The sequence below is a fragment of the Diadema antillarum genome, unplaced genomic scaffold (genome assembly GCF_040938485.1).
Source record: "Diadema antillarum isolate AM-2024a unplaced genomic scaffold, OU_Dant_1.0 seq00000550_RagTag, whole genome shotgun sequence".
NCBI classification, from domain to species: Eukaryota; Metazoa; Echinodermata; class Echinoidea; order Diadematoida; family Diadematidae; genus Diadema; species Diadema antillarum.
Window position 1 is genome coordinate 3,994,307 of NW_027271495.1, and position 121,896 is coordinate 4,116,202.

The window sequence follows — 121,896 nt, forward strand, 5'->3', positions numbered from 1 at the left end:
CTACTCTGTGTATTGTCTTTGAAAGATGTGTTGAGAAAGACCATATCCATAGAGTATTTTTAAGACCTTTCATTACAATATAGGCCTACATGTAGTAGGGTGGTAGATCCAATTACCGGACGCTTTTTTTTTGCTAAAAATAACACCACTTATTCACAGACTCCTGGAAATTACGAATTCAGCCAACTTATGTCAATTGTTCGTTCCAGTTTTTAGAAAATATGCTTCAAACATACCCCTCTAAAAATAGTTGTTTTTTGTGCGGTGCAAAATCGCATTGTATTACCGGACGCGATTTTCGCAATTGAATAATCGAGGTCTTTCGCACCTAGTCCTTGCACCAGAATCACAAATCACCGTACACATTCTCACCGAGCGGATTACAAAGAAAAAAATCGGCAAATGAGGCTCAAATTTCGTATTGTACGGAAAATGTCTTTCTTGAACATTTCGAACAGTTCACACAATAAAACCTTGTGAGAAATCGACAACTGGTTACACTCTACTTCTAGTTTACGTGCTTTGTCTATGGGAGCTGCACGCGCGGATGACAAGTTGCGGGCCACTTAGCACACAACTATTCCGCATCGTTCGTGTTTGAGGACGCTAGCTACAAATTTCCGATATCGATCAGTGAACTTTTGGTTCTATTGGAATCTTCAGCATTTTTCCTGTATGTGAGTTGGATTTCATAGAATTTCAGTTTTGAAATGTGATTCAAACACGCGTAAATATTAACTAAGATGAGTTGCGGGTCACTCAACTATAAATTTGAGGTAAAATGTGAATTTCTTCATGTTTTTACATTTTTATGTCGCGTTTTTTGCGATTTCGGTCCACACAAAGTTCTGTTAGGCTAATCTACGAAGTCTCGCGCATACAGAATGTCATTAGTACGCAAAAATGTGTGTGTCCGGTAATGCCATGGTGTCCGGTAATACCATGCTTGCCTATATGTTGGTAAGGCATTTTGCTGCCTTTAATGACATGCTCAGAAATATTTGTACCGTGTGTGTACCTACTATTTAATGTGTGCATCATACAGATTATATACAATACACAAATATACCTTGGCTTATGTCTGTACAATGTACAATGTACATAGCACCGAGTGCCCATCATAAATTAACCACTACATGTTGAATACACATAACTACACTTGTGTTTACATGGATGCTTCACCCCCCCCCCCCCCCCCACACACACATACGTGTATAATATATATATATATATATATATATATATATATATATATATATATATGATAGATGATAAATAATACTAATGATAATACTAATGATAATAGAGAGAGAGAGTAGGGGCAGCATGTGTGACGGCCATGTAACATTTTATCATATTGTGTTGTTAAAAGTGCAAAAGTTCCACACTGAGTTGTTGGTTTTATTCATTTTGAATGAAGTTGAATGAGGCAAACAAGGTAGCAGTTTCATCATTTCATTTGGCAAGACTAAGAAAATTATACAATTTTGAAGAGTGCTTTGTTTTATTGAAACAGTGTCAAGAGTAGCAGCCACATATGTGAAGGTAACTATGCCATGGCCTCACAGGTCTTCCACTGACTGGCATAGAAAATGTATGTCTTGACATGCAATCACAATGAAATGTGTTCTCTGTAGCATTAAGCCTAGCTGTGAAATACTTGTAGGGAGTACAAAAAGCCATGATGTAAAAAGGAAAATGATGATATTTGGACAGATATTTTATGATGTCATGTGTTACTATTCCTTTCCTATATTCTGCTTGAAACTGATATACAGCAAAGAATGCCCCCATTTTCTTCACAACATCACCACCAGGAAAAAAACAGCAACAACAAATTACGAGAAGCAATAGCCTGCCTATACAAATCAATGCGAAAATTTGAGTACCAGGCATGGTGATGCATGCCTGTTAGGCCAGTCCTCAGCTAGCAGTTTGCTATGGTGAAGCTGTACATATATACATACAAAGATAGGCAAGCTTTACTGTATGAACTAAATTCTACATGAGAGACTATATCATCAGTGTTAATACGTGTAGGTCTGCAAATACAAACATAATAGGTACATGCCATGTTGATACATAATTCGTTCATCGGATCATCAGCAATAAAGGAGTCATGTTGCACACATGTGACTTGGTGCTACTGTTATTACTTTATTTGCCACTTCGAGTACAGTGAATCTACAAACTACACAAAATATCTCTGACAGAGGTTACCTTGTAGCTACAAGTATATGTCACTAATCACAAACTTATCATAGACAAAATTCAGTTTAAGTACGTACTCTTACATTACCTTACTAGAAAACTGATCATTGTATTCTATACCTACTGCACCAAAATTGGGAGAGAGCTGATGTGTAAGTATCAAAGAATAGATTCACAAAATTTCTTTTGAACATTTCCAACCATCTATATAATCTAGTTAAGACTAGACTAGTCTCTAGGAAATATCTAGAAGAGCTGCAAAACAAACTGTAGGATACCTTGATAACATATAATTAATACAGTCATTGTTTGTAGTGACTTTTGCAAAATCACTTAGTGCGGCTTCCAGATGTATGAACTATCATCATCAATGATGCATATCCAGCCATGTAACTCTATCTTGAAATAGAATTTAGATTTGTATGATGATATGGCATTATGTTATGCAGTAGTAAATGCTGTACATGTGTCACATTGTACAGCATGCTGGAGCATGACAGAGACATATCTCCTGTCTGCCTCGCAAACTGAGAACGCATCAACATTAAATTCATTGATTTGTTTGCGTAATTATGCTACTCTTCTGGCTACTTACAGAAATTGTATTTTGTGTGTGTGTGTGTGTGTGTGTGTGTGCTTGTAGTGATATGAAATCTTGATTGTTCTACTGCAGTCTACAGCAGTCTTGGACTACACTGGCATGCATCATGGTGAACATGAGACAAAAAAAGGGTCTGCATGATATGAACATTCATACTGCAGTATAGTTTAATTCTGTGGACAGTGTATGTCCTAAGCTCTTAAGTCCACTTTCAGCCCTTGTATGGATATCTGGAAACAAATAGAGGGATACCTGGTTTTGGTAGCAATCAGAATCATTTCCTAAATCACCCTCCTATACACCATTCATAGAACACAATTATGACATCTTGTTGGTATCAACCGTGGATACAGGGAAATTGATAAATGTGTTAGTACATTCAAGAATATAGTGCACAATATCTTCATAAAATTCAAGAGCTAGATCACAACAAAAATTACTATTCTTGAACACAAAGCTTTACTGAAGAAATCTACACCACATCAAACTATAGCTTAAATGTTGATGTATATTATAAGCACTTTGGTACATGTAGGCCTACATATTACTTACTCATAATTTCTCTACATAATAGTAATTACTTCTTTCCATCTCTCCCAGAGCACAGCCAATGTTTTGGTCCTGGGCATTGTCAGTATTCCATTTCAGTTAGTACTCTGTGCTCTTTCAGTACTTCAACTAACGAGTGTCCACCAATGGTCAGTGATTGTAATCTTATGTAGATATTAAGACATTTTGCCATGACACTTTTAGTACAACAGAATGCTGTGGCTTTTTGTCACAATTCCACAAATAATTGCACATTTTCTGGTCGTGTAAACAGTGAGCATCTTGGGTTGTCCGTACCTGTATTACTTTCTGCTGTTTGCTACATGTACTTTGTGAAGGAATTATCACTCTTTCTGAAAATAGCATGTAGAAGCACATAAATACCTGCACATACCTTGCATGGGTTTTTAACTCACCTGAGTCAAACCCCAAAGTGAGCTATTGCAATCATTCATCTTCAGGCTTTATCTAGAACCAGAAGTGAAAGAACTTTAATTAGTGCTATGAGTACATGCATACCGTAAGTTACCATTATACTGGTTTATACATTGTGGATCTAGAGGTGCCCCTTCAGAACCTGGGGTGGAGGGGATGGGGGTTGTGGGACCAAATTGGGGCCCAATTCCTAACATTATCAGCTTTTTCTTTGAAAACCCCAAGACAAAATTTCACCAAACTTGGCAGTTAACATCCCACGGGTGACAGGATCTTATATTGTTTAAGAGTGCAAGCCCCAACCCCTTCCCATATTTAAGACTCTTTCAAAATCTTCTCTTGAACCAGAAGGGAGAAAGCTTAGTGCTATGAATGTAAGTACAGGATGTAGGTTGGTAACTGTAATTTGAAGCCAGTGGATCCATGGGTGCCCCCTCAGAGCCAATGGGTTTGGGGTACGAGTTGTGACCTTTTTTTTTAAAGTTTCATATTTATCTTGATGTGTGGTCTAATGCATGGTCAAATTTTTACCAAAATTGACAGAAGTTTTGACAGGAGGATATTTCAAGAAATGGGCACATAACCCAGTTAGGGGTCCCCAGGGTGCCCAGAACCATAAAATAAGAGAACCTTTAAACTAGAAATGTTGCTATGACGACTGTTATGCTTCCAACAAACTATATTATTCTCCAAATGGGTCTACAGAACACACCTTGCTTTCAAAGCGTGGAAAATAGATGAAATGTAAGCATTTTCACTTGATCTCTGACCCCATGGCCAATTATTTATCCAATATAATCTCTGTGTGGTAATGCATGTATAAAAATTGTATTAAAAAAATATATCATTACCAAGTTTAGATACACTGCTCAGTGTAAGAAGATGTACATTCAATCATTCAATCAAATTTTATACAAACTTGGCAGGTATTTAGATTGCCAAGTTGATATAATACACAAAATGGACACCATACTCTCCTGGAAAGTGATAACTTGTGATACACATGAGAGCATTAGACCCCAACTTTCTTGTCAAATAGTTTTGGGACTCCTGGTTCTTTCACTTGACAATTTCTCAATTTCCTGCATGTTACAACCAAAGTTGGATGTGAAAATCCATGAAATTAAAAGGTAAAAGAATTTGTGTTCTCAAGGAATGAGCTTAATCTATTTTTATGACCAGTTTAAGGAAAATGTGATACTCTCTTCATAATGGCTGCTTTGGTGTTCTAAATTATTCATTGTCGTCAAAGCAATGAGCAAGATAGGGCAGTCAATAGAACCTTGGTTTTATAACTTTACTGTTTCCAGTTACTTTCCATAATTATTTTTTCATCTTTTCATTTCTGATGAGTTACACTTTATGAAGCAGAGAATCAAACATGTTTCTGTGAGCAATGGGCATAGTCACATAGATGCCAAGTTCAAAAAATATTTATGAGTGAGATTTTCATGACTCAGCATCTCGGCGCGCGCGCATGTGCGTGAGCGAGGGAGCGAAGCAACTGAACAAGGGGAGGGTGTGGGGAAGGGGGTATCCGCCCTCCCACGGTTAGGAGCTTTTTCAATTTTTAGCTCTTCATGGTGCAAGCTGGTGCATACTTAAGTGACTATTTTTTACTTATTTTGAAAGACAAAAGGGAAATATACCTTCAATTGCAACTCTCACTTTAATCCTTTAAGCTATGCTCCCAATGTGTGAGAAAAATGGGTGTCATACGTGAGATCGTGAGACAGACCCTAAATGCTTGAGTCTCACTCACAATGCGTGAGACTTGGTAGCTCTGCAGTCATGTATTAAAGCATGGTCTGTTGAGAATGCTAACAATTCTTAATAGCAAGTACATGTACTGGTAATGATTGCTAGCTACTGGTATGAATTAATTGACATCATTCTGATAAGGACCAGTGCTGGGGTGGAAGGAATGGTTTATGACCAAAGGAAATACTTCCTATCGATTGTCAGAGCTATAAGCTCAATTATGATCTCCTCTTGGTGCTGCTCGGACACTCCATTATTCAATGCTGGCAAAGAAAACTTACCATCTCCTGTCTACTAATACAAATACACTCTTACATGTGTAGGATTAGTATACGTACAAGTTACAGTATAGTCATATGAAAATAATTGTTCTTTGCTTAAATCTACACACACACACACGCACACCTACACACTGCACACAAACACAGTATGCACACATTCACACAACATACACACATTGAGCAAAATCACAAATCTCTGATCCCTGTCTATCATAGTAAAAAGAAATATTACTTGACCATTCCCACATCATTCTAAATTTCATATGCTAAATTATTTCTACACCATCAATTCAGCCTTAGAATAATATTTCTGCACAGGAAAAGCACACTGTCATATATTAGAATGCATTCTAGATACACTGTCAAATTCTAGAATTTGTACTGTAGCTTATCATGTTTAATATCTAGGTTTCCTCACTCCCCTTTTCAGCATGACTACCAAATAGTATCCACGTTCATGTACTCCATGTACGTCTTCTCCTGCTGTAGATATCTGCTCATGGCATCATAGCACAGTTTGTACTGGTCCTGCAGATTACACAATATTGAAAGAAATGTGCAATACTAAGTAGCTCCATACATTATTGGTAAGAATAGAATTGATATTTCTACAAGGAATATCAGGATGATTATTTCAAGTTGTTTATGATTCTTGAAAGCATTTAAAATGTTTGGACTATTTTTAAGCTGAATAGGTCCTACCATTTCTTCTCTACAACTCCTGTAATCTATTCATTTCTTGACTGTCATGTTCTCAAAGACAGACAATGTTGTGTTCCAGCTCATGAGCTGTGTCATTTCATTTCATCATGCAAGAAAAACAATGAAATGAACTCACATGTATTAATCATGTTTCCAGGATACAGATACAATGTATACTATGTTTTGTGAAAATGAAATTGACTCTACTGAATTGGCATCTTATCATAATAGAAGGTTTTTGATATTTGGAAGACAATGGACATTTACATAAAACTAAATCTACAGCTTCTTTTATAAATAGTTTTCATTTGCCCATGTTTTGCATTTCTTTAAGCAAGTAAATGGTGATTAACCTGTTACATCGGCTCTCATAAGTGTAATACACTGTATTTAGTCATCATCATGGTTTTGTAGTGTGCTAAATACACACACAAATTTTATTCACACAGTTAATAAAATTTTATTTACAAAGTAGGTCTCACTGAATCATGTCAATAGTCTGTGCCTGGCATGTTATATTTGACCGCCCAGCTCAAACCCACAAAAAAGTCACATATTTGGATTCTCCATAACTGGCCAAAAAACATGTAATTTGTGTTGACCTACTTTTAAGTTTGCCTTATCTGGGAGAATAATCCTTCTTCTACCTATCATCAAAATTTGGCGGCTTAAAACAAAATTAAAATCAAGTTATCAGCAGTCTTTCTAGACCACCTTTTTTTTTTTGTCTGAGAGGCACTGCTTTCACTGGGAAATAGAATATATTTTCATTGATACTTCTGTGCAGCACACCTGAGTGACCCTAATCTTTCAAACCCTCTTTGCTCCCTTTTCTATGAAAACTGCATGTCCTTGCTGTCTCACATTTTAATCATTAGTAGTTCAAAATGGTCTAATTTTAACAAGATAATATTATATCATTTCAAAGCTTAGCGCTTACTCATTTAAACCATGTAGAAAAGTGGAAATTCATCTTGGCCTACTTTTTGTGGGTTTTAAGCTGGGCGGTCACATAATAAATCCTGCAAGAATAGGAACAAAATGTCGGCCTTTTGCCAAAAGGGGACTAACAGTGTACAAAGTCTATGGTGTTAAGGGGCTTTTGGCATAAGGCCGACAAAAATTGCAAATATCACTTGATATCATATTTGCGATGAAATTACTAGCATACAATTTATGTAAAGAGAAACTATCAAACTATGAAAGTTTTAAGCCCAAGAATAAGACTATATTGCCCTGTCACACATTTGTGGAGACTGTCATATTCACAACAGTGGCGGATCCAGAGGTGGGCATGCCAGGAGCGCACCCCCTCTTTATGATTTGTTGAAACAAAAGAAATAAAAAGGAAAAAAATTGGGGTGCTGGGCCCATCCCCCTTTAATTTTGTAAAGGCGCCTCCCTTTTACGATCTGCCCCTGCACAATACAATATAAGTACATGCATCCGTTTTAAGACACTTACATGTGATTCCACCATGTTGGGTCTGTTGGCACGAAGTACCTGAACTGCATGGAAGATGTCTACTGTGTTCTCTCTCTGGCACTTGTCAATCACAGACCATAGAGCACAGAACACTCCACTTCGACTGACCCCATTTCTGTGAAGGATGAAAGGTCATCACCTTACAAAATCCTTACTATTTTTGCAGTTCATGTGAAATAAAAGCAAGTATATATGCTTTTATAGGTTGTTTTTTTTTTTGAAGCATGAAACTTTTACGAATTGCTAACCATGAAAAACTTATGAATATAGGCCTACTACATGTGCTTCCATTCAATACATTATGTAGACAAAAAACTTTTGCATGTACTATACTTTCCCAAATCTTAGCTTCTAATGAAATTCACGTAAGTTTCACCCTTGTGAAGATTTCTGGTTTCAACAGGATCTGATTTCTGGTATATGTCATATATGTGCTCTGAGAAAGATAGTATTTGATGTAAGTAATTATGTATTAACTGACATACAAACATTAGTTTTTATTTGACTACTTTTTGGTACATACATTTGTATATATTTGGTAGATATAAAGCTATTTGCTAAAAACAAGAAAAAGAAAGAAGAAAGGAAGCACAAAAAACAACCCAACTAAAATTGTGTGTCTGGTCAAACATGGGGGCCATCCCATTTGGGTAAAGAAGCAACTATTGGGCATTATATGGGAACTATCAAATTGTGTAGCTAGTCGGAAGTTAGACTAATGGTAACACTCACATGCAGTGGACGATGACTGGGCCCGAGGTTTGGGCAGTCTTGACCGCTTTCTGTACTGCCTTCACAAGGTGGATGAGTGACACTGGAGATCGTAGCTTGTTGCTTGTAGCACTCCATCCAAACAGTCTGAATTGGGTCACAGTCACACTCTGGTTGTGACAAAAAATGACAACAGAGAAATCCCAAATATTTGTTTGCAGTTAAACTTCAAAATACTACCTCCATCTAACAATCTATTTAAACTAATGTTGCTGTAAAGAATTGTATATCTTATTGAGCAAGACTACTTATTTTCATTTTGTTCTGTAATTATGGTAATCTCAGAAGACAACAACACGCTTGTGCCTTGTGCTGAAATTACTTTATTTCCCAATATACACAGTGAGTAGATTGGACTTCATATGTTGGTATGATGGCTGTATCATTTACATCTGCTTCATTATTTCATGCAAAGTGCAGTCCCAACATCAGATTGTCATCTTCCTTGTCATTAGATTATAGGTCACAGTGTTTGCTTTTTTTTAATTAAAACTCTCCAATAAATAAGTATGTTTCTTTATACACTCACACACTCACACATAAAGCAAGTGAAGCAATGAATTCATAGCTTTTGAAATATTCTAATTACCCACCCACCCACACACACACACACACACACACACACACACACACACACAAATCAATCATAATTCATGTTTCCCTCACACTAAATTATCAATCAACATATATATATATATATATATATATATATATATATATATATATATATATATATATACACACACACACAAATACAAACAGACACTTTGCTTTCCCCAGAGCTCAGAATTGCATTATACAGCTCATTACACTCAAAAAGAGACGGTAACACTGAACTCTGGAAACAAACCTCTCCCTTGCTTGAGACAGTAAAGATATCAGAATCAAAGTGAGGCGCACTAGAAGATCCCACTCGTTCAATGTTCAGAGATCCCAACTGAAGTGTTCCCACATTAGGCCAGTACTGCGCACATGTCTGAAAAAAAAAGTGGAGGGTTGAAATTATGTTAACTCACTTCCCAAGAAAATCTCTTGAGTCCTTTATACAGTCTATTTGAGATTCTCCTACAAAGTTGGTTGAGAGCCTAAAAATGATAATGGGAGATTTTTCTCTCTTTATACTCATGCTTGTATTCAAAAGATTTTTTTTTGTTTTGTTTTTTGCAGAATAGTGTGTTCATTGACTTGCAACGCTAAGGAGACTTTATCAAAATTATGAGCAATGCTTGTTTACACTGATCAAATTTCCAGTTTCTATGTAGTAATATGCAAAGATATTGAAAAGGATTATTGTGCAATATCTTATATCTCATATCTTATAACCTGTTTCTTGTTTGATTGCTAGAAATGCACCTCTATTGCATGCCATTTAGTTCTTTTTCCTCATTTTCCTCAGCGTCCTATGGTATACGCTGTAAAAAAGTTTAAAATAAACAATTGTCATTAACTCTTTCACATCCTGTACCAAAGACAAAGATGAACACAGAGTGAAAAACTGCTTGTTTAACTTTCCTATCTTAGCTGACTTTACTGTTACTCAAAAGACGCTCACTTTAACACAAGAAAAAAATAAATGTAATGACTGCTTCATCACATCTAAAGCAACAAAATAGTGCTACCCCAAAAAAATTATGACAATGGTATATTAGGACATTTCTTAGAAGGTAAGGTTGAAAGTTTGCAAAAAAAAATGATATGGGTCACTGTCTGTCAAAAAAAAAAAATGTCCCATTACGAGGTAATGTTGTGTGTGGTATGCTGGCTCTTTGTTGCCATAGTAACCACTCACCTTATCGGCTGTGTCAAGCTCATTGAGCATGACAATAACAGAACACTTCCAGTCAAAGACAAGTCGCCACATGTCCACTACTGTATTGGGCAAGGGAGCCTGGGTAGCTACAAAGACATTTTTTTCTGTGAAGGTCTAAAGAAACAAAACAAAACAAAACTTAGTGATGTAGAGTTACAGTTTACAGCAGAAGCAAAAAATAGTGGATACAAAGATAACAGATTACTGAAACCTGGATTGCACCAGTACTATACCAAGGAAGTAGTAATAGAAGATGTGACAGCAGTAGTAGGCCTTACCACTAGGAGGAGAAGTTTACTTATTATCTTATAGCAATGTACATGTCGTAGGTAGGTCCTACAGGTTGCTGTTCTAGAAAGATTGCAATTATGCATGTAACGTCAACTCCAATGTTTCTGGGATTTACATGTTTTTTATGGGGTTACTATACACCTCATTTTGAGGTTTGGAAATATTGTGTCAAGTGCACATGTGTAGATTTTGTGTTTTAACAGCTTTTGTGAACTCGTTTTCTTGTATTAATGTGGTTTTATCAGTTTTGCACACATAGTTTTTGTGAAGTGTGCATGAAGTTCATCCAGAACCTTTAAAATTAGTCACCAATTAGCTTTGACACTCTGACACAATCATGAATGCATTATTGGTGAGTGTATCAAGTGTTTTCTAGTATAGTTTCCCTGGACTTCAAAATTGCCCATTTCAGCTTTATGGAAAGGATTGTTGATGGTTTCACATCTCAGCAAATTAAAAATCACTGGATAATCCATCTTTTTGGCTGACACAAACACATTTTCTTCCTGCACAACAATACAAAAGCAGACATGTGAGCAACTTTGGACACAAATAAATATTCCTCCATTACCCCCATCTTGTTTCCTAGCTCTGTAATGGGAACCTATACAAGCCTGGAATAAACTCCTAAAAATGGTTAGGTGATCAAGCTATACTCACATTCATAAATGATGCATTGATGTAGTCAGTGGAATCTTCAAGTCCTTCTGAGACAAGACATGGTCTCCTTGTCTCCACTTAAGGGCCAAGGAAGACAGACAATAATCAGACATTGTGATGCCACATATTACATGTATGTGCCCATTGGCAGAAAACATGGTGCCCCCTTCTCTCGCCCCCCCCCCCCCCCCACACCACACTCTCTCTCTCTTAACAAAGAATACTTCTGATATCTATGTTACCATGCAAAAGATTAATGCTGAAGTGTCGTTTGCAGATTGAAGAACAGTTAATCATTAAAACAAAATGTGATATTGCAATATATTGACAAATATTGATCTTAAGAGTTTCAAGTCAGACAAACAACAATTAAAAAATCACAATGCCACACATTATCATGTTCCCATGGGCAGGATACAAGGTGCCCCCTTCTCTTTCTCTCTCTCCATCCCACATAATCAGCTACAAATGGTTCAGACATTTACAATATCAGCAGAGAGTCAACAGGATATAAATGCTGAATGGTGTCTTCTGCAGACGAACTTTTGATCACTAAAACAAAATGTATATTTACTGAAATATGTGTACCAGTGAAAGCTGATTCATAGACTACAGCTTTATTCACATATTGAACTAAAAAAGTATATCTTGTTTTCTTTATCACAGTAAAACAGATTCATACCTTGCTACAGTTGTAACTGTCATTAAAATATGTAAATGATTAAACTAGAACAGTTAGAACGTAAGTCCCAGGGTTGAGGGATGAGGGATGAGAGAGTGCTGAGAAAGCAAGTTGCGTTGCGTTAACATTAACTCGATTTGCTAGTGCAAAATTATTAATTTGTAATGTTTCTTGTTGACATTATCTCTGAAGGAATTTCTATTCTGTTTCCAGCTGGACAGAAATATAAGTGCAGAATTGTTTTCAATAATTTTCTTAATGACTTTGAAGTGCAAGTCCCTTCATACGTCGGTTGTATTGACTCACATGGCAAGATGTCTTGGAATCTGTTCTTGTTCTTGTTTTGAGGCATCTTTCCTCCTCTGCAGGCATTGCTAGGAGGAACCGGTGCTAGCGAGTCAAGTAACTGAAAAAGATAAATCATTCTGTAAAAATAAATGGGCTTCTTTAAATTGCACTTTGAAGAAAGTTAATGGATGACTTTATATTCAACATGATATCACTTTGACAAAACATGCTTTTGCCAATTCAACTAAGCTTTGTATAAAAAGTTCATGCAACATTACACTACACTAGGTTTGCTTTGACGAAGATCGGGCAGGGGTATTCTCTCATTTTTTTTTTGTTTTTGGTCTTTGTTTTACTTTTGTCCCAAAGTGAAAATAGAATACTTTGATTTTACTCTGGAAGTCATTAACACGAGTGTGGTTGTATGCCTTGGTGTTGATGTTGCAGTTTTCTTACCTCATATTCTAACTGAATGTTAGTTTTCTTTGTCTTTGGGTCCATTCTGTTGAGAGTTTCTAGCTTCTTCTTGAACTGTGACACAGGGATGTTGGTCTGGCAAGACGAATAGACCTCAAGAAGAGCATTGTAGATGAACACATATTGATCCTGTACATGGAGATGAATAGTAAGTCTATTGGGCTGGTAATAGTAAGGGATTATTTGGTTCAGTGCAGTTCATATTCGTATTTTGTTTAGAGTTTTATGCATTAATTATGATTGCAAATGAAATACTGCCATTTTCCCTTTTATCAAAAGCAGTAAGGTGTACAATCACAGAATAAAAAGATATGTAAATCTAAATCATTTTAGGTAGAGGAATGCAAGGTAGTCTTACTGAATTATGGTAGAATGAGTTGGTGGAATTGACATGCATGCAGAAGACTGTCATTAAATGAGCATATAGCTTGAAGAGACAACAGCTTGAAGAAAATATAAAACATATATAATCATATGTTGTATGTACAAAGCAAAAGGGAAGCAAGATTATTCATTGTCGTCATCGCACCATTGATTACAATAGATTGTGTAGATATCAGGGGGATATGGTGGGTACATTGAATGATGATGAACGTGTAAGAGCTCTATAAGCGAGTGGTACGATGTGTCTTGTTCCGTATTAAAGTAAGCCTGGATATGGTTGTTGAAACGTTGGATGTTCAAGTAAATTCAAGGAAAGTGAACAAATTATCAAATGCCTGAAAGATTTTGAGATTGAGATAATCGGGTATTGACTAATCCTCATACTTTGATATAATATGCTTTTTCATGGATGTTTTGAAGAAAAAAAAAAGTTATGTGCATTATAAAATTTTTGGGCATGGCCTTCTCAACAGCTTCCTGTTTTGTTTGTTTTTTGATTGTTATTTTTTTTTTTTGGCCGATTAAGACCAAAAGTTGGCATTGGGGACTTTCTGAATCATATTCAAAACAAGATTTAAGAATCCTGCAAATACCATTATGTCCAAATTTAATCCCAATTAATACAGTGAAAAATATGTATATTGCTTTTTTTTTCAGCACACGTTTCGAACATTTATATTTGTCGGTAAAAATAAAAAAATGAACAAAATGAAATGAAGTGGTCTAGTTCAATTCATTACAATTAGACTATTATCCAAATCATCTAAAGGTATTTTTAGAACCTAAAACTGGTCCAGTTATCTTTCACTGTCACACATAATGAGGGGTTACATAGAAGTCAAAATGAATAACTATCTCTTGCCTGTGTTTGTATCATCTCAATACGGTTTTCCCTCATCTGGTTGACAAATCCAAAGATGTCCACCTTTCCAGTCTCTCGCATCATACACAGCATGTTATAGAGGGCGAGGAAGGTACCTGTTCTTCCTGCTCCAACACTGCAGGAAAGAGACAAATCAATAACTAAAAAACAAATGATGTCATGTTCACCCATTGGCATATGAAGCAAATAACAAATCTGAAGTCCATCATCAGCAAATTAACAATTATTCATACCAAACAAAGGCAAACAGCTGCTAGATTTTGTGAAGAATTTTGCAGGGATAATAATGCACATCCACAATCTAAGGGTAATATGTCATTACATTAGCACATTACCCACTCGTGAATTGCGAAAGCCTTCTACATCGAACAGAATGAATTATTTTGTGAAATCAATGTCAGTTTTCTGTAATCCGCTATGAAATATCAGTCTACAGCAGTAATATGAAATATGTGAAAACACAATTCTTAGATGAACAGCTAAAACGCCTGTAATTCAATGGATAATAAATAAATACAAAAGTAACATGACTCTTTTTCTCTATATACATTTTGAATTTGCCAACTTAACTGTTACTTGTAGAGTGCAAACAAGCAGTCTCTTAAAAAATCAACCTTTTTGGTTTGAAAAGAAAAAAAAAGTTTTCGCACTACCATCAGAAGTTGGCTAGATTTCCGACTCTTCATGATACACCTTCATACTGGATTTGCATAAAATCCTTTGAGAAGAGTATATAGCCAGAATTGCCCACACTAATGCGACACCTTGGCCACAGGAGCAGGGGATACAACTGCATGCTTTAATGAAGTAATGTATTTCTATAAACTTATTCTTTTCTTGCTACACACGTTTCCCATTCACCATTGTGTATCTTTTACCTTATAAGAGACACCATCTAAAAGAAAGGGCCTAGGATTGTTTCTGATGAATAAAAGTGACCTGTGAAGAGGACAGAGCACCTACATACTAACCTGCAGTGTACCAGCATTGGTCTAGTTCTATCAGCTGGAGACATTGTGGCATGGTGATGGAGAACAGCTTCAACAAAGTCAAGGAGAGTGGTGTAGTACTCTGGAACCCCCATGTCAGGCCAGGACAAGTAGTGGAACTGGGTGATGGTTCTTTTCTCTCCATCTCTTCCCTGCAAATAAAATAAATGTGTGAACGTGTTCGTACCATACAGATTGGATGTCATCTTGGGATGTGGTGGAGGTGGGGGAAGGGAGGTTGCATTCTGAATCTAAATTGAGCCTTTTGGAGATTGAACACAATGTTAGTGGGCCAAAGCAAAAATGCCATTTTCAGTTAATTGTATTGCAATTACTCAGTGGTGTTTTCTGTTTTTCAGGCCATTAGTTTATTGAAATCAAAACATAGCAACCACATTTCTACGACACTATATTTACAGGGGGAGGAAGGGGAGGAGGGTGTAGTACTGCTACTGGTCTCCCAATTGTCAATCTAACCCAGCCTTTGTGCCACAAAATCAACCCATAACCAAGCCTTTGTCCCATCCCCCCCCCCCCCCCCCCCCAGTTCAAGTGGTGTTAACTCACTTGCTACTTAATCTAATTGCAGATCTACTCCTCACATGCAGGCTGTCAGTTCAAGAGCACACATCTTACCTTCTGCACCACCAACTCCCTGATGACACGATCAAAGTATGTGTGTTCCTTGTATGAGGAAATCGAGAGTTTTCCGATGGTGATGGATAGTGACTCCTGGGGCCAATATCGCTTGCACTGGTCCTATGTGTGATAATGGAAGTTTATTTTAAGATCCTTTCTTTACAGTTGCTAGATATAACTTTGTCATTATAGCATCATGCAAAATAATCTGTACAGGGTTATTAACACTGCCAATAAACCGTACATGAGAACCTGTTCTATCTGAATTCCAGCAAATTCACACACACACACACACAAAATCAGTCTTAGAAATCTTGACAACACTATAAGTATTGTACGATTCTGTGGCCAAAGCATGTAGGAAGGTGCAACAGCTTACTTCAATTTTTATGACTGCCTACAATTCATAAACAGTTTTGTGGTAATTTTTGTGATGCCTGATACAATCAATGATCAAACAACACTTTCATGTTATTATCCTTTAAAATCAACATTGTTTTGATTCAATTCCAATTCAATATTGACACAGTATGCATATGTCAATACATATTGTTATACAATTGAAAGAAGTAAAAATGTTTATCATAAAAGGTAATACAAAATATATGTTCAAACAATTATCTAATGAGAAAACAATAGGGCCTAAACACTTTGAAATGGTAACAAATTGGTATACAGAGTGATGGTAAAAGCTGTTTCAAATGAAAGTGATACTCACCTTTCCATTCTCAGTCAAATTTGTCACCATGATAATGGTCTCAACATTTTCCTGCCATATCATCCTCCAGAAATCAGTCAGTGATGCCTTGTTTGGTGCTGCAGGACAAAGCCATTGCACACAATTCATTAAGATTTACAGGAAGTAAATTTCAAACAGATCATAAGGTGATGACAGTTGGGATTTTAAAGCATAAAATATCATTACTTTTACAACACCTACATGCTTCATATGATACCAAACACTGTTGATAGAGACTACAACGTTTAGAATTGAATCCCACAACATGACATGATTTGTATAAGAGAGAAGGAAATGGTATCCATATATCCCAATCATACGTATTGCATAAATCATAAAAAAAAAAAAAAAATCAGTTTGAAATCGAAATTCAAACCCTACATCCACTGTAATAAGATTCATATGTCAACACAAATACTGGAGTCTAGGAGTGCTGACATTAAATATGTCTGGCATCTTTGAATAGAATAAAATGAGCAAATGACTAGTGATAAATATTTTTCATTTTCAAATCACAAATTTTCTTCTAGCTATCCTTGTTTCTTTAACAATAATGCTTATTTACTACCAGTCATTATAAATATACTGATATGATTTCAGTTTACTTTTGTGGACCATATGCACATGATGGCTAGTTTGTCCCATTCCATTGGCTACTGCTATATTTTCAGTCAGGTAGATTGTGGCAAAAAGAAAAAATAGAAATGAAGCTAACGCGACTGGTATGCCTCCGCCAAAAAGCATGATTCTCCTAATAAGTCCACCATACATCTTGATAATGTGTGATGACAGTTTTACATAATTGGCAAAATATCAAATGATATGTTTGTCACAAATATGTTGAATATTCACTTCCCTTGAACTAGGTTTAATTGGATGAATAGCTATATTTTCTAGGAGAGCATGTATTTGAGGATTTGGGGGTTATTACTCGACTTTTGACCCCATTATAAGTTTATGCCTTGAGTAATTGTCAAGGTGTGGGGAAAATTATAGGGGCCTAATTTCTGTTTTAGATATTCAATTGTTAGGAATTTAAGCTGGCCTTTGACCCTTATTCTTTGACCCATGACCCTAAAACTCCCAAGAGAATCCCTGTCAGGCAGAACATGCATTTATGTACCAAGTATCACAATGATACCTTAAGCCACTTCCGAGATATGGCGGAAAAAGTGAAATTCAGCACTTTCACTTGATCTTTGACCTTTTGATCTTCAACCTTTTTGGTAAAAAACTTCCCAGAGAATCTCAATCGCGTATTCATGTATACACCAAGTTAAAAAAAATAATAATAATCCTACAGGCATTGCATAAATATGAGGGAAAAGTTGAAATTTTGACGAGTTGACCTTGACATTTTAACCCATCATCTCTGACCCCATGACTCCAAATTCCTAGATAATCACTGCCAGTCATTACATACATATGTAGTACGTTCCAAAGAAGACACCTTGAACGATTTCTGAGCTATGCAGAAAAAAAAAGTGAAATTCTCACATTTTCACTTGACTTGTGACTCCTTGACCTTGGACCTCATGAGCCAAAACTATAACCAGAAAATGTTTAATGTATACATTAAGTTTCAAGAAAATACCTTCAGTCATTAATTGCATGGATACCGGGGGAAATAGTTAAATTTTGAGCATTTGACCTTGACCTTTGACCTTGAGCATGTGCACCCAATACCCACTCATATACATACCAAGTCTCATTAGGATACCTCAAACTGGTTTTTAGTTACGCTGTCCACAAAATTCATTACGCACGGACGGTCGGACGGACGGATGGACGGAAGGACGGACAACCGTGGTGGTGGCATCAAAACCAACAACAAAAATAGTTTACTGTAGAGTGATCTGCATTAGAGATCACAGCTTGCTATGGGAAAAAAAGAAGTTTGTGGTTGTTTGAAATAGTGATAACATCTACCATCATTGTATTATTCATGTTGTGAACTTATCAATGTAGTCCCAAGGCATATCTAAGCATGTTGGTAGCACACATATTTTCTATTGACACCTTTTTTTCTGTAACATTACATGTAGTATAAATTGCGTGAGCACATATCTCACTATGAAATAAAGGAGTGGGTATTGAAATTGGGATCACAATTTCATACCGTCATTACAATAGGATCTAGTGAATGTATACCTTTTTTATTCCTTTTATACCTTTTTTATTCTTACCTTGTGATGCAATAATCACCTTGTCCCCTCTGTAATTCTGTTGCGAGGAAAATTAAATTGTTACACAATTACTTGGTTGTTTGTACATGATGACATGATGTTGTTGTTGTTTTTATAAGCATGTAAAATGATTGCTTGAAATGTTTTGAATGAGTAAACTGTCTTTGCGGATGACTACCAGGGGAAATATGACTCCCAAAAAAAAATGTATGTAAGGCTTTGTTCATAATCACTCACTTCATAAATCAAATGGGAAAATGCTATAAAGTGACAACTTGAAGCATTCACCACAAGGAACTATACATTACTGATCGAAGTGAGGATTCAAGTTTATAACATTCCTATTTGAGATAATATGAAACTTCTTATGAAATAATTTTATGAAAGAGTATGTAATTTTAAGGAGGACTCAACGTTTATTTGATGAAAATTGGCTTCAAATGGCTGAGATATCCACAAAAAAAAGTGATAATAACAAAAGACAACAGGACATGACTTTTATAAGGATCTCTTTGTTACACCTTGTTTTTGGATATCTCAGCCATTGCAAAACCATTTTTCATCAAATAAACGTTTGATTCCCCTTAGAATTGCATGCTCTTTGACATTTCATGGAGTGGTTTCTGAATATCTCGCAAATTGTTAAAAGCTAAATTCTCGTCTCAACAAAATCTGTACAGTCCCTTTAAATGCGGTAATACCATAGGTCCAGATGAAACTTCTGTTCATCATTTGTAAAGTAACATGCAAAGTGATCCAATTATTTCCCTCTTTGAGGAGAATACATACCTCCTAATGTCTGCTTAATACCAAACCAAATATGTTCATCTCTCCGGAAAATTGTCATGGAATGACTATGATACTCACATGGATGTAGTTAGCATTGTAATAATCTGAGTGAGGATCGCCACCTGTACTCTGTAGAACAACTCTGGAATGATCGTCTGTTCAAGAATCACAAGGTATACAGTTTACCACTTTTTTACAAGATGTACATTTTTGACAATGTGTAATAACTCATTAATGTTGTAAAATACCATTATTGTATAGGCTGCCTTTGTCGTGACAAAGAATGCAAGATCTATTTCCTCTGAAAAATGCACGTAAATAACTTTGTACGAGAGGTCTCTCAAAAATCTTCTAGTGATCCCTGAGGTCACTATAAAATGAGTGAAAATGTTCTCAAAAGTCATTCCGATTTCACTCTAAATTCACTATTTTCTGCCATTCATTCCTTCATGTGAACATTTTCACTCGATTTTTTTTTTTAGAGAGAAGAAGAATCAAAGTAAAATAAAGTTTGGAAAGAACATAATGAGGAAAAATACCTGTTAGATTATGTATTTCCAGCATTTCTAGATATGATTTTTCCTGATACTATCAATTTATGTCTTTTCCATGATATCTTATAGCATCAAATAACATCAAACCTAGACATTTTGTGGAGTTCACTTGATCAAGTAGGATTATCCAAACAAATGTTATCTGGAAGAGTGGTAACAGTGATGCTAAATGATATGTTTTTAGTGTTTTGCACATTCAAACATAATTCGTTTTCAACCAAAGTGACATTTTGTAATGAATCATTCGTTACAAAATGTGAGCATTATTTACATTATGTGTGCTAACTAATGAGGGTCAGAATGAGATAGAATGTACAAGAGTCATCAGCAAACAAAACCAAGGAAAGCTTAAACGAAGATTATTGCATATCATTGATGTATCTCAAACACAATAATGGGCCAAGGAGACCTCCTTGGGGAACTCTACATGAAAGATCATGCATAGCTGAGGTATTATTGTGTATATATATATATATATATATATATATATATATATATACATATATATATATATATATATATATATATATATATATATATATATTCTGTCTGTAAGATGCCCCTCTCCAAGGCCCTCGCACTTACACCATAGTGAGACAGTTTTTGTAGAGTATATCATGATCAAAAGTATCAAAGGCCTTGGAGAGGTAAAGGAATATTCCACGAGTGTGACAATGGCTATAAATAGCTGAAGTTACAAGATGTAAGAATGTTAGTATAGCATGTGAGTGCTTTGCTTCTCTCGGAATCCGAACCGATAATCCAACACAAAATGTTAAATATTAAAGAAGTTTATAATTCTGGTATATTTTTATATTTTCTAAATTTTTAGAAAAGCATGTTAGCAAGGACTTAGGCCTACAATTACATACACCCAAATCATCACACTTTATATATAGATAATGGGACACCTTTATCTGTTTCATATCATTTGATAATATACCTGACAAAAGTGACAAATCAGAAATATCCGTAAGAGGATTAGAAATATCCGTAAGAGGATTATAAATTTGCAGTAATACATTTTATACTGATTAATTATCAATATCATCAAATCCAGCATTTTCTTAACCTGAAATATAGTCAACAATTAAGAAACGATTCATTATTATCTGTTGGGAAAAAAATGAAGAATTTGAATCAGGTTTTATCAAAAGATCCCAAAAGGAGTTCTATTGTTAAAGGGATATTTTAAGTGAGCTCAGAATTAATGATAGAAAATTATAAGTTGAAAATTTCACAAATCTGTTCGGGATCATCTACAATGTCATCATTAAAGCCTTTTTTTTAATATTACTATTTTTCTTTGGCTTATTATATACATTATTAATGAATTACAATTAAAAACTTATGATAAATAAGTAATGATGTTAACTGTACTGGAGTTTGCAACACTTTACACTAAGACATGGCAATAATCAAATGCTTTCTAAGATATACAACCTTGTTTTCAATACAGGCATTATGGTATACTTTGGTATGAAATTGTTTGGAAAAGGCTCACATGCTATGATGGTCCTGACGCGATTCTTCGACTTGTTCTGTTTCTTTGATGCTACATCCCATGAATGAAGCTGACTGCTCTTCAACATCTGACCAATTAAAGAACAAGCAAAAAGTCTTTTTTTAATTCAATGCCTAATCTCTGTATTCACAGGCATTTATGTTCCCATATAAACTACATATTTATATATTGTGTTTATAATTATACACATGTCATTAGCATCTTAATAATATCATGACTATCTACATGACATTGTTAAGTTTCATCCTCCATAAACTGATATAGAAATAAAAATATAAGTAGAATATACCTTCATGAATTGTTCGTTTGATATTGCGACTCATAGAATTCTGCCGCTGCACTGTACTGTAACCTTCTGCTGTGTACGCAGTGCCAGTGACAAGCGCGGCACCAGTCATTGACATCATCTCACGAACTGACTTAAAAGTGAGTCTCCTGAGATGATTAGAATAATGTCCCGTCATGCTTTCAACGATAATGATTGAATGTGCGTTTGTTTTGAGTGAGATTTTTCACTTAAACTACACACACACACACACACACACACATATATATATAATAATAATAATAATAACTCAGTATTTATATAGCGCTTATGAATAAAATCCTCTAAGCGCTTTACATGATAATACCTAAACATAAACTGCTGCATAATCCAAAATACTATAATTCACACAAATAATTAATCACTTATATAATAATATTAATATTTACATAAATACACGGTTATTTACACTACAATGAAAAACACAATACCCTCAATAGGCTGGTAACATTTACCTGTGCAACTAATTACGAAAGAGATAAGTCTTAAGTGCAGTTTTGAAGCTGTTGAGGGATGGCTGATTTCTTAGGCTCAAGGGGAGTGAATTCCAGAGTGAAGGGGCGGCGACTGAAAAGGCTCTGTCACCATGGGTGTGGGAGACTACCTTAGGGACTTTTAGGAAATTCTGTTCCGCTGATCGTAGAGAGCGGGATGGTTGATATGGAGAAAGCATGCTAGATATATATATATATATATATATATATATATATATATATATATATCAGGGCTCCACACTAACTTTTTTATTTCAGTATTTGGTGGCCCGATGGGGCCACCAAAATCATCAATTTCAAAATTTTGGTGGCCCCCAAAAAACAATAAAAAAAATTAAAATTCCTGCTTTTTGGGGGGATGAGTAGAATATTTAAGTTTTATCATAGTAAGAATTGGAAGCTGGACATATCTACTTATAAATAAACCTCAACAAACTCGCAACACTCACTCTCAGGCACTCATTCAGTCCTTTTCATCCATCCTTTAAACAAATTTAACTGCTGAATGGCAAGACTAAGTATAAATATTCATTGACAGGCATAGGGGTTGCAACATCTTAACTTAGATAAATGACACTTTAAAAAAATGTCTTCTTTTTTTTTTTTAATTTGGTGGCCCGGCTTTCATTTTTAGTGGCCCCGGGCCACCGGACCACAATGTTTTTACAAATTCTCAATTTGGGTTTCGTCAGAAACACAGTACCATTTTGAAGTTTATTGACCACGCCGAGCATACTATTGATAATCATTCTCATCTCATTGGTATCTTCCTGGACTTTTCCAAGGCCTTCGATACGATAAATCATGACATTTTATTATATAAATTGTCTCATTATGGAATACGGGGGAAGGCCTTGGAGTGGTTCAGGAGTTACTTACAAAATCGAAAACAATATGTATCTCTGAACGAGATTGACTCAAATCTAGAATTTATCAAATGTGGCGTCCCACAGGGTAGCTTATTAGGACCTTTACTTTTTATTATTCATATTAATGACTTTTGCAGATCATCTGATATACTCTCATTTATACTTTTTGCTGATGATTCCAATGTTTTCTTTTCTCACCGAAATCCAGATACTCTTGTAAGCATTGTTAATTCCGAATTGAAAAAAGTTACTCAGTGGATAAGAGCTAATAAATTATCACTTAATCTCCAGAAAACTAAGTATATGCTTTTTAGCAATTCCGTAGAAGCTTTGCGCACAAATATCATTTTTGATGACACTCTGTTAGAACGTGTATCTCATATAAAATTCCTTGGTATCACAGTGGATGATAAACTTTCATGGAGACCGCACATTATTAACATTAGTACAATAATTTCACGTAATATTGGTATCATAAATAGACTCAAGTCTCATATTCCAATGTCCTCTTTGTTGACCTTGTATTTTTCTCTGATTTTACCGTATCTTAAATACGGACTCCTAGCATGGAGTAGTGCCCACCAAACTTTACTAGATAAATTACTATTACTGCAAAAAAAAAAGGTACTTCGTATCATATGCGGCGTCCCGCCACGTGCCTATTCAGAGCCATTGTTTACTTAATTTAAGATTTTGAAAATCAAAGATTTGTATTTTTTTTTCAGCTTGGTCAGTTTATGTTTAATTACAATGCAAATGCACTTCCCATTATTTTTCATTCAATGTTTCCACGGAAACAGTTTTTTCATAACCATCCCACTAGACAATCTAATGAGTTTCATTTGCCCCTCCTGAGTTAACTTTATTAGCTCAGAGTACACTTAATACTCCTGTCCTAGATTTTGGAATTCATTAAGCTGTGAAATAAAAAAATCCCCTTCTTTGCATTCTTTTAAGCGCAAGTTGAAATCATTTCTGTTAAATCCTCTTTGATATATTTCGTTTTTAGTTAGATCTCATCAACCTCAGGGTTCATCATCCATCCACCAATCTTTCGATTACTGACTTCATTATTACGTAATGGATTACGTGGATTATTATGCAACAGCCATTAAATCCCTGCACAGCTGCGTGCAGTACCAGCCCTCTGAAGCACATTCTCAATCACCCCCTGTTCCATTTCACTAGTTCAGCGTGTAGGCATTCTCTTTTTTTCTTTTCCTTTCTCTCTCCCCATTCTTTCCGTCTTTTTTGTCAAGTCGTGTCATGTCTTTTGTATTTCTCCTGTCTTGTTCAGTTCTGTCGTAAATCATATCTGTGATAAGTATTTGTAAATAAGTAATTCATAGGTTTGTTCATTTTTTGAGTAGTTCACAACATACAAGCTTGCTTTTTTAGTGGACCTCTCAGTTCTTTTTTTTCTCAACTGAAGCATAACTTTGTACTTTTTTGCCAGTATGCATTAACACTTTTGTTTCTTTGTATCATTTATCTTTTACAAAGTCGAATGTTTATGTTTATGATGTAATTCCAAATACATTATGCGTCATGTTTTGTTGGAAAAAGAATGAAAAATAAATGAATTGAATTGAATCGAATAGTGTCGAGCCCTATATATATATATATATATATATATATATATATATATATATGAAGAGTTTCTTCGCAAAAACCGATATGTCCATTTTTGAAGATTTTGAAGTACGGTCTCTGTCATAAAGTACAAAATAATACCTTTTAAATGATATACACTTGTATTGGTCACTACATATAAAGGTACACTTTTGAACTTATGGTCGAAAGAAGCAAAACAAATCTTATTATTCTCTTCATTTTTCTTGACCTTTAATCACAAATATCTCCATTTGGCAAATATGGACTTATCGGTTTTTGAGAACAAACTCTTCATATATATATATATATATATATATATATATACATATATACTAGTATATCAGCTAGTCGATGTCCGGATAACAGAGAATGCGGAATAATCGATGTCCAGATAATCAATATCCTACTGTATACTCCATAATCATGACGGGAAGGAGGAGCCAGCAGATACAGCATTCGTTCACTTAAATGCTTTTGATATCAATACTGAGCTTTCAACCTTTAAAGGGTCTTTGTCAGGGTTTTGGAAATCCACATTTTAAAAAGCAACTGATTTGCATGCATACACAGGCGTTAAATGTAATGAAAACTGATTTTTTTTTTAATCATTTACTCCAAAATCTTAGAACACAATCTCCAGCGCCCTTCTGGTTTTCAGGAGACGATATATTATCTTGATAGATCCGAATAAAGGCCATGTCAGGCGAAAAGTATTATTAACTTGAAAAGTAGAGAGCAATGTCCGTTGTTTTGCCACTTACTTATTTTACCAGGGTTTCTCAATTTAGTGAGTGGAGCTATTCATGAATTAAGAAAAAAAGGTAAAAATATTGAATCTCATCCCAACACTAATGTGACATGCACACATACATTTCTCCATTCAATAATGTACTCCACGATCACAAATTTAGCCACTCGCTAAATATTTGGGAAGTCCCAATTCCACCAAAAAGTAGACCAGATATAAGGTGTATATATGAAGACTTCCTTTCCAAAAGGTGGTGAAGGTATTTTTCATTAATGTAGGTATTTTTCATTAATGTGGACATTTTTACAGGAATGTATCACCTTTTGGAGTCGCATACAGTAAACGATTCAAAATGTTGAAATTTTTGTGAGAAAATGGAAAAATCAGACAATGAAAAGTGAGATTTGTTCCAAAAAGTGTGCTTTCTTGACCACACCTCGACCCCAGAGTAGGGCCCGGTTGGTATATCTCTCCAAGCTGTGACAATTTACAGATGACGAACATATTTAAGTACTTGATTTCATTAGCTGTGAAATGTTATCTTTCTATGCAAAAGAAAAAAAAAATCTTTGAAGAAATGAGTTAAACAGGAGGAAAATGTGTACAGATAAGAAATCATCGCAGAATAAAAAGAAATACTCAAAGTAACATCAGCTAGACAATGAAAACAATAGTTATATGTTGCTTATGGTCTTGGTATTTTTGGTTTGAAAAGATGCTCTAAAATCCCCCAAAATATCAATTCTTCAAAAATCACTGTGGACATAAAGATTTTTCAGAGGCACATTTTCCCTTTCCCATTATTGGGTATTTCTATGGGACATAATGATAATGAATAACATTTATATAGCGCTTAATACTGATGTTTCTAAGCGCATCGATCCGGAAAAAAAAAAGAAGTGTGACATTGAAATGAAATACAGCATTATATACATGGACATATTACAATATAACAACAGCAACAAACCAACAGAATTAAAGTTGAGTAAACAGATAAGTTTTCAACAATGACTTGAACTTATCAACAATTTCAGCATTACGAATATAAAGAGGAAGTTTATTCCAGAGAGACGGGGAAATAACAGAAAAAGCCCTATCACCATAGCGGGTGCAGGTTCGGGGACCGTGTGATAGTTGGAGAGTGGAGGAAGAACGAAGAGAACGGGTTGAAGTGGAGGAGCGGAAAGAAATTAAGTCTTTAAGGTAAGATGGAGCAAGATTATTACATATCTTGTAAACAATGAGGATTTTGAAGGTGATACGTTGATGTATGGGAAGCAAGTGGAGGGATTGAAGAACTGGAGTAATGTGGTCAGATCTTTTTGTAAGGGTTACAAGCCTAGCAGCTGTGTTTTTAATTCTTTGAAGTGGTGCAATACTCGTAGCAGGGAGACCGTCAAGAAGGGAATTGCAGTAGTCAAGATGGGAACAAACAAATGCGTGAATGAGACGTTCAGTGGAAGACTGATCTAATAACTTACGGATTTTACCAATTTTACAGATACCCTAAGCAGAGGAACGACAGGAGTTCTTAGTGTGTTGTTGAAAAGTCAGGTGCTTATCTGCAAAAACTCCGAGATCTCTGACGGACTGAGAAGTGGGTATAGTACTATCTTCGAGGTAAGTCAAAGTCATCAAAGTCATTCCATGGAAACAATTAGAATCTGGTGAAATAAAATCGAAAGCTTTTCTCCTTATCATCAGAAATGGATTTAGCATGTTTCGAAAATGGACTTTTCAAACTGCATTTGTGAATCAATATATTTTGTATATGTATATATATCATATATATATATATATATATATATATATATATATATATACCTTGGCATATACAAGGCTTGACATTAGCAGTAGCCTGGGAGCACTAAAAATTGATGTTGGTCCTGCACCAAGTTATCAAAAAGCACTGTCCGTAGAAATATGTGCACACAATAACAATATTTACTTGATATTCTTGGATGAGTCCATTTCCATAGTCTGCCTTCTTGCTCTTAATGTATGCCTGGAGCTTATCAACAGGGATAGAACTTGAAATATCCTGGTAGACGACCTCCTGGTTTCCTCCCTCCACCTTTGACTCCTCTATGTTGCACTCACTATGGAGACCCGGCCTCTTAGAAGCACCTATCTCTCTGTCCCCACTCCCATCCATCTGATCCTTCTGGTAGCTGGGGTAGTGCTTGGTATTTGGAGAGGCTTGGTGTTTGGAGTTAGAGATATCTCCAGTCAGTTCAATGACTCCAACTGCTTTTAAACCTTCATATGGATGCTGTTCCAGCTCAACAGGGCCAAGACTTTCATACACAGCATATTGGCCTTGCTCTGCAATAGAATCTCTAGTTCCTGGATAAGAAGATGACAGAAACAAGAGCACTGAAAACACTTTCGAAGGATACACATGTGACCTTACTTCTAAGCCCTCACATAATATCACAAGAAAAGACAACCATCAAGCATCAAAATACGAATAAGAAGATTACCAGCTGTATGATAACAAATGTCTTCTCAGAATGGGTTGTTCCCAACTGATCGAAACTATTGACGGAAGAGCAAAAATGTAGGAATGTCAATTATTTGAGAAAAGGCGTTGAGGCTGATTTGATTTCAAGGCTTTTGTCTCAAATGTTTGTTTATATGTAAATTGCAAGAAGCAGAATTCTTACTACATTGCTATGTTTCAAACTTCAGAGATGTATAGCTTGCCCTACAAAAGAAAAAAAAATGAAGGGAATAGAAAGACAATTACAGCATCATGTTTGAAAGTATTTGCAAACATAGGATATTGATTACAACTTGGGTTAACAGAGTTAAGAGATTGAGTGGAGGGAGTAACTGGCACAATTTAGCTCCCTTATATCTATAAGTATATATCTAAGATGAAATCAAGTTTGTTGCAGCATAATGAATAATGCTATGAGAAACATTGTGCTTAAATATTTGCCCGACATGAACAATAATCTTCAAAGAGATACTTTCATTTTCAAATTTCTCTCATTCTCACAAAATTTGTCGTAAAGACAGATCTATGAGTCAGGCTAATTAAATGAAATAAGATAATCGTAATTGCATCCTGACATAATCAAACACATTCACAATCAAATATCATTATCTTACTTTATGATAAAAATGGCTATCCACACGATAATATGAATGCAGGGTAAAATGAATCATTATCTGTAAGAAATGATAAAAAATATAGATTTTAAAATGTTTTTCTCCATCAGCCGCCGCTTGTGAAAATGATGCCACAAATACTTCTAGTGGGAATTATTATCGCTATGAAAGACTATCTCGTTTCATATAGTGGTGATTATATACAGTGTGTGTGTCTTTGTATGTTGCATATTTTTGCAAAAAAAAATTTAATTGTTTCATTGTAAAGACTTATCAGTGCCATTTTGGATGTGCTGTTGCCATGCATATATTCCTGATGAAAATTGTTATCTTCTGATGCCACAAGCATTTTCATTAGAATCTTCATCGAAAGCAGAGAATCGGGCATCCTGAAACAGCTGAAGCAACTGAACACCACCAAAGCAAGTGGATCAGATGGAATACCAGCCAGAATGTTACACGACTATGCTGAATTGCTGTCACCCATCATCATACACCTCTTCCAACAATCCTATGAAACTGATGATCTACCCCAAGACTGGAAAAAAGCCAGGTTTACCAGTATCTACAAATCTGGCGATAAAAGTAATCCAGCTAACTATCGACCAATATCATTGACATGCTTGTGCTGCAAGATAATGGAGCATCTTATCCTCAGTCACTTTTCTAAACATCTCGCCATCAATGACATCCTTGTGAAGAACCAGCATGGATTCAGGCAACACCTGTCTTGCGAAACCCAACTGACTGAAGCTATTCATGACTGGGCCTCAACAACCAATCAACTACACCAGACTGATGCCTTATTCCTTGATTTCAGCAAGGCGTTCGATAAGGTTGCACATCGCAAGCTCATCTCCAAACTGGACTTCTATGGTATACGTGGCCATACTCTGCTCTGGATTCAGAGTGTTCTGTCGGGAAGGTCTCAGACAGTAACCATCAATGGTTCTTCATCTTCAGCTGTTGACGTCTTATCTGGAGTGCCGCAAGGGTCGGTCCCTGGACCTACCCTTTTCCTGGTATACATAAATGACATCTGTGACGAGATCTCATCACCAATAAGGCTCTTTGCTGATGACTGCGTGGTATACAGATGCATCAGATCAAGATGTGACCAGGAACTCCTCCAAAAAGACCTCTCAACCCTAACAAAATGGGCAGAGACATGGGACATGGCCTTCAACATCAAGAAGTGTGCACACATGACCATCACCCTCAAGCGTAAACCAATGGCATGTTCCTACATCATGCATGGACAACAGGTACCACAGACAAAATCCTACAAGTACCTATAGGTGTCACAATTACCAATGACCTGCGTTGGGGTGTACACACACAGAAAACCCAGGCTAAGGCCTCCAGAACCCTTGGTATCACTCGGAGAACTCTAGGCAAATGTGACAAGAAGGTGAAGGTAGCTGCATACAACCAACTCGTCAGACCTCAGCTTGAGTACGGAACCTGCACCTGGAACCCACAAACCAAGAAACACAGCCAGATTTTAGAAAACATCCAGCGCCAAGCAGCCAGGTTCGTGTTCCATGATTACTCAAGGGAATCCAGTGTCACCTCTATGCTCTCTTCTCTCGGCTGGGATACACTACAGCATCGTCGCATCCTCCATCAAAGCGAGATGCCATAAGATCCACTATGGTTTTGTCAACATGACCATGCCAGAAGAAATCAGGATAGCTTAAAATAACACAAGAAACCACAACCTGTCATACCTCCAACCACACTCCAGAGTCAACTGCCACCTCTACAGTTTTTACCCCAGAGCCATAAGAATTTGGAACATTCTCCCTGCCAAAGTAGTAACATCAGGTACTTTGATGACCTTTAGGAGTGCAGCCCTCCCTGTCATTAGACAGATGGCGCCGCGCCCCCTACTCTTAAGATGCTATAATGAGAGGCACACCCGCACCGAGCACCTGCACTTGTATATAGATGCACCTGAGCTCACGTAACCACAGGCACATGCTACAGCACACCGCACAGCACAGCCCTCTCCAGGACAGCGTCTTCGCTTTTGGAAGAGTACAGTACTCATTCAAGGTTCATAATGTGATGTCCTAGGGAGACTCCTAGTTGCTAAATCTTATTCGTAAGGGATATGATGCTGCATTCATTTTTACTTTTTAGAGAATCGCCACCATCAAGACTGAGTCCGTCACTTTGAAGAGGTGTTTCAATGAGGGGCAGAAGTGCTTCTATTCTATTCCTTGTCATATAGGTCTTTTCAATACTGGGTACAAGAGGAATCCTACAAAATCACCCTATTGTCAATGATTGTCATCTGAGTTGACAGAGTTTTTGTTTATTCTTTTTCGTAAGAATATGCCCTTTTTCATTTCTTCTATATGCACTGTTAAAGATTTTTTGGCAATACCTTTTTTTTTTTGGGGGGGGGGGCAGGGCTCGGGGAGGTGGGATATGAGTAATCCAGGAGTACAAGAGTGGATGTATGTTTATAAGAAGTATGCAGAGAATTCTCTTATAAGAATTAACTTTTACATTCCTGGAGATTTCATCGGGTGGCCTATAATAGTGTAGGTTATAGAGAATTAGTGATATGAAAAGTGAGGTTTCAATAAGTTATCGTTAGACAAGAACATTTATTTCCTCTATCATATTTTGACTCCGCACATCACTGTGATTTGTTCAATATGAGTTAACCACATCCACCACATCATCCAAAGCTCATTCGAAGCATTAAATCTAGTAATTCCAGATTAAGTTTATCTGTTCAGACATGTTACTGTCAATTTAGTACAATGAAATTAACCTTATATTGGCCAACAACGAGTTGTGTTCAAAGATGTTACTCACCCTTTGTGCCATCACGCTCTCTTTTGTCCTGGTTCCTGTTACTTCTGCCAATCCTCCTGTCAATGTTTAAAAACACAAAGTGTACACAGATTGCTTCAATATAATTACGATGATGTGAAAAGTTGGTATGACTCACAGGTTAATATGGAGTTTCTGTCATATCTTTACTTTTGTATGCGACTTGCTTCTTCCGTTAAATTTTATGAGGAAAATAAGACAAATGGAATTTGGTTGCCTCTATGAGCCACATATATTCACTTTTCCAGCATAATAAAAGAGCAGTTGACTGTGCCTTTTTCAGAGGGAAGAAATAATAATATTACCATTGATTTACACGCGATGCCAGTAACAAGTCAAGTGGATGTGAACTTTTTATAAGATATATATTGTAATAGATATATGGATTCTCTATATTTTCTTTCTATAGTTGTACACATGTATAGTCGCAAACTGTAGAAGTTTTTCAGCCAGCAGTGGCTGCACGGAAAATATTAACTTTTCAATGGATTGTCTCAATTTTCCCTGAAACGTGCTGATGTGTTCTACTATTATTGCAACATTCACCCAATGGAAAGCATAATCTACTTCGCTACAACTTTTATAGCAGTAGGCAAAGGACATTAATGGGTGTGGCTCCTGATGAAACAAACCTTTTGTAGAAAATGAAACCCACAACCAGACCCACAATAATGAAGATGATGAAAACACCAACAACACCACCAGCTACAGCACCAATTGCAGAAGGCGGGTCTGTAACACACAGAATATACAGAGATGTGACGTATACCAATGAAACACACATTTGGAAAGTGGCAGTACGTGAGTTTGTACAAAGGGTATCATGTACACATTTGCATTACAGTTAACACTACCATGTATGTACAGACGGGAATGGTTTATTTGTGTGTATGTGTGTGTGGGTGTGTGTATGTGCAAACAGACACAACACTAAGATGACCGACATATACACAAATAAAATCAAACACAAGTTTATAGTCAGTTGTCTTGACAGATAGCAAATGATGTTTCAAAGTCTTTCCATTGTGTGTATACAAGTCATGGCAATCCATCATTGTGATATGAGATTGATTCCTTTTGCTGGTAAAGGTAACTATCATTTAGCTGCCAAACAATGAAACATATATTTTGTTTCCTGCTACTTCAACAACAACAAAAAAACAAAACACGGGTTTACATTCGTAAAAATGTGTTCTAAAGGAATCAAGGATAACCATGCCATTTATGTTTTACAGACCCCGGCCCTTATTTGGAGTCATCACAAATTTTCATTCAGTTCTTTTTTCTTTTTTTTTTTTGGATTCAATTCCCAATTATTGCATGTTTTGCTACAGTTAGAGTCAGTCCATCTGTCCTTAAATCGGCCAAATGCATTCACACAATGTAGACCAGTCCAATGGAAGGCTAGCTGTCAAACTCACTGTTTGTTTCACCAGTAGCTTCAGAGGACCAGTCACTTTCACCGACACCATTGATGGTACGAACCTTTGAAATGGAAATGATGCAACAACAACCAACAATAGCAACAACAACGAAAATGTATGTACATGAATACATTGTATAAGAAACGTAAAGAGGTACAATCAAGTTGTCAATTTCTTCTTTTTTAATAACTTAAGGAAAATAATTTAATTGACGCCATCATCTTTGTCACACATGGTATTTTCAATTTGGACTCTGTGGTCTCCTTGGCAAAAACATATTAGAAAAAGGAAAAGAAACATATTGCTGTGTATGTTCATGGTGATGTCCATGAAAAGAGCATAATAAGGGAAAATGCAGATATCTGCAAAACACATCATGGACTTCTAGTACAACTGTGTTGCACTTAAGAAACGTTCAGCTACTTTTGATTAAAAAAAAATAAGGAAGATGAACTGTTTCATCAAGGATTTATCCATATAGATATCAAAAGAAATTTCCCAAAGGAAACTTAAGCAAAATATTCAAAATTATAGATCTTTATCAAGTCCTCATGGTAACTGTCAGGCCCAGCAAAAGAAGAAAATGCATACAATCGACATGGCAGTCACAATTTATAGCAATAATTTCAAAGGTTAAAGATGAGAGTAATTTCAATCAATTAAAGGCATACAACTTAAAGTCATTAATGGAGCTTTCATTTCATTAATTTATTTTATTTCAACAAAGAAGTGTAAGTGAACAAACATTCCATGCTAAAAAAGAAAGAAATAGACATATTCTGAATATATCAAAATATAATACGATCAAACAATCATGTGTGAAGTCAAGATGCATGATATTTAAGGTTGAGTTGTTTATGGGAAAAAGAAACAGCAGAGAAACATGCAGTAAATCCACACCTGTATTGAATACATGCTTCCAGCCAAGAGATCAAGAATCTGGTACATCACTTCAAACTCTGTTTCAGTTACTGTGATTATAGTGTACGTGTTGTCCATTTCTGGTGCTGTACGGCGATACCGCAGAATGTAGGCCATAATTTCTCCATTACGGTGTAAGGGAGTGGCTGCAGACCATGTTACAGTCAGTGAATCCTGGGTACTGTCTGATATTGCTACATTAACTGGAGAGGGCGGAGCTGATAAAAAGAACAGACCAAAAGGAATTTGATACGTTATGTACAAATACATACTGATACATCCCTGTGTTTGTATGTGTATTGGAGTATATTTGTTTTGATTGTTCATTATATATTTTTTGAAACTCTCTTTCTATAAATGCAATTAGCTGCATAGATTAATTGGAAAGCATGAAAATAAAAAGTGATTTTACTAAAAGCACAACAACCAACATCTGACAAGTTTACTAAAAGCACAACAACCAACATCTGACAAGCCTTACATCTAAGACCAAACCAAAGACCAGATTTGGATAAATTGTTCATGTCAAAACACTAAGGTACAACAAGCTTTCATCCACTTGTAATCTAAGATTAACAACATACTCCCAAATATACCTCATACTATACCTATTCCTGAAAATATGAAGAATCACCTATTCAACAATCGAACTTGAACTTTATCCATGTGCAATCTCTGCAGCTGAAATTATTAATGCTTCTGTTGACTGCTTTGAAAATTCTTGAACAGTTTTCAATTTTACAAGCCTTTTAGTGGGAAAACAGATGGAGGCAATGTCAGCTGTAAGAAAAAAATGGCTCTACCAAAATCTAAGAAAATACCGATCTAACTCAACTTATGTTTCACAAATATTCCCCATTCAGAAATCCCCTGTAATTGAAGTTTGACCATTTTGGCCAGAAATATATTTTCAGACATACAGGAAAATTGACTTGAATAGACCACTTGTGCGTTTTGTGAAACAGTTTACCGGTAACGGTTTAAATACATATATTTGTGAGTTCTGTCATTATATCTCCTAATTTGAGGTCTTTGACTCTCTTGTTGGTTTTGCACGTATCATACAAGGGTATGTACATGTACGTGTATATAGCATACACAATAATTATGCAGAGGAATAGTATGCTAGAAGCAATTGTCAAGAATCTGTCCACTTTATAAACCTGCCCCATGTTGGCCTACTCCAATGTTGATAAAGTGATTATTGATTATTATTATTACATGATTGTTATTGTTATTATTGTGTAGTTGTTGTTACTATTACCGTACTATTATTTACTGCCAGTTACTAAGTCATGACTTTATTCAAGTTCAACCCAATATGAATGGAACATGATTTACAAACAAAAACAATGTCTATCGTTTCATGAAAAAGCGAATGGCAGGTTAAAACATATGTAGAGCTACATCACAGAATACATGAATAAATCATATCTTTGCATATACACTCTCAAGTATCTACAAATACTAATATTACTGCAATAATCTAGATAGAAATGCTAAATGAAAAAAAAAGAGCACAGACAAAAACACGAACTTCCTGTGATTCTTTTGTAAACATGACATATTAAACAGGGGGTGGCAAGTGGCAACCAGTCGGAAACCTACACTGTAAGTCATTTCTGCATTGACTCAATGCACATACAGGCTTGAATGCTGTGAAAATGGTAAGTATGAGGATATTGTATTTTCAAATTGTTTCCTGAGCTAGGATCATCTGACCATGAAAAAAAATAATGTTTTTTTTTATTCATTCTCTAATAAATGGTATCATTTATCAATCCACGAGAATGGGATTCGGGCACTAAAAGATTTAATTCATCAGAGTTAACCAAACAATGTGCTTAGAGTGCAGAATACATTGAAATAATTGTCTGTGCATTGTTGGTAATATAGATACGTTAGTTCGCACGACCTTGGCATACAAACACAGGCCTATTATGCATTTATGATCAATTTTGCCCATTCGTGTTTACGGTTCAAACTTTGTCACCTCGGCACTTACCTCAAAATGTAAATTTGTCCAACTGTAAGGTTGATAGTCATCATTACATTGACATAAAAATGAACATTTTTTTTTGTTTTTTGTGAATGAGTATTCACAGCATAGGCATAGGCCTACACGGTCTTTTACAGGGAAATATCAAGTATTCGGGAAAAGGTGGAACATATTTTACAATGGACAGTGAGTTTTTTTGGAAGCATATCATATAGAACAATGCGAAATGTCTTACTCTCTTCCAGTGTTCTCACGATTATCTCATTGCTTGGATCACTTTCTGAATCTTTGTTGGCAGCAGTCACTGTAATGGTGTACTCTAGATATGGTTCTAGGTCTGTCAAGATGACCTCAGTACTTGGAAATGTTTCTGGTGATTCAGATCCAGAAAAGTCTGGGATTTCTGTTGTGTAGTGGACCACATAGTTGGTAAAGCCACTTCTACACTCTGCTCTATCACTGGGTGGTGCCTGGGAAATTAGTCAAGAGATCAAAATCATTGGGAAACAGTTAGGGCCTACACGACAAACTGAAGCAAACTCACATGAAATGAAAATGGCACACGACTATAGTTAAAGTCTGACGTGAAGGCAGTTCCGAGAAAAAATAAAAAGGAAGATTTATTTCATACAGATAAGGGGTGTACTCACCTCAGCTGAAAGCGACACTAAACTTTGAGGCAAAAGTGGTGTCCCGTAATAAATTTCACTAGTTGCATTGTAGCTATCTCCTCATGGGCCCACCAAACAATACGAATCCATTATTCTTCAGCTTTAGAAATATGTTGATGGAGTGATATCTGAAATTTACAGTGTCTGTGCCCCCATAAGATGTCCTTTCACATAACAAAGCCGCCATGAAAACCATGTAGGGCCTATACTCTGCTAATGTACACATAGCATTCCCTGGAATCCCAATCAAGAAGATCCCACCAAAATTGAAGCGGAATAAATTTTGAAGAAATATCTAATTTTAGCAAGCAAGGGCAGAACATCCCTTGTGTTACTACTGAAACTTTTTGTTATTCCCCCATATTGGTATGTTCATACAATACAACAACATAGTTTCCTACTGCATATGGAGGTGTTTAGTGGTACCAGCAGTAATTTGATCTTTTGGGCATTTCTTTGAAATTGGCCCCATTTAAGAAGCCCATTCATTTTACAATGGATCTGAACATGGATATGTTTGAAGTTCATGCAGATTACACATGCAGATTACACAGGAAGCCTTACCTGAGGGCACCCATTAACGTTATCTGTATACCCCTGGTATACCCCCCCCCCCCCCCCTCCCCCCTTCGTGTCAAATTACCTCAAAGAATGATTCCTGCAAATTTTGGTAAAAAAAGATTTAATATGTTCTTACACAAAATGAAAAAGATGAAATGTTGATGTTGATCATAATGTGTCATACCATAAAGTCAGATCCCCTTCTTGTCAATCAGACCACAGTCGCTATAATTAGTGTCATTCTTCATCTTATAAGGAGCATCAACCCATTTTTAGGATTGGCAGTGGGAGGTAAAACTTGCAGGATATGCCCATGGGAAAGTGAAATGACGTAGAAGGTGGAAGGTTTAGGGGAATATCCCCTCCCACAGTAGACACTACTAGCATTTGAAAATGTGCAGAGCAAGTATGGATTACCAAGCATGGTAAATACATATCTAAATACATGACTTAACAGTGGTATTTCAAGCAGATATAGTCTGATACATTCACCTCACACAAGGGAGCTTTTGCTTTTTTAAAGTTAAATTTTAATGACCTTGTGTACATTTTGGATGGAATATTTGGAAATTTGTCAATCCATAAAAAGTAAATAAGAATGAGAATATATCCTGGGACTATGGGACTATGTGAAAGGCAAAATTGTGGTATCTGTCATCTCTACATGCTTGCATGTGTCTTCACACGCAGTTCAGATTTGCATGCAAGTACTAGGTGTTTCAAAAAATATTTCCCACTTTTGATTCTTGATAATACAAAAATTGTATATCAGATAACACTGTCATTGATATGAGTGATAGCTGAATAGTGTACAATTTTGTTGAATATGGTTTAGATATGAAAGCATAAATCAGTTTCATGAAATCCATGATTAATTTCACAGTTAGGTTCCAGATTTTGCTCTATTTTCAACCCTCTTTACAAGACTTTCACTTTGCACAGGGGTCAATGGGTGTGTATAGGAGTGTGTCGTTAATACCCTGACAATGGTCCTGAACAATGCCCAGGGTTTGAATGCTTCATTATTTATTCACGAGAAATTCCACTATCACAACTAGTCTTTATTCAGCCTCTGGCAGTGTCTGTGTAAAGTTAAACACCTGCCGATATAGTCTAGCGGGCGACGTATTTTTAGCCTAAATCAGTGATTGGCAGTCAATAGAGGGCGCGACGATGTGGCAGTCAAGTTGGCTAAAAATCCGTCTAGTAAGAAACCTCCGAATAGAGGCGTGGAACCGGGTGTGGCAAGACAGTTGTCAGTCGTCAGCTCTCGAAGTTTTATTGGCTGAGCATCGGATGTCAATCAAAACACGTCGCAGAGCCCGAAGAAATGCTAGTCTACTCTCCTAGGTATACTACAGATAATCTTTCAATAAAAATACAGTTTGCCTGTCTCTTTCAGCTTACTACAGTATTTTTCATTCTTCTCCATTCTTTTTAAGGTGTATTACATCTTACCTTACTTCAAATAGAAAAGAATAATGGTATTCAGTGCAACTGACTTCAGTTGTAAATCTATGAGGGTTTTGCACGTGGAAACTACGCCCAAACTACTGCCGAATGCAAACCTTCAATTATTGGAGTAAAGTCTACTTGATATTTACTTCAATTGTATGTTTCGGAAATGCATTTGATATCACCACTCCCCTTTATCATTTTTAACCTTGAGTTGCCATATATTTTTGTATTAAACTTTGAATGATTTTTGCTTAACATGAATAAAGCTGCCGTCAATACATCAACCCCTATATCGGAGCACCGTAGACTTTAAACAGGCATTTTCTGTCGTGTTCACGCATGATCACACTGTCACGGAAGAACTCGTCCGCGGTAACATGGGCGTCCAAGGAGAAAACAAAGAGGAGCTGCGACACAAAAAGATTCCTGCAAAGCCAAAGGCACAGGTGGAATATGGTGCATTCTTTGCAATCATGAAATTACGAGGTCCTGGCAACAAGTAATGATAAACCGATTGAATCTGATTCACATTTCATTACAAATGCATATGAGGACATCTTTGTGGCCATTCTGTATGCATACGTATGGCTAAATTGAGTATCATCAACAAGCGAACAACTGTGGTAAAATACACATACAAACACGTGTGGCTCTGCTAAATAGTCTTGTACCATTTTCGCCTGGAACCTCTCGTTAAGAGGTGAGGCGTGGTTGTTAAAATAACATTCACTTGATTCGACCTGTCAGAAATGAATTACACTCGTATTTTCTGACAAGATTTTAGAAATGATTATGTTCCTTCATGTCCTTTCTGGGATTCATCATTCCAAGGATCGTTAATCTGATAATAGAATCAGTTTCGTTATTCCGAAAACGAAATATTCTTCTTTTAGTTACAAAATACGTTGATGTGACAGCAATAATAAAAAGGCTGAATATTATGCTGTAAAAATTGAATGAAAACACGCACACGTACTCATGCCTACACACGTGCACACACACGCATTGACACACACAAAGACAAGCATAATGACAAACATACACAAACTAAAAAGGTCAAAAATAAAGCACTCGTGTATGTGCTGATAATCCCCTTTGAAATACGGCCCAAATCATAGATCAGCCCCTTCCCACTCTCATAACTTAAATGCATCAGACATGCAGTTGTAAACCAAGGACGACAGAAAAAGGCAGCAACGGCGACGAAATTAAATCAGCCCACAATGTGCTTAGCTAATACCTCAACTTATTTTCCACTTTGCTTAGAGTAGCAAGCTTCTGAATGTGCTTTATCAAGACGTTTTGTCCAAGACACACGTGCTTTGGATTGCAGGGGTCAAATACCTCAGACAGTTGTAGATAAGGGGTGACGAAAGAAGGCGGCAACGGTAACGAAATCGATTCAGCCACAATATTCTTAAATAATCCATCAACTCGTAATTCAACATTGCTGAGAGTTGCATGCTTCTCAACGAGCCAAATCAAGACATTTTATCCAAGAGACGTGCCCTTTGGATGAGAGGCTCAAATACTTGAAGACGTTGTAAATACAGGATGACGAAATATGGCAGCAGGGTGACAAAATCGATTCAGCCAACAATATGCTTAGCGAAGATATCAAATCATTCTGCCACTTTGATTAGAATTGTATGCTTCTCAATGTGCTGTATCAAAAATTTCTCTCCAAGTGGCATGAGCTTTGAATTAGAGGGCTGAAATGCATCAGACAAGTAGACAGAAAGGGTGACGAAAAAAGGCAGCAACGTGACAAAATCGAATCAACCTACAATGTGCTATGGTAATACAGTATAATACCAATTTGCTAAGGGTTACATGCCTCTCAATGTACTATATCAAAAATTTTCTTTTTTTTCAGGATACATGTGATTTGGATTAGAGGGCTGATATACATGACGATGTTGTAAATAAAGGGCGAAGAAAAGAGAAAAGGAGAATGCTGACGAAATCGATTCAGGCAAACAATACGCTTGAATAATACATCAAATCGTTTTACGACTATGATCGGAGTTGCATGCTTCTCAGTGTGCTTTACAGTGCATCATGAAGTTTTCCCCCAGTGACGTGTGCTTTGCATTCTAGGGCTCAAATACATGTACATGAAACTAATTGTACATGAAGGGTGGTGAAATAAGGCAGCAATGGTGTCTAAATCGATTCAGTCCACGATACGATTAGCTAATACGTCGAATTGTTCATTTTGTTCAGAGTTGCATGTATCCCAATGAGCTTTTGATATGGGGACTCAAATGCATCAGAAAGTTGTACATAAAGGACGAAGATAAAGGCAGCAACTGTGAGAAAATTTAACTAATCCTTAATGTGGTTAGGCAGTATATCAACTCGTCATACCACTTTGCTGAGAGTTTTTTTTTTTCTTTTACAAATTTACTTATTTCCTCTTCATTATACAACATAACATACAAAATCATATTACAAATCATGTTTTGTTTAACAAATTAACATCAACAACAACAACAACAGTAAAAGATGGGTATCAAACTCTTCAACAATTGAACAATATCCTAAAGATACAGTCAGCTCTCGTTACAATAAACTCCTTGGGCCCAGCGAAATCACCGTGATCTTGTCACTTTTGAAACCTTGCCGTATCCAGGGCGCAAATACCTCTGAATAGGAAAATTTTCAAACCCTGGGACCCCCAAAAAACTACCCCATCACGTCGGGGTTCTGCCATATGGATATTCTTTATCACGAGAGTCGACTGTATGTTCTTCTACAATGACCTAAAAAATATTTTCTACAGGGGACCATTTCTTATAATGAAAATTTAATTTGTTTGTTCGTTTTGCAATGTTGGATTCTATATATCGGATATTAACAATAAATGCTGTCAATCCATGAAATTTCACACCTGTATCTTTGCATCTCTGAATATATATGTACCTTTTGTATAACAATATTAAATGATTCAATAAACTCCTGTGGGGCCCTTTCCAGTCTTTGATGAATCCAAACATTACTCTAATTCTTGTACAATCCTCTAATTTGACATGAAAGATCGTACCAATTTCATCCACAAATTTTTGAAGTAATTCTTTGGCAGCTTTACAATAAAAAAACAGATGTACAGGGGTCTCAGCACATGACTTACAAAGCGTACACAACTCTGATTCTGATATTTTCATCTTAAACAATCTTTCATTTGTGTAAAGTATATTATGCGACAACTTGAACTGAAATTCTCTCAATTTTACTTCAATTGTACATGTAAATGGCAACATATATATTTGTGTCCAATCTTCTGGTTGAATTCCATACTTGCCAGCAAAAACTGTTTCGCAAACAGGTCTTGATTTAATCTCTTTTAAAAATTCCTCATATATTGGTTTTGATTTCACATTTTGTAACTGTGAAATAATAAGATCCTTTTGTTTTTGAGCCACTTCTTCTTTCCAAAACATCTCCAATAGGAGTGTATTGAAGGAACATTTCGAGTATTTTTGAACAGAGTCTACAATTGCCATATACATCATATTATATTTGCTTGGCACTCCTTTCCTTAACCAAAATTCAAAATCAATGAGCCGTCCATCAATACTAAATATTTGATATATATAACATAAACCTGCTTCAAAAAACGGGCTGCAGAATATTGAGTGCTTATCAATCAAAATATTCTGGTTATTCCATACTGGTTGTTGTAGGATGTCTGCTTGGCTATTTTCATCACCAATACAATCCTCATGTATGTTTGTCTTTAACCATATTTGTAGAATATTCTCATAGAATGGAGGGATACCCCTCTTATCAATAGTTTCAAGGGAATAATTACTTTGAAACACTAGAATTCCACCAAGCCTTTTTAAGAAATAATCTCCCAATAGCACCCATTGATGGTTACGATTTCCATAATATCTTTTAACCCACTTAACTAACTGCGTATCAATCATACATTGTAAATTGGGGAATTTGAGACCACCCTCAGCATATTGTGCATACATAGTTGACCTTGAAATCTTATCTGGGCCATTCCATAAAAATGAAAACATTAACTTCTCTACTTCTTTCACAAAATCTTGAGGAATTTCAATGTTTGACATCAAATAAATTATCTTAGACATAATAAATGTTTTCAAAATTTGAATTTTACCAATTAACGTTAAATTACGATTCTTCCAAATAAAAAATGTTCTCTTAATCTCACCCAATCGATCTTCAAAGTTTCTTCGGATTGCTTCTTTTTTGTCATATGAAAACCAGATTCCAAGAATTCTAAGACCATTGTCTGTCCACTTTATCATCTGTGGCTTTTCTTTCGATAGTCTATCATTTCCTATCCACATTCCTTCTGATTTGCTTCGGTTGAGGCAAAGGCCTGATATCTCAGAAAATTCTTGAAAGCTTTCTAGTAATACTGATAATGATTCTGTATCCTTACAAAAACATGTTATATCATCAGCGTAAGCTGTATATTTAATCTGTTTTCCGAGCATCTCCATTCCAATAATATTTGGATTATTTAACAATCTCATTAGATATATCTCGAGCCCTAATATGAATAAAAGGGGGGCAAGGGGGTCGCCTTGGCGAACACCCCTTCCAATTTCAAAATAACCAGTGGTAAAGCCATTTATCAATACACAGCTATTTATACCTGCATGCAATGTTCTCACCCATTGTATCATTGACGGACCAAAATTAAGACATTCTAAACACTGTAATAAATACCTATGACTGAGTGAATCAAATGCTTTGGTAAGATCTAATGCTAACACAATTCCAGATACATTGTTGGCATCTGCATAAAACATTAAATCTGAAATCAGTCTTATACCTTCACCTATATATCTGCCTTTAATAAATGCTGTTTGCTGAGGATTTATCAAATTACCAATAATTTTGGACATACGTTTCGCTAAACATTTAGAAAGTATCTTTGCATCCACATTTATTAAAGTGATTGGTCGCCAATTGCCCAATAATCTCTTATCTTTATTGGATTTAGGAATCAATTTAATTATTCCTTGCCTCTGTGACACGGACATACTTCCTTTTTCAAAAGCATGATTAAATGATCCTATTAGTTCTTTAGAAATCAAAGGCCAAAATGTCTCATAAAATTCCACCGATAAGCCATCATTACCAGGTGTTTTATTTTTTGACATCCCAAGGAGGACTTCCCTTGCCTCTTCATGTGTTATCAGGCCTTCACAAGAGGCCTTTTCATCTTCCGTGAGGTGTTTTAAGCAGGAACTTTTTATGTAATCATAACTCACTTTGTCAGACACTGTATCCCTGTTTTCAAACTGTTTACCAAAAGATTTCATCACAAAATTTCGTATATGATGGGGATGTTCAATAAGTTCCTCACCTGTATCTAATACATCTATGTTTGTACTCTGTGCTTGTGTCTTTTCCAATGATAAAAAATATTTTGTACTCTTCTCTCCTTTCTCGTACCAGGTACATCTTGAACGTAATATGGCCCCCTCTGCTAAATAATTGTACATGCAGTTAAGTTCCTGTTCAATTTTCTCTTTCTTATCCCATTTTTGCTCATTCATTTCTGTCGGGTCCATGTCATTTATTATTTTCAATTCTTGTTCTAATTCTTTTCTTCTAATTTCTTTTATATTTTTCTTCCTTTTAGAAAATGTGATTGTAAATTCTCGTATTTTGAATTTTAACCAATCCCATAATTTTCCTTTATCATTTTTATCTTCCCATTCATTTACCCACATCTCATAATGTCCCTTTAAATTTTCAACATACTCAACATCACTAAGTAAACTGTTATTAAACTTCCAATAAGATGGGCCCACAGTGTACTCTTTAATTCTCAGATGTAAATTCACAAAATCATGATCTGACAAAACACAGGGGACCATATCACAATCTGTCACCATATTTTGTACAGACTCATGGATTAACCAGAAATCCAGTCTTGACTGAACACAAGGATTGGAGCGTCTCCAAGTAAATCGTCTTAATAACGGGTTCTTGTCTCTCCAGATATCTATTACATGATAAACATTTTTAATATTTTCTATTATTTCACAAGAGTGCTTCCAAGTGGACTTCATATTACCGCCCTCTCGGTCCAATGCCAAATTTTGAATAAAATTAAAATCTCCCCCTATTAATATTGTCTGTTCAGCATCATAATATTCTTGTATAGTCAAGTCTACAGCTTTAAAAAAATGCATGTGATCTTTTTCATTATTTGGTGCATATACATTACATATCATAAATTTTTTTCCATATACTTCCATTTTAACCAACAAAAATCTCCCGTTAGAATCTTTCACTGTCTCTATCAATTTTATATGTGGGGTTTTCCGAAATATGATACACACTCCCCTACTAGAGGAGGTTCCATGACTGAATACAATATCGGCTCTTAATTGGTTCTTCCATAAACTTTCATCCTTATCAGTCGAATGGGTTTCCTGTAATAAAATAATATCCTTTTTTAATTTGGATAAAAAACAAAAATATTTTTTCCTGGCTTTAAAGTCCCCTAGCCCATTAACATTATGGGTCATTAACTTCAGATCCTTATACATATTTCACAAGTAGGTAACCTTGTAAATTCTTATGACCCACCATGATCAAGACAAAACAGACAACAAAACATTGGCAATGAAAAAAACACACATACAATTTGCATGAAATCGAATAAAACATGATCACAAGGAATCCAAGTGCCCCTGGGCATCTTCACAGTTATTTTTTCCTCAGGTTGGCAAAAACAAATGATTTTCCTTATCACTTAATCACATGAAAAGTGTATCTTGTCTTCGGAGATATCAACTGTTAATATACTGCTGGCATGACAGGGTGCCGACTGCTGAGCTATCGCAGTCGTGTCAAGAGTTTTTCAAAGTATTTCGTATTTTGTTAGACCATTGTCTACTGTGCAAAAGCAAACTGCCAATATCCATTCTATCTTGTGGTGTGCTGCTTGTACTCCACTTCTTTTCCGCTCTCAGTCTCCCTGTAAAACAATCGCGCCGGATATTTGAAGTACACCTTTCGCTTTGGGTCCTCCTCTTTCAGCTTTCGTTTCAGTGGCAGCAATTTCCTCCTGCTTTCTCGCACTTCTACCGGCAGCATCTCATCGACAAATATCTGGTGATCCTTTCCGTTGTGCTGAAAAGGCCTCTCCTTCAAATATCTGCGGGCACTGCTGATCACTGTTTGTCTGGTTGTGTATCTACTGAAAGCTACCACAACTGGGCGAGGAGGGCCGGGTTTTGGCCTGATGCGGCCTGTGCGATGAGCTCTTTCAATGCTCACTTCACCTTCCATTTGCATATTTGACTTGGCAAATTCTTTGATCAATTGCTCACACTTCCCAGCGTTTTCAGCACCTTCAGGAAACCCGTAAAACACAGCCGTATTCCTCATCTCTCTCGCAGTGAGGTCAACAAGACGCTCTCTCAATTTCATATTCTCCTTTTCTTGCTTGTTTACTTGGTCCTGTAACTGTTTGATATCAAAACGGCACGACTCTTGCTCCTCTTTCAAGTTACTGATTTCTTTCTCATTTGTTTCAATCTTACCAAGAGCTGTGTCCAACCTGGATGTGAGATTGGAGTTCATTTCGTCTATCTTGTGGATAAGGGCCGCGAGTAGTTCATCTGTGGTTGACTTCTCCCCGTCTACTCGTCGTTTTTTCTCAAGCGAGGAGCGTGGAGGTGATTCCGCCGACGCGCCCGGGCTGGTTCCCTCCATATCTCGGTGAAGTGGTTTCACTACCGTGTGCACTGCCGAGTCAGTTAAGCCGTGTGCATTATCACTGTCACTGTGTTCTTGCGTAGCCTTCTCCGTAGTAGCGTCGCTAAAATCCATCTTAGGGTCAAAATCCTCCTTTTCCTTGAAATAATGGGAGATTGTAACGACTCCTTGTTCTAAGCTCCTTTTTCTCGATGTCATTTTGACTTTTCAAACTGTAATAGGCGAAATGAGCTGCAATTTTATTTCCTCCTAATGCCTCCGTAACACTCAGGCACGTCCTAACCGCACAGCGCCATCTTGGATTCGTGACTTTGCTGAGAGTTGCATGGTTCTCATTGTGCTACAGCAAGACGTTTTCTCCAAGAGGTATGTGCTTTAGATTAGAGGGCTCAATTGTATCAGGAAGATGAAAATAAAGAGTGACGAAAACAGACAGCAACGGTGACGAAATCGATTTGGACCAAAATTTACTCAAGTACTACTCCTCTTTATACCTTTCTACAGAGAGCCGAATGGTTCGTATCATGCTTTATCAAGGCGTTTTTATCCAAGAAGAATGTACTTTGGATTACAGGGCTGCATGCTTCTCAATGTGCTATATCAAGAAATTTATAAAAGAGACGTGTTTATATTAGAGGGGTCGAAAATACATGATGAGGTTGTAAATAAAGGGTGACGAAGAAGGCTATCAGGGTAACGGAAGCAAACAATGTGTCTAAATGATGCTTCAAATTGTTATACCAAACTACTTAGTGTTCCATGCTTCTCAATGTGCTACATCAAGACATTTTCTCCCAGAGACATGCTCTTTGCATTCGAGGTCTTAAATACATGATGCCGTTGTACACGAAGGGTTACGAAAAAGGCGACAACAGCGACGAAATCGATTTAGTCCAGGATATGATTAGCTAATTCATCATATTGTTATACCATTTTTTTACAGTTGTATATCACAATGTACTTTATCAATATTCTTTTCAAGTGGCATGAGCTTTGGATTAGACAACTGAAATGCATCAGAAAGCTGTACGTAAAGGTTGACGAAAAATTCTCCCAGAGACATGCTCTTTGCATTCGAGGTCTTAAATACACGATGCCGTTGTACGCGAGGGGTTGCGAAAAAGGCGACAACAGCGACGAAATCGATTTAGTCCAGGATATGATTAGCTAATTCATCAAATTGTTATACCATTTTTTTACAGTTTTATATCACAATGTACTTTATCAATATTCTTTTCAAGTGGCATGAGCTTTGGATTAGACAACTGAAATGCGTCAGAAAGCTGTACATAAAGGTTGACGAAAAATTCACCAGCTATGACGAAATCAAATAAGATCAAAATGTGGTTACGTGATATATCAACTCGTCACGCCACTTTCTTGGGAGTTGCATGGTTCTCAGTTTGCTAAATCAATACGTTTATCCAAGAAACGTGTGCTTTGGATTAGAGGGCTTAAATGTATCAGACAGTTGTAAATAAATAGTGACAAAAACAGGCAGCAACAGTGACGAAATCGAATCAGCCCACATTTTGCTCAAGCAATAAATCCACTCGTCATATCACTTCATTGAGATATGCATGCTTCTCAATGTGCTTTGTCGAGATGTTATATCCAAGAGATGTGTCCTTTGGATCAGAGGGCTCAAATGCATCAGTCATTTGTAGATAAAGGGTGACGGAAACAGGCAACAGCGGTGACGGAATCGAATCAACCCACATTTTGCTCAAGTAATGAATCAACTCGTCATATCACTTTACTGAGAGCTGTGTGCTTCTTATTGTGCTTTATGAAGACATTTTATGCAAGACATGTAAGCTTGGATTAGAGGGCTCAAACGCATCAGATAGTTGTAAATAACGGGTGACGAAAACAGGCAGCAGCGGTGACGGAATCGAATCAGCCAACAATGTTCTTTATTACTTGTACATCAACTCGTTATACCGCTTTACTGAGACTTGTATACTTCTCAACGTGCGATATCAAGACGTTATATCAAAGAGAAAAGTGTTTTGGAAATATGGCTCAAGTACATCAAAGAGTTGACAGACAGGGGAAAACCCCACAACGAAGAGCTGTACGGTTCATATGCAGTGACTACATTTTCCGCGATCCAGACTGTACAACGTGCATGAGGGAGAATCTGAACTTGCCAACTCTTACCTTGGGATGCCAGGTCCGGAGATTAAAATCATTCTTCAAAGTGGTAGAGGGGTTGGTCCCAGCCCTACATTCTGGAATTGTTTTCACTAAAGTAAGACCCAAGCGAAATATTACAGCAAAGAAATATAAAGAATGTAACGTAAGAAAAAAAATGTCGAAAATTACGTTACAAATCAAACTAAATGTTACACAGTAAGGCACTGTAACACATCAGTATACCGACCGAGTTTCACTCTTTTTTTTGTGAAACCGATCCTGGTTTGGAATTAACTTCCAGCTGAAGTCGTTAACAGAATATTAAGGAGGTTTTCAAAGCAAAGATTGAGCAAAGTCTTCTTCACTTTGACTACCCACACTCCCAACGTGCCCTCTCTCACCCGGTTCCTTATACCGCAAGGTCCTGCGCCGTACTACATCCAGAACCAGACAGGATGGCGAAAAAAGGCAGTAACGGTGATGAAATTTAATCCAGCCCCGATGTGTAGGTAATGCATCAACTCGTAATACCACTTTGCTTAGAGTTGCAGGCTTCCAAATGCTCTACATCAATATGTTTTCTCCAAGAGACAAGTGTTCTAGATTATAGGCTCAAATACATGATGACGAAGTGAATAAAGGGTGACGAAAAAGGGCAACAGCAGTGACGAAATGGATTAAACAATAAGCTAAAATATTACATCAAATCGTTACACCAAGTTGTTTAGACAGACATGATTCTCAATGAACTATTTCAAAACGTTTTTGTCGCAGAGATATATGCTTTGCATTCGAGTTCTTCAAGGACAAGTTCACCTTGCTAGACATGTAGATTGAGTAAATGCATTTCTATTTATGTATAATATTATTCAAGCATATTGTTGCCTCAGTCGATTTTGTCACCTCTGCTGCTTATTTTCGTCACCCTTTACTTACACCTCATCATGTCTCTTGGAGAAGACGTCTTGATATAGCGTATTGGAAACCAGGCACCTCTCAGCAAAATGATACAACGATTTGATGCATTACCCAACCTCATTAATTCATTGATAAACACTGCAATTTTGTCACTGTTGCCTCTCATTTTCGTCACCCTATAGGTCTATGTACAACTGTTTCATGTATTTAAAGGACAAGTTCACCTTCATAGACATGAGGGTTAAGTGAATGCAACAATATTAGTAGAACACATCAGTGAAAATTTGAGGAAAACTTGACAATCCGTCTAAAAGTTATGAATTTGTAAAGTATCTGCACAATCACTGCTACATGAGAAGACTATGATGTCATATGCATAGAACCATAATTATGACGAAAATAATAACAGAATTTCATAAAACTTCGCTTCTTGAATAAAGTGCATATTTTCTGGACTTGTTACTGACGTATGTTATATGAGTAACACTATCCCCCTCGCCTCTGAAATAGAGAAGTCAATTGTTCTTTTGTTATGCGAGAAAAGTGGAAATATGTTTGATTTTCTTTATACTTTTTTATATTGCTGTACACATGTGACATCACAAGCCATAGTAGTCTTGTCATCCAGCCATGACTGAGCAGAAACTTCAAAAATTCATAACTTTTGAACGGATTGTCCGGTTTTCCCCAAATTATCACTAATGTGCTCTGCTAATATTGCTGCATTCACTTAACCCATATGTCTGTGAAGGTGAACTTGTCCTTTGAATACATGAGACAGTTGTACATATAGGGTGACGAAAATGAGAGGCAACAGTGACAAAATCGATTCAGCCAACAATATGCTTAAATGATCCACTAAATCGTTATGTATAAAAGTTTTTTCCAAATTACAAATGCTTTGGATTTGAAGGACACGCATGAGATAGTTGTAAATAAAAGGTGGCCAAAAAGGCGGCTCGGTGACGGAATTGAATAAGCCGACATTATGCAAAAACTAAGCATCAAATCACTATGTAACTTTTTGGAGAGCTACATGCTTCTCAATGTGCTACAAGAAGTTTTCTCCCAGAGATATATATTATGCTTTGCATTCGAGAGATCCAAAACATGAGAAACTTGTATATAAAGGGTGACGAAAGAGGCGACTACGGTGAAGAAATCGATTCTGCAAACGATATGCTTACGTACATCGAATTATTATATCACAGTATTTAGAGGTGCATGGATCTCAATGAGCGTATCAAGAAATATTCTCAAAGTGACATGTGCTTTAGATAAGAGGACTCAAGGGCATAGGACAGTTGTACATAAAAGGTTACGAAAAACGCAGCAACGGTGACGAAATTGCAGTGTTTATCAATGAATCAATGAGGTTGGGTAATACATCATACCGTTGTACTGTATCACTTTGCTGAGAGGTGTCTGGTTTCCAATACGCTATATCAAGACTTTTTCTCCAAGAGACATGTGCTGTGGATTAGAGGCTGTACTACATGATAAGGTGCAAGTAAAGGGTGACAAAAATAAGCAGCAGAGGTGACGAAATCGATTGAAGCAACAATAATAATATGCTTAAATAATAAATCAAATCGTTATACCACTTTGCTTAAAGTAGCATGCTCCTTAGTGTGCTTTAGCAGAAAGTTTTCTCCCAGAGACATGTACTTTACATTTGAGTTCTCAAATTCATCAGTCAGCTGTAAATAAAATACATGGTGACGAAAAAAAAAGCATCAACGTTGACAAAATCTATTCGGCCCACAATCTGCTGAAGTTACACGTCAACTCTTCGTACCACTTTGCTGAGGGCTGCATACTTCTTACAGTGCTTAATCAAGACGTTTACTCAAAGAGATAGGTGCTTTTAGAAAATTGGATTAGACGGTTCAAATACATGATGAGGTTGTCAATAAAGAGTGAAGAGAAAAGACAGCCACGATGACGAAATCGATTCAGTCAACAATATGCCTAAATAACAAATTAAATCGTTAAATACCACTTTTCCAAGAGTTACATCCGTCTCAATTTGTTATATCAAGAAGGTTTCTCCGAGAGACATGTGCTTGCATTTGAGGGCTGAAATACACCATACAGAGGTAAATAAAACAACCTCAAACCCTTTTGGAGATATATTTTATTGAAACGTCAGGACAGAACCAGCATCCCCATTCAAACAAATAGGAAGACCGAATTCATGACAGCAAAACTAAGGCTCAGACGTTACTTAAAGAGTTCAAGTCCTTCTTCACGAGAGTGTCTTATCTGATACCAGACACAGTTACTCCACCCTCCATGAACAGCACACCGCTACACAGTCAACGGTGTGGAAACCCTGTTCGGGAGAATAGAGGTTTCGAAGCCACAGGTCTCGACCCATTACCTAACACAGTGCAAAAAGAGTGTGCAAAGGAGCTGGCTCCAGTGCTGGGGAATATCTTTCTCTTCAGTTGTCAGTAGATACAGGCAACTTGTCATCTAACTGGAGGTCTGCTCATGTCACACCAGTGTCGAGGAAAGGAGATACACATCAACCAGGAAATTACAGAACTGTTTCCCTGACATCCGTGATGTGTTCAAAACATGAGCAGATGATATGTAAGCATTCTTGCAACATTTGGAGAATCACAACATCCCGTCGCCCTTTAATTATGGTTTTAGAATAGTGATTGAACAATTGCCCAGCTCCTCACAACAATGTATGATCTTTTTCTTGCCCATGGCAAGAAGATCCAGACTGACACCACCTTTTCGGGTCTCCAAAGCTTTCGATACATTACCGAACAGTTCTCAGGCGGTTACTATTTTTGTGCTGAATAAACGACCTACCAAATACCCTCAAGTCCCGACTCATTACGCCTTTTGGTAGATGACTACCAATTTAAAAAATAAGTCAAATCTCAGCGCGATTATCTCAATTAAAATATTTATTTCAACTAAAAAAAAAAATGGGCATCCGACTGGGGAATGAGGCTCAATGGTGACAAATGCCAAGTTGTGAGCACTGACGACAAATCCTCATACTTGCCCCAGGCCACCATAGACAAAATTATCACTGAATGCAATGTACATATGACCAAGAATGAATTTCTCAGGAGGTATCACTTTTCATGTGCTGATATAGCGAAGTATACATGGACACCTCATTACACTTGTCTGGGAAGAAGTGAAACTGAGCTTTTATCAACAGAGTACATTGAACTTGATGATCTCACGTCTGAAGATGGCTCAGATGTTTGGCCTATGAACGAGTATGCTGATGCACAAAAGGGAATAGTGACAGTGATGATGATTAGATACGGGAGTAGATCAAGTTCAAGAAACTTTACTGAATTAAAGGCATTATTTACCATGTGCAGATGAAACAAAAACCCAGCTTAAGTGCTTCAAAATAGTTCTAAAATTTGGATTAAGGATAGAAACGACAAATGTAAAAATTAAGTTCTATACTACTATGTATTGTTGAATATACAAATTGGGTACAATAGTTATGATAAAAAATTTAGCTAAGTTATAGTTTATTGAGAAAGGCTTTATTGGTTGGGGCTTTTTTATACAATGCATCAAAATTGACATGATAATTCGAACATCTTTAAATCACTACTCCCAATGGTAAACAATGTCTTTAATAATCTGCATCGCCTCGTTAAATGTTTTTTTACTGCTACTAATAAGTATTTCGTCTTGTGCACAACATCCATCTCTTTGTCTTGGATACACAGCATTTCGATAACATTTTCTATAGTTTTTAGGACTCCTTCCAAATCATCTGCTCTTATCGTCAGGGTTTGCTCGCATCTTAATAAAAACCACGTTTAATTGGTCTTCTTGTTTTTGAAGGGAATATAAGCAACATTATTATGAATTATGATCAGTGCATTTCAATACACAAGGCCAGCGCACTTGAGCAAACTGCAACCCACTGGTAGAATTAAAACTAACTAATCACATTGTTATGTGTACTATGACTGAACTGCAAACCGAATTTGGTTCACGTGAGTGAACATGTTTTACACAATATAGGCCTATTTGAAAATGTAGGCCTATTGGCATAAATTTCCAGTTTAGAAAATATGAGCAAAAATAGCAAGATTGAACAACCTTCTTGCTTTTCTCAAAGCCAACATAACTTTAATCCCCTTTGCTTTCTAATATAAATGCTATCTCGACTACATCATGGCCATTTGAGATGAAATATTGGTTGTATGGATGATTAGACTGTAGTCCTATTATTATTATACTGACCCATTTGTCTTGCACGTTATGGTAGTACAATACAGAAAGCGTTTCAGCGCCTCTGTCACAAATTTCCATCATTTATCCATAAATTACAAATATATTCATCTCCCAAATTCATATGTTATAATGATTATCATAGATTTAAGTCATTTTCACCATGATCATAGAAATCGTTGATGCTATTTCTCCATAGTCATTAAACGACTCTTGGCGTTTTATGACAGCATGTTTTACAGTAGTCGTTGAGATAAGTTGTCGGCCTATTTGCACACATATAGAATGCAAGGTTTCACTTCATATCTATTACTCGATAAGTCATTACTCTATTGAGGCACTTCCATCATGACTGGTGATGTATGTGTCGCTGGACAGAATCTATAGCTTTAAAGAGGATCGCATTTCCATGTTTCGCTATTCGAACAGAGTCACTTTCTTTGTCAGCTGAATTGGACATTGTGAAAAGTGTCTTTTTTTCAGGCAAACGTATATCAAAGCAATGAAAATTCTGGTTTTCTTGCGCTGACCACTAACGCAAGTTATTTATACAGATATTTGGTTGAATAGATGCAGAAAATCATGGTGGATAAAGCTTGATAAGAAAACTATAACAGTGTGCTGATAAAAGAGATAACAGGGGTTTTCACGAAGCGTAAAAGCGGTATCGTGTTTAACATCTTTTACGGAGTGAGAATGGTGAATCTCCACATGCAAGCGAAGCTTCTATCTGAAATCGTTCGTCACTGCATTCAGAGCAACAATTTTGAAAATTCCAATTCAGATGTCCTCATGCTCACTCGAGGTGCATCCATATTTAAAGAGTATGCTTTACCCATTTACGCCTATACTTCCCAGTCATATTCTACACTTTCAACAAAAATATGAAAAAATACCGCTGGCGCTCGCTCATTTCCAAACATTTACCTAATGTCTATACTTTGTGATGCCACGTTGACCTGTTGTACACCTGGAAATATAACTTTAACTTTTCAACCAATGTATAACGTCCCTCGAAGCACTTTCTGAGATATGAAAACCAGGAAAATAAGGAATAGGAATTACCATGAGCTACCAACTATATAAGCATGTACAAAAATTATTCGTGGATGTTTGATTTGACAACCGTGAAATTGGATAAAAAATGACCATCACTTGTCTTTTCCGGCGCTTTGGCCATGGTCACATATCGTGCCTGTTATGCTTCAGTTTCGTAAAGTAGGTCGTGCTTTCTTTTTTCTTCCATTGCGTGTGTGTGTATATGCATCAGCCACATTGGTTAGCTTAATTTGCTGCATTGGCATGCATTCGAAGTGGTCAAAAAGATGTCATCATTTGCATTTGTAAAGAAATGTGAATCAGATTGAATCGGTTTCTCCTTACTTGTTGCCAGGACCACATAGATGGCATCTCGTAATTTCATGATTGCAAAGAATGCACCATATTCCACCTGTGCCTTTGGCTTTGCAGGAATCTTTTTGTGTCGCAGCTCCTCTTTGTTTTCTCCTTGGACGCCCATGTACCGCGGACGAGTTCTTCCGTGACAGTGTGATCACGCGTGAACACGACAGAAAATGCCTGTTTAAAGTCTACGTTGCTCCGATATAGATATAGATGTCTTGACGGCACCTTTATTCATGTTAAGCAAATATTATACAAAGTTTAATACAAAAATATATGGTAACTCAAGGTAAAAAATGATAAAGGGGAGTGGTGATATCAAATACACTTCCGAAACATACAATTGAAGTAAATATCAAGTAGACTTTACTCCAATAATTGAAGGTTTGCATTCGGCAGTAATTTGGGCGTAGTTTCCACGTGCAAAACCCTCATAGATTTACAACTGAAGTCAGTTGCACTGAATACTATTAGTCTTTTCTATTTGAAGCAAGGTAAGATGTAATACACCTTAAAAAGAATGGAGAAGAGTGAAAAAAACTGTAGTAAGCTGAAAGAGACAGGCAAACTGTATTTTTATTGAAAGATTATCTGTAGTATACCTAGGAGAGTAGACTAGCATTTCTTCGGGCTCTGCGATGTGTTTTGATTGACATCTGTTGCTCAGCCAATAAAACTTCGAGAGTTGACGACTGACAACTGTCTTGCCACACCCGGTTCCACGCCTCTATTCGGAGGTTTCTTACTAGACGGATTTTTAGCCAACTTGACTGCCACGTCGTCGCGCCCTCTATTGACTGCCAATCACTGATTTAGGCTAAAAATACGTCGCCCGCTAGACTACTGCCGATACTGTCGTTGAGTCGCGTCAGTGCTCTCCCTACTTCTGAAAAACAAAATTACAATGAATACCTTCAGTTCTGTCGTAAGCATGGTGACAGGAAGCAAAGAAAATCAATTAGAGTACACATTTTTGTATACGGAACCTTAAATAAATCTACTGTGAAACGAATTGCCCCAATGAAAAATGCTGCTGAACTCTTTACCAAAAATGATCTCTTTTTATCGAAAAAGCGACCAATTTGTCAGACTACTAGTAGACAGTTGTATAAAAATGAAGAACTTTAGATTATTTATGTTTATTCATATCCCAAATTTAGTGATATGTGAAGCAAAATTTGAAAATGATTGCCAGCTGGAATGAAATGTGGTGTTTGCAAGCACATGGAAACATGTGCGTACTTTTTCCATGTGCATTCATTTTACCCTTTACCGTGCATGAATTCAGACTAGCAGTGCCCAGGGCAATCCATATGAATTATTGATTACGCATCCATGTGCCTGGGAGCGCGAGACTGACGCCTAATCAACAGGTGGTTCAGGCATGTCCATTGTTCAGGGCCATTGTCAGCACACACTCACATACACATCATTGGTTCCTGTGCAAAGTTCAATCTTTATACAGAGGGTTAAAATTTGACCAAATCTGAAACCTTATTTCAAAATCAATCTTAGATCTAATGAAACTGATTTATGCTTTCACATTTAAATTGCCTTCAACAAAATTGTACGCTATTCAACTATTACTCATATCAATGACAGTTTTATCGGATGAATAGTTTTTGAACTATTACAGATCAAAAATGGGAAATGTTTTCTGAAACACCTAGTATATGTATAACTCTTCCCGCATGAGTGAGTTTTTGCATTACTAGAATTGAAATTCAACAATCTGGTGCAGGCTATTTATATAGCTACCTATCCTGGAATATTTTGAAAGTGATATATGAATAAGTAAGAATAATGAACATCTCAGGACAATGTGAAATGCTAAATCACGGTATCAGTCAACGCATGGGCGGCGAAACCGGAGGGGGGGGGGGGGGGTTCTTGGCCCATGCTGTTATTTTTTTTTTTCATCATTCAAAGAAAAACTTGGAAGTGCGTAAGTGGTACTAGAAAGAAATAGAGAGAAACTTTGAAGTGTGAGCGTGGCAAGGCTTTGTTTTTGCATTGAATTTTTGCTTGTCAGTTGAAGAAACCCGGAAATGGAAGAGAAAGATGAGGTGAAGATTTTTTTTTTTTTTTTTTGCTCGTCAGCTGAGGAAACCCGGAAGTTGCACCAGAAGTTGCGCTGAAGGCCCAGTGCTACATAAGTCCATGGAAGTTGACCAAGAAGTGGGAGAGTGTGGGAGAGGGTTATCCCCTCCATAAGTCTTCCATGCCAGGATGCATTTTGCTTTTGTTACAATTGAAATTCACTGATCTGGTGAACACTTTGGGTCGAATATTTGGAAAACTTTGCAGTTGAAAAGGTAAGAAAAACTATTCAGGGACAATATGAAGGGCTATCAAATCACCACATTTGTTACCTACATAATTTTCTACGTGCGAGTCGTTAGAGTTGGTATCTTATGGGCCTGGAGAATATATAGGTGGCAACCTGGTGGTGACTCCATTCTCCATTGGTTACATAGACGTCTCTGCAACATCTTCAGGAGACTAGCTGTATCTCCGGAGAGACACTGGGAATTTAACCTATTTGAGTTTGGGGAAGACTTTTTCCTGTCTCCAGCGAGTCTTGCAGGAGATGTCCGCATGACGTCTCAATCTGCTGTGTCCACGTCAAGGAGACTGATCTTGTTCATGAATGGGGAGAAATCTCAACGACGTCACCATAACCTTGCAGAGACTCCCGACGACCACCTACCAGTGATGGTGGAGATATCGCAGAGATGTCTCGCAGATTGCCGAGCTCGCCAGAGATGGAATTAGTGACGTCCCCTTGGCTTCTGAGCAAATAACTTATCACCTTGTTTGTAGAAAGCTCTCCCTGGAGTCACCTAATGTTGAGAGGGCCGCAAAATTATATATTTGCCCCCCTCCAACATTTTCATGGGGAGGGGGCAGTTGTTGCCCCCAGCACCATGCAGTTTAGGCCTGTTGTTCCTTTTCCTACCTACACCAGACGACTGGAATAGCTTTGCTTTATACTCCCTTTGCTGATAATGTTATCATGCCTTTTGACAAAAAGTCAAATGTAACCACAACATTCTTTCCGAACGTGTCTCTCCTAAATTTCCAATAAAGCTACCTCTGTCACATGCCATGGACAACTTAGATTCTTTGTTCAAAATAATATATGATAAATGCAAAACAACTCGGTTGTACTCAGTCTGGATATGGAAGTGATGAATTTTGGAATTCACCTATACTTAGGGGGCAATATCCTCTATGCCATCAATATTACTGAAAACTATACAGGCCAAATGTGCTTCAAATTGGATCACAGATGTTGAAGGGAAAAAAATCAATAAATGATATGAAGGGCCTAATGCTGGATCGATGAATAATTAATGTACATAAGCTCAGTTCACCCCATGGCACAGGTGACAAATGATGACCATACATCCTACTTATATGACATGAAATATACGCTTCCTGCTTGCAGGAGATACAACTATCCTCCAGCTATTTTCGGTATGTTGCTAGACTTTGCTTTAGAATACACAAGTAGAGTATAAACCACATACCTGCCATGTCACATTGATTTGTCCAGGAGCATCTGCTGTTGCAGAGACAAGGATTAGGGAGACACTGGGGCCTGAAGACACATAGACAGAGTAGATAATTAATGTGGGACAAAATTTAAACAATGCAAAACTTCTATTTGTGAAAAATAACATACGGATTATATTAAAATATATTCACTTTTTTTCTATCAACATAGATTTTCACAAAATTGGAAAGCTATTTGCCCATTTTACGCCCATGAGGCCTCGATCCTGCCTCAAGTTTACCCTCAGTTACACTGGAGATATCTGTGTTGTCAGACATTATATGCATTGTTGTTGTCTTTTTTTCCTTCTGTTTGGAATAAACGCCAGAGTATTTCCCCCTTGACTAGAATTTTACTACTTGTCAGCACAATGTCACTTGTTATAATCATGAGAATATATGCAGGTATGTCATAATTAAGATTAAAGATTTGTATTTGTTTAATTTAGGACAATTTATGTATAATTACAATAAGAATAATCTTCCATATATATTTGAATCAATGTTTTTAAAAAAATCAATCTGTTCATAATTATCCTACAAGGCAATCCAACGAATTTCATTTGCCATTTTTTAGGACTTTGCTGGCTCAGCAAACCTTCATCTACGAGGGGCCAAAGTATTGGAACTCACTTCCCAACGACATAATAACAGCACAAACTTTGAATTCTTTTAAGAGCAAATTAAAATATTTTCTGTTGAAATCTTATGATATACAACCAAATTAGGTTCGGTTTCATTGTCTCAATCAAGTCGTTTGTTTTTTGTGGTTCTTTTTTACAAGTATTAAGATGTCACACAGAAATCATCTTTTAAGGAAAACAATCTGTCTAACATACGTTTACCTCAGATATTTCTTTTATTGTACCAGACAACAGTGAGTCTATTCTCTTTCTCTTTTTTATATCCGTTCCTATGCATTCATACCGGCATATGCACCCAATCAATCGCAATGTCAAACCAGGGAGCGTTTTATTGTTTTATTATTGCATTTCCATCATGAAGTACAGTATGCTTGTGTCCACGATGGCGTGTGTTGTACCATAGTCTCATTTCCCCCTTTTATTCTTTTTTTTTCTTTTTCTTCTTTTTTTTCCTTCCTAAGTTGAATTTCATGTCAGTTGACATTGGTTTCTTTGATTTTGTGTGCGTATTTTTCGAGGGTCCCATACCCTACAAGCTTTGCTTTTTAGTGGGACCCTCCATTTCCATTCCAATCTTTGTATTAGGTATATGTATAAACCTTAGAACGGAAATTCTGTTGTTACTCGTGACCACTTGTACGTTTTCTTTGAAATTGTTACAAATATGTTCTGTAAATGTATTGTATATATATTTTTTTTTCTGTTTATTCAATGGAAATGGAAATGAAATTGAATTGAATTGAATTGAATTGAATTGAATTGCCAGGGTAGGGGATGTTGAAGATGTTAAATACAATCTCACAAGGTTGAACATCTTGACGGAGACACTTGGCATGAATTGATGAAACATTGGTTTAGCATCTCTCTTCTCAAAAAACCCTCATCTCTGCATTTTCAAAATGTTACCAACACACAACAGCAAGAAACTGCATAGTAACAATTATGTTACCGTACAATCCTGGCAGTATTTAATACGGAAAACACGTAAAGATTGGTGACAACAAGATCTTACTTGCACACTTGGTTGCTGTAAGAAATTCATTTGACCTGGGTCCGGTCCCTCCTGGACCCTCCCTGACCGCTGCTACACTGACCTAATAGTCAGTGTCTGGATCTAGACCAGTTAATGTAGCAGATGTCATTGAGGCTGCTACCATTTGTCCATCATTCCAGTTTCCACCAGGAATCCTGTAATAGGTGATGTATTCTGTTACAGGTGGGTCTCCAATATCAGTCTGCTCATTCCAAGCCATCCACTCAATGGTAAGAGAGCTGGATGTTGATGCAGTCACTGTTGGGGCAGCTTCAAGTACAGGCAGGACTGTGAAAGACATATCACAGAGACATCAAAAAGGAATTAAACAAAAAAACTGATCTTTTGTAAGAAGTCTGTAATTGCAGTAGGCATAATGAAAGGAAAATACTGTAAATGTAGGATTACTGTATATTTAATGCTTTAATGAAATTTAACATTATACTGGAACTCTGATATCAAAACTAGATCCAAACGAGTCATACTAGTATGTATGTATGTTTAGATACATCTATATGATTTTCTTCTCCCTTCTGAGGTGGTAATTGAGTTAAAAGTTGGTTTGAATTCAAATATATTCATGTAGCTTGCATATTTCATGTACTGATCATGACCACGAAATCCAAAGCATACAGAGTGAAAGGTTTGGAAGTTGACTTTGGAGATGATAGAATTGAGTGATTACTCTTACATGTTTGTTCTGTTTTTCATTTCAGTGTTTGTTTGTTTTGTTTTGTTTTGTTTTTGCATATGTGATATTGTTATGGGGCCAAATATAATGATTCATGTATCCAATAAATAACAAATTGACGTGATATTTTCTGTTGGTAAAAAACCCCCAAACAAACTAGAAATGTATCGACTGGTATGCGTCTGCCGTAATGCATGGTTTTCCCAATAGGTCTAAAGTACATGTACGTCTTGACAATGTGAAATGACAGTTTTGCATAACTGGCAAAAACTTAAAATGACATGTTTGTAACAATCGTGTCGAGTGTTAACCTTCCTTGAACTGGGTTTTATTCGGATAGATGGCTAAATTGTTTAAGAGAGCAGGTAAAATATAGGCAAAATTGTGACATTTGAACATTTTCTCTTGATGTTTAACCCAATGGCCAAAATCTTTCTCTACAGAATCATTGTTTAGGCAAGCATGCATGGACCTACTTTTATTTATATGCATTGAGTAATCATCAAGGTATGGAGAAATATTTTCATTGTAGGATTAATAGTGGAATTAAAGCCTTTCAACCTGACCTGTGACCTTGGAGCTAAAAAGTCTCAAAAGATCCTTGTCAGGCAGTACATATGCATATTATGATTGATGTTTCATGAAGATACCTTGAGCCATTTGTGATATGTGCGGAGAAAAAAGGTAGAATTTTAACATATGTGACCCGATGCAACAAACGGATCCTAAAGTCGCTGACGGCTTGGTCAAAACAATCGGATTTCTTTTTTTGGCATGATTTTGTAATCAAATGTTTTACGTACCATCTGCCGAAATTTCGAAGCTAAATGATCAAAGGAAAGACAAATCAGCGTTTTTCTGGGCCATGATTTTCCGACTTCCTACGTAACAGAAACGTGTTCGAAGATTTGGATTTAGCGCCGCAGCTAGACTCCGCCCCTAGCAACGGGGGAGTGATGTTATTGGTCAGTGCGTGGCATCCTGATTGCTGATTGGTCGTGCGTAGACCGCTGGCGCTAAGCTTGAATGAACATCGCGGAGGTCGCTAGGGCATACCTTCTATTGTCAAGCGGTGAAAACTGTCTCCCCTCCCCTTGATCATGATAGCGTCGGAAGGAAAACTTTGAAGGCGTTTTTTTTTTCGAAACTCTGTTTTCCTCAACTACTTGACATGCGCTAAGAAAATCATCGATATCTCCGCAACCGAGTACTTTTATGAGTTGTGATATATATGAAATTAGAGTAGAAGAGTAATAGAAAAAGTCACGTCATTTTAAGAAATTTGTCCTCCCCCGACTTTCGGATCCATTTGTTGTAGCGCGTCACATATAATACTCCATTGATCTTTGAACTTTGACCTAAAACTTTGTGGCCCACAACTTTCCCTAGATAATTTTTATGTGGAAATGCATGTATACACAACATGTTAAGAAAAGCAAAACCGTGGGGCATTGCATAGATTTAGGTGAAATAGTGAAATTCTAAAAATTTGACCTTGAACTTTGACGTTGAACATGTGCAGCCAAAAGTTAGCAGGCATAACTTCATCCACTCATGCATGCATACATGCCAAATTCCATGAAGACATCTTGAGCCATTTTCGAGATAAAGTGAAATTTTATCGCTTGACTTTTGACCTTTGACCTTATGGCCCAAAACTTACCCCAGAGAATCTTTACCTGGTAATGCATGTATAACACTAAGTTTCAAGAAAAAAAAAAACAAACCTTGAGGCATTTTATAGATATGGGTGAAATAGTGAAATCTTAAGAATTTTACCTTGACGTTTGACAATTGACCTCGAGCGTGTGCAACCAAAAACTAATGAGCACAACTTCGTCCAGCCGCTCTTACAGAAAGTTTCATTTGGAAATTGATTATAGATGGAAGAACGGACGGGAGGACTGAAAGACGGATGGACAAACCTCAAAAATTTCTCCGACGACACTTCGTGTCGGATATGTAAGATTAATCGGAACTCATGAATATTCATTGCATCTCAAGTGTTATGACTAGTTAGTCATGTACTTATCTGCATAATCACTAGTATGACACTACACACGCAAGTCCGAATTTAGGAAGAATAATATTTCTGATTTCATCTTTAATCAGACTCAGAACAGGGAATGACATTTAAAATAACTTTGCTTCATATCGCGTTTCTCAAAGGCATGAAGCTGTTCAAAAGATGAATTTGTTTAGTAAATCAAATTTGGGAGGGGGATCAAACATGTTCATAATATGCAGAAGAATTACATAATGCACTTACTTCTTCACTGTCACCTTTTAGTTTTCATTGCAGTTTATAAAGGTCACTGGTCAACTTCCCCATTGAGCTCTTGAGGCTCTCCTACACCGTCAATGAACGACTTTTAATCCCAACCCCCAACCCCCTCCCCCCAAAAAAGAAGGAATACAAGTATATATCGACAAGGAACATAGATTCAGCAGTTCTGAATCTACATGATGACAAGAAATGGAAATTTGAAGATAGCGGTTTACAGTGAAGGGCAGTACAGTATCTGATATAACACACACTGTCCAGTTTACTATAAGACATGCACTCTATTGTAGCCTACATGAATTACATTACAGGCCATGGTCAAGGAGGGGAAGGGGACGCTAATCCATGGGTAAACAAAATGAGTCATGGGCAGTGCTTGGCAGAAACTCTTTGTTCTATTGTTTCCAGGCCCAAGCTACCCCATCACTGGAAATAGTTCCAAGTTTAGAAGTAGCAAGGTGCAAAATGAATATAATCCTTTATTTAAAGAACAGATATTTAACAATATCTGATGTCCATCTAGACCATTGGTGGTTTATACAATCATTACTTGTTGAAGGCAAGATGGTTGTTATAAATATGCATGATGCACATAAGGTATGGGTAATTTTGATACAGATTGCATGGCACCTCGATATCGAATTTGGAGTAAAGTGATGAGACTCTCAGTGTAGAAGTCTTTGTTAAAGTTTTACCATGTGCTCATTGCTGTCCTGAACTTTGGAGGAGCTGGATGCAGTTTGTGAGTGCAGGAGGAACTTTTGTAAGTTGTCAACATTTTACAACTTTCTTACTGATTTTATGCAGTAACTTTTATTCACTACACTGTTGTACTCTTGTCTAGTGATTCATTGATAATTTATGTTAAAACTGATTTGTCTGGGCTGGTAACTCCTGCATTTTAGTCAGAACAGAAGTTAGAAGACAGTCCACCAAGCTATTCTCTATTACATGTAAGATGGTTCTTAGTAACAGTATGTATGAATAAACACACACATATATATATATATATATATATATATATATATATACAATGAGAGATATACAGAGCTGGCGATTTAATCATATAATCACGAGTTATATGGTCAGCTGGAATACAGAATTTCTGACTATATTACTTAGTTACTGTGTCATATAGGGTTGCTTGCATTTTGGAAGAAGAATCTGACTTGATTCTATCTTATTTGGTTGTTTGATATTCCAGCTATGACAGTTAACCAGATTTATAATTCTGTGCGTTAAGATTATGATTTGTTTGAATCTGTGGCAGCAATATATTCATTGGAATATATTGTATGTATGGTTTTGTGCACTTTGAGCCATTGATTTAACGGATATTGCGTAACCCAAATTGCGAGAGGTTTTACAAATTAATGATTGCTTGGTCAGACTGCACATTTAATTTTATGTACATGACTATAGATCGTTGAGGGCGCACTAGACGTGCATGAACAAAATGGCGGCGCCCATGAACAAAATGGCGGCGCCCATGTGCAGTACATATACCATAGATACGAAGACAGTGTGTAACATGTATAAGCTATTTAGAGGGAACGACTGTGATTTTATACTTTATTGTTCTTGATATACAGTTGGTTCCCTGGTTTTGTGTCAGTGCATTGGGTTGTATGGTTTATAATAGCATAGCTGAGAGTTTATATCGAATTTGTTTTTCTATCACTGTATAATAGATTTACATGATTCATTTTTGGTATTTAGGACCTATGTGTATAGCTTAGTATGTATTCAGTGTTTTGAGGCATGGTGCACATGTTATAATCACATTGTATATAAGTTGGAATATATGGTTATATGCTTACTATTATTCCAATCTTATATGGGGATGTTCGCACGAGTATGGTATTCCTGCCGACTGATGTCCACTCATGTGATTCAGGACAGTAATCACAGACCTGGGGTACATACATTGTTGTTTTGTCTTTCATTGTTTTCATTAATTAGTGTGAATTTTGTGTCATTAGTGGTTCCCAACTGAATATTAATTGTTGTGAAATTGTCGGGGTATCTGATTTGATACAATAATTACAATAAGTAATTATATGCTTGTAAGTTTTAGAATTATTTGTTTAACCAATAAATCATAAAGGTGATTGGTTAGATTTATTTTGTTTAATTAGTGTTAGAATTATAAAGTATAAATTATGGTTTTAATTAGTAGACATGATAATGGAAGATGTATTCATTTTGGCATAGTGTTAGTATATTATAAGTGGGATAAATGTATTGAGTAGTATGTTAGTGATTTAACCTATATGCTAATTTATGAGAAAACATAATCTGTGTCAGGTTGTGAGACATACAGTATTACATATGTGTGTATAATCATGTTCATTTGAATTGAGTGCCTCGATTGTTGTACAGCAAGAATCTATTTTGGTGTTTTCACAACACTTTTGGATGTTTCATTTTGTGTAACCACATGTTTATTATGTTTTCTTGTTTGCTTGATTTTTGCAGGGTTGTTGTTTGGGTATGACATCAGTGATGTCAGAATAAAGTTAGCAATAACAACATTCTGAGTGCTGATACTCATTCATTTGAGTCCGAACCCAAAGATTGTTACACAATCTACACACCGGTGACTAACATCACCTCACGACAAAGTTGGCGACGAGGATGGGATTGCGATCACGGCGACTGTAACAACCCCTGGGCCTGATGCATGGAGTGACCGACCTGGCACAGCAACGAGGTAGCTGAGCTGGTCCGATTACGACGAGGAGAATCTGGCGGGTGACTGACCTGGCGCAGCGACGAGGTAGCTGAGCTGGTCCGATTACGACGACGAGGAGTTGGCGAGTGACTGATCACGTGCAGCAACGAGGTAGCTGACCTGGTCATACTACGACGACGAAGCCTTGGCGAGTGACTGATCAGGCAGATCATTGAGACGACCTGGCTGATCTGGCGACGATTGCAAGGAGTGGCTAATGAGTGACTGGTCATAGATCAGTTGATATTAATGATTTAAATTTTCTTTTAAGAGTACTTATATGATTTGTTGAGCTTGCTTTTGTAATTATATCTTGTTGACTAACCTCCTGTCTTTCAACCTTGTGAAGCTTCTATCTCTTCTCTCCTATTCAAAAGTTTTTTTCATTCAGGATGGCTGAAACAAATGACGTTGGTGCGATGATCCAGGCACTCACCAGTGCTTTGCAAGGGTTGAGTGTCCAGCGTGTTCCACCCCCTGTGAAGCTGAGCAAGTTCAAAGGTTCATCGGGTGATCAGCCGCTTAAGGAGTGACTTGAAGACTTCCATAGCTATGCATCACATTACCGCCTTCAAGATGAATCAAAAGCTCAGAGCCTGTTGGACCACCTTGGAGGGGCTGCTAAAGAAGAAATTATGTGCAGAGGAGATGACATCAAAAAGAGTTATAACAAAATAGTAGAAATTCTCCAGTCCCTTTTTGCACCCGTGGAGTCGCTTCCTGCTCTAAGTCAGGTATTTCACAATAGGAATCAACAGGAGCATGAGTCTTTGATCGATTTCAGCCGGGCCTTGATGCGGCTCTATAGTCGGATGATCAAAGCCGCACCCTCTTCTGAAGAGAAGGAAGCCCTGGAAAAGCTCCAGGATTCTGCGCTAAAGGAGAGATTTGTTCGTGGTGCAAGAGAGAAATGGATACAGCGGGAATTGAGGCGTATCCAGATGACCTCCAAAACCAAGTCATTTCAAGACATGCGGGAGGAGGCACAAGAGTTCTTTGAGGACCATGAAACCAGCAGGAAGACGCGAGTTCACGAATTAGCAGTAGGTATTGATTCCACTGTGCAAGACGTTGCTATTATGCAGGCCACCAGAAGAGAGGAACCCAGTTTACGAGACGAGTTAAATTCGCTAAAGAGGGGACTGGCTGATCTCCAGCACAGTATGATGGCCCTTGGATCTCAGCAACTGCCACGCAGATCCAACAACGAGATTAAATGCTGCAACTGTGGAAAAAGAGGTCATGCAAAGCCCCAATGCACCGAGGAGACGCTGTGCTACAACTGCAAGGGCCGGGGCCATTTTAGCAAAGATTGTCCCCAGAGAGGGACCCCTTCCACACATCCACCTATCCAGAGAGGAGCAACTCCCACACCTCCATCCGCTCCCTCTGCAGAACCAGGTGTGAAGAGGAGTGGGGTCTTGGAAGGTGGTAAATCAGAGAACCATGAGGCTCTCCATCGGCTTGTTGCTAACAGCCCGCGAGGAAGTATGAAGATTGGTGGAGTTGAAGTGGGCTACATCTTGGACACCGGAGCCGAAACATCCATCATACCTTCCGCCATCTACCACACCAAGTTGCGGGGAAGACTAGGAGACCTCAAGGATGCCTCCAGATTGTTCTTGAATATTCGTGGGGTAGGTGGTATCCAGGTCCCAGTTGAAGGGTATATTGAAGTTCCAATTCAAGTTGGCACCCAAGAATTGACTGGAAGTTTTCTCATAATATCTGATCAGTCCTGCGAGGAGAGGCAAACGGAACATCCAGTACTCTTAGGCTGCAACATCTTGAAGAAGTTGGATGTGTCCCATACAGCTGGTTTTGGGTGGACTGTCACCAACAGAGAGAAGGAGATACCCAAGCCAGAGAGTACACAAGGCCTTTTGAAGATCCGCACGATGTCAGGTGAGACCCTTCCACCTTTCTCTGTTCGTAGAGTAGCATGCGGTGTTGACACTACTGATTGCAGGTACAATGACATCGTGGTCCATCCTTCATCTCAGGCAAAGGTGCGGGCATATGAGGGATACCATCACATTGACCAAGGCTCTTCGTTCAATGTACTGCTGGCGAACGAGACTAGCAAGGAGGTACACATTTCACCTGCAACGATGGTCGCCGAAGCACTACCAGGGTCTGAGAAGAAGGAAGTGGTGATCGATGTACAAGATGACAAGATTCTCTTGGCGGTATGTGAAGTGATTGAAGAGGAAGGAGCGGAAATGTCAGCTTCCCAGCAATTTCAAGGCCAAGTTGACATGAATCTCCCACAAGCACCACAGCTTCCACCTGGTGTGAAACTTGAAGGCCTCAGTGAGGCAGAAGAAGCAGCTCTTTCTAGTCTCCTGTCGAAGCACACTGATGTATTTTCCAAGGATACTTATGATGTTGGGAAATGTGACATAATCCCTCACCAAATTCATCTCACAGATGGTCCTGCCATCCGATTACCATACAGAAGAATCCATCCCACTCAAATCCCAGAGGTGAAGAAGATGCTCCAAGAAATGCTTGACCAGGGGATTATCCGACCTTCCAAAACAAGCTTTGCAAGCCCGGTGGTCCTGGTAAGAAAGAAAGATAACACCCTTCGTCTCTGCATAGACTATCGGAGGCTAAACGATCGTAAGGTAAGAGACTCATTTCCCCTCCCCAGGATCGACGAGACATTAGAAGCACTGAGTGGAGCTAAGTACTTTTCCACACTTGACTTGGCCCACGGATACTTTCAGGTCACTATGGATGAGGAGTCGGTGGACAAGACGGCTTTCTGTGTCCCTTGGGGGCTTTTCGAGTTTGTTAGAATGCCGCAAGGTTTGACTAATAGTCCATCTACCTTTCAGCGAATCATGGAGTTCATCCTTAGTGACATGAATTTGAGTGAAATTGTTTTGTATCTTGATGATATCTTGATCTTTTCCAGCACCTTCGAGGAGCACCTGGCTCGTTTGGATAAGGTCTTGTCCCGCCTACATCTCCATGGCTTGAAAGTGAAGGGCAAGAAATGCAGCCTTCTTCGGAGACAGGTGGGCTACCTAGGGCACGTAGTTTCAGGAGGTGGCATCTCGGTAGACCAAGAGAAGGTGGAGAGAGTTAAGGCCTGGCCCACACCAAAGAATGCCACCGAACTCCGCTCCTTTTTGGGTCTTGCTTCCTACTACCGGAGATTTATTCCCAACTTTTCTCAGATAGCAGCACCTCTCCATGCATTGACTGGAGGCAAGGCAAGCAAACAAGCGGGGAAGACTCTGCCTTTCACATGGGGAAAAGATCAGGAGCAGGCATTTGCTGCATTGAAGGAAGCTCTTACCAGCACACCCGTGCTTGCATACCCTCGATTTGACAGAGATTTTGTGATTGAAGTGGATGCTTCTTACTTGGGCTTGGGTGCTTGCCTTCTGCAGTCTGATGATGAGGGAAAGATTCATCCTATCGTCTATGCTAGCCGTGGGCTGAGGGGGTCTGAGAGGGCATACCCGGATTTATCGAGCTTCAAACTAGAACTTCTCGGGTTAAAATGGGCAGTGACGGAGAAATTTGGGCCATACATCCAAGGCAGACATACAGTTGTCTGGACAGATCACAACCCACTGGCTCATCTAAAGACAGCGAATCTCGGTGCGACAGAGATGAGGTGGGTGGCTCAGCTTTCCCAATATGACATTGAAGTCAAGTATCGCCCAGGTAGAACGAATAAGTGTGCAGATGATCTCAGCAGGTGTCCTGGGAATGTCACCGCCGATGAACTGAAGGCAGGCTTTCAAGAAGTAGCATCATGCTTGGCAGTGAAAGTCGACACTCAAACGTCTAAATCTGTCAACGGCACAGGTGTGCAAGATAACGGGCCAGCAGTCTTGCCTTCGTATTCCCATGAAGAACTGGCCACGATGCAGAGAACAGATCAGGTGTTAGGGGAATTATGGAGGATGTGGGAAAGCAAGTGGGCACCTGGGAACAACTACAACCGAGGACTTAAAGGGCTGAGTGGCTGGGTGCGAGAGTGGACAAACTTCAATAAGCACAATGGAGTGCTGTACAGGTGCTACACTGACGCTGTTTTGGGAAAAGTGAGACAGATCTTAACACCATCATGTCTCCAGGAAATACTGCTGGAAGCCACTCACGATAAGTGGGCTCATCAAGGTGTCAGGAGAACGAGAGAGCTCTTGAGGCGGAGGTGTTTTTGGCCAGGTCAGCACGAGGGCTGAGTGGCTGGGTGCGAGAGTGGACAAACTTCAACAAGCACAATGGAGTGCTGTACAGGTGCTACACTGACGCTGTTTTGGGAAAAGTGAGACAGATCTTAACACCATCATGTCTCCAGGAAGTACTGCTGGAAGCCACTCACGATAAGTGAGCTCATCAAGGTGTCAGGAGAACGAGTGAGCTCTTGAGGCGGAGGTGTTTTTGGCCAGGTCAGCACGAGGACGTAAAGCAGCATATCAAGAAGTGCTGGAGATGCACTACAACCAAGGCCCCAACACCTATCGTCAAACCCCCGATGCGTCACCTTCTTGCATTCAGCCCACAAGAGGTAGTAGCTGTTGACTTTCTCAAGCTAGATCGAGGACGCCGAGGATACGAAGATGTCCTTGTTATTACTGATGTTTTCAGTAAGTTTTCACTTGCAGTGCCGTGTAAGGATCAGACGGCAAAGACGGTGGCAGTGGTTTTGCGAGACCATTGGTTTGCCCACTACGGGATACCTCTCCGACTCCATTCGGATCAAGGGCGATCATTTGAGGCCACCATCATCCATGAGATCTGCAAGTTGTACGACATCAAGAAGTCACGCACGACTCCCTATCATCCACAAGCTAACGGACAGGTAGAGCGATTTAATAAGACCTTGTGCCACCTGTTGATGTCTCTCGATGCTTCCGAACGCAAACGATGGCCCGAGTTGATGCAGCACATCATTTACATGTATAACACTACGCCACATAGTGTTACTGGAGTGACCCCATACTTACTCATGTTTGGAAGGGAGCCAGCCTTGCCTATAGACCATCTGTTGAACAATGCCAACCATGACTGGGACGAGGACTACACCAGAAGACAGGCGGAGCTACTAAAGCGCGCCAATGAAGTAGTTAAGTCCAGGCTGCAGGCAGCTGCAAAGAAAGGGGAGAAAAATGAGGTGCACTCACCCCATCCTGTGCTGGAGATAGGAGATCGGGTCCTCCTCAAGAGACACGGCTTCACTACCAGACATAAGCTGAAGGACAAATTTCATCATGTTCCATATGTTATCGTTGGCAGGAATGATGATCACGACGTATATCAAATACGACCTGCACAGGGAGGTGAGGCAAAGTGTGTAAATCGAAGGCACCTCATCTTAGATCCACGATCCCAAGGTGAGAGTGACGATGATGACCTTTTCATTGATCGAATCCTCCCAAGAGGAGATTGCATCTCTTCCGACTCGAGCCGAAAAGAATCTGAAGATGTTGACTCATCAGATGAAGACGTCAGTACTTGGGAATTCAACTTAGAGTATATTCCTAATATGAATAGAGACACAGTACGGCTACCTCCACGACGCTCTGCCAGGAGATCAAAAGGGAAGCATAGAAACCCTGCAAGGCTTCCTGCATCATCAGTAACAGGAATGCCATGTGCAGAATGAGTGGTGTCTATGATATATACTTTTGACTTTCTTTCTATCCTCTTCTCTTTTCTTTCTCTTTTCTCAGCTCTTCCTAACATAGAATATTGTTGTAATTTTGTTGTGTTCACTGAATAGACCAAAGTAAGACTGGTATGGCTTCAATGCATCTGACAGTTTTGTCGTTTTGTGAATTAGTGCAATCCTTGTGCACAGGAACAAGCGGGGAAGGATATGGTTATCCTTTCTGTGAATTTGAGTTTCTACATCATGTATCTAACAGTAAGCGTATTTAGAGTGCGTATTATTTTTGTGTGAAATTCACTCGTTTGATTGTTTGCTAATTAATTTTTTTTGTTCATCAATTTCCATTTTTTTTTAATGAAGATATACTCAGAAAGCAAGGGAGTGCCTTTTTCTTTTAGTATTGGGGTTACTTATTAATTGAATGTAACTTTCGGGACGAAAGTTATTCAAGCGGGGAAGATGACAAGAAATGGAAATTTGAAGATAGCGGTTTACAGTGAAGGGCAGTACAGTATCTGATATAACACACACTGTCCAGTTTACTATAAGACATGCACTCTATTGTAGCCTACATGAATTACATTACAGGCCATGGTCAAGGAGGGGAAGGGGACGCTAATCCATGGGTAAACAAAATGAGTCATGGGCAGTGCTTGGCAGAAACTCTTTGTTCTATTGTTTCCAGACCCAAGCTACCCCATCACTGGAAATAGTTGGGGGCCATAGAAGGAGCGTTCACGTCGCGGTCCCTGTCAGGTACCTGTTTACCTGCGAATCCTTCTACCACGCTACACCAACCTACCAATCCTATCACCAAACATGGAGACACGTAATCTGGCTCAAGATGTCGGTAGAAGTCAGTGTCGTAAGCATGGGTCCTTTTCAGGACCGGCACTGACAATCATATCTTCCAACATCGAAGGCCTTGCAGGAGCCAAGCAACATCTCCTGGCTGATATCTGTACCAGAAATCAATGTGATGTACTGTGCCTACAAGAGACACATCGAGGAGACACTAACATTCGTCCAAGAATCCCAGGCATGACTCTTGTAGCTGAAAGACCTCATGATAAGTACGGGAGTGCCATTTTCATCCGCAGCGGAATAAGCATTGACAAATCCACAGTGTCGTATCTCAACAACGTGGAAGTGATGAACATCCAGATCATGGGAATTTCTCTGACTTCTGTCTACAAGCCACCTAATGAGGAATTTGCCTTCCCAGAGATATTCACTGACAACACAGTGAATGTAGCCATAGGGGATTTCAACAGTCACAATGTCCTATGGGGATACTCTGAGACAAACAATGATGGAGAACTAGTTGAGAGTTGGTCTGACGCAAATGAGCTTTCCCTCATCCACGATTCCAAACTACCAAGCTCCTTCAACAGTGGCAGATGGAGGCGTGGCTATAACCCTGACTTGGTGTTCGCTTCGAACAGCATTGCTAACCAGTGTGAGAAAATCGTCCTCGACCCAATCCCACACTCTCAACACCGTCCCATCGGGATTAAAGTCAACGCAGTCATAACTCCCCGTCCAGTCCCCTTCAGACGCCGCTTCAACTTGAGGAAGGCAAATTGGGAGAAATTCTCAGAAGAACTGGACACTGCAATCAATGACCTTCCAGCAACCCCAGCCAACTATGATATCTTTGTAGAAAAGGTGAAAAAGTCCTCCAGAAACAACATCCCTAGAGGATGCCGGAAAAACTACATCCCTGGCTTATCAACTGAAGCAAAGCAACTCTACAAGGAGTATATCAATCTCTTCCAGGCAAACCCCTTTGGAGATGATACTTTGGAAGTTGGGGAAAGTCTTATCGATGCAGTGTCGTCAGAGAGGCGAAGGAGCTGGCAAGAATTGATCGAGTCTACCAATATGACTCACAGTAGCAGAAAAGCGTGGAAGACAATTAGGAAGCTGGGAAATGACTACACGAAAGCCCAACCACGCTCTGAAGTCACAGCAGATCAAGTCGCTCATCAACTCCTTTTGAATAGCCGGGGAAACCCAAACCATCATCCTCGGAGAACTAAACTACCAAAGCCATCTGAAGAAAACAAGGAATGTTCTGACCTCACCAGAGCCTTCACAATGAACGAGCTAATTGTTGGCATCAAGACAATGAAAAACAACAAAGCAGCTGGTCTTGATGACATCCTGTGTGAACAAGTTAAACACCTAGGACCAGTGGCTCTCAAGTGGCTTCTAGACCTGTTCAACAGCTGTCTGATAACCAACAAGCTACCTAAGATATGGAGGCGGGCAAAGATTGTGGCTATCCTGAAGCCTGGCAAAGATCCTGCCATCCCGAAGAATTTCCGACCCATCTCTCTGCTCTGTCATACATACAAACTGTTTGAGAGACTACTCCTGAATCGCATGGCACCCATTATTGATCAGCAGCTGATCCCTGAGCAAGCGGGTTTCAGACCTGGAAAGTCCTGCACAAGCCAACTGCTTAACCTAACCCAATTCATTGAGGATGGTTATGAGAAGGGACTCATAACTGGTGCTGCTTTTGTTGACTTGTCTGCAGCTTACGATACAGTCAACCACAGAGTACTCGTGCAGAAGCTGTACAAGATTACACATGATGCCAGCCTGACTTCTCTGATCCAAAACATGCTGGAGAACAGACGCTTCTTTGTTGATCTCAGTGGAGATCGAAGCAGATGGCGCAGACAGAAAAATGGGCTTCCGCAAGGCAGCGTTCTTGCTCCACTCTTGTTCAACATTTATACAAATGATCAACCCATCCACCAGAAGACCAGGAGCTTCCTGTATGCAGACGACCTGTGCATAGCCTCTCAGTCCCAGTCATTTCTGGATCATGAAAGAACGCTAAGTGAAGCACTAGAGGGCCTGACCACCTACTATGCTGTAAACCATCTTCGGGCAAATCCAGATAAGACTCAAGTCAGTGCTTTCCATCTCAAGAGTCGTGATGCAAACCGCAAACTGAAGGTCCACTGGTATGGCAAGAGACTAGAACACATAGACAAACCAGTGTATCTAGGAGTCACTCTAGACCGCACTCTCAGTTTCAAGGACCATGTCAGCAAGACAAAGGCAAAGGTGGGAGCCAGGAATAACATCTTGAGAAAGCTGGCAAACTCCAAGTGGGGAACAGACCCAGGAACCATCCGCAGCACTGCCCTCGCCCTGTGTTACTCTGCAGCCGAATATGCATGCCCTGTCTGGGGACGTTCCTCACATGCCAAGAAGCTGGACCCTGTTCTAAATACAGCTTGTAGGGCCATCTCTGGTTGTCTCAAGCCTACCCGAATTGATGACCTCTACCTGCTGTGTGGAATTGCCCCTCCTACAGTCAGAAGAGATGTATCTTCAAGAGTGGAACGCACAAAACAGGAAGATGACAGTCGCCATCCACTTTTCCAGCATGTTCCTCCACCAAAAAGGCTAAAATCCAGGAAGAGTTTTCTACACTCAGTACAACCCCTGGATGGCAATCCCCAGAGCTGCAGGATAGAAGCCTGGTCAAAACATCTACAGGAGAAACCCCATAACCTCTCTTTTGAGCCAAAGGAATCCCTCCCAACAGGTGCCAATGAGCCATGGCAAAATTGGCGCTGCCTGAATCGCCTTAGAACTGGAGTTGGGAGATGCAAAGCCCTGATGCAGAAATGGGGATAAAACCATGATGGATCCACAGAATGCGACTGCGGGGAGGCTCCCCTGACAATGGAACACCTACTAAACTGCACCCTGCTACAACAACCCTGTACATCACATGATCTCCACGATTACACCCCATGTGCCAGAGCCTGTGTTCTGCAGTGGCTGGGAAAAGTGTAGCGACACGAGAGAAGAAGACTGGAAATAGTTCCAAGTTTAGAAGTAGCAAGGTGCAAAATGAATATAATCCTTTATTTAAAGAACAGATATTTAACAATATCTGATGTCCATCTAGACCATTGGTGGTTTATACAATCATTACTTGTTGAAGGCAAGATGGTTATTGTAAATATGCATGATGCACATAAGGTATGGGTAATTTTGATACAGATTGCATGGCACCTCGATATCGAATTTGGAGTAAAGTGATGATACTCTCAGTGTAGAAGTCTTTGTTAAAGTTTTACCATGTGCTCATTGCTGTCCTGAACTTTGGAGGAGCTGGATGCAGTTTGTGAGTGCAGGAGAAACTTTTGTAAGTTGTCAACATTTTACAACTTTCTTACTGATTTTATGCAGTAACTTTTATTCACTACACTGTTGTACTCTTGTCTAGTGATTCATTGATAATTTATGTTGAAACTGCTTTGTCTGGGCTGGTAACTCCTGCATTTTAGTCAGAACAGAAGTTAGAAGACAGTCCACCAAGCTATTCTCTATTACATGTAAGATGGTTCTTAGTAACAGTATGTATGAATAAACATATATATATATATATATATATATATATATATATATATACAATGAGAGATATACAGAGCTGGCGATTTAATCATATAATCACGAGTTATATGGTCAGCTGGAATACAGAATTTCTGACTATATTACTTAGTTACTGCGTCATAGGGTTGCTTGCATTTTGGAAGATCTTATTTGGTTGTTTGATATTCCACCTATGACAGTGAACCAGATTTATAATTCTGTGCGTTAAGATTATGATTTGTTTGAATCTGTGGCAGCAATATATTCATTGGAATATATTGTATGTATGGTTTTGTGCACTTTGAGCCATTGATTTAACGGATATTGCATAACCCAAATTGCGAGAGGTTTTACAAATTAATGATTGCTTGGTCAGACTGCACATTTAATTTTATGTACATGACTATAGATCGTTGAGGGCGCACTAGACGTGCATGAACAAAATGGCGGCGCCCATGAACAAAATGGCGGCGCCCATGTGCAGTACATATACCATAGATACGAAGACAGTGTGTAACATGTATAAGCTATTAAGAGGGAACGACTGTGATTTTATACTTTATTGTTCTTGATATACAGTTGGTTCCCTGGTTTTGTGTCAGTGCATTGGGTTGTATGGTTTATAATAGCATAGCTGAGAGTTTATATCGAATTTGTTTTTCTATCACTGTATAATAGATTTACATGATTCATTTTTGGTATTTAGGACCTATGTGTATAGCTTAGTATGTATTCAGTGTTTTGAGGCATGGTGCACATGTTATAATCACATTGTATATAAGTTGGAATATATGGTTATATGCTTACTATTATTCCAATCTTATATGGGGATGTTCGCACGAGTATGGTATTCCTGCCGACTGATGTCCACTCATGATTCATTTTTGGTATTTAGGACCTATGTGTATAGCTTAGTATGTATTATTCCAATCTTATATGGGGGTGAGTTGGCTCAGTCGGTAGCGCGTCTGCCTCACGATCACGCGGCGCGGGTTCGAACCCGAGTCTGGACTGAGCAATGTTGTGTGTAAACATACCGTCCCCTCTAGCAAGAGGCAAAACACTCTGTCCCTCGGATAGGACATAAAATGGAGGTCCCGTGTATGAGAGAGTCACAGCTCATGCACGTAAAAGATCCCGCTTCATTCATTCATCGCAAAGAGCAGGGTGTCTAACCCGGTGAAGTGGTCCTACCCCACATCCAACTGGACCCCATGGAAGACCAGCTTAGTGTAGCTGAATATGGGCTATCCAGCCATCTTCACAGATGGAAAATGAACAACAACTCATGTGATTCAGGACAGTAATCACAGACCTGGGGTACATACATTGTTGTTTTGTCTTTCATTGTTTTCATTAATTAGTGTGAATTTTGTGTCATTAGTGATTCCCAACTGAATATTAATTGTTGTGAAATTGTCGGGGTATCTGATTTGATACAATAATTACAATAAGTAATTATATGCTTGTAAGTTTTAGAATTATTTGTTTAACCAATAAATCATAAAGGTGATTGGTTAGATTTATTTTGTTTAATTAGTGTTAGAATTATAAAGTATAAATTATGGTTTTAATTAGTAGACATGATAATGGAAGATGTATTCATTTTGGCATAGTGTTAGTATATTATAAGTGGGATAAATGTATTGAGTAGTATGTTAGTGATTTAACCTATATGTTAATTTATGAGAAAACATAATCTGTGTCAGGTTGTGAGACATACAGTATTACATATGTGTGTATAATCATGTTCATTTGAATTGAGTGCCTCGATTGTTGTACAGCAAGAATCTATTTTGGTGTTTTCACAACACTTTTGGATGTTTCATTTTGTGTAACCACATGTTTATTATGTTTTCTTGTTTGCTTGATTTTTGCAGGGTTGTTGTTTGGGTATGACATCAGTGATGTCAGAATAAAGTTAGCAATAACAACATTCTGAGTGCTGATACTCATTCATTTGAGTCCGAACCCAAAGATTGTTACACAATCTACACACCGGTGACTAACATCACCTCACGACAATAACGTTACATTATTTTGAAGGTTAGCAAATCTTTTTTTTTTAATTTGATGAAAAGCAGGTCTCTGCATGTCTGTGTTACCATCTATAGACAGTGTAATCCCATGAAAGATTCTTTCCAAGTCTGACTAATATGATCTCTGGGTATATCTTTTCTTTAAAAAAAATAACAAAAAAAAAAATCTAGTGTTGTTTTCTCATTTGGTGCCCATCCAACATAGATATCTAATCAAATCTTGGCAACCCTACAGGATCCAAAAAGGACACTCCTTAAATGACATTCTATTTTTGTCATCGAAGTATCTACATATCTACCTCTTGCAAAGAAGAATTTTGTATCTTGGCTTATTGCATGACTATTGGGGTTCTCCTTTGGGATCCTAGTGGTTACAGTATCCAATTTGACAAGGTGAAGGTGGCATCATGTTTTAAATTTGATTGAATTCTACGTGGATGCATTATAAAATTGATGAAACAAATTACATTTCTCCCCTCCTCATTTTTTCCTCACCTCTACTCTTTTGGCCCCTTTGCGGACATGATATGTACCTTGTGAACACCCACAGCTTTTATGTTATATCAATTAGATCATTTGTGTGCTGCAAACTTAATCTTATCAACCTTGGGCTCACTGAAGCAGAAACAGTTTATTGTTTTAGTAAGTGTTTTGGGTGGTTGTTATTCCATTTGAAAAACTTGAAATTCTACTTCACTGGGGAGTACCGGGGAGTGTTGTGGAGTACGATTGAACTGAATTTTCTTATGCAGATGATAAAGATAAAGTTTTGGAAATTGCAATAAGATCCCAAACAATGAACAATGCGTGACATATGCAAAATGAGGAATGATTGTAATCGTATAGCAAACTTCAAACTTGAATGAGTTGCAAATGCCTGTGTCACAATTCCCACATGGCTACAAACATGATGCACATCTAACAATACTTGGCGTATTTGAGACACATGTCTTACCGTATGTCATTATATCAACACTTAAGCTTGCTTGGTCTCCATATAAGGCACATTCATATTCTCCAGAAGTCTCTTGACTAATTGTAAAGACTACCATAAGCTTTTCTCCAGATGCATCCAAGGAACTCTGATTTCGACTTATGCCAGAATCACCACGTACACCATCCATGAGCCGGTAGAGGCTGACATCTGCTTCATTAGGTGGTGGCTTTCCTTCAACAACACAGGTGAGGGATGATGGCTGATTTGGATTTACTTTGATACTGGTGAGACTGGAAATTCCTGAAAGGAAAGAAAATAACAGTTGCACCATTCTCATGATAACGACTCTTAGTCTTCTTTAGTAGATAGCGGTTGAAATACACAGTTTCCTCACACCCTGGTGCAAAGTGATCCATTTTACAGGTGACTATAGAGAACAAGTTCACAGTGTCTTTGAGCATTGCCTATTAGTTAGTTCCCATCACAAGTTGATGAACAAATTTTTAGCTTAACAGGCCATATCACACTTGAACTAATATTGTTTATTCGTTTTAGTGACAAGTTGATGTTCTCTCATTGTATGACTGCTCACTTTTGTAAATATATAAAAACAAGGCTATTCGTAACATTTTCTTAATGTCAATCAATAAACTGATGGAAAAAGTCTTCCCCTACTCCAATTTCACTAATTTGTAATCATTCTTGATAATGCTGACGCCGTAACAGAAATTGTAACATGAGGATGATGATGATGATAGTAATAATGATGCCTTACCTAGGATGGCTTCTTCAGAGTAATTGCTTTATCAGAAGACCAAACTATTATTTTTTTTACCCAGTTTACTAGGTAGGTAGTGACATTGTGAGGAAGAAAAAAGAAAAAAAAATGCTCAAGGATGAATGTTCTAGGCCAGATTCAAAAAGAAGACCATACACCTGTCATTTCCACCGTACAAAGATGATCCCATTACTAAAAATCGTTATTTTAAGTTGCATTCTCTGCATTACCTGTTTGACAGTCCCTCTCCACCCAGTTTGGTAGACACTGTCCTGTACAGATTCCTGACACTTTGTCACAGGTGCTTTCATCACAGTGGCATGGCTGTACACAACCAAGGCCATAGAATGCTCCAGGGCACTCTGGTGGATCATGCAAAGAAATGATGATGGATTCACTATATCAGGTACTAATACAAACTTCAAACAGTGAAAGGAAAAAAAAAACTTTGCACTATCAGTCAATGTCACAAGAATGATGGATTGTTAACTTCCATTACCATTTAAGATTTTTTTTTTTTTGCACCGATTAAGCAGATATATGAGTCACATTATGCATTGATAATATTCAGGTATTTTTGTCATCCTATAATTATTATTTCCAAGAAAGTAATTTTCAAGGAACAGATGGCATACATAATTGCCATGATTAAGTTGCAAAGTCCACAAGCAAAAACCAAAAAAAAAAAAAAAAGCAGAAGAAAATGTGATGTCACACATAAAACTAAAAGGCATTTAACCCCATACTAATACTCCGATTTTTTGTCGGTGCTCCCTAACGCTGTAATATTTCGAAACAAAATTCTTTGACTTTTTTGTTGTGATCCTTCCCACACATTTTGATATCAAATACGGGTGTCAGATTACGTTAACCGAACACATATCGCTGAAACTTCACTACTTCTACATATGAGTTTGTATAAACCTATGGACCAAATCAGAAACTTTTCCAAGTTATTCAAATACTTTCCATCATAACTTTCTCAAAAAGTGTAAAATACCACACACACACACACACACACACACACACTCTCTCTCTCTCTCTCTCACTCTCTCTATCTCCCTCTCACAAATATACTTATGCACACACACCTACCCCAGAGAAATATATAAGAAAATCGGAAAAGAATAAATTGTGTGCATAAGAAATAAAAATCACAACCTATTATTTCCTTTGCAGAATTGATAAGGAAGTTATAAAAGACACTTGTACGAAAAATTGCTATTCCTAAAGCTTTATTCAGTGAGAAATACCCAAAGATGTGAATTCTCGCACGAATTAGAATGAATCAATTCATATGAAATTAAAGGAAAGAACTTTTGTAAATTCAGCCACACGGGTGTGTAGATTATTTTATCCTCTACCCTCATGCAAAATTTTGAGGCAATCGGGAGATCTACGGCCGAGATCTTGGGGTGATACAACCCCACTTCCCGGTTAAAACAAGACTGAAAATACACGATTTCTTTACCAGATTTTGTTAGTTTACAAGATACAGGAAAAACACAATGTCCCGTAAAGGTATGAAATGTTGATGACTGGGTCTCAGGAATGTATTCAGAAGAAACTAGCAGAAAATTCAGAAAATCATGAAAGCATATTATGTTATCACCTTGGCAGTTCACTCCATCATAGATGTTGAAGTAAGGAGCACACAGCTGATTTGGACACTCTCCTGTTATCTTGTCACATGGTGCATCATTTAAACAGTGGCATTTATCCGTGCAGTCAGGTCCATAGTAACCAACATCACAGACATCTGGGACTGGTAAAAAGAATGAACAAATCAGGCATTAGAATTATTAACTTTATTGTTAGCATCCTTTTCTTCTTGCTCGATAATAGAGAAATTGGGGAAATACAGTCACCCACAGCAAAAATTGATACAATTGTGTACTTTTCTTCTAAAAACACTTTAAAAATCTTTAAAACCAATGATCCTTCTCTTTCTTATGTATTGAGTTATATAAAAGATGCTCTTCTACCTTTTGATTAAAAAAATTAACCATGCACTACAATGATCCTTCTCTTTCTTAAGTATTGAATTATATAAATGATGCTCTTCTGCTTTTTTAATCAAAAAAGTAACCATGCACTACTTCAAATTGTTTTTTTTTTCAATGCCAAATTTCAATTTAACCTAGAAAGTTACTTGCCATATAAAAACAAGGCAAGTGCCAACTTGTGTCTCGCCCATTCGCGTACAAGAAATTAATATTTTTCTAACTCTCAGAAGTTCATTGACCCACCTATGACCTTTAACCTTGTGGTGACCTTCAACCCCCCAAGGGACATTTACCATCCAAGTTTGGTCACAAACGGACAAAGGGTTCAAAAGTTATGAGCCATAATCGAAACGCGCCATAAAAACTAAACAATGGGCCCTAAACATTTGTTGACCCCTTTCTGTGACCTTTGACCTTGTGATGACCTTCACCTCCCCAAGGGACATCTACCATCCAAGTTTGGTCACAAACGGACAAAGGGATCAAAACTTATGAGCCATAATCAAAATGCGCCATAAAAACTTAACATTGGGCCCTAAAAGTTCGTTGACCCCTGGCTGTGACCTTTGACCTTGTAGTAACCTTCAACTTCTCATGGGACATCTACCATCTAAGTTTGGTCACAAACAGACAGATACATCAAAAGTTACGAGCCGTAAACGAAACACGCCCTAAAAACTTAACATTGGGCCCTTAAGTTAATTACCTCTGCCTGTGACCTTTGACCTTGAGGTGCCCTTCATGTTTGGTAAAATGTGTAACTTTGTATAACCACTCTTTCCTCCAAGTTTAATTGAAATTGAAATCCTTAGTAGAGAGTTATTTAAGTTTTTGCAGCGTTACGGACAGACGACGGACGGACGGACGCTGCAGGCGATCCCTTAGTCTCCCCACACCTCCGGTGGGCTTGACAAAAATGACAGCTTTTGAAATGACAACTGTCAATAATTTAAAAAAAAATCTCACTTAGATGTCTTTTCAAGGCAATATTACATACAATTTCCCTTTTTTATAGTCTTCCTTAATTACCATATACATGTAAATAGCTTTGAGAATAGTACAACCCATTTCATGGACACTAAGCCTTCTAGTAGTTACTTGTTTCATCCACAGGTTAATATCTGACTGAAATTCAAGAAAATGACATTCAGAAAATGGTATTGAAGAGGCAGTGAGAAAAATGCATCACAGCCCATGTACATACAAAGTAGGATTAAATTTGCCATAACATTCAATGGGGCTATTTATTTTATACTTCACTTTTCATGATATGGTACTTGTGTCGATGTTCCTTCCAACAAGGATGCATTGTAGCAAGTAGATTTTGATCTTTTGTCTGTCTTGAAAAGATTTTCTTTACAGCAATACTGTAAATTCCAATGAGATTTGATACGAAAGGCAGAGTAGGTTTCAATACTCACTCTGACAATTGTTCCCAGACCAGTTTGTCTCACAGGCTGTAGTAGGTGTTTCAGAAGAATCTGTACAGATTCCATTATATCTGTTGCATATACCAGACTGACAGTGACATGTTTGACTGCATCCAGCTCCATAACGTCCATTGGTACAAACTTTGTGATAGCAAAGAGGGTGAACACAGGAGACATGGAATATATTTTTGGGAAAAATGAAGAATCAGTTACAAAACAACAACAAAAACAACAACAACACATTATCTGAAGCTCTTGTAATGAGCTGAATGTGCTCCCACATTCAACATCATTCCATTATGACATACGGTGTATCGTCACATCAGAGCGAGTCTTTTCTGTATGCTTAAATATCAATTTCAAGTATAGTCCTTGTCTGCCATTTTTCATTGTTTCTCTATTGGTTAACTTCTAAAAGGTTAACACCTAAAAATAAAGTCAGATCCAACACATATGCTTCTCTGGAACAAACAACAAAACACCAACCACGATAAACCATGTTACACAACTCTTTTTTTCTGATCTTATAACCAAACAATTTAAGTATGTGGTAGAAATTACACTAGCTAATCAGTGCTGATGTAACTAGCTATAGTTTATAAGACTTCTGTGAAATAAAAAATGGTTTATATAAGAAAATACATTCTATGCCCATAATTTTATACTATCAATAAAACATGGTTACATATGTGACCATGCATCACAAAACTAACAAAAAGTCATTCACCGTGATTTTATGTGAAGACTCAAAATAATTAATATATAGGTCAATTTATCAATCTTGAGTTTTTCATATTATTTTTTTTTTGAAAGAGCAATTCTACTTCTACATTATGCTAAGGTTTGGGGTCATAGCAGGAATGGCATTTTTTTTCTGGATTTGTTTTTTTTTTTGTTTGTTTGTTTGTTTGTTTGGTTTTTTTTTTTTGGGGGGGGGGGGTAAATGCTGTGATTTAGTATGTCTTAGAGGTTCTTTTAATTTCTCACAATCCCTTTACACATCCTTCCCTTTCAACTCTTGATAACTTTTGAAAAGATGATGCTATTGCTTTGAAGAGGTATTAGTCATGACTAGAATGCTGATGATAGAGCATGTTTAATTTCAATTTGAACTGATAATCCCTCAGTTGTTGTTGCTATGGAATTTTACATCATGTTTTCATCCCATTCAGTAAATTCAAGAATTGGGATCAAATAGTGGATTTGACCTACATATGCGCAGGTGTGCTGTGCTGTGCCTGAACCATACACTTTAATACATGGGCGTTAAATCTATGGCCTGAATCAGCCTTTTTCAGCCAATCTCTTCTCAAGGACAATTTACATTAATTCTTGAACACCAGCGTCAATTTTACACTAGCTTTCTTACATTCACTACTTACAGTATGTCAGCGAATTGGTGGGCCATGTAACCTGGCAAACCTTTCATAGACTTGAATGACCTGCTTCAGTCCGTCCTCAGTGAGAGGGGGGGGGGATGCAAGAAATGCACTACTAAGCGACTCAGGCTCATTCAAGCCTGTAAAAATGCATACAATCATGTATCGATCTTTGACGATAGCCACACCACCCCCTCCCCCCCCAAAAAAAACAAAAACAAAAACAAAAACAAAAAACAAACAAAGAAACAAAGAAAACAAAACAAAAAAGAAATCCCCCCCCCCAAAAAAAAAGAGAAAAAAGAAAGAAAGAAAAGAAAATGGTCACTACACTTGCTAAAATGACTGGCAGGCTCTTATATAGTTCTGTAGTGCTCAGACAACTGAACTGGATGATAGAATCTTGCACTAGCACATCTGAGACTTTGACTTCTAGACAGTAAATACACAATAGCATCACACTTGTACTGCATGCATCGGGTTTTTTAAATTGTATTCACTCTCATGTAGTCATAGAGTGGGGAGACCGATTAATCTCAGTTTGCTGATTGTAGCCTTGAATAGACTCACAGGAGAATGATTCCTTACCTGTTTCACAGTTGATTCCTTGTCTTCCTGTGTCACAAGAACATCCAAATGGATCAGGCAGGCAGAACTGCAAAGGACTACAGGTGTCAGGTGGATCACTCGCTCTAAATGTACATCTGAACTCACAGTTTGGTCCAAATCGATTCCCACCATTTGGGTTGCAGACTATAAGAAGAAATCAATCACACATAGGCCTATGTACTTAAATAAAGGTTTGCGGTAACTACAGTTGTATTTCAAACATTTTGCCAAAATGTCCATGATTCAATAAACATTGGTTGAATGCTGTCACTGAACCACTCTGTAAGTGTAAGCATTGGTGTCCACTCTGTGTGCCTTGCGTATTATGCATCCATTGAACTGTTTGTGTATGTATGAATGTACTTCGATCACGATCAGTTACACGTAAAGACATTGTAAAAAAGTGGCATGCAGTAACATGACACTATTATTATATGATTAACTCATATCTTGACAGACAGGTATCAGATATATTGCCTTTCATAGCCTTTATTAGTTTGTTTTCAAATGATTGGTATCCAGGGCGTGCGCAGGCTGTCTTTATGAATATCCATTAACGGGGACCCAAATATTAGAGTGTTAAGACGCTACTTATACACATCTATCATTTTAATCCGGGTTGGTCGCATAACAAGACAGTTCACAAAAACTGCATCTGTGTTTCCTGAAAATGACATACTATTACTCCATGTTCCACAGAGTATATGACTCGTTCACAGTGTCTCAGCGTTTCTTGAAAATTAACATACTCATACTCCATCTTCCACAGAATATGAGTCCTTTCATAGTGTCTCAGCGTTTTCTGAAAATTAATATGGACATAATTATGGTATCAATTTCCAAATTTTCCTACAAGACTAACAGGGTTAGAAGACATTGAACACTTTTATTTGAGGAAAATCATAACACATAAAAGACATTTCATGTAGATCCATTAGTCCATAATTCTGAAACCATTATGAGGTCTTGAGAGGAAGCATGAGTCTGCATTCACATGGATTTTCAAAGAAATGAGTATTGACCAACAAAGATAATGGGAAATAGACCTACTTGTATAGTTCCAATAGAGAGCACCTAATAACAATACAAATATCATATTTTGAAGTTTTAACAAGTTTTGTTAAACAATAATGTCAGTTAAAATCATATTTTCATCTGGAAAAGATATGATGTCACTCACGACCTCACTTTCTCATATATACTTGCATTGAAATTCTACAGTCATTGTCAATTCAGAGAATATGGTCCTTTCCCCTGCTTAGAGTTGTTACTACTTCAATCAAGGAAGGAAATTATGTTTTCATTGGCATGGTCTGTTTGTTTCTTTCTTTCTTTGTATGCTGTGTAAAAAAAAAATAAATAACTCGAAAGTGTGAATGAATTTAAATGAAACTTGCAGGAAAAGTTGATCATGACACAAGGGTCAGATGATTAAATTTTGGTAGTGACCCTAGAATTTGTACGGATTCCTGATTTTTTTTTAGCTTTTGGCAGATATATCGCATATCTGATGTTTACACACACGCTCTGAAGTGTTTAGCTGGAAGCTGATGACGTAAACAAAAGGCATCAGTATTGGGAAATTGGGCGATTGTCATCATGTGTGAATGGGTGGAAATGAGCTGCTTGGTTGAGGTTTGTGCTATCCGAGTGATTTATTTCTACATGTAGTATCTACCATTAAGTACAATTTTACGAAGATTTGAGGTGATCTATTTCTTTTGTGCCCATGTCAAGACAAAAAAAAATCTTTATATGATTCTTTCTATCATTACAAAGTCAACTTGACAGTGGACTTTGCTTCACCTTACGTAGTTTATTAAGACATGACAAGCATGGTCATTTTTATATTTAGATCTCCATAAAGTTTGAATTTCCCTGGAGTATACATTGTTAATGAGATCATGATATATATATATATATATATATATATATATATATATATATTTAAGTGTGTACAGTGTACTTACTGTCTAAACAATTTGGTCCTTTGAAATTGTTTGGACAAATACACTTGCCAGTCTCATCATCACAAACTCCACCATTGTAGCATTTGTCACAGATCCTGGTGCAGTCAGTGGGGCCCCATTTACCAGCTGGACAATCTATGCATAAGAGAAAATAGAATTATGCAAGATGCAGCTAAATTTGAATTTATCCAACGTAACTATAGGTCAATTGGCCAGATTCTAAAAAATAATTAACCTGACCTGACCAAAATCAAACAAGTGTATGTGTTTGCATGGTTCATCAATGCTTTTGTTTTCTTACCTTTGTTTTCTTTTTTTTGCCATGATGGATCAAAATCATATTTCATTTAATTAGTACATTGTTTCACATGTAAACACTGTCCCTTTACCAGAATCTAGTGACATATTTATCATACTGGAGCTTTGCAGGCAAGACCTTCAAAAAGTGGAAAAATGGAAAATGGCAGAGTACCTAAGCACAAAAAAAGGAAAAATTACATTAGACAATGCAGAAATCTGCACAAATGCAGAATATTTGGTGTCGGAAACATATGTCAAATTTTTGAATCCTCATCATCCAATCTACAGGGGATGAAATGAAAGAAATAAAACACCAATTGAACAAAACTGTAGATAACTGTGCAAGCATAAAGACTTGCAATTTGACAAAAAAAAAAAAGGTTCAACCATCAAATGAAACCAAAGCCCAATATAAATGTTCATTGAGTGAAAGTAGCAATAATAATAAACCACATCACTGTAATTTTGAGAAAAATTGGACAATTGATTAACAAGTTATGAACCTTTCAAGTTTTGGTGTTATCATTGCTGGATAAGAAGGCTACTAGAGTTCATGACATCATTTCGGACGACAATATAAACAAAATATAAGGAAAAATTCCACAAAATCTTATTTTTCATGAAAAGCACACATCCCATAAGCATGTAACTAAGGGTAATAGTGTTCCGCCTAAGAAGTAACAACAATACTCTTTCATTATGTTGGACAAGTGAAAATACATTGAATTTTCTTCTTCTTTTTTTTCTCTCTCTCTCTCTTTACATTGTTGGCCACAATGATGCCACGAAGTAAAGTAGTCTCATATCCAGTGATGACGGCAACGAAACCTAACAAAAAATCACAACTTTTGAATCAAATGTTTGATTTTCCTCAAACTTTCTAGAACAGACGTCTTCTACTGATATTGCTGCTTTCACTCAATCCTTTTTTTTCTTTTATTTGCTTTGGTTTCCTTCGATAGACGGACAGGTGTCATTTGTAATTTAGCCCAAGACTATATCATATTTTGTAAATTGATAAGTGCTTACCACTATAAAGGCACAAAATAAAGATCCATTCTGCATGGATGATTCCAATCTATTTCCAAAGATACCTCAGCATACATTCAGTAATCAGTGTCCATTCAAATCCATTGGTCAGTTTGTGTCAAGAATGTCATATACTTACCAGAAATGGGGGCTCTTGTTCTCTCATATTTTCATGATACTGGAAAAGGCACTCTGTGTAAATTACTGTTTGTAAAGTTGCACTTTGACCACACCATGTCTATGATACCGACACCAGATTAAACTCTGACACAAATGCAGGCAGGTAGACGAAACATTGACAATTCTTTTCTACTGATACACTGCTTTCACTCACAAACTTGTCATAGATAAAATGACTTACCACGAGCAATAATTCTGTACAAGGCTCCCCTTCCTTGACCTCGCATGTTACTGTAGTGAATCTCATAGATGCCTTCATCCTCAGCCACAATTGGATTAGAGAATGTGAACGTAGTGGTCGTCTGTCCTGACACGGGAGCTCCTCCATCTTTTCTCCAGACAATGGTTCCAAAAGGACAACCAGGACTACCTGTAGCTATCATTTGAATTATCACTCCTGTGTCACCTACATTCACTGTACGGGTGAATCTCTCATCCTCAGGCTCAAAGCATGCTAATGCACAGAAATAATATAGTTTATAATCAATACACCATGACTAGACTTGAATATTACTCTTCAGCTACAGATTGGTATGTTCTCTCTTTCATATTGTTTGACAGGCAGTCACGATCAAGATCAACTGTGTACACCCCAAATCCATATTGGCGATCATTTATCGCATTTGAAGGCAATATTGGCATTTTAAAAACCATCAATGTCAAGTACATAAGACCTGGCTTATAACTGTACTCGTGTCAAACATGTAGTTCAAAGAAAAATCGTATAAGATTGTTTCTCATATCCGAATTTAGGTTTGAAAATAAACGTTCGCTATAGTAGTTCAGTTCATTAAAGCTCACTTTATTTTAACATTACCATTTTTTTCTCAAAGAAATAGCAAACCCATTGGCACTTATGCAACAGAAAGGAATATAAAATATAAACCGCAATGCATGTCATGTCTTTTGATTGCAGCAAATAAAGGACATACTGAACACAAATGTTACTGGCTATTTCATGGTATAAAGGTGTCTCAAAGTGACAGAAATACATAATGATGAGCCCCATACAATCATGCTAGCTTGTAAAACTGGATTTCAAATATCAGAGGTGTGGAAATTAATGTGATACTGACTACCTTATTTGCCCAACATCTGTTGACAGCATTTATTTTTCAGTATTTTTTTATACATCTTTTTTCTTAGATTTTTTTTTTTTTGAAAGATTGTAGTGTGTGTTCTTGCGCCTTTGGTTTGTTTTGTCTTGTCTTTGGTAATGTTTAGTGTTTCCATAAAGGCTGTTTTTTCTTTCTTTTTTTCCTTCCCTCGTTTTCTGTCTATACGATTCTAGAGTTATTTGTGTTCATGTGTGTTAGAGAGTATAGTCCAAAAAAAAAAGAGGATTAGACGCCTGGTAATTTTACGATCATTGAATGCTATCAAATGTTGTTTTTTTGTGATTTCAAAAAGGTATAAATCATATGTTTTATGGAAAAGGACAATGTTTTTGTACTGATCAATAAAATCCAGAAATACCTTATATATCAGATTTTGGGAGGGACGCCAAGATAGATGGCACCAAAATGATCATAAGCTTGAATAAATCAAACTGACTGTTATTGTTATAGTATAGTGTGGGTGCAACAGTCAAATTTCAGGCCTATACAACCTTGCTTTGTTGTCTGCTCATCGCTTTTGTTTGATGGTTTATCCTATTTGGAGGGTGGTAAAACAGAACTGGGATGATGTAAATCCAGTCAAATTTCTATAGGGCCTTTACATATTCTGATAAATGATGGAGAAATTAAAAAAAAATGATATGGCTTGAACTAATTTTGAGCTGAATTCCAATGATGCAACTCTTGCCCCCTTGAGTATTTCGAGGCATTCGAGGCTGTCAAAATGGCCAACAATAACTGAAATTCCAAAATATTTTCCAATGAATGGTACAAAAGCATAAAACCGTTAAGGTTTTTGAGGGTGGTATATCTGAATAATGCTGCTCTTCAACCCTGACAGCGTTGAATACGATAACTGGCCACTTATCTAGTATAACCAAGATAAGCCAAAAGACATACCAGTAGAAAGGGATTGCAATGAACAAAAATCGAGAGGAGTAGTTCTCCGCTCAAAAAACAAACAACAACAACAACCAACCAACCAACCAAACAAACAAACAAAATAAAACAAAACCCCACATTCTCAATTTTGGCCCCGGGGAGAGGATGGGGACATTCAAGATGAACACACACACACACACACACACACACACACACACACACACACACGGGCTCATACACACATACACACACCCGCGCGCGCGCGCGCACACACACACACACTGATCACAAGGTGACAGATACCATGTTTTAGCCATTCATATCGTCCCTTAGTGTCATGTTTTCCTTGTTTGTTTGTTTTTCCTTACTTAAAAATGTCAAAATTTTCCACCGAAAGTGTTTACCAAAATGTTGAACTTCACACTTAAATATGCAAAAGCTTCCTTGCAAAGTAGGTGGATATCCCCTCTTACACCCTCTCGTTGCTTGGTCACGATGCTTTTTCTCCCTGCATGTCCTTCTCCCCCGGAAACATTCCTGAGTATGACCATGCATGTACATACCCATCCCTGGGTGCTATTCTCCCTCAGAGTGATAAAATCACTTCACCTTTTGTGTTTTCTCCCCAGCCCCTTTCCGAGGTTTCTTACATGAAATCGCTGCAACTGGATGACAGCCACTTAATGACGTTTTAAGAATATACAGGTTTCAATATTTAAACAAAAAGCACGCACCAGTGACACTAGAGGAAATAATGCAACTTCACATCTTGGGAGCCATGTTGGCTGCCAGTTTTAAAGACATTTTGTATGTCTTTTAAGCATAGAGTCATTAGTGATATAGTTCCTACATATAGTTTTCTAGACTTTGATATCTTAAGGATGATGTTAACAAAGACGTTTTCAGCGCGTGCATGAAAAAAAAAATCATTTCAGACACACCATGCATTATTAGGATATCTTAATAGAGATTGGCATTGTTGAGGTCATTTCGGATGCCACCCTTCCTTAGCTAAGACCGACATTCGTTCACCATTTATGAGAAAATTAGTTGTACAGAGCGTGTAAAAAAGGTAATCCAACTTTGGAGGGCGACGTCATAATTGTCAGCTGTTGAGAGCGCATTGTTGACTGTGAGGAAAGGGGAACTCTTTCTCTTTCTATTGATTCCGGTTTATGAATGTCATGCGTGACTGAGTACAGGGACTTCAAAGACAGCAATGACAAGTTGCACTTTTTCAAAGTTTGAGTATCACATGAAGGAACAATGAATGTCTCACCCGATGGAAAAGATCTGTCAATGAAAGTGGTAAAATAAACAGGCCAGCCTGTACAAATGCAGGTCTGTGTTTACAGACAGTTTACAAACAGGGTTTCTTCAAACCTTTTATGGCTCATAACCTTCAACATGGCCACGTTGTCGACAACTTGGTGTTCACTCCCACATGGGCTAACCATTGTCGATATTTTCGCTTTATATTCAAGACATAGTAAGAGGGGTATGTCTAATTTGATTTGTTTTTCTTTTCCGGATTTGTTATAATTTTCATATTTGATATATTTCATAGAATTATATTATACACGCATGGAAGCCTAAATGTATTTCCTGTTTCTCACTGTTGTGCATGTTTGTGTACAGTTTATTTACATATCATGTCTAAGTGTGTAATATTCCCATGTAGTGTATTTTCTAAGTGCAGAGCAATAGTAATATGACAGTAATGACATATAATGCTGTAAGGTGATGTGATATTAGCTTAGTAGAATGGTTTTGTTTGTTTTTGAAGGATATGAAGAGTTGAACTTTCGTTTGTTTATATTTTGTAAATGTATGGTACTATAAATCCGCTGATTTAGTGTTGTTTTTTTTTTAATCCATTTACTGCATGTGGAAATTTATTCATGTTATTTATATAGTGCATGTATATTGTCTATTTGTTAATGTCTGAATTTATATGTATGTCTACATCAATATCACAACATGTCTATTCAGTTTTAATTTCTGTAAATATAATTTATAGGATTATAAGGAATATGATATTGGTATGACAGAATATCTTAATACGTTTTTTACATCTTTTTCTTCAACTGTGAAGATTGTTCCGGAACCTTACATGTACTTTTACTCTGTACACATGGCACTATTAGTCTGCGGACTTACTGTTATGCTTTCTATTGATTTGCAATAAAACTGAATTGAATTGACTTGACTTGAATTGAAAATGGTTTGCCGCTACGAGCTGTGTGTTGAATATGCGAGAGAAAGATGGACCGTGTGAGTTGGCCCTTGCGGGAGTGACCAGGTTATCAGACAGGTGGCCATGGTAAAGGTTATGGGCCGTGAAATGTTAGAAGACACCATCAACACGAACCTGCAATATGGCCTGTTTATTTTTGGGCACTTTCATTGACAAATCTCATTCATTCAGTCATACATCCATCGTTCCTTCATGTGTCACTCAAACTTGGAAAAAAGTGCTAATGACGAATGTTGTCTTTCAAGTTTGTGTACTCAGTCATGCGTGACATTTATTAACAAAACTAGGTACCAATAGACAGAAAAAGAATTCTTCTTTCTCACTACTAACATTGCGCTCTCCATACATAGCTAACAATAAAGAAACGATAGCCCTCCAAAGTTAGATTACATTTTTTTTTTATTTACGCACTGTACTTCAAAATAATGCATTGATTCCATTCAGATCTGATCAATCACATATATATTCCGGAACACAACAGCTATGCAGTGTTTTAATGAGAACATGTCCTTAGAAATTGGATAACTTGTGTTGGGGAGCCCTGTGAATATACAATATAACAGTGTAAATAAAATTGATACAAGATATAGGGTACACGTTTGAACACCCTCTCCACTCCCCCCCCCCCACCCCCCACCCCCCCCCCCAAAAAAAAAAAATTGTTTCCATGGATTTTGTATGTTTATCTACCCAGGATCAATAATTCCAGCCAATCTTACTCTTCACAGTGCAATGCTAACAGGTATTTCTTAAATCTGCTCTTAAATATATTAAAACATTGTAGATGAGACACCAGAAACATACATAGGTATTAAGCTTCACAGTTTTGGTCCAGTGAAACGAATATTGATACCAGTATGCTGCACTTAATTCTGAAAACTCTTGTGTGTGTGTGTGTGTGTGTGTGTGTGTGAGGGGGGGGGGGGGGGTCTCTATAACAGGTATACCTGTCTCTAAAAACCTTTTATGTGGGAATTTGGCAGACACTTTGGTGGCCATTTCGAAGAAATCTCAATACTCACGTGGATACAAAGTATCATCCAGATTCAGATTCAGCACCCTCAGAGTAGGTTAATACCATCAAAACAAAGTTGGGAAAACATGTTTTTTCTTCTGGCACCCAGACTATAGAGTTGTTGATAGTATTTCTATCAACAAAACGTCTATCATAAAAGTGAGGGGAAAATATACAAGTCACAACACCAGTATTATCTTGGGTAAACTATTATGTTCAATAACATCTAATTGTCATCTGTAGGCATACATATAAACTATTATGTAATACCATCACTTCTTTTGAAGAATGAAGATATTGTCTGGTCGTCAAATCCTTCTTGTGAACCGCGGCAGTAAAATGCTCCAAATCCCTGCACATCCCACTCATCAGTGGATGGAAATTGTATACGTCTGGCAGAATTTGCAAAAGAGCCAGCTGCTGGAGGCTCAGGCCAAGTGTCACTGGGGATTGGTGCTGTCCTGCCAAAGTCACGGGAGGCTGATGAGGATGGAGAGCTTCGATAGCACTGCATCTGGGAAGCTGCATTCTCAATGTCTGAAAATCCACCTGAAATCACTGTGATGTGGACTCTTTCACCTGGATAGAGAAATATCACATTCATTTAAATTCAAAAAAGTAATATTAGGTATTCAGAAATTACATCTTTTATTAGATGTTTCCTCAAGTTACAGCATTCAAACAGTACATCATAATTCCTCTACTTATTTCCTCAGAAAATCTATCAAGTAATAGTTTTGTCTTTAAATCACCAATGAATTTCAAGCCATACAGATTTCTGAAAGAAATAATTTTGTCTCTTATTGTAGGGAGATAAAAGTCAGTCCATAAAATATTCAAATTGTTACTGCATATAAATACACCTATGTAGAATGTTCTCCTACAGACAATGATTAATTTTGAAAAGAGCATCAAGAGGAGAATCAAATATGTGAACTTTTACAGAAAATGCTGGTATTGAAAAAAAAATGATATGACAGCAATGAAAATCTGAAAGCTGCTGATATTTTCATGGAATTGTGCGATGGCATTTGTGGAAAACTCAGTTACTGCACAGTGGTGGATCCAGAGGGGGGCGCACCGGGCGCGCGCCCCCTCTCTATCTTTAGCTAAAACAGCAGAAATAAAAAGAAAAATTGGAGGGTTGGGCGGGACCCCTTTAATTTTGTAAATGCGCCTCCCCTTTAAGGAATTCCTGGATTCGCCCCTGCTGCATGCCATTTTTTTTCTCAATTCATTCACACTATGAAGCTGACTTTCATAAACAGAGTAATGACCAGAAAACTGAAGGGTAGCAGCTTCATTAAGATTTGGACATTCAGATAATATGTGAAGGAACTGTAAAGTTTTGTGAGTTATTACTGGACAGTATGGTTGCAACTGCAATATACCTCTGATGCATATGATGACTTGATCATCTTACAAACTGACCTCCCAATGGTTGGTGCACAAACATTTTTATGTAAGGCATGTTTTTGGTCAAGCTGTATAAAGCAAAGTGTGTGTGTGTGTGTGTGTGTGTGTGTGCGTGTGTTATCCTTTAAAGTCATCATCACTTGCCAGGTTATTGTAACGTATTGCCACGTAACTTGACATGAAGAAAACATACAACGTATAAGCCAGTTCGGGGTTCCAGTTTGAGCATGAGCAGAAAAAGGTCATTTGTACCGAGAGACAGGTTGGTTTTTAATTTCGCTGAGATAAGCAACCCTCTTACTGTAATGCTATGATTGTTCATGGAATCCTTATAAATAGTACGTGCCAGTACATCCACCTGACAGCAAGCCTGGGTATTTGGCAATGTTAACAGAAAAAGTTTGTTAATGTATTCAAAACAGCACAATGAAATAGATGCTTCCCAAAGTGTTGATTGACAAACCATTCTGGTCACTTCATCTACACAGGTTCATTCTTTGTTAGAATACGAGTTCCATAAATTGCTATGTTGGGCAAGCTGCTGCATTATGTCGCTTTGAATTTAGTGAAATGCCTAACCAACTGAGAAAAATGAAAGGTCATTTGTACCCATGTGCACATGAGCTATCTCCGAACTGGCTTATTCTTATCATTTCAAGTCAAAAACAACATGTAGCCAACATTTTGTGTGTAGGTCAACAGGAGACTAGGGAGGTCATTGCATCATGTGTTTCCTACTCATACCTGTCACTGTTGAATTCAAACTTGAAAAACTTTACAACTGAACAATCTATTTGTTTGAATTCGCCATATTTTAAAAATAAAATTTCCAACTGTATGGTGTTGCACTGGACAGTAAGGAAATGTATTTTTTATATCACGCTACACCATGCACTGTGTATAGTAAACGCAAGGTATAAGTACTAAAACTATTGAGTTTTTGGTCACTTAGCCCTCTTCACCCAGTTAAATATATGAACATGATGAATGTATACTTCGGCAGTCAAAGGCTGACTGACAACAATGTAGTGTTCGAGTACTATTTGATTGCTTGTCCTTCCTGTATTTATGACTATTAACGAAGTGATGATAACATATTTGAAGAAGAAACCTTGTGTGGGTACAGAGCTAAGAGGTACGATGTATTGGAATAAACACAAAAATAAATGCACAGGATTAGGAAGTAGTCAGGGTGTACAACACAAGAGTTTTGTGTGGTGTCGAATCTGTGCAAACCAAACTGCATGCCAGTCAGTCCGCAGTGTGAGCGAAAACGCACGCATTTATTCAAGTCGTATGCATGGCTGAGCGGTGCTTGCATATCATTGAGCAGATACATGGTCATGAATAAATCCGTGTAGAACGAGTATTTAAGAGAAAACATCAACAAATATGCTCACGATAAAAATAAAAAGGAAAAGAAGAATATAGAATATCAAAATCTCTCACGAAGTTCGGTATTGTATTCAAAAATATTCCTTCACGTTTGACGCCAAAAACTAACATGAAATCTTCCGTGCCCCTCTAAGATATGATGAATTGTATTGTATCACATTAAGGGCACATTTTCTCATTTCTATTTCACTACCAGTCAGGAACTAGCAAAATTCAGAGAAATGTCTAGCGTCGAGTTTAAAAATCTTCGCGTTCGCAACGGAATTCCGGGTCTGTATTGGTCGAAATCTGTCGCAAGACGCGGCGTGTCGCATTGCGTAGTATCCATCGGCTGCTGACTCAATGCTGTCGGCTACGAGCTTTGAGGTTTACTTAAATGAAATGTCGTTATAAGTCCTGCTGCATTCAATATATACATGGATACATGTGGTGAAGGTTAATCTGTACTAGCAAGAACAATAGAGTAAAACAATTCTGTTTCATGGGACAAGGTAAAGTGCCCTCAAGGGATTTACTTCCAAAAAATAATTGTTCAGGACTAATACATGTTCATACTTCGTACTAGGTGTTACAAAAACATTTCCCACTTTTGGTTCTTAATAGTTCAAAAACTATGTATCAGATAAAAGTGTCATCGATATGAGTAATAGCTGAATAGTGTACAATTGAGTTTTAGGTAATTTGAAAATGAGAGCCAATATTAGTTTCATAAAATCTATGATTTATTTCAATGTTAGGTTCCAGATTTTGATCGAATTTTAACTCTCTGTACAAAACTTGAACTTTACACAGGAACCAATGATGTGTACGTAAGTGTGCACTTACAATGACCCTCAACAATGGACCTGGCTACCACCTGTTCCGAGCTCTGCTGCAAGGCACATGAATGCTTTATCATTATTCATGTGGATTGCCCTGAGCACTGCTTGTCTGAATTCTTGACACAGGGTGAAATGCATGCACGTGAAACAAGTAGGCACATGTTTCCATGTGCTTGCACACACCACATTTCAGAATGAACAAAGACTAGCTGCGATAGTGGAATTCCTCATGAAGCATTCCAATCCTGGTCATCGTCCACGACCATTGTCTGGGTATCAAAAACACACTCCTATACACACCAATAACGCCTGTGCAAAGTTAAAGTTTAATACAGAGGGTTGAAAATAGAGAAAAACAAAACTGAATCATGCATTCATTTTCAAATTATCTCCAACAAAATTGTACACTATTCAGCTATTGCTCATATCAATGTTATTGCTATCTGATATATAGTTTTTGAACTATTAAGGATCAAAAGTGGAAAATGTTTTTGTAACACCCAGTACATTGAATATGATTCACTCTTCCAAAAAATGGGAAACAAGAATCACATGGAACATTAACTGAGAGACGACATACACACACATGCACATGTGCAAGATGTACAGTGATTGTAATATAATCTCTATACAAAACAATTGCATGACAATGCATACCTTCGAAATAGTGACACACACTCGCGGCTTGCACAGGTGTAGTCTCATTTTACGACGTCACATCGCTCTCACGCGTGTTCATTCACTACCCCACTTCCGGTAAGAAAACATAATTTGCCCTGTTTTCAACAGGAAAATTCAAAACCCTGAAAATGGTGCCCCTCTTCGTTTTTTAATTGATCATACTCGCTCAAGTTTCACGATTGTGAAATCGAAGAAATTACGGAGATCTATTTTCAATACCAGTCAGGAACTAGCAAAACATCAAACTATGATCTAAAAGCTTCTTAACTCTTTCTGTGCCAATGAGTCAAATGTGCACAAATTTCACACACAACCCTATGGACAGTAAATAAATGTGGCATGCAGAGAGTTAAACACTGGCAAAATAATCGTTTACTTTGATGCTAAAATGGACTACTATATTGAGATCAAAAATAGGGAAATTAGGTATCAAATTAATGAGCATTATCAGCTCTATAACTTACTCAACCATCGTGGGTCAAACAATGCACTGCAAAAGCTATGAAAGCTGTTGTTGCGACCTCTGCAAAAACTCTCGCAAAGTATCGCGAAATCTCGTCAGTCTCAAGGGCACAAACTGCGCAAACGTGATTCTGAATAAAATTGTCGTTCGTGCCTCATTATCGCACTCGCTGCGGACTGACTGATGCTAGCATCATCCTGCATGCGTGTTCATTGCAAACTTTTGCTTGTCATTTTCTGGGTACAAGATTTTGAAAAGTTTCATTACAGTGTGAATGGAAAATTGTTATTTTGCAAAGTTTCATTTTACATAAGTTTCCCATAAGATTGGCCCTTATGAACGTATATGACATAGATGTCATTCCAGTGCAATATATTTTTATCTTATATCAAACATGTTTCTTTCGACAACAATTTTGATACACATGGGTTGCTGGTTTTAAGCAAATTTGAGGCGTTTCTCATTAAAGATCATACCGCATTAAGGGTACAACGCAAAATGGGAACAGAAAATAACCTGACATCCCATACATGACCCTGTTATCTCACAAGCTCTATCACTAAATATAACTCCGTAAGATTATCCGACGAAATTAAGAAGTCCAGTGCTTGAATACATCTTATTTACAGAAAGGCTTCTAGATAATAATATGTTATTCCAAATGATGGCTCAATTTTCATTTCTTCAAATTCAATTCAATTATGTACTTTTTATTGAATTCAATTATTGAATTGAATGGCTGCATATTGTTTTCATTACTGTAACTTCAAGCAAAGAAATGTCTGTAGTGTAGCCAATGATTCCAGCTAATATAGGCCGTAATGACATTTTTACAGGGTAAGAGTAATCATCATCCGCCCCCCCCCCCCATCAAAATTTTCAGAATCAGCTTATTTGTCACTGATGTCCATTTGTCACTGATGTCCTAGTGAACCCCTGTAAGAGTCATAGGCAATAATGTGAAGCTATACAAAACTTGTGGACTTCTCTATAAAGAAAGACGAAACAGCGTCGAATGAAAACTTTGTGGCAGGCACCTATCAGGAAGTAAATGTGCACTGATCCTTTTTTTTTTTTTGTAGCCATGAATATGGTGGCACACGTCCATGTACATGTATTTGTTGAAAGCACATGTATAGGCTAGGTAGTCACACTTTTTAGTTTGTAAATATTCATAAGGAATTTTGTAGCACTTTCTGGGTGCAGAGGTGTATTACAGTTTGAATTACACTAACTAAATCAAAATGGCAAGCTTTTTTAACGAAAACGTTTTGAGCAAAACGACTATCAGAAGGGCATTTGCATACTCATTGACTGACTTTTGTGTGAAAATAAGAATGAACTGCTTAATCTTGCATAGGTGAGCACATATTAAAGACAAAATGTGACCCGGCCTGCATCACAAAACAAACAAAAACTAGCAAGACATCGATTTTTAGTTAAAGGCAGATTCTGAAAGACAAGACTTTAAGCTTTAAAATAATGTATAACTCAATTCATATGGAGTCTTTTAACCCACTGAAATATTGGAAGAAGCACACACTCTGGTAAACTTACACTGAGAAAAGAGGCTCTGAATTATAGGGTCTATTGAAAACACCTAGGGCATAATCTCATACCAAGCTGCATGTGCTCTGCACGATGAATGCAATGAAAAAAAAAAGTAACAGGATGAAAACGTCATACCAACAGCAATGAAAGAATTATTAGATTACGCGATAATTGAGCGTGCTTTATTACAACATTCTATTCTTGACTAATAAGATCTTTCAAAGCAGTAGCATCAACCTTTCTACACTTATCAGAGTTTGAAGTGAAGAGTGAGTACAGGGCATTCAGGAAATGGAAGGGGCCCTCTTAACTATACCTAGTCACACTATTGGTTTAAAAATGGTGCTCTCAAAACTGCTAAAAGCCCAGTTTACCAGTCGTTTTATGATCCGAATTTTAATGCAGAATAAGAATTGCTCTTCCAGAAAATACACGCACACACACGCACAATAAAATCAAGATTGTCTAGGTTAGCCCGTTTGTCCTTGAAACCTCACATAAAATCAGGGCATGCGACTTTCTGTTGGGTATGTGATGCAAGGTCACAAATGGTAACTCGTTTCAAAAGTCACAAGAGTCATTTTTTTTTTTTTGGGGGGGGGGGGGTCTTTAAAACATTCTGTTTCTGATGTTCACCTTCGGTATTGTTGTTGTTTTATTATCCATCTTTTAACCCACTCAGTCTTATCCTGAAAATTTTCAGGTCAGATGAACACATCTTTAGGGTAAATTGTTATTTTCCATCTTTCTTTAACTGTACAATCAATTGTTCAGTAAAACACAAAATGGCATCGGACGGAATTGCCACAAAAATGTAACAGACAAAAACTGTAGACAGAAGAGGGAGTTGTATTGTGGTTGAGTGAGCACACATTAAAGATGAAGCAAGGAATGCGATTAAACTGTGCTGTTTATGCCGTAAGGGGGTCAAACAATGGATTATGAAACGTCAGTACCTTGATTTTTTTTTTGTTATTTGTTTAGTTATTGCAAATCTTTATAAAGAGTGGCCTGATCAACATAGATTTAATTATAAACAGCATAAGATGGACAGGCAAGTTTCAAATGACATAAGGTAGACAAACATTAAACATTCAGAATAGAATAAAAATTAATTATACAATCATGTAGATTTAAAATAAACTATCTGCCCGTCTTCATCAGGGCTCTGTTATTTGTTAAATCCGTTGAACATGAACAGCCAAAAAAAAAACACGAAACAAAACAAACAAACAAACAAACAAAACAAACAAACGAACAAACAGAACAAAACAAAACCAAAGAATAAGATTGTTTAAAAGAATGTACTCATGACAATTTAAAAATGAAACATATGATAGAGTAAGATATTAAAATTAAGTAAACGTACATGTGCAAATATATCGAAACAAATATTCAAATCAAATTAAATGAACGTACAAACATCTTAAAAAAGAAATGGTTCAATTCTTGCTATGGCGACTGCCGCGCATCAATTTACCACATAATGAAAAGCTTTGTATACCGCAATGAGCACAAATCGACACATTTTGTGTGCAGACAGTGTAACGCACAAGTGAGCATCACTGACCTCTACTATGTAGGTCAGTGGTGAGGATCCGGTATATTCGCCAAGTTAGTGTTCGCGCTCATTTATCGCGCTTAAAAATGGGGGTGTCGTATGAACAGAAGGATCCCATTAATTGTCTATGCGATGTTTCCGTGTTGTCGGTTCGCACGGGGAGCAAATACGTGAAAGTTGTCATGTGGGAGACATTTACTTTCACCAGATACAAAATGTTCACAGATACCCCAAATGATTTTTGATACTTTTGAGAACTGGCCATCTTCATAATGTTTACTCATCCATCATGCATGACTTAAATCCCTCTCTTTCACACAGATTAAGGGAGGTAAATATTCTCCGAGAATGTAGAAATGTCCTTGTCAAATGATTTTCCTCAAAGCCTATTCAATCAGTAATTGTGCCATTATTGTAATTATGATGTTCATTCATGGAAGTCCATCCTGCAGATTGCTAATTACAGTTTGTGGGTCACTTGTATTGACAGTTGTTTTGAGTAATGCTGTTGTAATAATTTGTTTAAGTAATTTGATTTTTTTTAACTTTACCGGCCTGCCATTATTGATGTAATTATTGTAACATGAACAGGTGGGCAAAGAAAATTGGGCAGCCATAGCAATTCAAGGAGATATGCAAAGAAATAAACAGCTTATAATAATGCATGATGTTATTGCAAGTGAAATGCATTTAAGTATCACATTAATTGTTCTCAAAATGCTCAGTCATTGGACTAACAATGGAGATTACATTTTTATTTTTGCATTTAAAATAAGAAACGTTTACACTATTGCAAGTTTTGCATGTTTATTGTTTAAAGACAAATTCTCAGAAATTAATGTACATGAACGATCACGATGTGTTCTAGTAATAGTATAATGATTTCCTGCTTGCACAAGATTATCAGGGGTTTAATTGAGGTATAACACCACGTAAGCCTTTTGATCAGAGTAGTTGAAGTACTCAATAAAGCCTCTATGATACAAGGTTTTTTATGCTTAAAGCTAAATACACTGCATATAGTGTAAATGAACATCAATGATGTGTTGGCATCAACATAATTCTCTCAGCAAATTATCATAATTTGATCATAGTCATGTATTTACACCAAATTAAGCAATGACACACTACAACTAAGTCTCTGATCTTGATTTTACACAGTAAATGCACATGTGGTTGATAATGTTACACAAACAAATCAAGTCTATATATTTGTCATTTAGGTTATAGCACATGTATCTGATACACCATAGCCTTTACATTGACATTAGTATGTAGGCCTATGTGTAGTTGATTTATACCAAGTTAAACATCTGTTAGTACAGTGCCTTGATCACTACCGTACAGTGTACTTATATAACATATGCGTATAACTACGTGTAGCTGATATCTTGATCATACTATAATTATTTAGTTGATATAGGGCTACAGTATCATGCAGGTACAAAATTAAGCATCTTTGTAGTACAGTATCTTGGTCATTTATCTCATACTCATGTACATGTAGTTAATGCCCCAACCTGGCCTTTATTTTGATTATAGTATGTACAATTTGTAGTTGATACGACACATTATGCCTCTATTTTGATAATAACAGTCAAGGCATTACACCAATGAGCTTCTTTCTTTGTATGATCTCCAGCCTAAAACTCGATATAAAACCTGCCACTTGTGTCAGGGATCACCAAGCTGCTCATACTCGGTAGGCCTACAATTAGTTTCCCTCTATTTCCTCTTTTTGGTGAGCCATGAGACCAGCTGAGACTCTCTGAATGTAACTTTTGTGTGACAAAATGACATATTAATTTTATTTTAAGTTTTATTTGACATATATTACACGGAATATGTCAGCAGCTTCATCCTTTTAAAATGCTTACTTTTAGGAAGTTAAAAGCCTTAACAAATCAATGTGGATAATGCAACTTACATGAAGTCTTGCAATGTAAACCTATCGATCATATACAATGAAGGTCAAAACATCAAAGGCACACAATGAAGCTCACTATATCTTCTATCCTGCGTGCATAATAATTATGACAATGTACTCACTTGCAACACGAATTTGACATAACGTGGCAAGAACAGCAAGATACTCCAACAGTCTCCACAGACGAAAGACAAACGGCCTGTCTCCATGTATCGAAACCATGATGATTGATGATTACACAGCCACTCTAATTATCTTATGCATAGGCATTTGGCATCTCGGCTCTGAAGTCACATCTACCATAAATGCAAAATTTCCGCTTCTGTGAACATTATTTCCTTTTTAGCTTGACCAAGGTCTATAATTTAGAAATCTGTTTGATCAAAGTCAAGTGTTGTCGAGCGCACGGAGTGCTCTTTGCATTCGCGTTCACTGTTGGATTCCCCCCGTACGCCCGTGGGAGTTTCATGGCCCTGCATCTCATTGGCCAGTAAAAACCACGTCCTGTACTTCCTTACTTCGGGACATCCCCACTGACTTCATTAAACAGCTTAAGACTGCCTGGGAATACAATGGTACTTGCATTACTGTCACTGTACACACAGACAGGTCCTCATACTAGGTGTTACAAAAAAACATTTCCCACTTTTCATCCTTAATACAATTGCAGTTCGAAAACTGTATATCAGATGACACTGTCTTTAAATCTTATATGAGTAATGGCTGAATAGAGTACAATTTAGTTGGAGGTGATTTGAACGTGAAAGCATGAATCAAATTCAATAAATCCATGATGAATCTTAGAATTTGGTTCCAGATTTCGGTCAAATTCTAACCCTCTGTACAAAATTGAACTTTACACAGGAACCAACGATGTGTGTATGTGAGTGTGGGCTTACAATACCCTGAACAATGGACATGAATACCACGAATACCACCATTTCAGAGCTCTGCTGACAAGGCTTCTGGTCTCTTGCTCCACGGCACATGAATACTTAATGAATACTTCATGATGGATTGCCCTGGGCACTGTCAGTCTGAATTCATGGTAATGGGTAAAATGCATGCACATGAAAAAGCAAACAAACAAGTAAGCTCATGTTTTTATATGCTTGCATACACTATATTTCAGGATGAATAAAGACTAGCTGCATGTGATAGTGGAATTTCTCATGAAAATGTAACAGAGCATTGGAACTTTGGCCATTGTTCTAGACCATTGTCTGGATGTTAACCACACACTCACATTCACAACAATTGACTCCTGTGCAAAGTTTGTTTGTACAGAGAGTTGAAAATAGAGTAAAATCTGAAACCTTACTCAGAAATAAATCTTGAATTTAATGAAGCTTGTTCATGCTTTAATTTTTAGATTACCTTCAACAAAATTGTACACTTTGCAGCTCTTCCTCATGTCACTATAAGTGTTATCTGACAGATAGTTTTTTGAAAAAGTGGGAAATGTTTTCTTGTAACACGTAGATACTGGGTATTATTTGCGAACAAACGTACAAACATTTAAAAATAACTTTATTTAAAATTACTCATTAATCATTGTACATTTTTTTGTTTTACTTTTATAATAACAAAAGTGGCGATATCATAGCAATTACCGAAGGAGAAAAATGGAGGTATATTATGCCTATTCTCCCTAGCTAACCTAACTACCCTTATTCCTTCAATCTATTATGAACTACCCTCATCTCCGAAACATAAAAACCAATCCCGCTCATACACAATTACCTATCCTTTCCTTCCCGTGCCTTCCCACCCCTACACACAATGTGTGTTCAAATAACCACGCACACACACACACACACACACACACACATACAGACCACACGCACACGGATAACAATATCACCTGAAATGGCAGAAAAAGTAGCAGGAATGATTATTATATAAAAGGGGCGAATTTTTTTTTTTTTTTTGTTCCACAGTTGGCGTCAAGTGAAGTATAAAGAGAAGCGACCTAACGGAAGAAGGGTGTGGGAGATTGTGCATTTTCAGAATCAAAGTTCAACAATCTTATGCACACTTTATATATAATATAAAATATTTGCAACATTTTCAATCAAATAGTAAGAAAAAGTGATTTTCAATTGCATTGGGAATACCGAAAGAGGGATATCTGTCACCTCTTTTTTAGGAGTGTGTGTCTTCACTTTGTATTTAAGTGTATATGAAGTGGAGCAATGGGGAAGAGTATGGAGCTCTTGGGATTTTAGACTAATTCATCCGTCAGGAGGGGAAGCGAAGGGGTCCACACAACTGAAAATGTGTATGTTACAGGTTACTGATGCATTTTGTAGCTACCCTACTCGGTTACACGATGAAATATGTATCAAATGATTTGTAAAGAAGTACAGGCCATATGCTTTTCCAGAGGCCACCATCGAACTTAAGCTTCTGCTTAAGTCATGTAAGTTGCATTTTGTATGTACTAATTCGATTGAATAATCAGTGATTTTCCAATTGTATTTGTACGATTATAATTCACCTACACAATATTTCATTATTGGCATATTATATGTGATTATAATTATTTTCATTTTATGTTGGATATAATGTGATTAGTGTTGGAAAATTGTTTGTTTTATACGTTGTATAATAAATACTTTGTAAAACAAGAGACCCGGGGTCACGCGCTCACCTTAATCGCAAGTTCACTTCCATGCATTCTTGCAGACTCTTACCTGAGAACATTGGAAACTTGGTTCGGTGTAAAAATGGCAGAGGTAAAAATGGCAGGGGTAAAAATGGCAGAGGTAAAAATGGCAGGGGTAAAAATGGCAGAGGTAAAAATGGCAGAGGTAAAAATGGCAGGGGTAAAAATGGCAGAGGTAAAAATGGCAGGGGTAAAAATGACAGAGGTAAAAATGGCAGAGGTAAAAATGGCAGAGGTAAAAATGGCTGAGGTAAAAATGTCAGGGGTAAAAATGGCAGAGGTAAATAATTATGTCAGTGGTAAAAATGTCAGAGTTAAAGTTGTCAGTGGTCGAAATGTCAGTGGTCAAAATGCTAGAGATAGAATTGCCATTGATAAAAATTTAGTTGTTGAAATGCAAGAGGACGAGGTAAAAGTGACATATTTTTTTCCTTCATGTTTCTGACACCTTTCTCGCAATACGCGCTTTTCGTGCCTTCTGAAATAAAGCACGGGGGAGACCGGGGAGAAATGGGACACGGGGAGAAATATGGGACACTCAAGTAACTTGAAAAATGCTTGGCCAGTCAACAATCCAATATGTATCAGTAAAAAGATGAGCCTCGGTACACTTGAAAATGGACATATTATAACCACTATACAGCTCTACAGGTATAGTCAGTGAAATATCAAACTTACTATAGATCTGGTAGGTTCTATACCATGTTAATAGGCATTTTAATAAGTGTGCAAACTTCTAAAAATAAAATTGCTTGATAACAGACATGCAGGTATGAAAAAATGGCAGGGATCTTTTACTGTTTCTGTTACCACTGGGAGCCATTTAATAGGGCAGTGTTACATTTCTCCCCGCGACATGTAAATCCTACTTTGGTCATGATGGTTATCCAATTTCTCTCTAGGTTGTCTCATTTCTCCCCGCTTGATGTCCCAATCCCCCAAAATTAGGGGTTAAACAAATCATTAATTACACGAAAATGTTTTATATATAAAGGGATATCACTAGATACTCTTAGTTGCGCAGCTTAGGAAAACTATCGTGCATTTTGAGATACAAGCACCAAATTTGGCACAAATGTACATTAACATATTGCAAACATTTTCAGATATTGGGCCACTTGGAATTCTCTCTTTATGTCCGCCATATTGGATTTCAAAATGGTCGCCATTTGAAATCTACAATTGCGAATATCTCTGGGTCTCATGGTGCTATTGACCTGATTCTGATGTGTTCCTGGATTTACGCCCATGCTTTGGTTTTTCGCCTGCGGATTCGTTCAACAATGATTGAAAGAAATCCCATGGCAAACTATCGGTTTTTACTCTCACTGAACAGTCTATTGCTAAAGTTCGTCTCCAGTCTTAATAGGCATAAGTTTGTAAAGTGACCACAAAGTGTTCATTAAACTTCGAGATATTTGTTTTTGCGCCATGTGATACTTGAACAATGTAATGAAATATTTTGCAAGAGCTTACTTATGTCTGCCGATACATCTGCTGTAGTTTGTTTTTTGCGTTTTGTAATTTTACTTCTACATTATGTCGTGATCAGGCCTTGTGAGATAAATAGGCTCCTACGAAACCTGAATGTTTTCGTAGGAAAACCCGTTGACTGTAACGTAAGCCAGATATAAGTAATTTCTAAGTCCAGAATTATTTAGCATGTAACAAACCTAGCGGATTTTATACAATTCTGATATTCACCATGCATGCATTATGATGATGGCATGTAACCATCAGGAGGTAAACTATAATCATCAAGAAGGCGAGAGAACCTCTTTGATATAACAGGCAAACTCCACAACACCATGCTGACGGGCATAATGCTTATGAATATATCGTAGTGCAAAATGAACTTATATTCATTATTCATGAAACTTTATGATACCACAGTTTCCGGGTTTCACCCCGAGAACAACATGATAACAACATGGTATACAATGCGATAAAGTAACACTAGCTGCCCCTAGATTTTTAATCCTTCAGTGTGTGATGATAATTAAAGATGTCCATTAATAGCATGATTAAAGGAGAAATATCTATATTTCCAAAGAAACATAATACATGTAGTACGTTATCCGTTAAGACAGATTGAAATATGTCGTGCCCCACACTGCGCATCATCATTTTTTTAATCAAAGATGTTCAATGTATTGAATTGAATTTGAATTGAACAGGTTTTATCAAAAATCATGTCTGGCAGCCATAGGCTGAATTGCACATGTTTTACAATCATAGTTATAAAAACAGACAGATTATTTCGGTGCTCTGTACAAACAATGATATAGCGACATGACATTAAAAAAAACAAATATTACAGTGGTCACATGTGGTAAATCACAAGAAGTGATCAATCTATGAGGGTACCAGCCCAATCAATTCTGAAATTGCTTTTACAAAAACGAAAAGAAAAAGGAGATAAAAAAATATCCTGTCCACATGGCAACACTGCTCAACACTGAATAAAAAAAATCATTACTATTAAAACTGATAATGAGATCAGTTAGGGTACCAGCCCATCAATACTCAGATTACTTTCTCAAAAAGAAAAGAAAAACGAAAAAAGAAGAAATGAGGAAAAAGGGAAGAAAATTCACTGTCAACATATCATTACACAACTAGTCATTAAAAAAATTCCATTACTATTTCATCTACATATATTGATTTTATCTAAAAAAAATCACACCTACACATCACATTAATCACGTGTGCCAAATTTCAATAAAATAAACAATATTTCTTTCTTTTCTTTTAAACAATTATTATCATCATGACAGCTCATCCTTCAACGTAAATAAAACATAACACATTTACATATGTAAATGCAACTTTACTAATAGCTGGGCTCAAAAGTTATATCATCTGTGATTAAATATTTGCTAAACCAGGTACTTCACGGTATATATTGCTTTCCAATAGGTGATCTTCAACCATATAAAGACAAGAAAAAGTCCACGCCCCGCATTAAAAAAGAGAAGAAAAATGCATGTCTTTCCAACAGTATGGTTTTACGGGACGTAATTTGCCAGTGGTATCATATTCACTTTTCCCCATTTTCTGTGTATCAATAAGAATGATCTGTATTCCCTCCTGCGTTCACATTGCTGAGCCACCATTAAAAACTGTTCACTATCAAAAGTCATAAGACAATTCACTGTGTACCTGCTTCTGATGTGTCATCAGAATGTCATGCTGTATCAAACTCAGAATAATGAGAGTGCTCTAAGCTTTTTAAAACATAATTCAATAAACATTCTTCAAATCTGCAGTTTGGATTTGATAATTCGATGAATACAGTTTGCTCTGGCTAAGTTATCATTCAAAACCTCTTCATACGTTTATCTCCGACGAAATCGCTCTCATTACTTCTAACATTTTACCTCTGCCATTTTTACCTCTGCCATTTTTACCTCTACCATTTATACCCCTGCCATTTCTACCTCTGCCAATTTTACCTCTGCACTTTTACCTCTGCCATTTTTATCTCTGCCATTTTTACCTCTGCCATTTTTACCTCTGCCATTTTTACCTCTGCCATTTTTACCTCTGCCATTTTTACCTCTGCCAATTTTATCTCTAGCATTTTGACCACTGACATTTCGACCACTGACAACTTTAACTCTGACATTTTTACCACTGACATAATTATTTACCTCTGCCATTTTGTACCCCTGCCATTTTTACCTCTGCTATTTTTACCTCTGCCATTTTTACCTCTGCCATTTTTACCTCTGCCATTTTTACCTCTGCCATTTATACCTCTGCCAATTTTACCTCTGCCAATTTTACCTCTGCCATTTTTACCTCTGCCATTTTTATCTCTGCCATTTTTACCTCTGCCATTTTTACCTCTGCCATTTTTACCTCTGCCGTTTTTACCTCTGCCATTTTTACTTCTGCCATTTTTACCCCTGCCATTTTTACCTCTGCCATTTTTACCTCTACCATTTTTGCCCCTGCCATTTTTACCTCTGCCATTTTTACCTCTGCTATTTTTACCTGGCACCGGAAACTTATGGTAGGGGTAGCTTTTAGAGTGGGGGCATGGTGTCCATTTACATAATATTCCATCACACTGGTAAAAATACCTACCAAGTACACTGTACTTTATAGAATGTTGGATTATGCAGCTTGGGAAAAAAAAAAAGAATTAATGCCCTATCACTTTTGATTAGATCTAGAGAAAATATTATTGAATATTATACATTAGTTTAGGAGGTTTGGACTCCCTGGGGCCCCCAAGAAAAGCATGGTGCCCGTTCAAACACTTTGAAATCTTATCCCCATGGGAATGCTACTTGCGAAGTTTGGTGAAAATACATTATGTTGTTTTCAGCAAGAAGATGAAAATTTAGGCCCGCATTTGGACCCCCATCCCATCCCGCTTCCTTGGGTCCCAAGGGGGTGGGGGGCACCCCTGATTTTACCACATCCCATGAACAAACTTGAAACAACAGTCATCAATATACTGACTCATTGTATCAACTTAGCTCAATCACTTTTGATTCCAGAGAAAATCTGTAAAGATTCCTTACAGGAGGGGGGGGGGGGGGTGGGACCCCTGGGGCCCCCAGGTGGGGCATGGTGCCCATTTGATGGAATTTAGATTCTATCACCCTAGGGATGCTACCAGCCAAGTTTGGTGAACATTTGTAATAGGGTTTTCAAGAAAAAGATGAAAATTTACAATTTAGGCCCCATTAGGTATGAAAAAAAAATATTCAGGACGGTGTGAGCGGCTGTCGTGGTTTCCCCGCTTGTGCGACCTAATGCTGTGTACACGCCAAGTTGATATAGGAGTATTGGGGAGTCTGGGAGGGGTGTCTTCCTCAAACAATAAGAGTGAGATTTTGCACTTAGAGAAATGAAATTCAACCGTCTGGTACACATTTGGGGATATTTTAAGAAAATTGTAAATTTAAAAGTATTAAGAAAAATAATTATTTGAGGGATGTGCTACCGGTAACAGTCCAGTTATACAATGCGTTTGAAAGTGAAGGCTGTGACGCTCACACCAATGACATAGACACTCACCTTCTTTGTCTCATTTACAAAAATAATAATTTGTGATCAAAGTGGTGATATTCGTATAGTGATGATAACAATAACGGGAAAGATTTATGCAGTTACCCCATCCCAGGTGTATACTGTAAGTCTCTTGCCAAATATTTAAAAACACAGTCCCATGAGAGGCAGAACAAAACTGTTTTTAAGGATCAGAAATGTCGGACTACAGACGAGGAGGTGACGACAAAGATGACGATAATCATTATGGTGATGGTAATGATAATGATGATAAGAGTAATAACAATGATTATAACAATAACAAGAAGAAAAAAGAAGAATTTTGATTTAACGACACATATTAACAAAGAATACCCCTTACTTACATTAAAAAAATAAGTCCCCTAAGCCTGGGGGATGATTGAACATGTCATTTCCCACCTCGTGAGCTTGGGGGATGCATATTTCCCACTCACCGTGTCTTACCATTAGACGGCAATTCCGCTACTATCCGAGAAAGTCAACGAGAAGTAACATATCGTGGCTTGATCGGAATCATTTCATATGTTCTCTTTTTAAGCGTTTTTGAAGCGTAGAATAATTGAGACTTGCCATCATGGTCATGATTGTCACAAATTCTTGAACATGTCTTAAATAAATGCCTCCCAGGAGCTATATCCAACACTGTTCAGACTGTGACTTGCACCCATACATGTTACATTCACTATCTTCCTATCTAAAACTCAGGTTCTCTTTCTGTCCCCCATCCGTATAGGTTTCCCAGACTTGGGCACATGGGAATTGCACATTCAATCAGGACTCGGCTGTCATTAATGGCTGTGTTTATCAACTCCTTTTCTCGGCAGAAACAGGTTATCCAAACAGCTTTCAAGGAATTTTTACGAGTTGATAAACGCAAAGCTGTTTTGAAAGCCCTTTAGGAAAGCCTTTTACGAAAGGGTGCGTTTATCAACTCTCCTTTCTCGGCAGAAACAGGTTATCCAAACAGCTTTCAAGGAATTTTCACGAGTTGATAAACGCAAAGCTGTTTTGAAAGCCCTTTAGGAAAGCCCTTTCGAAAGCCCGAAATTTGTGACGATCCAAACAGGTTTCCTAAACAGGTTATCAATAACCTGTTTGGAAAAGCCTTTCAAAGTTGATAAACGCAAAGCTGTTTTGAAAGCCCTTTAGGTCGCCCCCCTACTGCGGTTACGCAACCATGCGTTTCCAGTTTCTGAAAAGACGCGCGCCACGTAAAGTGCACACGAGTACGTGCAGGTGCATACATACAGCTGTGTGTAATGCACGCATATGCTTGGAACAAGGAGGTGTTTCTTTCACCAACAAGGTTTGAGAAATGAGTAACAACAGTCTCATTCCCTTTGATCCCATGTCTCATGCCGCCACTCATAAATATTTGAAGTATGTGCTAAACTGGAGCTGCCTCGCAGATAGGAAGACAATTGATTCATGTGCCATTGTATCATGACTCGTCACTCTCAAAGGAAGTTATGTCTTTATGATGGTAATTGCTTTTCGCCGTCCCTTCTTTATCAACTCGTGAAAATTCCTTGAAAGCTGTTTGGATAACCTGTTTCTGCCGAGAAAGGAGAGTTGATAAACGCACCCTTTCGTCTAGGCTTTCCTAAAGGGCTTTCAAAACAGCTTTGCGTTTATCAACTCGTAAAAATTCCTTGAAAGCTGTTTGGATAACCTGTTTCCGCCGAGAAAAGGAGTTGATAAACACAGCCTTAAGGGCTTTTTACACTTGTGTTTCTTAACCCCGGACTTTCTCTGACCCAGGACTATCGTTAGTCCCGTACCAAATTTTTCAGCTTTTTACACTCGCCAATCAGTCCCGTACTATCTCTTGTCCGGGGCTAAGGAGAAAACTGACCTTTTTACACTCGTATTTCTTAGCCCCGGACTTTCCAAACCACATAAATATTCATAATTACGCTGGGCACTGTACACGTACACGCACGCACCGGCAGCACTTGATTACCTCGTTTCTGATTGGTCAGTGAGGGTCGGACTTCGTCTCCGTCGCTTAGCCCAGGATTATTTTTTTCGTTCTGTTTACACTCACTTGCTTGGCACCGCAATTGCGGTGCTAACCCCTGCTATTTTGCAGGGCCAGATAGTACCGTACTATCGGTGGGGCTAGCCCACTTTGGCAAAAACGAGTGTAAACAGAAAGTGGGCTAAGGATAGTCCCGTACCAACGGTGGGGCTAAGGCCCCCCCCCCCTTAGCCCCACCGTTGGTCCGGGGCTAAGCAAAAATTTACAAGTGTAAAAAGCCCTTTAGACAGTAGAGTTTTAATGTTCCCGAATTTGAGAGAAATAGTTGTACATTGATTTTATGACTTGTTATTTTCCTTTGTACACGTAATTGATTGATATCTCAGTTCTGTTTGTGACTCAGTTTCCTTTATGTCTCTGGATCTTAGGTCTCAGGTCAAGGTCATATTTTTTCAAGGTCAAACTTTACTGAAATTTTATAATTCTTTTTCTTCTTCTTCTTCTTCTTCTTCTGATTAAGTCTGCCTCCTTCAATAGACTGAAGATTCTTGCAGACTGGTGCTATTTACATTATAATACAATTCATTTACAGATATCTACAAGCACATAGACAACTTGACGAAAATACTAGCCACTGTGATCAACCGTTAGACGGTTTCGAAATGATCCCACAGATGGCGCTGAAACAATTTCTGACGACAGGTAATTCCAGTTCCTTACAGTTCTTGGGAAGAACGAATGGCGATGCGATTCAGTTCTCGAATATGGTACCTGATAGGAGTGTGGTTGCGAGGCTCTCGTTAACTGAGTAGCCTGTTTGATGATATAGTCCTGTGCTGAAAGAGGAGTGAGATTATTGTGTATTTTGTACATCATAATTAGCCTGTCATTTTCTCTGCGCTGTTCCAGAGTGGTCCAATTAAGTTCTTGTAGCATTTTGGTGACACTCGAGGTGTTACGGTAGCGATTTAAAGTGAATCGCGCAGCTCTTCTCTGGACCATTTCCACTTGGTGGATTAGGTTCTTGGTAGATGGGTCCCAAACTGTGGAAGCATACTCAACCAACGTTTTGTAAGCTGTGGCTTTAACATCAGAAGATTTTATGCGAAGATTGCGTTTTAGAAATGCAAGCACGTTATTGGCTTTATTGACAGTATTGTTGATGTGTTGGGTCCACTTCAAATCAGAAGTGATGGTTACACCCAAGTACTTCACGGATTCAACAGATTCAAGAGGGGCGTTATTTAGACGATACACGTGTTGCACCTTACTTCTTTTCCTGGATATTGTCAAAACCTTACACTTATCTGTGTTCAAATCCATCATCCATTTTTTCGCCCAGTCACCAATTTTGTTTAGGTCCTCTTGAAGATTTTGCGTATGATGTTGATTGTCGATGGTCATGTAAGAAATTGCATCATCGGCAAAAAGGCGAACCTTTGACGCGAGACCATCAGGCAAGTCATTGATGTAAAGTAGAAAGAGGCAAGGCCCAAGAACCGACCCCTGAGGCACTCCAGATCCTACCGCTACTGAAGAAGATTTAATACCATCCAAAACAACCCTCTGACGTCTTCCATTGAGAAAACTTTTTATTAGGTGATCCGAGTATCCTCTCGGATCACCTTCTGTATCTGTACCGATTCTTTCTTTTTTTTCTTTATTTCTCCCCAAAAGTTGTATAGAGGTTAGCTCAGAAAGTGCATTCTCTATGAATGTCAAACTTATACCATATATGTATCGTGTCCCAAAGACGGCAATCGAACTAAAATCAAAGTGATCAGTCGACCGTGACGTCACTATGACGTCATTATATGAAAACACATTCTCCATCATATCTCAATAATGGAATGAAGTTTTTCGATGAAATTTACGTCACATATATTTCATATCAAGCGCATTCTACTCATATTCTCAAAATTCATCTATACCTTAAAACGTGCGCGTACGCGCGCGTTGAAATATTTGTATGCTTAAATCGAGCTCAAATTTTTTTTTGCACACGTTTCAGACCATTTAGAGCATTTTTGAAAAATTGAAAAAATCGGACGGACGCGTACGCGCGCGCATATATACGCACGCACAGCTCAAATGCAACAGAAATTTCCCGTTTTTCCACACGCATCGTATGTCTGAAATGTCAAGGTATATTTCTACCAAGTTTTAGGTCAATCCGACTCAATATGACGTCATACGGGCCCGTCAAAGTTGAAATTCCGCGCGCGCGTCAATGGCGATATACAGTGCAACTATGCCAAAAAAACGCCCATTTTAAATCTGATTTTACTCGTCAGAATGAACGGTGACCCCCAATTTTCATTACATATTTTGAAAGGTGATGAGTTGTACATGTCATTTCATGGGTTGGCGATACTGAAAAAATGATTAAAAGATATCAAATTTCTTTATAAAGTAAAAAAAGTAAATTTTCTAAATGACGTCATCAAATTTCAAATTCACTCGAGCGTATCTCACTTAAATTTCGCCAATTTTCACCCAGATTTCAGTATGTTGTAGCTTATGAAATGTTCTTTCATTAATGTAAAAACAACATTTTGATTGGATAACGTCATCACCTCGTAAAAATGGATTGAAAGTATCCTTGTAAAATTTGACAAGTTTACGTGTTATCTCTATGGGAGAGCAGTTTTTCTGGCAGTGAAAATTGACATGACTATCTTTTTCGAGCACTAGCTCACTTATGCTTCGGTGAATTTCTCCCAGATTTTAGTATGTTGTAGCTGAGTCTTTGGACTATCGTTAATGTGCCCTCCATTTTTCCATACGACGTCGGCATCACGTGGAAAAACTTGGTTCAAAAATGGCACGTGGCTTCGATGTAACGTCATTTTGCTTAATACATAGGGCCTATGGAGCATGAAATAGGTCATTGCATAGCGCATCCGACTCGTAATCCTAAGGTCCCTGGTTCCAGGCTCGCCCCTGCCAATATTTTTTTTTTAATTTTTTAAACACTTTTTTTCTTCTTTTTCTTTAGTTAGTCTTAATCTCCTTTCCTAACTTTATCTTTTTCTGATTTTTTCATGCTTCTCCTTCAAATTTCTATAACAATAACATAATTTTTCTTTATTTTTCTTTCTTTCTACTACTTTCTGTGCAATAGATGAACAACAACAATGGCTATTAATCCCATATTTTGCACATGTTTTGTTCATGTCGCGTACATTATTTCATAAGATAACAATTACTTGATCGGACACCATCTTGGGTATGTAGATTATGGTCAAAGGTCATAAATGTTTCATCCTGTATCTTGGTGAATACATGTCCTATCTCTCCCATATTTTGCACACGCAAAGACCATGTTATGAGAATCATTTCATAAAATAATTACTTTTTGCTCAGATGCCATCTTGTCTGTGCAAATTGGGGTCAAAGGTCATATGTACTTCTTTCTTTATCTTCGTTATGACGTGTTATCTCTATGGGAGGGAATTTTTTTAAATGTGACAATTCACACGATTGTCTTTATCGAGCACTAGCTCAATTACCCTTCAGTGAATTTCTCCCAGACTTTAATATGTTGTAGCTGAGACTTTACGCTATCGAGAGTGAGCCTTCAATTTTTCATACAATGTCGGGATCATGTTAAAAACTTGGTTGAAATTAAAGCTTATCCTCGATGTATTGAGACATTTCTGCAACATTTGTGCAACTTTCTTTGCAATAACTCAAGAAAAACAGCCCCTACCACCTCCATGGTTTGCACCTGTTTAGTTCATGTCACGTACATTATTTCATAAAATTACAACTACTTGATCGGACACCATCTTGGGTATGTAAAATAGGGTCAAAGGTCATAAATGTTTCATCTTGTATCTTGGTGAATACATGTCCTATCTTTCCCATATTTTGCACACGCAAAGACCATATTGTGAGAATCATTTCACAAATTAACCACTTTTTCCTCAGATGTCATCTTGGGAGTGTAAAGGTGGGTCAAAGGTCATATGTATTTGTTGCTGTACCTTCGTTATCTAGTGTATACAGAATTAGTACCAAAGATGGCAGACATGACTCCCTTTTCTAAATGAGAATCCAAACATGACACGGCCAATGTCTCTAAACACAGATGAAACCTGTATGGTCATGCCTATTGCGATCATGATTCGAATCATTGATTAAAAAAAAAATCGGATCACCTTAATTTGTCAGTAATGACAAATTACAATCTCTAGTTGTATTTGTAGTGCCTGAAGGTATTTTTATGACTCTTTGTGTATATTTGATGTATTCCCACATGGAAATTCTTTAGAGAGCGAGTTCTGGGCCAGAAGGTCAAAGGTTAAAGATAAGAAAAAGGTAGTGAACTTTCGGAGAGGGCTGGGGTATCTTCATGAAACTTGGTATGCATGTACATGTACATGTACATGTGGTGCCCGGCGGTAATACTTTGGCAAGGTTTTCGGTCGTGGGGTCAGGGTAGGGTCGGGTTTGAATGCTAGGGTTATATGGTGGTGAGGTTATATTGCTTTCTCTATAAAGAGATGTACCTTCGAAATGCCTCAATGGATATACTTGACTACACTTTACACTGTATACAGATTTTCAAGGGAAATTCGAGAACTAGGTCACGGGGTTGAGGGTTGGGAGAAAATTCTAAGGTTTCACAATTTTGTTTATGTATATGTATATATGTTTATATATAAATTATGTACAAAACATGTTGAGATTTCACGTATTGGCTCCATGAAGAAATAAAGAGACAAACTGGTAATGCATTTTTGGGAATAAAGCATGAGTTTATTTGACTCAAATTTCCGGCGTCCTACCCCTTCTTATGACTCTTGAAGAAGGCGTAACTCACATGAGAGCCAGTCACCCATGATACACATACTTAGTTACTGGAATGTAATGCTGGTCTGTAGAGTAGGCCTGCCATATTGTGTTATACGTATTGTTGAAAAAAAAAAGTATTTCTCCTCCTCCTCCTGCTCCTCCGCATGTCATCCTCTCCCTATTCTGCTTCATCATCAAGATGAACGATGCATGACGTAGAAGCAATGATCACAATTATTTCATTAAAATTGATCAATACAACAACAAAGGAAAATATTGAAATACGTAACAACTGGACCTTACAATAGGAATAACAGAATCAATAAGTTGCGCAGGACGACATGTACAAACAAAAATACATAAAGGACGAATGTAAATCAGATTTTATAGAATAGACAATCATAGAGAAAAGTACAGCACATTATTAAGTTCTGTTTGGGGTCACAACTCAAAATAACAGACCCCCTAAAAAATGAATGTCAAACTTTGAATTTAACACGTACAATACAGTCTGATCATAATAATGTAATATTTTTATTTTGTCTAACCAAAATAATCAACCTTACATTCATATTACATGTAGAGAGAAAAAAAAAAACAACTCCGAGGTTTATTCTTGGCAAGCAAAAAAAAAACTTAGCAATATGTATTTTGAGTCTCTCATTTTTTCCCTGCCCGCTACAATTTGGTTGTTTTTTTTACACTATTATGTAGGCCTATGTACAGTTTTAGAAGCCATACCTTTTATTTAATCATTATTGCGTAATTTGTGCTGATATGTAAAGTAGGCTTACATGTGTTTTTGTGTTCATCGTTAGTTTGATTTGTATGTCATATGTCATATGAAGAATGATGAAAAAATGAAAAAAAAATAAATGTGATGACAAAAATACATTGTACAGACCGATAAAAACAAAAGTCGATTAAGGGCCTCTTGGTATGTGTTAAATAGCCGAAATGCACGCGTGGATTTCTTTGAAGTTGATAGATAACTTGTCGGATATAGGCCTACTATAGCTATCTCCGTGCTCATGAGGTTTAGTGACGATATACTAATGGAAGTAAGTAATGCTTGTTTGTGATAAAGTTCAAACTCGAATGATCTTGCGTTAATTCTTGTGTGCGTGGATTGGGAGAGAGGGAAGGGGTGGGGGAGTTGGTATGGCGATTGCGATTTGTAGCCCCTCAACTGAAAAGCCGATGTTGTCTTTTTGATGTTGTTCTGTATTCTTATTGTATATTTTATTTTCTTTTGTATGATCTGTACATTATGTTCGTGAGTGTTCTTACATCATGATATGCAGCTGTTGTTTTTATTAAGATCTACGGACTTGTGGAAGAACGGTCTGTGGCGGAAGCAAGTGCCCTTGAGGAAATGAAATGATGAAACCGTAAGTTATTTTGACACTGACAGCAACGATTAATGTTCGGATTAACCAAACATTATTCATATTCAGGTTAGCGAACACAGATTTCTAGGTAACAGAGATTGGTGAGGTATAGGGCATTTGCGGGTTTGGGAATAACGAACTTTCGGAGTAACGAACATCACCCGGAATTTTGACATGTTTAGAATACATTTTCCATGTATTATTCTGTGGGATTTCAACCACATCACTGATTAATTAACTCATGCTTTCGTCAGGTGTGTAAAATTATTTCGATCATGCTCGGTTTCTGTTGCATAACTCTCAAAGTGGAAATTACATTGATAACTTTTTAGTAGCCGTCATGGGAGCCGAGTTATGGGATGCTAGCACATGCGTATTTTGGGGCGTTTCACACAGAATCTAAATCAGTCTTGCTTTTTAAGATTAAATTTATGGCCTGCTAGCTGTATGAGACTTCAATGATATACTTACTTTCAAATAGAACTAATTTTTAGAGGCTGTTTCACAGGCATTAATTAAAACGTTTAGTTAATGTAAATTTGATAACAATTTGAATTCGTCGTGGAGCACACATCAATGATGATATGCACAATGTTATGAAACGTCCGCGCAATGCGCGAAGGATTACGTACTACAAAATGTTAGTAACAACGTTTGAGGAGACCATCGCCATGTAGGCGAGCCTTGACGCTTCTGAAACATTCAAAATACAACAGAGAAGATTAGAAACTATAAAGACACGATGTATCACGCTTTTTTCGACTTTTGAGAGTCGTGGAGGTGCGGTCGCCGTCTGTGTGAGAAGGTACATCAGTTACACTTACTTGCACAGCTAGTTAATGAAGTCATCGGGGATGTCCCGAAACGAAGGATTAGACTACGAGTATTATGCACTTAGGATGTTTACTGAGCGATGTGCATGGGACCATGAACTTCCCACCGTGTAACTCTGCAGTGAAACGAATTTGATCTATAGAACTATTAAAGACAGGTTAAACAAGGAAGTAAATGTTCGCAAACTTGTTCTACGACAAGAGTGCGTGGTAGCTTTGACTTAAGAGTCGAGATTGCAAATAGCCAAGCATCAAGTTAAGTGTGGATAATCATCATGGTTTTGATAGATAGAGGCAGGCCCTGTGTCTTTGATCTGTGGATACTGCTGAAGTTTTTTGCTGTTTTTGTCACATTATGTCCAACTAATGTTCAAAGTAAGTAGATTCTATATGTTTTGTGCATACATGATTAGCATCGCGTATAATAGGAGGAACATTTACGGTTCATAACTAAAGCCGGTGATCTTGATTTACATAAAGTGTTGCCTTTATGTTTTTGCCTCTGTGGTACGAGATGGTTCTGATAACGATTTGTCCAGTAGAAGAAGTCCAAATTTATTACAAAAATAAAAACAGTCACGGAGGATGACAATACTGCAAGGAATCTACTGCTGTTTTAAAGTTCAGAGCGTCTTGGCTGCCTATATAGGCAGGTGATGGGTTTGGCTGTCCCTTCGGGCCTAATAGGAGAAGAGGAAGCAGCTAAGAAAACTCATACGAAGTACAAGCAACTAGCTCTCTGGCAGCTAGCTTTGCTAAAAGGCCGTGATAGAATGAGGCTTAATTGGTGTAATAGTTATTTTTTTGTCCTTTGATCAAAATAGAAGCTTAAAGGGAACCAAATCCGAACTACAAATGTCAATTGAATGAAAGCAGCAATATCATTTCAACGTATTAAAGTCAAAGTTTGAAGAAAACTGGGCAAAATCGCTCAGAATTCCTGAATTTTTAAAATTTCGGTGCCATCACTGGATAAGGAGACTACTTATACTACACTTCATTATGCTATAATATAATGTACAAAATTATGAAGAAAATAAACAGGAAGTTCACCATTTCCGGCAAAATGAAAGAGTGCTTGACTTAACCTCTTTCAAAAATCGGGAAGAATAATATCACCCTTAATGTCGGTAATTGCACACAACTTGACGGAATGTATACTTCGTATTAAAAATTAGATTTAGAGAAACTCTTCTTATATATGCTTTATATTGTTATCCAAAATAATGTCATGAGCTGTTGGAGTCTTCTTTCCTTCTTCATGTCAAAAAAATGTCAAGGAAGCAGA

General features: G+C 37.6%; 3 protein-coding genes across 3 annotated transcripts; all 3 read right to left on the reverse strand.

The window, feature by feature from the left end:
* Positions 1-6,273: 6,273 nt before the first annotated feature.
* LOC139734904 (receptor-type tyrosine-protein phosphatase T-like) lies at positions 6,274-29,346 on the reverse strand. Its single transcript, XM_071645684.1, has 16 exons — positions 29,343-29,346; positions 27,691-28,088; positions 21,672-21,759; positions 19,692-19,768; positions 18,825-18,861; positions 16,618-16,715; positions 15,897-16,019; positions 15,243-15,412; positions 14,251-14,386; positions 12,984-13,133; positions 12,546-12,645; positions 11,558-11,634; positions 10,586-10,720; positions 8,758-8,906; positions 8,005-8,140; positions 6,274-6,366 (listed from the first exon to the last, which is right to left on the reverse strand). The coding sequence occupies exons 1-16, from the start codon at positions 29,344-29,346 to the stop codon at positions 6,274-6,276; spliced, it is 1,971 nt and encodes a 656-aa protein (XP_071501785.1).
* Positions 29,347-42,919: 13,573 nt separating this feature from the next.
* LOC139734920 (uncharacterized) lies at positions 42,920-46,756 on the reverse strand. The gene has a single exon (XM_071645698.1). It carries the CDS (start codon positions 46,661-46,663, stop codon positions 45,671-45,673), a length of 993 nt encoding a protein of 330 aa, XP_071501799.1. The 5' UTR covers positions 46,664-46,756; the 3' UTR covers positions 42,920-45,670.
* A 13,666-nt stretch (positions 46,757-60,422) lies between these two features.
* LOC139734906 (uncharacterized) lies at positions 60,423-104,111 on the reverse strand. The gene is made up of 9 exons (XM_071645685.1): positions 104,012-104,111; positions 94,465-94,653; positions 88,984-89,256; positions 87,342-87,428; positions 85,303-85,329; positions 81,512-81,664; positions 80,130-80,261; positions 79,140-79,421; positions 60,423-60,679 (listed from the first exon to the last, which is right to left on the reverse strand). Exons 1-9 carry the CDS (start codon positions 104,109-104,111, stop codon positions 60,453-60,455), a joined length of 1,470 nt encoding a protein of 489 aa, XP_071501786.1. The 3' UTR covers positions 60,423-60,452.
* Between the last annotated feature and the right edge of the window lie 17,785 nt (positions 104,112-121,896).

Excerpts from the sequence above, each read along its gene's own strand:
- LOC139734920 (XM_071645698.1), bottom strand. The coding sequence starts at position 46,663 with ATGACATCGAGAAAAAGGAGCTTAGAACAAGGAGTCGTTACAATCTCC.
- LOC139734906 (XM_071645685.1), bottom strand. The coding sequence starts at position 104,111 with ATGGTTTCGATACATGGAGACAGGCCGTTTGTCTTTCGTCTGTGGAGA. Across the intron at positions 94,654-104,011 it reads ATGTCAAATTCGTGTTGCAA|GTGAAAGAGTCCACATCACA; the intron begins GTGAGTACATTG and ends TTCTCTATCCAG. Across the intron at positions 85,330-87,341 it reads AGTTTGTGATGATGAGACTG|GAAGACAAGGAATCAACTGT; the intron begins GCAAGTGTATTT and ends CTTGTGACACAG.
- LOC139734904 (XM_071645684.1), bottom strand. Across the intron at positions 14,387-15,242 it reads CCAATGCTGGTACACTGCAG|TGTTGGAGCAGGAAGAACAG; the intron begins GTTAGTATGTAG and ends TCTTTCCTGCAG. Across the intron at positions 6,367-8,004 it reads CCAACATGGTGGAATCACAT|GACCAGTACAAACTGTGCTA; the intron begins GTAAGTGTCTTA and ends TGTAATCTGCAG.